We start from the raw sequence: 144,179 nt of genomic DNA on the forward strand, positions 1-144,179 counted from the left end.
TTTTTAAAAGAATTCCGCTCGCTTTCTTTATTCCTTATTTCTCTATTGTCTATTTTCTTTCAATTCGTTCCCGTCTTTCAATGAACCTATAGGAATTCGCATTCGATATAAAACAATAAATCTGCACTTCATACATAATCAACAAATCTCGATAAAGATGAGAGATTGGCCTAACTGGGCCCATTATTCATGGAATTTTTTTTAGATTGAATAGAAAATACACAGCTGCCCGAGAATTTGCATGCAAGAACACGAACTGCTGCATTGCTTTCTCAAAGGTACGCCACAGAATCTTCAAAGAGCATTGTGGTGTCCTATATGACACTGACGCGCATTGTAAACGTCGCTATTGCACATCAAGAACGCGCTAGTCTTCCCTTTTATTATTTTTTGTAGGCGACAAGTACTGTTTGGCAAATATTTCTTACATATTTCTTTTTAAACAAATGCCAATAGACAGCGAAACAGAAGCACGCAAAATCTTCGTTAGCAAAGACAGTTCAAAGTTTAGAGCAGCGTGTTGCAAGATACGGCTCTGGCAAGTGTTGAGCTTAGCCGCAGTGGCCTGTCAGCCCAACCAGGTGATGCCGATGCGCTAGAGAGCAAAATATCTGTTCTAGCTCTAGGAACCAGCTTGTGCCTTCCTGCTGTGTGCTACAGCATAAAGAGTGAAACCGATTTGGTTCTAGTATTGTTGCTCGGGGTGGGACGCACCCACTTTAGTTATAAGTTCTTTGGGAAAAGCAAAGGAACCATATGTAAAGCTTGAGTTGTTATCAAAGAACGCTAGCAAGGCTAAATGCGGACGCGAATCTATTTTGATGAAAGACAAAAAAATGTACCGGAAGGGTCAAATGTAAATTCTTGTGTTATTTTTTTTTTCTTTCTTCCACAGTTTGCTCGCAACCACATGATATGCCCTACTTCTGCCAAAACAAGGACGAGAAGCATGTGCGGCTTTGTCCGCATTTATCTAAGTATTGTTAGCATAAAGGAGAGAAAACGTGCCTCTGTGAGGAGGGGTACTTTCGCCGCCAATTTTGGTACGAGTGCGTTAAATGGAGGCAATGCGGTAAGTGCCTTTATAAGTACTCAAAAATGAAATTCACCGGAAATATATGGTGGACCTAGGCGCGTTCATGGCTGCATGCGTACGTGAAACTCCAGAACCACGATGTTAGCACCATTGAGAAGTGACACTATATTGGGCAACCCGCCGATGGCGGATAAATCAAGGGATCTCTTAGGTATGTAAGGCCCTCTAGGTTGGACTTCTCTGCGATAAGGTGGGTTCGCCGCCTACAGGCATATCTGACTAAGCATTGTCGGATGCTCGGTTGCCATAGGCGGAAGTTCAAATCACCGTATGAAAAAAGATCGTTTTTTTTAATCTGAGGATGGTTAGCTAGAATTTCACCTCCTCCAGTGCACTACATCTCCAGGCTTGGACTAGCGACTGACACCAGCAAAAATGCTTAGAGCCAGTGGGGCTATACTGATCCAGGTACAACCGAATTAGTAAGGCCAACTAAGGTTCAACAAAAGACTCGCTCAACAAAACAAGAATTCGCCTCGCTGGTGCAGTATTTGGTTACTAGCTCCTAAATGACTCATCCCATTAACCAATGGCCGTCATTCCTGAGCATCTGCGCAGCAACCGACCAAGGCGGTGATGAGACCTGCAACGAAGCAAAGGCTGCTAAGAATCGCTCGACGTGGAAAGCCTGATAATCGAAAATGACCCTGTCTACCTTTACCACCGGAACTCTGCCGAGTGAGGCAAGTCTTGCGCGACTCTTTGAGGAACTATCAGACATTGTTTGGATATCATTGGCCTAAGTGATATTAGAAGAACTGGTGGAACTTATACAGTGCTGACTAACGGCTATATCCTCTGCAATTAAGGTCTCCAAGATAAGAAGCGATACGGTGTAGGATTTCTAATCCATAAGGACAGCGGGCTGCATTGACGAATTCTACAGCATTAATGAGAAGGTAGCACTAGTCGTAATCAACCTAATAACGGGTATAGATTAAAGGTAATACAGCCCTACGCTCCAACATCAAGACATGATGCTGATGAAGATCAGTTTTATGAAGGTAACGATTTAGCGATGACAAAACTACAAATTCCGTATTCTGTAGAAATAGGCGACTTCAATGCAAAAGTTGGGAAAAAGCAGGCTGATGAACAAGCAATTGGCAACTACGGCGTCAAATGTAAGAACAATAGAGGAGATATGCTCGTAGAATGGGCAGAAAGGAATAGGCTTCGAATAATTCCCACCTTCCTTAGGATGTGTGCCCTAATTGTGAAACAAGAAATGAAACTTATTTCATACTTTCCGCCAATCCCCGCATAGTGCAGTATGTAGAAGTGTTAGGTGGCGTAAAGTGCAGTGATTATATGTTAGTGAGGGCTAAGATTCACCTCAATTTGGAGGGAGAAAGACTAAAATTGGTCACAGAGAAACAAGCCAACCTGGGTGCAGTAATGGTAAAAGCAGATAAATTCAAGCTGGTACTTGCAAACAAATATGCAACCAATATATATGCACTGACAGATAATCAGGCTAATTTCACCTGAAATTTCGAAGGTATTGTAAAAGCAGCGGAAGAATTTAATACTGACATGTACACTACCCAGAGGAGCCACGACAGCTCCATTCGAAGTGCTAATGAACAGGTTGCAGATAGTGATTAAATAACTCGACCTGAGGTTAGAAGGGCCTTATCAGGCATGAAAGGAGGAAAAGCGGCAGTAGAAGATAGAATAACAGTTGATTTAAACAAAGATCGAGCAGGGATGATGCTTGTAAAACTAGCGGCTCCCCAAACGATGTGTATGTCGGCTTCAAGGGTTCCAGAAAACTGGAACAATGCAAACATCATACTAATCCACAAAAATGGAGACGTTAAAGAATTGAAAAATAATAGGCGCATTAGCTTGCTCCCAGTATTATATAAAATATTCACCAAAATAACCTCCAATAGAATAAGGGCAACAGTGGACTTTAGTCAACCAAGGTAACAGGCTGGCTTCAGGAAGCGATACTTTGCAATAGATCACATCCATATCATTAATAAGGTAAACGAGAAATCTGCGGACTACAATCAATCTCTCTATATGCGTTTCATAGATTGCGAAAAGGTATTTGATTCAGTAGAGATACCAGCAGTCACAGATGTTTTACGTAATCAAGGAGTAAAGACTGTTTACATATTTATCTTGTAAAATATCAACAGAGATTCCACAGCTACATTAATTCTACACAAGTAGGAAGATACCTGTAGAGAAAGGTGTCAGACAGGGAGACACAATCTTTTCAACGCTATTCACTGCGTGTTTGGAAAAAGTATTCACGCTATTAAATTGGGAAGGCTTAGGAGCAAGGACCGACAACGATTATCTCAGCTACCTTCGGTTTGCAGTATGTTTGAGGTCCTTAAGAGAGCGAATGTAGGAGTGGGGTTGAAGATCAATATGCGGAAGAGAAAGATAATGATGGATAGCCGGTCAAAGGAACAAGAGGTAAGGAGCGCCAGTGAGCCTGTGGAGTCTACCTAGTTCAATTACTGGCAGGGAGCCCTGATCATGAAAAGGAAATTGAAAGAAGACAAAGATGGGTTGGAGCGCATACGGCAGACATTGTCAGCTCCTGAATGGAGGCTCACCATTATAATTAAAACGAAGGTGCACGATCAGCGCATTTTACCAGAGCTGACAAAAAGGGGAGAAACCTAGATACTGACAAAGAAGCTTGAGAACAAGTTTAGGACTGCGCAAGGAGGGATAGAATGTAGAATGCTAGGCATCCCGTTAAGAGACAGAAAGAGAGGAGTTTGGATCAGAGAGGAAGTGAGTGTAGCCGACATTTTTATTGGCATTAAGAGAACAAAATGGAGCTGTGGAGGTCGTGCAATGTGCAGGTTAGGTAACTCGTGGATCATTAAGGTTACATAATGGTTGCCAAGACAAGGAAAGCGCAGTCGAGGAGGGCAGTAGACTAGGTGAGACGATGAAATTAGGAAATTCGCGGGCGCCAGTTGGAATCGGTTGCCGCAGATTAGGGGTAATTAGAGATCGCTGGGGGATGCCTTGGTCTTGCAGTTGACATAAGATTGGCTGATGATGGTGTAGATGAAATGCAAGACAGATATTGGAATCATTCGGTAAACGTTGTTGACATAATATTTCTTTTTATGATGAACCATTCTTTTTAGCCATTGATGCCACATATTTTCTGGTCACGCGATTCTCACGCCAACTGGGATCACTACATTATTAAAGCTACACGGCAATAATCGTGCAGAAGGAGGTTTTCGTTTTATAATTGCAAAATGTTAATGCTGTAAGGACTGTCCTGTATTCCTGTTCCCCACTCCACGGGAAAGCAGTCGGCCTTGCCTCCATGTGGGGCTGATTGCCCCCTGGTCACCCGATGCGTGCGCGACGACAGCGACTCGGCAAAATTGCTTTTATATCTAACTAAAACCAGTCGAGTGTCCCTTCTCAACCTGTCAAAACGTGTATTACTTGCCTCCGCTAGACCGAGCTCCAAAGAAGTCGCGACCATTGATATTTACGTTTTCTTGCCCGTAAATAACGCTAGGCACCGGATTACGGCGCTTGCACACATCGGTGTTTGTAATTGTCGACATCAGCTTTGACATACAGGCAGCAAGCTTTGTCGGATATTTCAACCTTGATGTGCGTGTTCGCTATCGGCGCATGATGGATAAAGTCACATCCCTCGATATACTTGGCCTGCAGCCAACCTCACCTGATCTGACATTCGTACGTTTCGGCCAGCCTTAACGTACTACAAGGTACTTTCTGTATACCCGCAATTCGCGAAGCCCCGAAACAATGCCCTGCCCATGCAACGCGAGGTGACACATCATATCATCCTAACCGGCCCACCTGTCGCCGCGCGGCCAGGGAAGCTCGTTGCATGGAGGTTGGATGTTGCCAACTGTCAGTTCAAACATGTGCTTCAGCTCGGCATTGTTCGTCCTCCATCCAGCAATTGGTTTTCGCCAGTCCATCGGGCTCTAAAGCAGGATAGTGGTCACTGTCGGCCTTATGGTGATTACCGAGCTTTGAAAACCATCTGTAATCCGCATCAATAGTCCGTTCAATATTCGCATCAATGTTCCAATATTTCGCAGAAAGCATAATGGACATCAAAATCAATTTGATGAGCGTCTATCACGAAATTCTTGTAGAACCCAGCGACATTCCGAAGGCAGCAATCCCTACTACAGTTCTCCTATTTGAAGCAAGGTTTGGGTACGGGCTAGTTGGTATTCCATTGGTTCAAACATCGCTTACAGCGCATACAAGGACTAGCGACCAAAAGAACAAAGAAGACAAGCGAAGGTCAGCGCGTGTCTTCGTCGTTATTTAGGTCCCATGTCCTTGTATGCGCTGTAAGTGATGTTTGCTCCTTCTTGACTAGGTCCGCATGCCCTATGGTTCTGACAACGTGGCGCAGACTTTCCAAAGACTCATGGACGAGCTCAAGTGCAGACTCCCGTTGATTTTCGTCTACCTAGAAGACATTCTCGTTAAAAGTCGCATAGATGAAGAGGGCAAAGAGCACTTTGGCGTTCTAGTTGAGCGAGAGGATGAACACGGCCTGGTCCTAAAGCCCCAGAAATACATCTTCAGAATAGAAGCCCTGCATATTTTCGGCAATCGCATTTCACCCCAAAGCATCATGCCTTGCAACCACAGGTGCAGGCAATCGACGAATTTCCCTCTCCAACCTCCTTTCTTAATCTGCTCGAATTCTTACGGCTCATAAATTTTCCCTGGACGCTTCGTACCGTCTTGTGCGCAAGTTCGACAGCCGCTTAGCGACCAGCTGCGCCATGACTCCAAAAAAAGAACCGTCTACCTTCCACTGGTCCTTGGAGCACAAACACTCCTTCCAGGAAGCAAAAAGGCGGTTGGCGACTACCGCTGGTCTTCTTCTCAAAGCGCCTGCAAACTACAGAAGCTCGCTACAACACCTTAGGGAAGGTGATGTTGGCCATCCCTTGCGTCGTCAAGCATTTTCGTTTTTTTTTCTTGAAGGCTGTAGGTTTTATATTCTGACCAACCACAAACCCTTAACCTTCGTTTTGAATAACAACAGTTGAGCTCAGAAGCTGAGCTTCAGCAGCTTTCTTTATCTTCGAATTTTCTATGGACTTCCGCCATATATCTAAAAGAGAAAATCAGGCAGCTGACACACCGTAGCGGATTGCCGCTGTGCCGGCTGGCGCTGTGGATTTCTAGACTGTAGCTTCTGCCAGCAAAACAACCTGGAGGTACGCGAATTGTGAGACAAAAGCTCGTCGCTCCAACTTGTGGAGGTGGCCCTTCCCTACACAACAATATTTGTCACATGCGACACATCGCAGGCAGCTCCTCACCCGTTCGTGCCGCTTCAGTTTCGGCGGTCAATATTCGATTAACTGCACGGTATAAGCCATCCCGGCATCAGAGCGACACAGACGCTTGTCACCGAACGCTTCGTTTGGCCAGATGTGAGAAAAGATTTTCGAAGCTGGACAATAAGCTGCCAAGCATATCAAGCCATGGAAGTTACCCAGCACTCTCGTTCAGCGGTGCAGCCGTTTCGACCAGCAGAGGGCCGTTTTGATCACGTGCATTTAGACTTGGTGGGACCTCTTGCGACCTGGCAAGGTTTTAGGCTACTCCTCAGGTCTGTCGACTGGCACTCAAAGTTGCCTGAGGCGACGTTTTTACAAGACATCACGGTCAAAACAGAGGCGGAAGCATTTGCTTGCAACATGGGTGTCGCGGTACAGTCTGCCTTTGCGAAGAACTGCCGAGCCCATCGTTTGGGAACTAAGCCGTCAATTCCGAAGCTCGCTTTTTCTAGGAGAACATATAGTTGGGCTAGCTGGTTGAAGAGCATTCTGAAAAAGTTCTCGCGGAGGCACAGGGACAATGCCGAGAAAAGACAAGGACGCCTGCTTACTCACAACTGACACCCCATTCGGGTGTGCGTTGGAATAAACTTCATTTGTGAGTTAGCGCTCGTCCCTGCCTTCTCTCGCCTTTGTCCTCGTGCCTCCACGCAAACTTTTTCAGTACTCTTTTTCTACCCTGGCGAGACTGCTCGGCACGCGCCTTCATAACAGCACGCCTTGCCACCCACCGAGCAACGGCATGGTCAAGCGTCTCCACCGGCAACTGAAGGCGTCATTGACTGTTCGTAAAAGATACGACATTTCTGCACGGATTTCCTACACTAAATTTGGCGCGGTACAACGTATACAACATGCGGGAATAATTCACTCACCTTCGCAAAATTCAAGTTCTTTTTCCGAGCTCATTGCCCAAAGAAGACGGCGGTGACAAATATGGAATATATTTTCCTGTGCCTGTACTTTTTCCTACAACTCGCAAGAATCTGTGAGATCTTTGCTGGATTATCTTGTACTGGGGAGACTACAGGCGAAATCGCAACCACAAGCTGGCATTTTGTTACTGACATCTATGGCAGTCTTTACAATTGTAGTAAGCTGAGGAGCCTGTTTAGCAGTTGCCTAGTTTGTATTCAAGCTATGAATAGCAGGAGAGGATTGACGAAGAAGAGGGCTTTCCCGAGACCCGAAGGCGTCAGCCCCAATGCATTCTTCTGCGGGTCGCCACGGAGGGAGACAAGGGGCACGATAGTGTCCGCATTCCATTCCCCTTGCGTGCGCGCGCCCCTGATTCGACATTGCAGCATGTACTTGGCTGAGCAATGAGCAGGTCTACAAGCGAGTTAGTTAATGAAAGATGGTCATTAAGACGTCAAAAAGGGGCTGTCGCCAAAATTGCCTTTGTAAGAAACCGCCACTAAACACAGCACATGTATAGATATCGAACAGATTTACACGCTGCAAATGCTCGTGCGTTTCTTGCACTACACGCAGTTACTGTACTTACAAATTTGAATTCCAGGAGTACATCTACTGGCAAAAGTTAAAACATGTGCCCACACAAAAACTATTTGGTGTCCAGCGCAATCAATTATGGCGATTGTCGTTTCATTCCTAGACAAAGTGAAGCCTACCGAAAGGACTAAGAAGTTTGTCGTTCTGGTGTGTCAGGCTTTCCCCTACAAATAAAGATGATTGGCAGAATTGGAAAGCAACGCTTGAAAATGGACACATAAAATATATGTGCACTTGCAAGGGCACCTGTATCATGGCACCAAGTAGTAAAGAGCTTGTCTGTGTGAGTTTTATAATTACTATCTAAAACAAAGAAGTCGACTCTGTTGAACTTGGCCTGTCAAACCAGTGGGAATTCAGGCGTTCCCTTGTGACAGATGAGCAATAGTGAGGCTAGTAATAAATATCAACGAAAATAATAATGCTTGTGTGCTGTGCCGAGTAGCCAACGAGTGTTGCTTCCAGCTCTGTTAAAGGAACAGTAAGGAGGGGAAGGAAGCAACTTCGTTACATAAGTTTGGTTTAGTGACCGGTGGCTACCAGGCAATGCCTTATAGCCACCTGTTCTGTTCTTTTGATGGCCTGAAGTTGAACCTCCAGGGTCGGGCCACGGATCATTCCTTCGCATGCTTCAGACGACGGAGTGGCAATGAAATATAGGGTGGGGGGCGTGTCTTCCCTGTAGTGTCAGAGAATATGACCTAATATGCTATGAACCCACAGAGGGGAGAGAGAGTATCACTGTGCAAACTATTTTTTGTCCAGTGCAGTGCACAATGAATTGCTTTGTAGAGGGGTGATTTAAACTTAGCGTTTCCTACCGCAAAACCATTAAAATTGAATGGGTAGGAATTTAGTCAAGAGAGAGAGAGAGAAAGTTATTTACAGAAAGGCAGAGAGGTCGGCCTGTGCTATAACTTACTCTGGCCTGCTACTCTACACTGGGGAAGAGGGACGGGGAGAGAAAGTACTGATGAATGATGATGGTATACGGAAGAGATGCGTATATACAAATTCACAGAGTTGTGGACTCTCAAAAGCCGTGCGTCCAGCCCAGTGGCTTGCAGAAAAGCTATAGCGGCTCTTGTTACCAGGGCTGCGCTGTTTGCATTAGGCCAAGGACCACCCACATTACTCTGACTGTCGACAGCATTGCGCTTAGCATTGAATTAATGTAGCGACACAGCGTATTGACACAGTCGAAGCGAGTACTGCGGTGGGGCTCTTCTTTTGTGCCGCCATGAAAGCACTCGGCGTCATCTAACCCCTCCGCCGGAAAGCTTGCGCGTGACGTTCACAACGCCTGGACCATTGGTGCGAACGAACGCTGAAAAACGTTCTATGCGGAAACCGGACTCCGCTTTGGCGTTTCTTTATTTACAAGCTGCGCCATCTAGGGACACTGCTGGGAAGCTGGCGTGGTTCCTACGAGGCGAGGCGCACCGGTAGCTGCGAACACTGAATTGTTCTCTCGCTTCCCACACACCCAGTGACACACACGCGCTGACCAAAGTTGGCAAAGGATACATTGAAGAGCAGCACCTACGCAGCGCATTTATGGCGCTCCTCTCTAAAGCGTTACGATTAGCCGTCAGATTTTTAGTTACGCCCTCTTCGCCTAATCTCAGTGTGGCGACTCCGCTGCCGCACCGTACGTGCGCTCGCTACGTGAAGTCAACTGAAGGCTGTCTGCTGACGTGCTCAGCTCAAATATTTGAAGTATAAGTCGTCATATTTGTAAAAGTGTATACACGGAGTGTTCTAGCACACGATTCATTGCAGAATTGAGCGGAGCCACTGTCGTCACCACGCTTTGGGTGGCTTTTCCTGGCATCACCTGCTAGTAATCAGCGTGCGATCAGTGTCCGGTTGGCGATCCGGTTTCCAGGAGTGCTCTGGTGAGCATGCATCCACGTAATCATGTCTGGCCTCTTTGGCGGTTTTTGCGTGATGATTTTGAGCGTGTTGATATGAATTCCGCCGCTAGGAAAGCTGTGACACGCCTGTTGTGATTTGGTAACTATGGCTTCAACCTTTATTTGGGAGAGCATGAGGGCTATGGCCGCTTCCTCGACTTTCAAGGGATTGTTTCGAGGGAATCAAATGGCGAATGGCATACATCGTCATCAGCTGGTCCTCGTAGCGGCCTGACTACCACCTCCAAAGCAGGCAAAACAGAAGGGGCGCTTACGGGCAGGTAGCGCGAGAATATAGCATGCTAACACGCTCCCGAGATCCCGCGGCACCATGGCTGACCGGCCTAAATAAACCATGGCTACGATGGCTACCTCACCGCGCACCACAAACCGGTGATCCGGACGACAAAGTCCAGCCACGCGAGAGCCAGCGCACCTATTCTACCAAGGCGAGTCCGGGAGACGTCCCGTGGTTGTAGGGTGTCCGAGAATTCTACATGGACAAGACGGACATATGGTTCAACCAGCTGGACAGCCACTTCCTTCTCAACTAAGTTCTAGGCTCCAGCTGCGTTCCATGCTCCAGTTCCAGCCACGGGCACTGGCATCTACAATGACTTTCGGGCAGCCGTTCTTGCTCACTACAGCACCTCCAGCGCTCATCGCAACTCTCACCATTTCAACCATCCCGTCATTCTGCGTCTTGTCCGCTCACATCACCTGCACCCACCTATTCCTATCGTCAGCTCGCGCTAGCCCCAGCTTGAAACCTCCACTCGGTCGGTGAACCTCCTCCCTATATCAAAGGAAGCGGCCCGACGACGCTTTTTAAGGAATTCACTGGAATAATCACGAGCGCTTTCAGCTGCTCTACGGACCCTCGCTTTCCTTCCTTGGACGTTCCCGCAAGCTGTACGCTTTCCGTTCTGGGGAGCCTCACTGATCACCGATTCACAGCCTCTCCCTCTGGCTATTCTAGACGCAAGTTTTATTCTTGTAGGCACGACGATGCCACAAGCATAACCTTCGCGATGCATTCATCGACTACCGCAACCCTAATGCTATCGGCATTTGAGATTTCACTGCAAGCAGCAACCACGGCACCGTAGCCAAGGTGTCGGTCGCTCCCGAGATCCGGCTGCACCATGCTGGCCGGCCTAAATAAACCGTGGCTACGGCAGCTACCTCTCCGCACAGCTTACAACAAGCTAAATCACGAGGTAAGAGCTGGCCAAGCCTCTTTGCTAAAGCTCGTCAGTGTGCTCGTCAGCACTCGTCCTTGTCTACTCATCGCTGTTCGTGTCTTTCTTAAGCAGCCGCATTTTCAAGTATGCGCCAACACGGCCAATCCTTCACTTGAAATAAATACTGCTCCAATGTTTTTTGTTCATGACTATGGTGGCTTTGAGGCTGCTCGTCTGGCCTAAGACTGTAGGCTGTAAATAGTTGACTGTCATATTGCTTGTCTATGCCCGTGCATGGGCTTCTCTTCGCTGCGTGTGGTGCACTCGCTTCATCTTGCTAGGCAGGGGAGGTACGGTAATGTTGCTCTTAATAGCATGAGGTAAGCTCACAGTCTAAGTCTTCGCATGGTTGAGTGGCGCAGAGAGCCCCAGACGTGAGACGAAGGACTCCTCCGTTTCTGTGAATGCCAATCTTGTTCGCTGGCTAGACAATTGTGCCTCGTTGGGCTTGCCCGTATTGGGAGCTCTTACCTGTTGTAGACGTTCCGTGGACGTGCATGTCCGCAGATCCATCGCCTGTTTTTTTTTGTCTTTTTGGTCATTGTCTCAATTTTCTATAATTCCTTCGCGTTGAGCAGTACGTACAGTATAGCCTGTTATTCCATTCGAGATGAAGGCTTCCACAAGCTGAAGCGTGTCCGCCTCTCGTATGCCTCTTGTCTTGGTTGCTATTCTCCGTAACATGTAGGTAACTTGGGCTGTTAAATTCATAAGATTGTTCACTATTGCTGTGGAAAATCATTCTCTGTATCTTCACGCCCTGAGGGGGAACAATGCCTTGTTGCCCTTGTTACATGTCGATAATGGACGAGTCGGGTGCTTTGGTGGTGAGACAACGAGAAGCTCCGACTTTGCGCTGGTGCAGCTGAGGACACCTGACTTAGGACAGTTCTTACCCCGTCTGCCCCTTCTTGAACGTGGCTCTCCGTTGCCCCGATTGACCCAGTTAATGACGATATGGTAATGGTGTGCGCGCATAGGCCATGCCGGTTCCCTAGAATGTTATCGCGTAGCAGCGGACGAACTATTGAGGCGATATTACGACGCCAAACCCAGCTAGAAGGGAGTTGTGGCTTATGGCTTTTCAATCTGACAGGAAGTCTCAGATGTAGTAACGAGCCTTGGCCTAAAAGCTAGTGTGTTTAGCCTCTTTTTTATACTGTATGCTTGATGATATTGAACACAACATTTAAATTCCATGTTTTTGTCAACGCGCTGACATTTATCTGTTTTATTTTCGGCGTTATCTCAATTGTAAAATACTTCGCTTGTTTTTCACATGAATAATTCATGATCTTGATCCATTTTTTATGTAACCGAAGGTATGATACAACATTGCACTTTTTTTAATTCTCAACTTGACCCCCATTTTTGGGTCTTACACCACTCGTGCTACTCACAATTTGATTGACACATCACACTGGGCCTTCTTGAAAGCACGTGGGCCACCCGAAAAATAAAAACGCTCAGCGCCGTAGTCACCAGCCTATTGCTCCTCGTGACAAATTACAAAAGCGTATGCCATCGCGAACAAAAACCATCCTTCGGTACCATGCGCTGCAATTCCCTAATTAGGAGCACAATCTCACAGTTCATGTCTCGTTCAGATTTGAAAACGCCTTTACTAGAACCGACAGCAGCTTATTCGGCTTCGTGTTCTCGTCCTGCAATCTCCGGTGTGGTAAGTATTACAAACATTTGGCCACGAACCTCTCAAGTTATTCACTTGCTTTTTACGTCCATTCTGCTACCAGTATCATTACTACTCAAAACGCCACACTGACAAGCGACTGCATCGAAATGCTCAGATTTACTTTGATAATGGCCCTGTTTCTCTTGCTTCCACGAGAAAACAAGGCTGAGGGGTAGGGCTAGTTGTATTCCACCATATATTTTTCACAATATTGCAACGAGAACTAAAGCAAACAAATTTTCCATACTAAATGCTGTAAGTTCATTTCCGTTTCAATTCGCACACATTTATAAGGCTACAAATGTTCTTTTATTGGTTTCATGGTCCGCACATTTCACGGGCTTCATTATAAAGTCCACAGAGAAAACAGCAACCTTGAGGTAAGCCTACTAATTCACCCAATAATTATCTATGCTTTTCAAAAATTGCTTGCAGCAGTATATATATAAAAAGAAAAGCCACAACATGGTGCTGTGAACGAACGTTAATTGGAGCATATCCGGCTCAAAGCTTTCGCTTTCTTTCGCACGCAAGTGCTTGCGAAGCTGCGGAACACATGCAAGTTGCTCACAATTGCTATTATATTGGTAGCTTAAGAATGTAAATATAACATCATGCAAAATATTTTCTTTTGTTTCACTGGACGTTCCGGCAAACCGTTTCAGTTTTCATTCTAAGGGAGTATAAATCGGCGGCACAGGTGTGATTGATTGGCGCACCGAGAATATCCCCACCTGGTCGTTTCCTTGGTGAGAGGCGTTCACTGAGCTGCAGTACAACCACGAATCCTGCTTTTCAGGATAATCCAAGGGTAATTTGCACCGTCTCTGAGCGAACTACGAGCATCACGTCAGCAGTTCTACGCGCCTGTTATCAGGAATGTTAAAGCCCTAGTATATAAAGTTCCGAAGTTTTTCTTTCCTGCACCACTTTGACCATGCCCTTCCTTGTGTTGGAAAAAGCATCTAAGAAAAGGTCCTTCGAGTTGGCGCCGCGCTGATCTGCTGGTGCGAACAAGGGCAGCGGTCGATCCTTAGAACTGTGGCGAAGGTTCGGTCGTAGAGATTGGCTCCCCTATTAATCGATATAAAACTGCGGAAAGCAGTGCCCCAAGTCATGCTAAAGCGTGCGTGCGAAATACTTTCTTATGACTAATAATACACCTAAAATAGCAAGCGGTAGGTACGAATTCAACGGTTGGGGCTAGCAATGGCCTTCACGTTCCAGAGCGTTGTGAAGCCTTGGTAGACCTGTGTTCTCAACTATTAGATCTAGTGGCAGCTGGTTCAGTGGGTAGCGCAGTTATCTGCTATTGAAATCGTCGGTATCGGAACAGTCAGTTCTTTTTCAGTTCCGAAGACATGGTGCTAATGGCTCACCTCGGCCTGGTTAAGAATAAGCAGTCTGCCCCCGGAAAGGCCATGAATTATCGTTACAATGCTTAGGCATTATTGCACACTTGGCCATGATCCGAAATAAGTAGTTGGTGTTGGCCCCTGAGAAATATACGTGCGTTTGTGGCCTAAATATGAGAGCATTGCATTGCGGCGCTGGTGGACCGAGTTTACAATGGACGCGTCACACGAGTTTTCTTTAATGACGCTCAATCTGCTCGGCGTCAAACCCGCCAGCAACCTACCAACCGACAAACAGGCCGCTGACCGACCCAGGCCAAGCCATAGCATCATAGGCTGGAAAAGGCTCGATTAGAAATGAACACAATTATGTTTAAGTCTCTCGTATGCGTTTGGGTCTAGTTTGTCTGCCAGAAGGTCGCAAATTGCACGTGTGACTACGCGTGCTAACACCGATTGCACTTCGGTGAGACGTGCCTGTTGGAACGTGATGGGGTGAACCTTCAAGCTCGCTTCAGCTTGCAGGAATAAAATGTCACAACGTTGACCTCATAACGGTGTAAGACGCACAGTATAGGCTTCAACGAGTTATGCCTGCGCTGCAAAAGGCTTCCTTTTCCATAGGTCGCCTGAGACTGTTCTATTCCGGGTCGCCATTAGAGGGAAAGCGACGGGATGCAAAATGTAGGGAAAGCACGGGCTGTCTTTATTCTGATGAGCGGGCACAGGGAAGGCTAAATTAAAATAAACAATACTGCGGAATTTCGCAAAATAATCCTTTGGATTAACTATGAACCGGTAAAATTGCCGGGCACATTCTCTCGTGGAAACCAAGAATAGAGACTCGAAAATATAATCACAGGCACGAACCAATTTATACCAACATTCCGTAGCCGAATTTCTACTATTCTTGTTGCTTATTATAGCGGAAAATGTACAGAACAGAAGGAAATGAGCTTTTTCTCTTGCTCACCGCAGCTTGAGCCGATTGGAGAAAGAACCGCTCCAAACATATGCTGATATAAATTTAGTTTAGGTATGCGAACATGTTGGCTCTTGAGCGACGATTCCATTATTCATTTTTTTTTAAGTTATATGCGTCAGGGATACAAAAGATGTTTGTTATCCCTGAAGTTTGTTAGTGCAGATTCTGACAATGCTTGCTCGATGTCATGTCCAGATAACCGAGCAACCATGGCTTAAGCAAAGCACTATAAGGAAGAATCAGGTCGCCTATAGCAGCCGGGGCAAATAAATCTGCAAGTTAAGATAAAAGAGAGCCTTTGTTGCCAAGCACGCAAAAAAAATTGTCTTCTATTGATATTGGTGCCACTGACTGAAAGGTACTGACAATGTGAGCGTCCCCAAAAATCTCAAGGCTCGCACGAAAAAGGGGGAGGGGGCTGTATTCTTGTTCGGCGGGAGGGGGGGGGGCACTTCTTGTACTATGATTCGGTACATTTATGTTAGCGTGTTCGCTTGCGCTATGAAGCTAGATACGAACAAATGATCAACAACTAGCTCGTCTACGAGTTTTTTTACGAAGGAGTATGTTGCTTTACGTCTACATCTGGCCCCGTACTCAAAAAACGCTTTTACGCTCAAAGCATTTATTGCAGCCAACGTTGATGTAGGACGTACTATTAGAGAAGGCTGTCAGCCAATGAAAAACAGCACTTACGAACGAAAAGTTTTGCGAATTTGGCCCCTGATTTTAGTACTTCAATGCTGTCGTCTCAAAGTGAAAATGCGCCGATATAGTTCATGACTGAATTTATAGGTGACGAAGTGTTTTGTTATTTGGAACACAGCAGCCACAAGAGTAATAGCTGCGTTGTTCATAAACCGTCGTAAGTAAAGCTGTCCGAAAAAGTATAACAGCTGTAATTACTACGGATGGATTCATCCTATGTATCCAATTACAAACGCATAAATTGTCAGTTTGGGAAATTTGTTATTACTTTAATACTAGTTATACATTCTTTTTGACATGTAGCCTTTATATATTGCAGCTAATCTGTGCGCAACGCGCCCTCTACTTAGTAGGGGCATCTGCGGTGATGTGGGGTACGAATAAGGTGAAGTGTATGAAATCAACATTTGGTGTCAATAATCGAAATGGTTGTCTTCGCCAAGTAGAGTTCGACGAGACAACCGAACTGACGGAATCCACAAAGGTACAGTAAACGAAACTACCATGGTCACGTGAGGTTTCCTATCATTTCCGCTCGCACTAAAGTGAGCACATTGTGTGCATTGATGCGCAATACGCGTTGTATAGTAAATGGTTTGCTAATATCATTTAGTTGTGGCATCATTTAATGGGAAAACATGTGGAGACAAGTTGTTGTGTACGGCATTTGCAAATCCCAGCATTACCTAAGGCAGAACAATATTCTCAGAGTGCAGCCACTTCTATCCAGGTGGGCGGGGCATTGCGCTGTTTTCGTGGGCTGATCCCGGCTATTGTGAAATAAGAATTGTGTGCTCCACAGGGAAGACTATGTGTGTGCACAGGGGCCACTAAGTATGAGCAATGGCGTGGGTGCACTGTGCATGTGCACAAGACGCGTGTACTAGGGCGACGTGGGTGCGGGTCACTGGGTTCTAGTGTTTTTTTTTTTTCAAAGCTATATGTTGGCTTCGGAAACGTTTTCTTGCAGATAATACATTCTATATTGATAATATGTAACATATGTTACATATTATCACTATAGAATGTAATATCTGCCAAACCGTTTGCTGTACAGCAGTTACACTAATCTTACAAACATTCATGAATGCTTCGCAGTACGTAAGCGTAAGCTGCACTATAGTTGACTGTGCCAAATGTTTTCTCAGTAATAAACGGTTTGTTTGTTAGGTATGCTAACGGCTTCAGCCTAATTTGAGTTATTCGTTTTATATGTTTTAGAGACGCATTCCAATGAAAAAAGGCATGCAGCACAGGATAAATGTAGGAGATATCTCGCGCCTACCGAAAAGCCGGCATTCATACCCATCAGCGATCGCAGAGGACACGAAACATGAGGGAACTTCCGGTCGCACCACCGTCACAGGCTGCATTTAGCTGTGAAACATGGCGGGGCTGGTAGAGTACCTGGACAAAAATTACCGTCGCCATGAACAGAGCAAGAGCTGCCCTTCGCGAGTTCAACCATTGGACTAATTAGGGTCCTACGAGTGAAAACATAGATTTTTCTGATGCTAGGCGCCCCTCTCTGTGTTCTGATCAGGAGTCGTGTGGTCGGAGCTGATAATCGGAATTTAGCCTTGGTGCACCTTCTAGAATATTACAATAAGATAGAAAACTGCCACCAGAAGATGTCACATGTATTCGCCCAGCTTGAACATTGATGCAAAGACACCTGTGCGCCTGCTCGATAATTGATATTCTTAGCAGCCTCTCCGAGCAAGCTGTTTCCTGAAATTGTGCTATTTTATCCATGATTGTTCTTCACAGTGCAAACTCAGCACGCGAAACTGGTGCCGAAACATGAGTGCGGGACCTGCAAATCTCTGTTACCGCCTCCAATGTCGACAAGCGCTAAGTGCTGCACCGAAAATACCTATTTTATTCAGACAAACACGGACGCCAGCAAAAGACTTTAAAAATGTTGTTGGTGGTGTTTTCGCTCGCTCTGTTTGGCCGTTGACCGCGTTGCTTACGTATCCTTTGATGAATGCAATAAACTACGCCAGCGCCTAAACATGTCTTCCCGTTTGGTGCATCCTTTAGTTCCACTCATGAAATTGGAACTCCCTACCCGAACATCACTTTCAGCTCGGATAATGCCTGAAGACGTGGCACCGCAAGAAGCTACCTCACACTCGGCTGTCATCTGTACCAGCGCTTCAAGGCAGCGAAACCCTGTCGTTCAGGGTGATCAATCTTTGGTTTTATAGAACTTTTAAAAATAGCCTATCGCACATAATTTTAGTACTTGAGCTGGATTACTCAGAGAAGCGCACATTACTTGCACATAAAATTGAAACACATATCCAGCTAACCAACCAAGAAGCACTCATTGTACTTTGAATTCACCACATTAGGGCACATATTGCAATTTACGAAGTGTTGCCGGTGAGTTTCCAAGGCATATACGCTTGGAATTAATTTCCATCAACACGCCAGTTTGGAGAAATGCGCCATCAAACTTGCCCTAAGGATGCACTGTTCTTCCGTTTATTTTTTAAAGAAAAGGTGGTTTTATGCATTCGCGCACAAAACGGGGGACTTTCACCTATTTCGTTCCAAACTTCGAGAAATAATAACTCGTTGGTGTTGTCACTGTGGAAGTTCATTTCAAGCGGATACGTCTTGCAAGCTCACGGGCTACAAGTCGTGAAATGCAATATGTGGCTTAAAGTATTAATTGCATCGGACATGAGCTGTTCAAGGACCCCGTTTTCGTCTTAACATGTGAGTTTCCTCGCTAGACCTCAGCACCAAGTTGCCAAAATTTGGTCGACGGCTTCCTACCTCACCAGGCGGAAGGGCTGTTTGGCCTCCAAGGCGTACAAGCGGCTCCCACGGCAACCGCACGAGTTGGGAAAGAAGGCACTGCGTTCCTCCCAGCGCTTGCCTCATGCAAGAGGAGAGATGAATGATACTGGAGATCTACATGCGCCCGCTGTGCAACCGGCTAGCAGTGTCCACTTCAACCCAAGTGCGACAAGGCATGCTGACCTCAAGACGAACTCTCCCAAAAGGGCACGTAGTGAAGATCATTAGTTGTACAGCGATGCTACAATAGTTGAAACCGCTGGCATAGAAGCGGAAGACAGATCCTACACCACGGCGATCTACAATAAATCACGCCAAGCGGGAACACCAGTGATGTTCAAGATAATTGACCCGGAACCATCGTTCTGAAATGGGAATACAAACAAGGTGGCCAGCGAGATTATTACCATGGTAAGAGATACAGTACAATCATTTCGTGCAACGAGAGAAGGTAGGGACCGCATTATCGATCCCTCTTGGACTTCATTAGGTCAGCAAATCTTCTTTCATTCATTTAATCATCCTTATTCACCCCCATCTCATACCCCTGTATGACCTGAGGCATTTACCCTCGCATTAAAAAACAGTATTTCGTGAATGTGTCTTTTCTCGCTGGCTCTACGAGACTACTTGAGCTTACTCATGTTGTACTCGTTGCAGTGGAACCATACGTACCACCATCGTACACGAAGAATGAGATAATAATAAGAATAATAAGAATACGAATAATAATAAGAAGAATAAGACATGTTCCAATTCGATACGTTTGAGTGCTTAAAAGATAGTGGAGTCATTTCCGTTAAGAGGCAGACCAGATGAATCCGGCGAGAAGATGGATCTATGGAACCACATGCACATTGGAGCGCCATCCTACCATTCTTGCGTGACAAACCACGTCAACACGCATTCTACTTGGATCCATGAGTCATCCAGTCGAAGGAATATTTAGAACCTGTAACTCGGTGCTAGAATGCCAAAATGGATGTCCAGCAAAGCTGCTCACAACTACCACTACAACTGTTCAGGGGGGTATGCAATTCTTTATTGCTTTGCAGTAATGGTAATTTCAATTATTGGTAGCAATGAGGGTAACAGTAATTTTCACAGTATGCCACCGCCAATAGCGACGCTCCAACAACGTTTAAATTGCTTGCTAGGCTTGTTCTTTTATATACAAAAGGCTAGGGACATCACTCCTCACGTCGCAAGCTACTGTCGGCGCTGCAGCTTGCCCAACACTAATCTCTACTGGAAACCGCATAGTGGGAGCGCTAAGTGGTTTGCATTGGTATCAGAAGCGCCTTATCGTCATGTATGTGATTCGGATGATCGTTTTGTGCTTGTTCTTTCGTATGTTGGATACGTGATTCAAAATAATGTATGAACGTTTCGCCTGCCATTGCTGGTGCTCGAAGGCTTTACGGTACGGGTGTACGAGCCGCTGCTCCCGGTCCTACACAGCCGCCGGGATCGGCCCACATAATTTCTGACGGACGCGGACATGAAAAATGTCGACCAAATAGAGGCTAACAGCTTAGCTGTAAAACTTTCGCGGCAGTGCATTGCGAACCTATTGCTAAAAGCTGAGAAGTCGAGTGCCCTAGAGACTGGACTAAACCATCGCGTCCTATACAGTAGGCCTGAGCAATCTGGTTTGTGACACCATGCGACTTCAACCGAAATCTCCATTCACAAACACGGCATGATGAATGCGTTGACGTAACAATCACCGCAGCTTAGTCGTGAGTGTGCGCATTCAATTCTAAGGCAGTTGGGCAATGCGGAATGACGTCACGGATCGAAGTTCACCAGCTTTGTGCTATCTAGCGTTGTCGGAGCGTGTTAATGCGCTCACTTGCTCGCGCGGAGATTTTAATTCGAAGCATCGCTGAGCGGGATTGAATTCAACTATAACGCTTTCGCATTCACAAATCATAAGAACTGCTTAGGTGTCCTCGGATTTTTAATTTTCCTTTGCAGGCGGAAGAGCACGCCAACTTCATTTTCCCGCATGCAATAGACGTTTTCTGCCTGCAAAAGTGCTCTTTCTGCCCACATGGGGGCACCTTGCGTGCCGAACTGTGCCGATTTATCGGGCCTGCGCGTTGCTTTAACAACCTCAAAGGAGCCATTGTCGGTGTCGCCTATAAAACTTCTTGTTCATATCTAGTATGTGTAATTGGTGACAAAATAGGTGAAATATTTCAAGTTATTACCACAGATTACCGCTCAGGGCAGCTACATATAAGTGTTGTTGTAAAATGAAACTACTGTTAAATGAAAATAATGTAACAAGAACCAATTATCTATAAGTTAAAAGCCATTTCCCTTCCTATCAAACCTACTCACAAGTAAAAGGAATGATACAACATAAACAGAGCATTCGTTTGGACCCCATTAGAGACTCCTGGATGGCGGAGCAAACAATCCTACAGCTTAATGCTCAACTATTGTCCCAAATGAGAGTCCAAGTAGAGAGCTAGACCTTGCTACTAAAGCCACATTTCTTAGGCGAAAGCTTTAGTCCTTCAATCATACTGAAAAGGGAATGCTGCGGTATATAAAACTCAAAAAATGAATAAATATATGCTAGGTGAATTAGCGATGCTTGAGGCAATTTGAACAAATAAAAACTCGACAAACTGCTATAAATGCAATCCAAATTTCTCTTTCTCTGTCAGAATTGGCATGGAAAATATTGGTTCCACAGGTACGTATATCTCCAATACTCCGACATTTAGAACCAATACCTTACAGAATACGCAATGTGAATTATGCAGGTTTTTTCGAACGTTAATAAAGTCCTACAATATACTGCTCTGAAAATTAGAGCGTGAGGTATAGAGAAAGTTGTTTAAGGTATTTATTACCTAAACCTCTCTATTTTTTATTTTGTCTTAGTATTACAGCAATAACGTTTAGAGAAAATCTCATTGATTTAAAAGTGCATTTTCGAAATATGATTGCGCCTTTGAAGCCCTAACAAACAGCAAATTTTCGGTGAAAGCATACGGTGTAAAATTAAAATCCTTTTTCACAGAATCGCTAAAGTTAGATATGATTACAACGCATACTATTTAATTTTGTGTCTACAAAATATGGTGAGGCTCATGAAGGTATCTTGTATCATGTAGTATTGAAAATTGCAATAGCATAAAACGTTATCAACGTCGTACATCCATTGCTGAAAGGGAGGGTCATTGAAAAGTAGATCTAAGGCCTCTGTAAAAAAAAAAAATCAAATATTCACACAAACATTTTAGCATTCTCGGAAAGCTTAGCAGGTTAAACAAAGTACCTCTGTACCGATGTGCAGAAACGTCCCGCTCGTAATGCAGTTAGTAGTGCTGGATTTCCAATTTGTCGCTGACACAGAGTTGAGGCTGCTTCCAGGAGTGCTGTATGGAATATTCCGTTCTAATATGAAAGAACCGGAGAGTGGTTTGACCTTTTTTCAAGGATAACCTGTCTTGGCGACACAAGCGCAGCCAAGATTGAAAAAATCTAACCAGCCTCATTGTCAAATCAGCACACAGCATAATAAACGCAGCTATTAACCGAGGATCGACTATAGTGTGCAAAGAGACACATTTCTTTCGTGTTTTCTTTTTCTTTTTGTTATTTATTTGAAATCCATGCTGCAATGCAACACATATTTGTTTTACAGGAACTATAAAATTTTTCCAAGGGTTATACAGCAATCGGACCAGCCGTACATGTTGATTACTTTTATTGGTAAGACACCTAGAAGGCTTTATACAACCTTTGGCTTAGGTTACCGCAAGTGAAGATGCGCGAACACCGTTCACAAACATGGTGTGTTAGTGGACGGTGTCCATTCGATGGGCTTTGTTGAGGACTGTCAGATTTTGACAGCGCCCCAGCCCGTGCTTCTTGGACTGCGAGGACTAGTGTTGCTACTCGCGATTGCTACCGATTGCTACCGCGACCGTGAGCGAAGACGTGGAGAAGGCGAACGGCGAGTGACGCACTGCCGGTGACAAGTCACAACGCGGGTCATCATATGGGCGGGGCGAAGCGACAAGACGACTTGTCGGGTATGATGCGGCGCTAGATAGCTGCACGCGATTCCAAAAGCATGCCACGTCTGTTGAATCCGCACGCAAAGCAGACGGGTCGATTGTCCTAAGTGCGCCACCTATTCGCTGTGTCATCTCCCATTCATGGCACAGGACGGGTTGTACGGGGCGGTTGGTAGAATTGTTGGCAGCCGACTGCCGTCGTGGTCTAGACACGACGTCGGCGTAGCTGAGAGGTACACATTGCGCAAGTGGTTGGGGCCAGGCGACGACATCGGCGTGGCTTAGTGGAGCAGGCTCACGATCTGTGGATGCCGTGTTACGACGTTTGCAGAGCTGAGAGGTGCAGCCAAAGCAACATTTCGGCGGAGCTCAGGCAAAGCCACGCTTACCTCCTGCTCAATGACGCGGTGGAGCGCAGGCACAAAACGCGAGGAAGACTCGTGCATATGCTGTGGCTGCGCAAATATTAGCAATGATAGTTGTCGGGCGACCTCCTCACGAACGAACGCCTTCATTAACTCGAGCAACGCGTACAGGTCCGAAATTGCAGCCAACCCAGTGAGAGGTTCTTCGCGCAATGAAGAGCGACGGGTGAACGATCGCTGCCGCCATAACTCTTCATAGCTTTGACACAATGTGATGATTTCGGCCATCAAGTGAGAATTCATGGCGGGCCACATTTTGAAGGGGTTGTCCTCAATACCTTTCCATTCACCACTGATCCGCTCAGACTTCGCCATTATTGAGTTCGCCTTGTTTCATCAGTCGAGTAAGTCCTCAATGTAACTAGTGAATGATTCACGCGGCTGTGGAGGGCGCGTCTACAAGCGTGCTCTCGCGTATGATTCTCTGTATTTTCTTTCTCGTTCTGAACGAGAAAGCAAATACAGAGAATCATACCTTATCCATAAGTTCAAGACATTGCAACAAATAGGCATAAACGTTTCAAAGGGAGCTTTAGAATCTATTCGCTATGCTAAACTTCAAGCTATAGGCAACAACACTTAGTTTGATTTCTTGGCGTATCGCCCCCCCTTTTTTTTTCTTTCCACTTTCCTTTTTTTTTGTCAGCCGGCCTGTCAGGCGCCCTTGACACGCCGGCTAACGCGCGTGGGTTGACAGACCGGGGTGGGGTGGGGGGTGGGGGGTTGCCCTGGCTTTGACCTTGAACACAGGGTTCCTTTACTCTCAATTCGACACGCTAACACACTTTCCCACGTTCCCGCGTCCTCCCGCCTCAAACCCTCTCCCCTTTGGAAAACCCCCACCTATATATACTCTGGCGAGGAAGGCATACGTCGCCTTGAAGAAGACAAGTCAACTTGTCGAAACCTTGGCTCCTGCATTCACCTTGTTCACATTTTGCTCATCGTCTTGAATTTCCATCTCTCGTATGCCCCGTCTTTTCTCTAGACAAATTATGTTAGTTGTAGATCTAAAAGTGCTGGGAGAAGCCTGTCAGCATGGCCTCCGTTAGAGGTGGACGAATTTCTTGTCAGGGAAAACACATTAATTTTTCCTTCCCCTTTTGCGTATGTTCGGTTTATTGCTTGTCAGCCAGCATTTACTCGGCGTCGACATTAAACTTTCCGCTCTTAGATCATCTCGGTTTTCTTATTCGTCCTGTGTGTTCTGTTATGCCATTTGTAACGAAGCTATTCTTATTTTTTTTAGACGCCACTAGTCACTTTAATGGCCCTTATGATGTCTCTGTTTACCTTATGAAATCTTTTATTTGACCCATCTTGCAAGAGCGCACGGTTTGAAGCCGTAAGAACAAGATACTCTAATTTCTAATGAAATGGTTTTTTGTGAAAATGTAGTAATTTATAAACGTTACCAGAAAACAGTACAGCATGAAACCTGATAAAAACTAGTGCGTGATGAAACCAGATATAATGAGAAACTGCAAAGAGAAAACACAAATAAGTGTACAAGTCCAGTGAAAATAAAGGTTTGGCACCAAGTGCGCATGCGGCTGCCTTTCAAGAAGGTCAATTTTTTTCTAATTGGATGAACCTGAAAGAGTGTGCTTGCATAAGCAAGTTGTCAGTCTGTGTATTGGAATAATAACAGTGTTTCTTGAAAGGTGCTGGCATGCATGATTGGTAATTTTAATAATTTTCTGCCTTTTATTTGTATTTTCTTTCTTTAGTCTTTCTTTATTTTTGGTTGCATCAAGCACAAATTTTTATGTAGGTTTTGAAGATGTCCCTTCTTTCTGGTAAACTGTATAAATAAGTACATTTTTACAATGAACCTCAGTTGGATGTTAGCCCCCATCCGTCTCTAGTGTCGTCCTGTTGATACTGCTTCAAGCTATGCGCCCTTGCTAAATTTATGTGTGTGTGTGCATGTGTCCGCGCTCACGCCTAGACGTGGACGTGAAATGGGGTCGTTGGGCAGGGGTATTGTTTTTCTTCTGTGCAGCCTCGTGAATTCATTTGCTGCTGTGCAACAGAAACACAATGGACAAGAACGGAGTGAACAGACAGAATGCTTCCTTCTTGCCCGTTGTCTATGTCTTGCACTTTAGTTAATAATGAATACACACCAACTCGTCCAGTTTCCTGTTCTGTCAGGCCTGCTTGTGCGTGGCATATAGTTATGTGTCCTGTAATTTATTTTTGGCCATGTGCTCGAAAGTCGCATGTCAATCTCCTGAATTCGGTGACAATCTTGTGTAATCTAAACGCCTCACAGTTTTTTGTTATTCCATGCAAGCGTGCAGGATGTTGTAGCCTTCACATTTGCAATGCATGTGCTCCGTTGATTGCTTTTAGCTTTCTTTTCTAAACCCTTGCCGAGGCTTAAATTATTTAAACTGCTCCGTACGCGTTATCTTTGTATGCTACTCAACGAACGAAGACTCTGTTGACCCCAACAGGGCATGTCGTCTCGTGAGAATCGAACTCCTCGCTGTACTGACAACTGGCAAATGTGTGCGAAGCAAACGTGAAAATGCACTTCATTTGCTCTTAGCGTGTCAATGTACTCATAGAAATGGGAGAATAGATTCTGCAGTGGAAGGTTTTTATTCTCCGTGGCATACGTACCAAATTTGGCAATACACGTCTCCGCGAATTTCACTTGTAGAGCGAGACGCCATTTCCCAAAACAAACACATGAAATCGCTCTGTGCGCAGTTTCGACTGAAAATCGCAGCCATCGCTGCGACGTTGTGACTGTGGGAGCATCCGGTTGGTCGCAGTCAAAAATCTGCTGGATCGGCACTGCGACTGCAACTTTCGTCGGAAACGAAGGAAAGCACACTTCCGGTCCGAAGAAAATCGCATAATGTGAAAAAGGCTATAATCAGTGACTTAAGTTATGCCGATGTTGCGTTTCACTGCCTCTTGCCTCAGCACATTAGCGTGATGCGCTAACCATTCCACCATGACTGACACTGACAAAGATAGGCGGGAAAGTGCTGGATACATAGATAAGACATGCATGCATAGACAGACAGACGGACAGACAGACGGACAGATAGACAGACAGATGGACAGTTAGATAGATAGATAGATAGATAGATAGATAGATAGATAGATAGATAGATAGATAGATAGATAGATAGATAGATAGATAGATAGATAGATAGATAGATAGATAGATAGATAGATAGATAGATAGATAGATAGATAGATAGATAGATAGATAGATAGCCCCCCTAATTTTAGCCATAGTTTAAAAATATGCTAATGCCGCGTAGCTTGCCAGAACTAATATAATGTTATTTGCTATCGCTTGGAGATACTCAAATTAGCTTTTGTTTCATTCCAATAAATACTATCATTTAAATATTTACAACGACACACTTAGATCAAAAACGTAAATGAGAAACTTGTAGAGCGACATGAAAAACTCCCGATACAGCTTTCTGTTGCTCACTACAAGCTACATAAAAAAGTTTTTCCGAGTATGAAAGAGGCCCGCAAATTCACGGAATATTTCCACTCCACTAGCTGCTCGAGGCATTTTGCGTGTATTCACGGGCATCCTTCACGTTTGAAAAAACACCTTTATGTGTTTTTTCAAAAACACACAGTGAGAAACAGAAAGCTGTATCGAGACATTTTTCTTGTTGCTCTACAATGATGTCTTTGACACTTTTAGTCTACTTATAATATTTGAAAGGTTGAATAAATGATTGAGACTAATTATCTAATTAGACGAAATGAAAAAGTAATTTAAGTATCTCCCAGTGGCGGAAAACACCTTAACTTTATTCTTTCCAGCTACATAACATTAGCATGTAGCTTTAAACTCTGACTAAAGTTAGCTGGGACACGTGGTATATAAATACAGGCGCCATGTGCACATATTCAGGCAGTGCCGCTTGATGACATAGCATGTCCAAGGGCATAGCGCCAGAAATCATTTAAACAGTGTGAGTGGCTGATATTCGGTTCTGCGTTTTTTTTGGTTTTGATTATGTGGTGTGCCGTTACATTGCTTCAGTGCACACCGCAATAATTTGGACATGCATCATGAGGTGGAGTTTGCCTGCATTACTACGTAGAGTCAGGTGAATTCCGCATGTGAAATTTTACGCAATCATTTTGAGGAAATTTTTGCGCTCTCCTATCCTGCTGTCACTATTTCGCAAATGCAATGTTTTCATATTTCGCATTTCAACTTTACAGGAAGAACCCCTGCTGTAAGCGTTCCGCGAAAATACAGCATTTTGCACGCTACTAGCCGATGCCTCATTACAGGGGAGATTCCAGAGCAAGGAGGTGAGCTAATTTTACTACATGGTGTGAACATTTACCAAAAGTATGTATGTTCCACTGAAAAGGTGACCGCATTTTATGAGTGCATTTTAATGGCTATTGTCTTGCGAGAAATTGTTTTGTAGACATAGGATATGCTTAACTATTCCTATCTGTCATGCATATTTTACGAGCGTTAGATAATGCTTCATGAGTGTTTAGACGAAAACGTTCCAATCATGTTTGTCATCGGCAGACGGGTGGCACAAGGTGACAAATGCAACTAAATCTTGCGTATTTCTTCATCCCAGGCTTGTAAAACAACAATCGAAATGGAGGGGGAGGTAGTTTTTTTCGCCTCCTGAATTTTTTTCCTGGTACAGGAATTGAGGAGAATCACGGTCGCTGACAAAATCGGAAGAAATATCTGACCTTACAGAACAGCGTGCGGGTTTCTTGTTCACTTAGTTGGACAGCAAATTGTCGTCACCTATGTAGCCAGTACGTGACGTAACTAGACCCACAAGACGTCATCAACCTTTGTTCGCACGCATTAACCAAAAAGGAGGCTGATTTGCTGTCCCGTGGTTTAAATTTCAACACAGAAGCGCCACCATGACTATGAGATATGGTCTTTGGAGTCCAACGTGTTGTCAGTCGACTTCCCTCTGAAGTGCAAGAACAGGCCCGCACCCGTGAAATTGGTGTGTCTTCCGGTTTGCGAAAACGCGTTGAAAGAACGCATGTCGATAGCTGAGAAGCAAGCTTTTCGCAGCCTACGGAACGTTAGTACCGTCATTCTGCCCTCAGACAAAGGCAACGCTACTGTCGTACTGTCGGGACTACCAGAAGGTGTGGGCGCTTCTCAAAGACCATCATACGTAGGCTCCTCTAACTTATGACCCTACAAGCAGACTGGAGCCCAAGCTGCAGAAGGTTGCTGATGAGACTATTCAGGTTGGTTGCTCCGCACTACGTGGGTCTCTATCACCGTTTTCTCTGCACGAACAAATCAGCCCCAACCCAATCAACGGCCTGCCAAATGTCCACAAGCATGTAGTTCCACTTCGGCCTATCGTCCACTTAACCACATCCTCACTCTACCGAATATCGGGCAAGGTTCACCTAGTGTTCAGCCCGCTTGCCGGTAATACCTCGACGCAGGGCGAAAATTCATCCGAATGTCTAGCGAAGGTGAAAGACAGCACTCAGAGTCAAGACGACTACATAGTCTCAGTCGGCGTCACATCTCTATTCACTAGTGTCCCTGTGGATTTGGCAGCCACTTCCGAAGAAGCCCTAAAAGCAACCACTAGTCTTCCTGGTCGCACACCCTATGATGTCCCTGAACTTATCAAGCTGCATGAGGTTTTGTCTAAGCAACATGTACATTATTATGGTTCTAGCCTTTATCAGCAAATTCATGGCACGGCGATGGGAGCGTAAATATCGGCTACCACAGCCAGTCTAGCAATGGAAGCCTTGGAACAATAAGTACTGGCCTCATTCAACCCGATATCTAAAGTTTTTTACCGCCACATCAATGATTGCTTTGGTATATTGAAGAAACAGGACATCACACACTTCCTGTACTACCTAAAAGCACAAAATGCGCACATACAGTTCACCGTTGAACACGAGAAGCGCAACTTGCCGCCCTTCTTGGATGTACTGGTTTCCGTGGCTGAGGGCCCTATCGCCTTCTCGGTCAACACGAAGACTGCGCACGCGGGTCGTTACCTGAAGTTCAGTTCCTGTCATCTTGCCTGCCACAAGATGTCCGTAGCATCGTCCTTGATAACATGTGCCGTACGTGTCTGCTGAGGTGGCGATGCATTAAGAGAGGAAATTAGAACGGTCCACCATGAGCTTCCCCGCAATGGCTAACGAAGTCATTTCATATGCAGGATCGAGAAGCAGACACTACAGCCAAACTCACAGCTAAACACGACAATCTGTGCACGTGAAGCCATACCTTACGTCCAATATATGAGCGACGAATTGTCGCACGTGTTTTCAAAATACGACTTGTGCAGTGCGTACATGTCGACCAGCAAGCTGTGGTACCAGCTAGTCAATGGCACACACGAGTTGTCCATTGAATCATTCGAATAAGTCGTGTATATGTTGTAATTTCGAACACATGCTCTCATTGTGCCCAGCCTTAGAGGCCTCTTCAAACCTAGGGCTCCTGGGAATCCACCCTCTAGTGTCCAGAACATCTACAACAACTCCAGGCCGTCCAGAAGGCCCATGATGTTGCGGTGGATCTCGGCATGCCAGTCCCGTCCTGGGTGAAGGCATGGGTCCATGCCCAGTCGCCCCGGACGTGAGCTTTTCAGGGTCCGAATGAAGTTCTTGTCATGTCATATCATGTCAAGGATAAGTGACCATGCCCTGATTGCCATGAAGTATATGTTGGCGAAACAGGAAAGTTTTCCAGACGCCTCAATGACCACAAACGCGACGTAAGCAATAACAGCTACAAGAAGGATCCGATTACAGAGCATACGCAAAAACGCAATCACAAGATTTATTAGGACAAAGGCACTGTTGTCGCCAAGGAAAAGAAGATGTCATCCCGCCGGCTACTAGAGTCGCTAATCATTCAGTCTACGCCAGCTACGCTGATCCGGAAAGCAGGGACTGTACCTGCCATTTATGCACACTAGTTACGTCGCATGTTGGCTACATAAGCGACAATTTCCTGTCCAACTCAGTGAACAAGGAGCCAGTACGCAGTTTCGAAACGTCTGATATTGCATCAGACTTGGTCAGTGAGCGTGATTCTCCTCATTGCATGCCAGACTAGAAAAAAATTCGTCAAACTTTTGATTATGCTAGACAAGATAAGGCTATACTTGCTATTGAGCCCTTTCGTAATTGGAACCCACATGGCAGGCAACTGCGGCGACGAGCTTGTAACCTAGTATTAGGCTATTACGCATGGACGCCACTTGTATCCAAGTAGAAACAATGAAGGTATACGCTAGGACCTCGTCTATTGCTAAGGCGAAAGCATTAGATGGCTCGTCGGAAGAAACATTCGATGTCCGGCGTTACGCCATCCGGCGTTATGGCATCAAAATGCGTGGCACCAAAATTCATATGGAATGGAACTCTGGATTTTGGTGGAAGCCGAACCCCCTATCTGTGGTGTTAAGGCGAATTGAATGAAGACGCACGACGTGTGGTGGGGGTCGAATCCGCGACATTTTTTTTAATTAGCGGGAATTTAGGAATCACTTTCTTAAACAGAAGAATGAAGCCGGGGCGAAAAAGCACGAGCTGTGGCGTTAATTATAGTTCGGTTGATTATGATACAGTTAATTAGGTTCTCGAAGCCCCGACAATTGATGAGAGTTGAACCCGCTACCTCTGGTTTTATATAAGGCAATTTAATTAGGAACCTCGATGTATGGTGCGACTTGAACACACGAGGTTCATGTTAATTAGGGGGAAATACGTGATTAATTTCTTTTTTAAAGAAGGGTGATGCTGAGGCGAAAAAGAAGCGTAAGCTCGAATTGTGGCGTACATTCATGTGGTTTATTATAATAGATGTAATTAGGCCTCGAACCCATGACCTTTATTCGCTGTAGAATCCGCTACATCTGGTATTAAATAAGTCAAAATTAAGACCCTCGACCTAATTTTAATTATCGGGTTTTACGTGCCAAAACCACTTTCTGATTATGAGGCACGCCGTAGTGGAGGACTCCGGAAATTTCAGCCAACTGGGGTTGATTATCGTGCACCTAAATCTATGAATGAATGAATGTTTGATGTCTTGTGGCGCAAGGGCCAAGTATGGCGAAAGAGCGCCATGTCCGTGTTAATGGGCTTGCAGTGAAATCATGAGTTCGATGAAGTTGGTGTGACGTGGCTGTAGAGGGGCCTTAAAAACGGTCGCGCTAAAGTGCGCGAAATCTGTATAATAAGATTATGGCGATGACTTATGGCGTGCACTATGAACATTACGATGCATTTAAATAGAATGATACGATGCGTAAAAATATATAAGGTTATAAGATATGGTCGAGCACTACTGCCTCCTTAGAGCCCTTGAAAAAACAAGGGCCTGGAGGCATGTGCTAGGCAAAACTGTTATCGCAGCGGCATCCTCTGGAGAGAGGATGCTCTACGAATTTCTTGGGCATATAACGTGTAGTACGACATCATTTAAGAAGCTCAGGACTGTCTTGGTGTCAAAAAGCGGTTCCTTACCAAGAAACATAACCGGGTGTAGAGGGATGTGATGTTTGTAAGCAAGCGGAAAATGTTTCTTTCTTTCCGTTTCGGCTTCCCGACACTCCAGGAGCACGTGGAGGACAGTAAGCATCTCACCGCATCTACCACAGATTGGAGGTTCACTTCCAGTAAGCAGATAATTATGGGTGCCAAATGTGTGTCCTATTCTGAGGCGACAGAATAGGACATCTGTTCGCCGAGATTTTGTTGGGGAGGGCCAAAAACCTAACTGCGGCTTTATAACGTGCAGTTTATTATTTATTTCTGCGTCCCACATGCGTTGCCAGTGGTTTCGCAGTTTCTTTCGTATGTAAGGTTTCAGATCTGTGAGAGGGACCAAATCAGTATTATTAACAGCAGGGAGTGCAATTGACGTAGCCATCTGGTCTGCCAAGACGTTACCATTGATTCCCCTGTGGCCGGGTACCCAGCATATGATGATTTGCTGGTTAGATAGATAAGCTTTGCACATGTCGGAATAGACCTCAGTAAGTACAGGATTTTTATGTTTGTAGGGTGACATTAAGGCCTTCACCACACTTAGGGAGTCTGTATATATAACGGCTTTTTGGAGTTTTGCTTTCTTTATATGCTTTACAGCCGACCATATAGCGTAGGCCTCTGCCGTAAAGATACATGTTTCTGGATGTAGTACATCGCATTCCGAAAAAGAACGACCGACGGCTGCATAGGATACTCCGGCATGTGACTTGGAAGCGTCTGTGTAGAACTCTGTGCACGAGTGTTTGTACTGAAGTTCTAGGAAATGCATTCGAATTTCTACCTCTGGAGCATGCTTTGAAACTTTTAGAAAGGATACGTCACATTCTGTGACCTGCCAGTCCCAGGGAGGTAATAGCTTGGCTGGGCGCATTAAGCGGTGCTCCATGAGTGGGACATGCATTTCATCGCTAAGCTCCTTCACACGCAGCGAGAAAGGCTGTCTTATAGACGGACGGTTGCGGAAAAGTGTAGCATACGTCATATCGGTAATGGTATTAAAACATGGGTGTTCAGGAATGGAATGCACTTTAAGGAAATAAGTAAAGCTGACGTATGATCTCTGTAAGTGGAGCGGCCACTCATTCGATTCGGCATATAGGCTTTTGATCGGGCTTGTTCTGAAAGCACCAGTGGCTAGGCGGATACCTAGATGATGGACAGGATCCAGCATCCTTAGCGCGCTCGGGGCGGCAGAGTTATACACTACGGCCCCATAATCCAATCGTGACCGTATTAGGCTCTTGTAGAGATTCATTAGACACTTTCTGTCACTACCCCACGTAGTCTTGGATAGAAGTTTTATTATGTTCATTGTTTTAGACATTTTTCTTTGAGATATTTGATGTGTGGAATGAAAGTGAGTCTATCGTCAAGTATAATACCTAGGAATTTGTGCTCTTTGTTGATAGGAATTTGTTGTCCACACAGTTCTAAGCAAGGATCCGGGACCAGGCCTCTCTTTCGTTTAAAAAGTACACAAGAACTTTTGTGAGGATTGATTTTAAATCCGTTTTTCTCTGCCCATTTTGATACTTTGTTCAAACCATGCTGTACCTGTCTCTCGCACACTGCGAGGTTACAGGATTTAAAAGCTATTTGAATGTCGTCCACATAGATAGAGTAAAAAATGGCCGGAGGTAATGAAGCACGGAGCGTGTTCATCTTCACTATAAAGAGCGTGCAGCTAAGCACGCCTCCCTGGGGTACACCAGTTTCTTGTGTAAAAGGACGTGACAGTACATTGCCGACTTTTACACGGAATGTGCGATTGGACAAATAGCTTTCTATGAGGTTTAGCATATTACCATGAATGCCCATTTCTGCCAAGTCTCTTAAGATCCCGTATCGCCACGTTGTGTCGTATGCCTTCTCCATATCGAGGAATAAGGATAGGAAAAACTGTTTGTGTGCAAATGCGTCACGGATGTTTGCTTCAATACGTACAAGGTGATCAGTTGTGGAGCGCCCTTCCCTGAAGCCACACTGATAAGGATGAAGCATTTTGTTCTGTTCAAGAAAATGGATGAGGCGCCGATTTATCATTTTTTCAAATACCTTACACATGCAACTTGTGAGGGCTATCGGGCGGTAGCTTGCCACTAAGGAAGGATCTTTGCCTTGTTTTAAAACAGGGACCAGAATGGCTTCTTTCCATGCAGTCGGAAGGTACCCTGCGTCCCAGATAGTGTTGAAAAGTGTAAGTAGTGTAACTTGCGTGTCATTGTGTCAGTTTTTCAGCATTTCATACATGATTCTGTCAGATCCCGGTGCAGAGCTCTTGCATGCGCTCAAGGCAGCTCTGAACTCTGCAATACTAAAAGGACGGTTGTATGGTTGATTTTGACGACATTTTCTGTTGAAAGGCTTATGTTCTTCTATTTGTTTGTATTTGAGGAAGGATTGTGAATAATTTGTTGTACTTGACACGTTCTCAAAATACTCCCCAAGTGAGTCTGCCTGGTCTTGCAGTGTATCGCCCTGTGTGTTTGCCAGAGGGAGTGAATATGTTTGGCGCCCTCTAATCCTATTCACCCTGTTCCAGGCTTAGGCCTCATCTCTGAACGAGTTAATACTCGATAAAAACTTGTGCCAACTTTCTCTTTTGGCCTGTCGGCGGGTTCGCCTGCCTTGGGACTTTATTTTTTTAAAGTTCATAAGATTCTCTGCAGTGGGAGAAGCGCGTAGCAACCCCCACGCCTTGTTCTGATTCTTACGGGTGATCCTACATTCGCTGTTCCACCACGGTACACGTCGTCTGCATGCCAGACCGCTCACTTCGGATATGCATTTTGATGCGGCATCTATTATGACTGATGTAAGATACTCTACAGCAGCATCAATTTCTAGAGAAGACATGTCGGCCCATGAGATGTTAGTGAGAGTTCGAAATTTCTCCCAGTCGGCTGTGTCTATCTTCCACCTAGGAGCTTGCGGAGGATATTCGTTCTCTTTAGATGTTCTTATCAGTATGGGAAAGTGGTCGCTCCCGTAAGGATTCTTCGTAACTTCCCATTCAAGCTCGAGCAGTATAGACGGGGAAACTATACTAAGATCTATTGAAGAAAATGTTCTGTTTGCTAGAGAGTAATATGTGGGTTCCTTTTTATTCAGCAAGCAGGCACCGGAAGAAAAGAGGAACTGTTCAACAAGACGACCTCGCGCGTCTGTACGAGAGTCGCCCCACAGGGAGCTGTGCGCATTGAAATCGCCAAGAACAACATAGGGTTCTGGCAATTCATCTATGAAGGACTGAAATTCATGTTTGCTTAGTTTGTAGTGTGGGGGTATATAAATCGAGCAAATAGTGATAAGTTTGTTTAGCAAAACTATTCGAACCGCCACTGCTTCAAGGGCCGTTCGTAGCTGTAAATGTTGACATGCTATGCTCTTTTGGATTACAATTGCAACACCTCCCGATGATGCGATTGCATCACCGCGATCTTTGCGAAAAGTAACATGCTGTCGGAGAAAGTTTGTGTGTTGTGTTTTTAGGTGTGTTTCCTGTAGACACAGCACTTTTGGATTGTGTTTGTGTATAATCTCTTGCACATCATCAAGGTTCCTAAGAAGACCTCTGACATTCCATTGAATGATTTGTGTATCCATGTTGAAAGTAAATAAGTGCTGTGTGTACGGAAAGGGAGGTGATGCCTTAGGTTACAGAGCTCTTTCGAGGCCCTGTAACGGGGTTCTGGCCTTTCTGGAGCGTTCGAGGGAGCCTCGCCGCTCCTTAGGCGCTTGGTGCGCCTTGAGGACCGGAGTAGTGTCCATTGCCTCTTGTGAGGCGCCGGACACGTGCTCTTGCGAGCGAGAAGTTACAAGAGAGAGACCTGCCTTGGAGGGCAAGACCCCTGCGCCCACAAGCCAGGAGGTCGATGGGGCACCCTGCGGGATTTGGCTGCGCCGGCTGTTGCCAGCGCTGGAAGGGGCCGGGGAGGTTGGGACAGCCTCGGCGGCGGCCACCTTCGGGGTCGATGGTCCCTCATTCTGGGTCGACGGAGCAGCGCTTGCTGCAACCGCCGCGGGGGCAGATGGCGTAACTGCCGACTCACTGCCTGTGGGTCGAACAGCCGCCGGAGGCCGTTGTGACGCTGCCCCCTGACGCGCCACATCGGCAAAGGTTTTCTGGGGCAGGTACGATACCCGCCTGCGTGCCTCCTTGAAATTTATATTTTCCTTTACTTTAACTGTTACAATTTCCTTTTCTTTTTTCCAGGATGGGCACGCCCGCGAGTACGCGGCGTGCTCCCCATCTCAGTTTACACAGTGGAGAGCATTCTCACAAGCTTCAGATGTGTGTTCGTGGGCACTGCATTTTGCACATGTTTGGCGGCCTCGGTAGCTCTGCGAGCTGTGGCCGAAGCGCTGGCATTTGAAACATCGGAGTGGGTTTGGCACGTACGGCCTGACACGGAGCTTGATGTACCCGGCCTCGATTGATTCGGCCAAGATACTTGATCCAAAAGTAATTATTAGGTGCTTCGTCTGAATCTCTTTTCCATCCCGCCTCATCTTAATTCTTCTGACATTGATCACATTTTGTTCGCTGAAGCCCTCCAGTAGTTCCGCTTCAGTCAGCTCAAGCAAATCATCATCTTACACAACACCACGGGTGGTGTTCATTGTACGGTGCGGGGTTACTGTTATGGGGGTCTCTCCAAATGACACTAGTTGCGGTAGTTTCTCATACTGTTTTACATCGCGGAGCTCCAAGAGGAGGTCGCCGCTTGCCATCCTCGACACTTTGTAACCTGGACCAAAATTATCAGTTAGGGACTTTGAAACAAGGAATGGTGAGATGTTTCGCACTGCTTTGTTTGGCTTTTCGGAATGAATAACATGGAAGCGGGGAAAGTTCTGGGTTTGGCGTCCAAAAAACTTGAAGACATCTTCGGTGCGCCCTCGTTTCTGAGGGCGATCAGGAAGGGAGGGGAAAGAAGTTTCCATGAAGAAATGTATGCATTCGGCAACAGCGCCGACCGCCCACCACGGAGCCCAACGAGGGGACGCGGCAGAGCTTGCGTACAAGTCTGCACGACGCCAGTCGTACGCCGTCACTATAACCGAATATGGTGTACCCAAGGTTGGATAGCCACACAGGGTTAACCCTTGCCGCCAGGAGAAAGGAAGTAAAAAGAAGAGAGAAGGAGACAGGAAAGGTCAAAAAGTGAGAGATAAAGACGAAGATTCGAGGAGGGAGAGACAGGAAAAGGCGACTGCCGATGTCCTCCAGGTGGGTCAGCCTGGAAGTGCCGTCTATGTGAAGCCGAGGCCGAAGAGGTGTGTTGCCTCCGCCGGGGGGCCTTAAAGGTCCGAACACCCGGCATCGGCTCAACCTCCAGGATCCCCTATTCCCCAGACACGGCTAAGTCGCGCACGGCTACACGCGGGAGGGTCCAACCCTCGTGTGCTCGTGTCCGTGGTGTCGCAACACACCAAACGACTGCTGACGCAGACGCCCCTGCGGGGGCACCTAAATCTAAGCACAGGGCGTTTTCGCATTTCGCCCCCATCGAAATGCGCCCGCCGTGGCCGGGAAGACCCTCGACCTCTGGAACTAGTCGAACCGAAGATCTTTGATGCCTATTAGGGTGAATTAGGGGATCAATTTATTTATAAGTACCCGCGATTTTAGTGTTAAGGCGAAGGTAATTAAGACACTCAAAGCAGTCGAACCCCCATCTTCGTTGGGAGTCGAACCCGGGATATCTATTATTAAGGAACGTAATAGGAATAACAACGCCTTAGAATGAGGATGTCAGGTAATATTATTTATTTCTTTAGCATATGATAAAGTGAGTATCAAATTACTTGCTAGTACTGTAGACGCGTATTCTTCGTTGGTCTTCGCATTTTTGCAAGCAATTTCTGCTGGCACTCTTGCACTATGAATTGTTATTTGTTTTCTCAGCTTAGTTAATTAAATGTAGCGCAAAACGACTACGGTGGCTGTTATAACCAAAGTGTTGTGAACCTACTAAGTTACGCAACTTTGGTTGATTAAATTACGTTTAATATAGTTACATTCTTTTTTCTCTTTTCAAAAACTCAACGAATCAAGTGTCACTTCTAATCACATTTCAGAAACAGCCAACTGCACTTACTGGGTTCCGGAGCAAGACGTTAAAAGCCGGAGTCCAGATTGTGACTTCATTTTCAATGCGTACTGCAAGTCCCCGGAATTTCTCTCATGCGATGAATGTGAGTAGGGCTGCAGCTTATCAACAAGATCGCCTTCCTTTCCATGCGATGCATTCTTTTTCTCATTCCCGGCAGTTTGTAGCAGGGGGGCAGATCCCTGTCTAGCCTCATTTAATCTTCGGTAATAAAGAAGAATAAAGTATCTACAATGAAATTTAACCGCTCCCTTATACCGCAGCAGCTAATGCTATAACCGATCAGTCCTGGTCGCTGTGTTGCGTCGTTGTCTTTTACATCAACACTGGTACAAACTCTAAAGCCGCTTTGGCTTTCCACAAAGCCACCATGCAGCCTCGCTAGAAAAGCTTTCGGCATCAAAGTGAACTTCCTGGAAAAACACAGGCTTGGGGTCGCAACAAATAGCGTTCCCTGCGTGACGCAACATACACGCCCTCGCTTATCTGTGTGTAAAAACTGTTCTAAAGTTATTAGATTTATTTGACTGTTTCGGACGCATTGCACTTCTTCGCTTTCTCCCTTTCGTTCTCTCGCTTGCACATCTTACTCATTCGTTCGCTTGCTCCCACTCTTTCTAGTTCGCTCGTTCGTTACATTTTAGCTATTCGCTTACAATTACAATCATAGACGATGGCGTCTGCAAAATTTTTGTTTATTACTTCTCTATCCCTCTGCATAAATGTTCGCCCCGTCCCCTTCGCCCTCCCCTCGCCTCCAATGTTGCTGGGGACAGTTAAGGTGTTCGTGCCAATGCGACAGAGTTTTGATGTCCATAGTCCTTTTCTTCGCACTTACCCAACCACAATACTGCTACTTCTGAGCAGGACCATACAGAGCCGCAAACCTGAATGATGGTGGATCGTACTATTTGTTTAGCAGAAAGCAACACTCCTCTCTTGTCCCCCAATCCATGGGTCTGTACATCACTTCCAACCGGTTTGCCTATCCCCCATACCACTGCGGGATACCATGGTTTCGGCTGTTCTGTTCTTTTGTTTTTTTAACAGAACACTATGTACGAGCCTCCCAGCAAAATCAAACAAGGTCATTTTTATTTTCTAATGTTTTTGTTTGAAGTTACCACTGCATATCTCTGGTGGTTCTGACGCAATATAAAATAGCGATACTCACCATCTTTGGTCGCCACTTGTTTGCAGTCCGAGAGCAGGAGCATCAGAGGAGAGTGACGAGCGGCACCGCTGTCTTAATTATTACACACATGAGGGCCCGGCAGTGGCGCGGTAGCAACTAATCTAGCGTAAGATGGCAGAGCTTCGGCCCTTTTTTTGCAAGTGATGTGGCCTTCATGACGAGAGAACCCCGGGCCCCCAAGTTATCGCATGGTCTCGTGGCACAATACGTGCCGGTCATTTTCAAACATCCAATTTTTCTCAATAATTCATACTCCCCACGAAACGAAGAAAGATAGTTTTATTTTATAAGGTAATAATTACTTACTGCATATATCCTGTAGAGCTTTGCATATTACAGGCAGTATTGCATTTTGGCAAAGTTTGTAGCAATATTCTGGCAGATCTGTAGGAGAAAATTGTTTTTAAAATGAACCATCAAATTCAAGCTGGCCTTGCTGAAAGGTTCCTGTGTTACTTATAATATCATTAAGATAAATATTGATATCTAGCAATAGCAAGTGCCCGGGATATAGGGTTATTCACTGGTGCCAGATATTAGTGAGAGTTACTGAAAACCACAATATCAGTTGCAGAGCGCAGATGATTGATCACTCCCATCTAACAGAACACCACTAGCTCTTGGTTCGTCAAATTGATATCGTCATTTTCAGTGGTGATTGTAGCTGATAAAGCAGTAGCTTTTGAGGTTTAGAAGTTTATAGGTAAAACGCCTTTGGCGTATCATCAGAGCTATCATAACGGGACTTCACAAGAAAGATTTATCGCTGGTAATACAAATGCGAACTTGAGATATTGCAAGTTCCAGTTCAAGTTTATTCATCAACGATGTCAGTTTTACGAAGAATCGTATACAAAATTAGCACTACACAGGGAGTCCCAAAATTAGAAACTGTCAGTGGGACTCCCTTACATGGACAAAATGAAAAAAAAGAAGCGAGATACAGATCAAGCATTCGTTACGGTGATTTTACAGACAATTTGATAAAATAAGGAACAGATCGAAAGAAACAAGGAAATATAAAGCTGTTTAGTAAGACCAAAATTGCGAAGAAGCTTCTGTAGTGAACAAGCAATGCAAACTTACACTACAATAAAAACAGGAGCAATATAACATGTAGTATAATAGCTAAGTCAATTATGATTACGATCCCAAAAGTCAGTTCTTAGGATGAAGAGAGTTGCTGCAGAAAATATTTCTTTACTTGATTCTGGAATATATCCTCTGTGGGGGATAATTCAATGGTATGTGGAATAGCATTCCGCAGTTTTATTCCCACAATTGTTGTAGCGAACGTACCATTGCTTGTGCGGAGTTTAGGTAAAAGACGATTATCGAGTTCAGAGAACGTAGTAGTGTTAGTATTTACAAAAGTTTGAATAACAAAGCTGACCTATTGGTGCAATATTAAAAAATAACTTATTGGTAACGATTGGTAAGTTTAACATAAAGAGCAGATGAATAGGATGAATGTTTACGCTACAATAAAGTGGCGTTGCATTGGGTAGGATATGGTCGAAAGTCATTAGACGAAGCCCCTGTGTCTGCAGGCGTTGTAGTTGGCTGAGGTGAGCGAGGCATGCGTTTCCCCAGGCTGATACGCAGTAAGATAAATGGCTGTGAATGTGTGCATGATAAAGGGGATGGATAATGTGTGGCTGAAAATATGAGCGGGTTTGGATTATGGCGCGTATTCCAAACGAAATCATATGGACAAGTGACTGCGCATGAAGATTGAGTTTCAGATGCCTGTCTAAAACTACGCCAATAAAGGTTGTGCTATAAGATATAGGTAATAATTTGTTTTCAAGACACACAGATATTGATTACGAAATTAGTGTCGGGAAGGAATGAAATACCACAAAAACTGTTTTTAGCGGATTGATGCACAACATGTTCTTTTGACACCAGGAAGTTGTGTTATACAGATCAACGTTAACATTTCGCTGTAGCTCGTCGACATTATTAGCGTAAGTAAAGATAGCCTTGTCGTGTGCACATAATGTACAGTCGGTAGTGGTCAGAACATTAGGTAGGTCATTAATAAATAGTAGAAACAGCAGTGGGCCCAGCATCGAGCCCTGGGGAACGCCCTGATATATGTTCTTAGCAGGTGAGAGTTTGCCGTCAATCTGAACAAGTTGAGTACGATTGGTTAGGTAGCTAGAAATAAGCTGAAGTTTCACTGGAAGCCGCAACCACGGCACCGTAGCGAAGGTGTCGGCCGCTCCCGAGATTCCGCTGCAGCATGCTGTCCGGCCTAAATAAACTGTGGCTACGGCGGCTACCTCTCCGCACAGCTTTCCACATGCTAAACCTCGAGGTAGAAGCTGGCCAAGCCTCTTTCCCAAAGCTCGTCCTTGTGCTCGTCAGCGCTTGTCGTTGTCGTCTCGTCTCTGTTCGGGTCTTTCTTGATCAGCCGCATTTTCTAATATGCGCCAACACGGTCAATCCTTCACATGAAACAAATACTGCTCAGATGTTCCTTGTTGATCACCACGGTGGCTGCTGAGGCTGCTCGTCTGGCCTAAGACTGTAGGCTGTAAGGCGTTGACTGCCATATTGCCTGTCTATGCCTGGGCCAGGGCAGGGGAGGTATGGTTAGCTTGCTCCGAATACCATGAGGTAAGCTCACAGTCTACGTCTCCGGGTGGTTGAGTGGCGCAGAGAGCCCCAGGCGTGAGATGATAGACCTCCCCGTTTTCGTGAGTGCCAATCTTATTCGCTGGCTAGATACTTGTGCGTCGATGGGCTTGCCCGTATTGGGAGCTCCCACCTGTTGTAGACGTTCCGTGGACGTACATATGGGCAGGTCGATCGCCTGCTTTTGTGTCTTTTTGATCATTGTGTCGATTCTCTTTAACGCCTTCGCGTTAAGCAGTACATACAGTGTAGCATTAGTTATTCGAGACGAGAAGAAGGCTTGCACAAGCAGAAACGTGCCCGCCTCCCTTATGCCTCTTGTCTTGGTTGCTATTCGCCGCAACATGTAGGTAACTTGGGCTGATAAATTCATAAGCTTGTTGACTATTGCTTTAGAAAATTATTCCCTGTATCTTCACGCCCTGAGGCGGAACGATGCCCTGTTCCTTTAGCTGTATGTCGCTAGTGGACTAGTCGGGTGATTGCTTCTTTGGCGGTGAGACAGCGAGAAGCAACGACTTTGGGGTGGTGCAGCTGAGGACTCGTGGCTTAGGACAATTACTCACCCCGTCTGTCCCGTCTTGCGAGTGGCTCTCCATTGTCCCGATTGACCCTGTCTATGACCATATGGCATTGTTGTACGCATACAGGCCATGCCGGATCACTATTATGTTATCGCGGAGCGGCGGAATAACTATTGAGGCGATATTACGGCGCCCGACTCAGCTGGAAGGGACTTGTGGCTTGTGGCTTTTCTATCTGACAGGAAATCTAAGATGTAGTAACGAGTCCTGTCCTAAGAAAAAGCCAGTGTCTTTACCCTCTTTCAGAAACTGTAAATTTGACGTTATTGAACACCCCCTTTAAGATCCATTTTTTTCTTCAATGCGCTGTCATTTATCTGTTTTTTTTCGGTGTTATCTCAATTGTAATATACTTCGTTTCTTTTTAACCTCAATACTTTATGTTCTTGATCCATTTCTTATGTAACCGAAGGTAGGATACAACATCGCACTTTTTTTAATACTCAACTTGGCCCCGGCTTTTTTTTTATTACACCACTCCTGCTGCTCACAATGTCATTGACACATCACACTGGACCTTCGTGAAAGCACGTGAGCCACCTGAAAAAGAAATACGCTCAGCCACATAGTCACCAGCCTATTACTCTCCGTGACGAATTACAAAAGCGTATGCCATCGCGAACAAAAACTATCCTTCGGTACCATGCGTTGCACTTCGCTAATTAGGTTCACAATCTCAAAGTTCACGTCTCGTTAGGATTTATATACACCTTTACTAGAACCGACAGCAGCTTATTCGGCTTCGTGTTCTCGTCCTGCCATCTCCGGTGTGGCGCGTATTACAAACATTTGGCCACGAACATCTCAACTTATTCACTTGCTTTTTTCGTCCATTCTGCTATCAGTATCATTACCACTCAAAACGTCACACTGACAAGCCACTGCATCGAAATGGTCAGAATTACTTTGGTTCTGGCATGTTTCTGTTGCTTCCACGAGAGAACAAGGCTGGCGGGTTGGGCGAGTTGGTATTCCATCGTATGATTTTCACAATATTGCAAAGCAAAGGTAAAGCTAACAAATTTTCATTCCTTACATGTTGTAAGTTAATTTCCATTTAAATTCGCACACATTTATACTGCTACAAATGTAATTTTATTCGTTTCATATTCCACCAATTTCACGGGCTTCATTATAAAGACAGCAGAGAAACCAGCAGCCTTGAGGTAAGCCTACCGATTCGCTCAATCATTATCTATGTTTTTCAAAATTTCTTGCAGCAATGTATATATAAAAAGAGAAGCTACAACAGGATTCTATGAACGAACATTAATTGGAGCACATCCGGCTAGAAGCTCTCGCTTTCTTCCGCACGCAAGTGCTTGCGAAGCTGCAGAACACATGCAAGTTGCTCACATTTGCGATTATATTGGTAGCTTAGGAATGTAAATATAACATCATGCAAAATATTTTCTTTTGTTTCACTGGATTTTCCGGAAAACCCTTTCAGTTTTCATTCTAAGGGCGTATAAATCGGTGGTACAGGTGCGATTGATTGGCGCACCGAGAATATCCCCACGTGTCGTTTACTTGGTGAGAGGCGTTCAGTGAGCGGCACTACAACCACGAATCCTGCTTTTCAGTATAATCCAAGGGTAATTTGCGCTGTCTCAGAGTGAACTGCGAGCGTCATGTAAGCATTTCTATGCCCCAGTTATTGCAGTGTTAAAGCACTGGTATATAATGTTTCGAAGCTTTTCTTTTCCCCTCCACTTTGATCCCCTTCCTTGTGTTGAAAAGAAAAACTCTCAGACAATGCATGAAATCGCTACATCTAAGATAAGATCTTTAGAGTTGGCGCCACGGTGACCTGCCGGTGGAAACAAGGGCAGTGGTCGGTCCTTAGAACCGTGGAAAGCGTTTTGCCGTGGAGGTTGGCTTCCCAATAAATCGATATAAGAATGTGGAAAGCAGTGCCTCAAGTCATCTTAAAGTGGGCGTGCGAAATACTTTCTTATGAGGATTAATACACCATAAATAGCAAGCGCTTGGTACGAATTCAACGGTTGGGGCTAGCCATGGCCTTCATGTTCCAGAGTGTTGTGAAGCCACTTGGTAGGCCTGTGTTCTCAATTATTAGATGTAGTGGCAGCTGGTTCAATGGGCAGCGCAATTACCTGCAATTAAAATCTTCGGTATCGAAACAGACAGTTTTTTGTCAGTTCCCAAGACATGGTGCTAATGGCTCGCCTCGGCCTGGTTAAGAATAAGCAGTCTGCCCTGGAAAGGGCGTGAAGTATCCTTAGAATGCTTAGGCATTATTGCACACTTTGCCATGATCCGAAATAGCTGGTTGGATTTGGCCCCTGAGAAATATACGTGCGTTTGTGGCCTAAATATAAGAGCATTGCATTGCGGCGCTCGTAGAGCGACTTTACAATTGAGGCGTCGCACGAGCTTTCTTTAATGACACTCACTCTCCTCGGCGTCAAACCCACCAGCAACCTACCAACCGACAAACAGACCGCTGACCGACCCAAGCCAAACAAAAGGATCGTAGGCTGGAAAAGGCTCGCTTAGAAATGAACAGAATTATGCTTTAGATCTATCGTATGAGTTTGGTTCTAGTTTGTCTGCCAGAAGGTCACAAATTCCACCTGTAATTTCGCGTTCTAACACCGATGGCACTTCGGTGAGACGTGCCTGTTGGAACGTGATGGGGTGGAGCTTGAAGCTTGCTTCAGCTTGCAGGAATAAAATGTCACAACATTGACCTGATAACGGTGTAAGACGAACAGTACAGCCTTCAACGAGTTATGCCTGCGTTGCAGAAGGCCTACCGTTTCCATAGGTAGCGTGAGCCTGTTCTATTCCGAGTCGCCATTATAGGGAAAGCGACGGGACGCACAAGGTAGAGAAAGCATGCGCTGTCTTTATTCTGATGAGCGGGCACAAGGAAGGCTAAAATAAAATAAACAACAGTGATGAATTTAGCAGCGTAATCCTTTGGCTTCACTATGAACATTAAAATTGCCGATCACAATCTCTCATGGAAACCAAGAATAGGGGCTCCTAAATATAATCACAGGCCCGAACAAACTTGTACCAACACTCCTTAGCCGAGTTTCTACTATTCTTGTTGCTTAATGTAGCGGAAAGTGTACAGAACAGAAGGAAATTAGCTATTTTCTCTTGGTCACCGCAGCTTAAGCGGCTTGGAGAAATAACCGCTCCAAACCTATGTTGATGGATATCCAGTGTAGGTACGCGAACATGTTGGCTCTTGAGCCAACATGTTCCATTATTCTAATCCATTATTCATATTATTTAAATTATATGTGTCTGGGATAGAAAAAACGTTTGTTATCCGTGAAGCTTGTAAGTGCAGAGTCTGACAATGCTTGCACATGTCATGTCTAGATAACCGAGCAACCATGACTTAAGCAGACAAAGCGCTATAAGGAAGAATCAGGTCGCCTATAGCAGCCTGGGCAAATAAACCTGCAGTTTAAGTTAAAAGAGATCCTTTGTGGCGAAGCCGGCAAAATGGACGGTTCTATTGATCTAGCTGCCAATGACTGAAAGGTACTGACAATGTGAGCGTCCCCAAAAATCTCAAGACTCGTACAAAAAAAAAAAAAAGGGAAGCGGTCGTATACTTTTTCGGCGGGGGGGCACTTCCTGTGCTGATTCTGTACATGTACGTTAGCGTGTTCACTTGCGCTATGAAGGTAGTTACCAACAAATGATAAACAGCTAGCTCGTCTACAATTTTTTTACGAATGAGTATGTTGCTTTACGTTCACATCTGGCCCCGTATTCACAAAACACGTTTACGCCTAAAGCATTTATTGCAGCCAACATTGATGTAGGACGTACTATTAGAGAAGGCTCTCAGCCAACGAAAAACAGCACTTACGAACGGGAAGTTTTCCGAATTTCGGCTCATCATTTTTAGTACTTCAATGCTGTCGTCTCGAAGTGAAAATGCACCAATATAGTTCCTGACTGAATTGATAGGTGACGAAGTGTTTTGTTAGTTGGAACACAGCAGCCACAAGGAAAATAGCTACGTCGTTCATAAAGCGTCGTAAGTAAAGCTGGCCGAAAAGGTGTAACAGCTGTTATTAGTACGCATGGCTTCATCCTAGGTATTCAATTACAAACGCATACATTGTTTGGGAAATTTGTTATAACTTCAATACTAGTTCTACATTCTGCCTGACATGTAACCTTTATACCTTGCAGCTAATCTGTGCGCCAGATACCCTCTACTTAGTAGGGGCATCTACGGCGATGTGGGGTACAAATAAGGTGAAGTGTATGAAATCACCATTTCGTGGCAATTATGAAAGAGGTTGTCTTCGCCAAGTGGTGTTCAACGAGACAACAGAACTGACGGAATTCACAAAGGTACCGTAAACAAAACTAGCGTGGTAACGTGAGGTTTCCTATCATTTCTGCTCGCAGTAGAGTGAGCACATTGTGTGCATTGATGCGGGATACGCGCTGTATATAAGATGGTTTGCTAATCTCAGTTAGTTACAGCATCGCTTAATGAGAAAGCGTGTTGAGACAAGTTGTTGTGTACGGCATTTGCAAATTCCAGCATTTTCTAATGCAGAACATTATTCTCCGAATGCAGCCACTTCTACCCGTATTGGCGAGGCCTCTCGCTGTTTTCGTGGGCTGATCCCGGTTATTGTGAAATAAGAATTGTGTACCACAGGGAATACTATGTATGTGCACTGGGGCCACTAATTATTAGCAATAGCGTGGGTGCACTGCGCAAGTGCACAAAACGCGTGTACTAGGGCCACGTGCGTTGGACCATTGGGTTCTAGTGCTTTTTTTTTTTCAAAGCTACATGTTGGCTTCGGAAACGTTTTCTTGCATATTTTCAATATTATCACTCTAGAATATAATATCAGCCAAACCGTTTGCTGTACAGCAGTTACACTAATCTTACAAACATTCAGTAATGCTTCGCAGTACGTAAGCGTAAGCTGCGCTATAGTTGACTGTGCCAAAATTTTTGTGAGTAAGAAATGTTTTGTGTGTTACATATCTTAACGGCTTCAGGCTATTTTGGGTGGTCTGTTTAATTTGTATTAGAAACGCATTCCAATAAAAAAAGGCATGCAACACAGGGTAAATGTAGGAGATATCTTGCGCCAACCAAAAAGCCGGCAGCGACATGCATGAGCGATTGGAAAGGACGCGAAACATGAGGAAACTTCCGGTAACACATCCGTCACCGGCTGCATTTAGGTGTGAAAGATGGCGGGGCTGGTAGAGTACCTGGACAAAAATTACCGTCGCCGTGAGCAGAGCGTGAGCCGCCCTTCGCCAGTTCAACCGTTGGAGTAAATGGGGTCCTGCTTGTGAAAAACCTACATTTTTCTCCTGCCAGGCGCCCCTCTCTGTGTTCTGATCAGGAGTCGGGAGGTCGGAGCGGATAATCCGAATTTAGCGTTAGTGCACCTATCAGAATATTACACTAGGATAGAAAACTACCACCAGAAGATGCCACATGTATTCGCCCAGCTCATCAATTGATGTCGATATTCCTGTGCGCCTGCTCGAGAATCGATATTCTTAGCAGCCTCTCCGAGCGAGCCGTTTTCTGGAATTGTGGTATTTTGTCCAGGATTGTTCTTCACAGTGCAAACTCAGCACGCGAAACGTGGGCCGAAGCATGAGTATGGGACCCGCAAATCTCTGTTGCCACTCCCAGTGTCCACAAGCTCTAAGTGCTACACCGAAAATACCACTTCTATTGTAACAAACACGGACGCCAGCAAAAGGCGTAAAAAATGTTGTTGGTGGCGTTTGCACTCGCTCTGTTTGGCCGTTGACGGCGTTGCTTACGTATCTTTTGATCACTGCAATAAACTACGCCTGCGCCTAAACATGTCTTGCCGTTTGGTGGATCCTTTTGTTTCACTCTTGACATTGGAACTGCCTATTCGAACATCACGTTCAGCCCGGATTATGACTGAAGACGTGGCACCGCAAGAAGCTACCTCACCCTCGGCTGTCATCTCTTCCCGCGCTTCAAGGCAGCGAGACCCTGTCGTTGAGGGTGATCAATTTTAGGTTTTATGGAACTTTTCAAAATATCCCGTCACATATAACAAAATTTTGTTCCTTGAACTCGGTTACTCAGAGATGCGGACGTTAATTGCACATAAAATCGAAACACATATCCAGCTAATTAACCAATAAGCACTCATTGTACGTTGAATTCACTACTTTATGGCACATATTGCAATTTACGAATTTTCGCCGATGAGCTTGCAAGGCATATCCGCTTGGGATTAATTTCCAGAATAACGCCAGTTTAGAGAAATGCGCCATCAAACTTGCCCTGAAAATGCACTGTTCTTCCGTGTACTTTTTAAAGAAAAGGCTCTTTTATGCATTCACGCACATAACGGGGACCCTCACGTATTTCGTTCCACACTTTGGGAAATAATATCTAGATGGTGGTGTCACTGTGGAAGTTTATTTCAAGTGGATAGGTCTTGCAAGCTCACGGGCTACAAGTCGTAAACTGCGATATGTGGCGTAAAGTATTGATTATATCGGATATGAACTCTTCAAGGACCCGTTTTTCGTCTTAACCTGTGAGTTTCCTCGCGAGACCTCAGCACCCAGTTGCAAAGATTAAGTCGACTGCTTTCTGCCTCACAAGGCGGAAGGACAGTTTGGCCTCCAAGCCGTACCAACGGCTCCCACTGCAATCGAAAGAGTTCGCAAACAAGGCACCGCGTTCCTCCCTGCGCTTGCCTGATGCAAGTGGAAAGATGAATGCTACTGCAGACCAACAAGCGCCGGCTGTGCAACCGGCTGACAGTGTCCACTTTAAGCCAAGTGCGACCACGGATGCTGACCTAGAGACGAGCTCTCCCAAAAGAGTACGTAGTTACGATCACTAGCTGTACAGCGATGCTACAATACTTGAACCCGCCGACATGGAAGCGGAAGGCAGATCCTACACCACGGAGACTTACAATAAATCACGCCAAGCGGGAATACCAGTGATTTTCAAGCTTATTTACTCTGAACCATCGTTCTGGAAAGCGAATACAAACAAGGTGGCCAGCGAGAATATTGCCATGGTAAGTGAGAAATCACAATCTTTTCGTGTAAGGAGAGAAGGTAACTCTTTCGTGAATGTGTCTTCTCTCGCTGGCTCTACGAGACTACTTGAGTTTACTTATGTTGCACTCGTTACAGTGGAACCACGCGTACCTCCATCGTATACGAAAAATAAGAATATAATAAAAATAATAAGAATAAGTATAAGACATGTTCCAATTCGATACGCTTGAGTACTTGCAAGATAGTGGAGTCATTTTCGTTAAGAGGCAGACCAGATGGATCCGGCGAGAAGATAGAACTATGGAACCACATGCACTTGGGAGCGCCATCCTACAATTCTTGCCTGTAAAACCACTGTCAACTCACGTTCTACTTGGATCCATGAGTCATCCAGTCGAACAATATTTAGAACCTGCAACTCGGTGCTACAATTTCCAGCGATTTGGTCACGTTGCTAAGTCCTGCCATGGCCAATTGTGATGCAAGATCGGAGCTCGAGTGCTTGATTATAAAGCCTGCACCTCTAGAAATCAACCCAAGTGCGCCAAATGTAACGGAGACCATACAGCTTCATACGCTGGACGCCCCAAGCAACAATCGGCTTCATTACTCAGCGACCAAAAATAGTACATGCCTTCTCAGAATATTCCTGTTAAAGGAGTAGAATTAGATTGTATTCGACAGGCGAAAATAAACTTTCCAGAAGACTGAAAAATCATCGCCCTCAACAGACATTCCAAGTGAATTTTCGCCGTCTGAATCGTATTCGGCCTGATGTATGTTAGTGTCCTTTCATTTACCTAATTCTGCGTAATAGCTAGAAATTCCCAGCATGAACATCCTGGTTTAATTTAGCAAGTCCGTTCGTTCTGCTTTCAGCTCAGCGTCTTCTTGAAACTCATCTTTTATTATCCCAAGGTCTGAGCGGCGAGCCCACCTCAAGTCTTCATTGTCCTAAGTTTCTTTCCACTTTGTACAACCGAACTCTTTATCAGTGCAGTAAAACACAAACACACATCAGCGACTCATGAGTGGGTGTGAACTTCGACAGATGTTCTAACCGTCGGCGGTTTTGTACTCTAGTTTATCACCCTCGGAGCGCTTGCGATGTCACACTAGGGTAGTTCTGAACATGTAACGTCTATTCCCTTTTTTAGGCTTGTAGCGCAGCTCGCAACGAGCAAGAAGGAAAGTGTAAGCATAATTCAAGCATTATTCCTTATATTCACAGTATCTCACGTAATATTAAGTAAATCGCCGAGCGAGCGAATATCCGTGTGGTGTTTTCTGCCCCTAACAAGCCTACGAGGATTTGCAAGCTCACTAATATGAATAAGGAGCCTCCTCCTAGCTGTGATAAGAATCATGAAAGGAAGTTCGTCAATTGCACAAATTGCGTTGTTTATTGTTTTCCACTCATGCGCGCAAAACGTTATGTCAGTCAAACTGGCCGATGTCTGAATGATAGGCTGTGCGAACACAGTTACAATGCTAACAATCGCATTACAGCTTGGCGGTTTCTTGCGTAGCACTCCAAAACATGTGGTTGCGAAGTTTTCTAGCAGAATGCGCCATTCCAGGTCGCAGGTATAATCAGCTTACAAGAGGAATCATTGAATCAAAAGCTATCATAGGCCTTGGCCATGTGTCTTGGCCATAGGCAGGTCTTGCCATAGGGACGCCATTGATCTTGTCATAGGCAGGTCATATCAGGCCATTGGCAGATCTTGCTCATGGCATAGGTCTTGCATGTGTAAGGTCACCTTCACTATAATTATCAAGCAATGTATTGGCGCATCTCGGACTGCCGCTGCAGGCTGTCTGAATATGTTTTTTTTTCATATGGTTACCTTTGGTTGTGTTGCTTGGTTTTGTGTTGTCTTTTCTTGCCATATGGTTCAGTGAATGTAGAAGTAGCCTTCTGAGTCACGAACGAAGTCATGATTTGGAAGTTAGCGCTCACCCTTGTTCTCCGTTCCTTTTCATTGCTCCTTCCACCTTCCTTTTTGTTCGTTCTGAGCTGCACTACAAGCCTAAAAACGTCAAGACAGACGAACTCACCCAAACTGCTACGCCTTTGTCTATTCCCTGTTGTGGCGCAGACAGACGCGCTACTCCAAGCGTCAGAAGAGGTGACAGCTTGCTGTTCAAAGCAGGATGTGGGCTGCAAAAGCAAAGGCAATAATTAGACGTAGCTCCGTAGTGCACTACTATAAAACTTTTAGAGATATTCGATCCGTTTGCAGTTTTGATACAAAATGGTCATATGGCTCATTGAGCGAGAAAGCCGGCGGCCTATTTAGCAGCGAAACCTCAATTCTCCATTGCCTGCAACGCCACGTCACGAACGTAGCTCGATGGTGCAGAGTGGCCGAAACGGAACACCTGGTGTCAAGGTAGCACCTCATGCATTGCGCGAGGGGAGAGGGCATCGACGCGAAGTCCTACGGTGACGAATCACCGTATCTGCTCCGTGTAGGGGCGCTGGTGACGTAGCCGTTGCTGCATCCCTGTCTGTTGTTACGCAGGACGTCAGAGGCATGCGGCGTCCTTGACATCTCAGCAACACCTTCAAAATAATTCTGATCTACCGACAACATACCAACGTAGAAACTATACCGGAAAAACCCGCACCAGTGTAATCGAAGAAATTGATAGCATAACCTGCCGCAAAACTTGAAAACACCTCGCAGCGCCATACCCTTAGGCGCACTCAGCGGCGTTGAATTGCACATTAATATAGCAACAACTTGGGATTTGGGCGAATTCGTTCATATTGAGTAGAACTTGACGCAACTCAAAAAACACGAAGAGAGCATTCGAAAACACACAGAACAGGACGCGCGCTGTACTGCCAACTGTAAAATTTCTTGAAAGATCAGAAAGCTTTTCAAGCATCTAAAAAAACACCAGCAATAACCAAAAGTTTCAAAGGCATGCATACTGCCTGCAAGTATAGCTATGTGTCTAAAAAAATTATCTTATGTTTCGCAAGGCTCAGCAACGCTGTACTAACGCATTTATCTCCGGCTTTAGTATTCTAGTGAGCTTCTAGAAAGCTTCTACAATTTCTCTTTCATATTTTTTTTTGCTGTTTGCGTGCTTCATAACGGCCACTTTCTTCAGATTGTGGGAAACTTTGCGAACATATCGTAATACTTGAAAAAGTTTTTAGTTTTCCCATTTTTCTTCCTGAGTGCTTTTTTTTTTTTGCTGGAGTGTTTCACTCACGGCTGTGATTACAGAATATGGGTACCCGGCTGCTTCTAGGCGTTCCGTATTCAGTAGGAACTTATTTTTTATTTGGTGGTCACAAGATCTGTTCATTGCAACTTCTCACTCCCCCAACGAGTGAGAAGTCCCGAAGAATTTTTCAGTGAATTAATGGGACATTTCGTTGAAAATTTTAATGGCGTCAACGGGTTTACTGTCAATGTGGAAAATCTACTTTATTCACTTCCTTGTAACAGTATGCTGGCTGCCATACGTAAAGTAATCTACGAAACTGATGAACAAGGATTTTTAAATTCTGTAGGCATCAGCGCTGACAGTTTCACAACGCTCTTGGAATATTATCTTCGGTCAACTGCCATCAATCATGACGGAAATTTTTATATACAAAGCACCAGTATTTGTATCGAATTATCCATTTCACCCTACCTTAGCGATATATAGTAATCTAAAATTGAGAAACGCATTTTGATGCTTTATTTGACTACCCAATTATGGGCATTCATCGCTACGTGGAAGACTACCTGGTTTTTCTAAAGCCGCGACCTGGTTATTGCTTTGATGAAGAAGTGCAAAATATTCTGATAACTTTTAGTATGTCCAGGCCGGCACTGAATTTTCCCTTTGAACTGCCGAAAAAAACAAACATTCAATCCGTATACATGAATCTTTCATTTGTTTTAAATCAGCATGTTTGATGGGGTTATCAACGTAGGTGTCAGAAAGGCATGCTTCCCTAGGCAGTGTTAATTCAAAACTCGTGTAAATGGGAATAGTCATCTCCTGCATTCAAGCTGCAATGAGCAAATCCTGCGAGCACCAAACGAAAGATAGCCTCCTACTTCAGGAAGAACCCGTAAAAACAGCCAGGTACCCATCTTCCTTCATCACAGCCGCGTGTGAAACACTCCTGCAAAAAACAAAGCACCCAGGAAGAAAAAAAGAAAAGCAGGAAAAAGAAAAGATACCTACTTTATATGTAATACCATATGTTCACAAAGTATCCCATACCATAAAGAAAGCGGCCAATATGCATCAAATCGACTTAGTGTAATCGGCTCCGTGCAATCTTTCGAAATATGCAATCCTATTAAAAATTGGAAACACCATAAGTGCACCAGAAATCACGAGAATGAATTCACGATGTGTATCTCTGACGTCGTTTACGAGATACCTTCAAATTGCGGAAAAGTGTACATCTGGCAAACCGGGAAATGTTTTGGTGACAGAGCAAGGCAGCAAAAGAACAATGTAAAAAATAGTTACGGAAGCCACTTATATCCACATCGCAACACATGCTCATGTACTAACGTTGATCCGTGACACCAGGTTTCTGAAGCCCCAAAACAGCAAAAAACAGAGAAATTGTAGAAGCTTACTGCATTACCAGAGCCAGATATGAATGCGTTAGCACCGTGTCGCTCTGCCTAAGAAACCATCATACATTTTCTTTAGATACGCACCTATTCTTGTAAGCAGTACGCATGCGTTTGAACCTTTTGGTTATTGTTGGTGTTTCTTGACATGTTGTAAATTCTGTGTTATCTTTTAGTACCTCTTCCAGCTGGCAGTACAGCGCTCGTCCGGTTGTGTGTTTTTGATTGTCTTCGTCTTCTTCGCGCTCTTTCAAGATTTAGTCATGGACATTCGCGCTTGCCCATTCGCAAACCTTAAGGCACCCGCCGTGGTTGCTCATGGCTATGGTGTTGGGCTGCTGAGCACGAGGTCGCGGGATCGAATCCCGGCCATGGGAGCCGCATTTCGATGGGGGCGAAAACACCCATGTGCTTAGATTTAGGTGCAGGTCAAAGAACCCCAGGTGGTCGAAATTTCCGGAGTCCTCCACTACGGCGTGCCTCATAATCAGAAAGTAGTTTTGGCACGTAAAACCCCACAATTTAATTTTAAACCTTAAGGCTGCCTAAATATCGTTCAATTCTTGTGCCGTAGTTGAGCACTTGCCCGGTGCTTGCGGAGTCGCAGAAGAGCAGCTGTGGTCACATGGAGTCAGACATCTGTTGTGGTGGAGACAGACGCGGTATTGCAAGGGTCAGAAGGCATGATAGTTTGTTGCCCAAAGCCACTTGTAGACTGCAAAAGCTAAGGCAGCATGAGGTCGGGGCTCTGTAGTGCGCTGCTGCCGAACTTTGGAAGGAGTTCGGTCGGTTGGTGATTTTGTGCTGTACTTCCTCACCCGCCCGGTACTTCGGCAATTCCAGAAAAGTACGTCTGGTCACGTGAAGTCCGTTGTCTGCTGAGATGCAGACAGACACGACATTGCAGGTGGGAGAAGGGGCGATAGTTTGCTGCTCATGATTGGTTGGGGGGGGGGCAAAGACAAGCTCCATATATAGATGTGCCTCTGTATTGGACTGCTACCAAACTGTACATGCGCACTTGGAAAAGAAGATGCAAATGCGGCGTTTGAGTTGTGTTACCATAAAACGATGCTGTGCTGACAGCACGTGTTTCCGTGAAAATTATGCAATAGGAGAAGCTGGAAAATAGAAAAGCCATGGGTAAATGCTGTCTTGGTAAAATTGATAACAAGAAATATATGCATCACTTCTTTGGGAAATTCAGGAGCGCGTAACTGGTTTCATTTAAAGAGTAGAAACAAGGTCACCAAGGAAATAAAGCGAGCAAACCATACCTACCCTGAACAGAGTTTTGTTAAAATACAAAAAATTACACTTGGTAGGTGCGTAATGAATTGCAAGACCTAAGTTCTTGAAAAAGACAGAAAGGTGAGACGAGCATAGAACCAGTCACTGACGTGTAGGCAGAGCAGGCGTAGCTGCTTTGATTTATGTTTTGCTTCTGGTACCCAGCATCTCGACAAGAGAGAACCCGTGGGCAATCTGTTACTTCAGTCGAACAATTTCAGCGATAATTACAACTGTTACAGGCGTTCCTGAAGTTGTGTACGTACTCCTTCAAGTCAAGAACAATGCATATGCTAGGAATGAAGTACGAAGGTATGAAGGTGCTGCGCACGAAAGAAGGGTCTTGATAATTTTTCCTAATGTTCTCTTGTACCACATTAGTTCGGCAGCCTCCTTCCAAGCGGGGATATTGAGCCAAACCCTGGCCCTCGCAATACTGCTGATAGTGCAGGACCTGGAAGTAACCTGAATCCCGATCAAACAGATATTCATGGAACACTTACTTCGAATATTGATTGCAGTGTAGATAGTGACAAACTAGAAACAGCTGATACGTTAAGGAGACTGCTTGCTTGTCAGTAACAAATGTCATCTAATATTACGTTCCTGGGAAAGTATGTTTATTCACGTTTTGAGGCGCTGAAATCTTGTATGAATACCCTTGGATCTGCTCTGGCGTCAGATATCTTTGCGCAAGTTCAAGATTAAATGCGTTTTTTGGCTTGGAAACTAAACACGACTCTCTCAAGTAAAACTGAGAGATAAGCAGCTTCATGTTACTTTACCCACACAATTAATAAGCTTGTCTGGAGCGTTGATGATTGGGAAAATCGGTCGCGTAGAAATAATGTCATCCTGCATGGATTACCTAAAGTAGAAGATGAAAGGATGACCCTCTGCTTTCAAGCGTCGCATTGTGGTTCTGGGATGTGCTGCGAATGCGTTGCCCACGCATTGACATATTGCAGAGCATTGGTTTCACTCGCGGAACTAACACACGTTCTGTGATCGTAAGTTACTGGATTTAATTGACAAAGCACAGGTGCCGAGGAAATCAGAAAAGTAGCTCACAGACTCCAGGTACACCATAAATGAAGATGTCGGAAAGCGCATCCGCATAATCCTTGAAAAGATATTGGACCGTACTGCATCCTTTCCTAACAATGGGTCCTCTATACAGACAAGCTTCGATCATGTGTTTATTGATGACGTACGTTATAACCAACATGAATATACCAACAAACTTGTATGAGGATCCAGGCGCACGTCAGGCACTTTCACACATAGTTGCTCCTATAGGGCTAGATGAAATTTTTGTCCTTTCCATAGCACTGTACGAGTTCCTAATATCAATGCCGGAAACTTGCTTAAAAATTTATTGACTTTATGAAACTCGTTACTTGTCACTCTCCGCGTATTATAAGCGCCGCAGAGACGTAGTTACATGGCGGAATACGCGATGTAACAATATAGGCGCAGCATCGCCTGGTTTTGACGCTATAGAGTAGATAGGAAACACTGCCGAGGATGTGACGGAACTTTTTCTGAAATCTGTCCAACAATATCCTGTAATCGAAGCTCCAAATCAGCTAGAACATGCTTGCTGTGAGGTATACCTTGAGCAGAGATCAGTAATAATCGATGTCCCGTAACGGCCTCCTGGTTCAGCTCCTGACCTTCTATAAAGTCTCAATAAGTTTTTGCACGGGCGCAACATTCTATCTTCCGACATACTACTCATAGGTTATTTTAATGCTCCTGATATATCATGGCCGTCAGTAGCCCCGTCGGGTCATGAGGTGCGCTCATCAAGGGAAATTCTTGAGCTGATGCAGTCTTCTGGTGTTAACCCACCTTAGAGCACGCTACGAGCTGTGAGGCTTTTATCGATCTGCTATTTCTCAGCCAACTCCTTATGAATGCGGTTTATAATGCTAAGTCACTGAAGATATGTCGGATCATAGCGCAGTTGCAGTTAACATTTCTCTTCCATAAAAAATGCCAAACATATGGTACACCTCCTTTCTCAACTTGGATCACATGAATGATGCTTCCATTATTGATGTAAGTTTCTGTGATTTAAAACCGTAATTTGAAACAAACTATACCTTGTGTGTATTCCACAGGAGTTTAAGCATTTTATGTATACGTTGATCTTGTTTTCTTAGCGAAAATACTATTCCGCATCAAGCATTAAAGCTGATTTCCTCTTGTCCATGTGATTTGTGTGCTGTGTACAGCTTGCGTGCCGAATTCTTTTCGCAGCAGAAGCCTTCGTCAGGCCACACGCCTCTAACTCCTGTTTCATTTCCTTTGTAAACTGGAGAAATAAGTATATTCGTTACAAGACACTAAAATTTGTCGGCAGCCCAATTTAAAGAAATTATTTCAACACAGTAGCCCCATACATTCACCATTAAGCCATGGACGCTCGCCTCAGCAGGCAGAATTATCATAATCATCATCATAATTATCATATTCACCATCCAATATTTTTTTCGCACTGCAGGACGGATCTCCCAGCGATACCAAATTACCGCTGTGTTTCGGGTGTTGATTGTGTGTTATGATTGCAAACTTCCTCATTTCAAGGAACTACAGAGTTCTCTAGGGTCCATGACTGCCGTTTTCTTTCTGTAACGCCAACTCTGTAAATATGATATGCCATCGGATATCCACATGCGCATTACATGGGCTACACAGCTATATTTTTTCTTCCTAATGTCAACTAATATCGGCTACTTCCGGTAGTTCTATAATCCACACAGATGTCTTCCTGTATCCTAGCTGTACGCCTGATACTTTCCGTTCCTTCGCTTGTTGCCAAGGTTCTTGGCTGCTTCTGAAATTTATTTGTTAACCTCCAACCTTCTATGCCGTATGTTGGTTCCGGTAGAATGCAATTATTATTGACGCAAAAACATCAAATGACCCATTGAGCAAAACAGCCGCTTTCTGTAGTAGCAAAACGGCTCCGAAATTTCCATAGCCGGTGACGCCACGTTCTGTGAACCCCTCGATGAACCGGAGCGGGCGAAAGGGACCACACACGTTTGCGTGACTGGAGAGGGCATCGCCGCTACGCCACGTCCCCCTCATTCTCGCTCTCGGAAGCTTGTATTAGCCGCACGTTCCTTGCCCGCGCACCTTCTCGCCTGCGTTGTATACTCACCTCGCTAATCGCTAAAAAGAAATAATGTATAGAAACAAAACAAATTCGAAAGGAAAAAAAAATCAGTCTTCTTCCCGACTCTGCCAAAATGGATGTCCAGCAAAGCTGCTCACAACTACCACTACAACTGTTGAGGGGGGGTATGCAACTCTTTATTGCTTTGGAGTAATGGTAATTTGAATTATTGGTAGCAATGAGTGTAGCAGCTTTTTTTTTTTTTGACAGGATGCCGCCACCAATGGCGACGCTCCAACAACGTGGAAATGACTTGCTAGGCTTGTTTTTTTATGTGCGAAAGGCTAGGGACGTCACTCATCACGTCGCAAGCTGCTGTCAAAGCTGTGGCTTAAAATTAAATTATGGGGTTTTACGTCCCAAACCACTTTCTGATTATCAAGCATGCCGTAGTGGGGGACTCCGAAAATTGGGACCCCCTGGGGTTCTTTAACATGCACCTAAGTCTAAGTACACGGGTGCTTTCGCATTTCGCACCATAGAAATGCGGCCACCGTGGCCGGGATTAGATCCCGCGACCTGGTGCTTAGCAGCCCAACACCATAGCCACTAAGAAACCACGGCGGGAAAAGCTGCAGCTTGCCCAACACCAACATTTACCGGAAAATGCATGGTGGGTGCACTAAGTGATTTGCATTGGTTTTGGAAGCGCCTTATTGTCAAGTATGCGGCCCGGATGATTGTTTTGTGCTTGTTATTTACTGAAACGTATTCGCTTTCGTATGTTGTATACGTGATTCAAAATAATGTATGAACTGTTCGCCTGACTTCGCTGGTGCTTGAAGGCTGTACATTACGGGGTAACGAGCCACTGCTCCAGGCCCTGCACAGCGGCCGGGATCGGCCCACATTTTTTCTGACGGACGCGGACATGAAAAATGTCAACCAAATGAAGGATAACAGCTTAGCTGCAAAACTCTCGCAGTAGTACATTACGAACCTATATCTAAACGCTGAGAAGCCGAGTGTCTTACAAACTGGACTAAACCACCGCCTCCTATACAGTAGGCCTGTGCAATCTGGTTTATGACATCACGCTACTTCAACCGAAGTTTCCATTCACAAACCCGGCATGATGAATCAGTTGACGTAACAATCACCGAGCTCAGACGTGAGTGTGTCCAATCGATTCTATGGCAGTTGGCCAAGGCGGAATCACTCCACAGATCGAAGTTCACCGGCTTTGCACCATCTAGGAGGTGTTGGCCGAGTTCTTCAACGCGGTCACTTGCCCGCGGGGAGATTAAAATTCAAAGGATCGCTCAGCGGCATTCAATTCAACTATAACGCTTTCGCATTCACAACTCATAAGAACTGCTTAGGTGTCCTCGGATTTTTCATTTTCCTTTGCAGGTGGAAGAGAACGCCAATTTAATTTCCCGCATGCAATGGGCGTTTTCTGCCTGCAAAAGTCCTCTTTCTAACCACACGGGGTTGCCTTGCGTGCAGAACTGTGCCGATTTATCGCGCCTGCGCCTTGCTTTAACAACCTCAAAGGAGCCGTTCTCGGTGTTGCCTATCAAACTTCTTGCGCATATCTAGTATGGGTAATTGGTGACAAAATAGGTGGAATATTTCATGTTCTAACCACAAATTACCGTTCAGGGCAGCTACATATAAGTGTTGTTGTAAAATGAAAGTACTATTAAATGAAAATATTGTAACATGAATCAATAATCTATAAGTTAAAACCCATTTTCTCTTCCTCTCTAAGCTACTTACACAACATAAACAGAGCATTCGCTTGGACTCCCTTAGAGACTCCTGGATGGCGGAGCAAACAGTCCTACAGCTTTATGCCCAACTATTGTCGCCAAATGAGAGTGCAAGTAAAGCGCTAGACCTTCCTACTAAATCCGCATTTCTTCGGCGAATACTCTAGTCCTTTAATCATACTGAAAATGGGATGCTGCGGTACATAAAACTGAATATATATATATATATATATATATATATATATATATATATATATATATACATATATATATATATATATAGATATATGCTAGGTCAATTAGCGATGCTTGAGGCAATTTGAACAAATAAAAACTCGACAAACTGCTCTACATGCAATCGAAATTTCTCTTTCTCTGTCAGAATTGGCATGGAAAATATTGGTTCCACAGGTACGTATATCTTCCATACTCGGATATTTAGAGCAAATACCTTACAGAATACTAAAAGGTATTAGGAATCTGAATTATGCAGATTTTTTCGAACGTTAATAAAAGTCCTGCAATATACCACTCTGAAAATTAGAGCATGAGGTATAGAGAATGTTTTGTAAGGTATTTATTATCTAAACCTCTCTATTTTTCATTTTGTCTTGTTAATAAAGCAATAAGTGCTGTAGAAAATCTAATTGAATTAAAAGTGCATTTACTAAACATGATTGCGCCTTTGAAGCCTAGACAAACTGCGAATTTCCGGTTAAAGCATACTGTGTGAAATTAAAATCCTTTTTCGCAAAATTTATAAAGTTAGATGTGATTACAACGCCTACGATATTATTTTGCGTCTGCAACCTATGGGGAGGCTCATGAACGTATCTTGTATCATGAAGTATTGAAAATTGCAATTCTATAAAACGTTATCAACATCGTGCATCCATTGCTGAAAGGGGGGTCTTTTATAAAGAAGATCTCAGGACCGTTGCAAAAAAAAATCAAATATTTGCACAAACATTTTTGTATGCTCGCCAAACGTAGCAGGTTAAACAAAGTACCTCTGTAGAGAGGCGCAGAAATGTCCTACTCGTAATGCAGTTCGTAGTGCTGGATTTTGAATTCTTCGTAAACTCAGAGTTGAGGGTGCTTCTTGGAGTGCTACATGGAATATACGGTTCTATTATGAAAGAACCGGAGTCTGGTTTCACCTTTTTTCAGGGACAACCTGCCTTGCCGACATAGGCACAGCCAAGACTGAGAAAATCTAACCAGCTTCATCCTCAAATCATTTATTTCGTGTTTTATAGTAATTTCTTTATTTTTATTTATTTGAAATACATGCTGCAATGCATCAAATACTTGTTTTACAGGAACTATACAATTTTTCCACAAGTTGTACAGCAGTCGCTCCAGCCATACATCTGGATTACTTATTATGGTAAGACCCCTAGAAGGCTTTGCACAAATTTTGGCTCCGGTGACCGCAAGCGCAGATGCGTGAACCCCGTTCACAAAAATGGTGTGTTTGTGGACGGTTTCATTCGATGGGCTTCGTTGAGGGCTGTCAGATTTTGACAGCGCCCCAGCCCCTGCCTCGTGGATTGTGAGGACTAGTTTTCCTTCTCGAGAGCAAAGGAGGAGGCCGCATCCGCGACAGTGAGCGACGATGTGGAGAAGGCGAACGGCGAGTGACAGGCCTCGGGCACACTGCCGGTCACGAGTCACAATGCGGGTCATCATATGGGCGGGGAGAATCGACAAGACGACTTGTCAGGTATGATGCGGCGCTTGATGGCTGCACGCGATTCCAAAAAGATGCGACGTGCCTGGTGACTCCGCACGCAAAGCGCACGGGTCGATTGTCCGAATGGCGCCACCTGTTCGCTGTGGCATCTCCGATTCATGGCACAGGACGGGTTGTACGGGCGGTTGATAGAATTGTTGCGCAGCGGACTGCGGCCGGGGTCTAGACACGACGTCAGCGCAGCTGAGAGGCACACATCGCGGAAGTGGTTGGGACCAGGCGACGACATCGGCGTGGCTTAGTGGCGAAGGCGCACGATCTGTGGATGCCGGTTTACGACGTTTGCAGAGCTGAGAGGTGCAGCCGAAGCAATATTTTGGCGAAGCTCCGGCAAAGCCACGCTGACCTCCTGCTCACTGACGCGGAGGTCAACAAAATGCGAGGAAGACTCGTGCATATGTTGCGGCTGCGCAAATATTAGCAATGATAGTTGGCGGGCAACCTCCTCACGAACTAACGCCTTCATTTTCTCGAGCAGCGCGTACAGGTCCGAAATTGTAGCCAACCAAGTGAGGGGTTCGTTACGCAATGAAGAGCGACGCGTGAACGACCGCTGCCGCCATAACTCTTCATAGCTTTGACACAATGGGATGATTTCGGCCATCAAGTGGAAATTCATGGCGAGCCACATTTTGAAGGCGTCGTCCTCACTACCTTTCCATTCACGACAGATCCCCTCTGACTTCGCCATTGTTGAGTTCGCTTTCTTTTATAGGTCGAGTATGTCCTCAATGTTACTAGTGAATGATTCACGTGGCTGCTGAGAGCGCGTCTACAAACGCTGTTCGGCAGGCACCTTACTATCAGCGGGGCGACCAAATACATCGACAAGGGTCGCCTTGGAAGCGGACCAGGTTGGGAAAGCTGCTTCGTGGTTGTTATACAATAGGCTGGCGACATTCGCGAAGTAGAACAGAACATTGTTCAGTTTAGCTCCTTGGTCGCACTTGTTAGTCGCACTGACTTTCTTGTATGTGTTTAGCCACTCCTCCACATCGGTGTCAGCCACGCCAGTGAAGATGCCAGGGTCTTATTGACGAGGTACACCAGTACAGGCGGCTGGGGCAGCAGGAAGTGCTTGCAGGGATGCGCCCTGAGGCATGGTAGATGGCAGGCTATGGGATCTAAATTCCATGGTGAGAGGTTCGAGCTTACAGCACTTCTAACAAATGCTAAGCTGTTTATTTGATAAGACTAGGATCGGCGCAGCAGCGACAGCCTAGGCTAACACGGATTGCAAGCGCGAGCGGCCTTCACGAGCAAAATCGCTGAAGACGACGACCCACTAAAAGGCGCTGGAGAGGGCACCCACTATATGGTTGTGGAGATCCTTCCCTAATATATATATATACATATATATATATATATATATATATATATATATATATATATATATATATATATGCAGACTGGCTGCGCGCCTCAAAACCGACTGTGCCGATCTTCACCAAAACTGCCTTACACGACAACTGTTCATTACAGCGCCTGTTAGGCAGTCCCAATTCTGGGCATATTAGCGAAGGCGTCCAGCCAATGGTGGAGAGCTGCTCAAACAATAAGCTTGTGAATTCCACGAAAGTGTCTTATGTGTATTTGTAGCCCGAGCTACGCCTTCTTGGGAAAAAAGAAATAGAAAAGATATAAGCGCATTTGTTTACGGCTTTCCGAATGCGCAAGAAAGCAAGGTAGAAAAAGCATAGAAAGCTAATTGCAAAAAGGGGAAGAAGAATTTGTGCAGATACCGATTGAAAAGTTAGTCCATAAAGGCCGGGTGCGGAAGGATGTCTTGTCACCGACACGTGCAAACGCAGCGATGTTCAAGGCTATGCGTGAATAAAGAATCACTTTTGACTGGCTGCAAAGAATGACCGCACCGGACGATGGTCGGATAGCAGCATAAAAATGCAGGGCCGCGTTCAGTTTACGGAAAGTGCAATTTTAGTCTAAGGCGGCACCATGTTAGTTATTCGTATGCGTCTTTTTCGGTGTGGAGGCGCAGAGAAGGGGACGCATAATGAATAATATCAGTCTAATTCTACAATGAGCGCTTTGAAGAAAGTATAAAGGGTAAACGTCTTGGCGCTGCAGGTGTTGGTGTGCTGTAGCTACAAGTGCGATTAGCCTGGAGATTGAGGGCGCCATATACTCCACCTGAGCGTCTCCTTTATTTTCATGGAGGCCTTCCCGAAAGCTCAGTAACTTTGAAATGTAAAAAGGCGTGAAGGTTCCTGGCAGGCAAGGCGCAATGCTTCCTTGCAGGACGGTATTGAGGTGCTGAAACACAAGTAGAACGACCCTTTAACCACTGCAGCTTCAGCATGACTTCAGAGAGTGTTTGAACGCTCGTCCGTATCGTGGGAGGCACGGAACGGTGAATCGGTACGTCCCTTTGATTGAACATGCAGAGGTATATCGCAAACATTTTCTTTTTTCATACAGTAAGTGAGGATTGCTATCGAAAAACCAGGTAGTTGCGCAGAGAAAATGTGGCGTGAGAAAGCGATAGAAGAGTGAGCAAGCATGTCCCGTTTCCGGCCTTGATGATTACGGTCATACTGTAAGCTTACGGGGATGGTAGAAAGCGGCGTACGCACTACCGTCAACTTCATCGTTTCCCGTAATGCCAATGTGAATGGGGATTGGTTGCAACTTCAGATTGAAGGGTTTCGTGTTGAGGCATTGAACGAACCACAGTTACTTGCGTGGCGATTTGCGTAATGGTAAACTGCGAGGCTTGTTGCAATGCGCCCTACCCACGAGTTTGATTGCGCAAGCAATAAGACATCTTGGGCCGCAAAATATTCCAAATTTCGCGAGGCAGCATTTATTGCACTACCCTCGCCAACAGCTAATGAGGCCCCATGGTCCATCCGGCCCCGCCATGTAGCTGTCAACGAGGGTCAAAAAACGCAGCTGCGCGGAGGTCTGCGTCCGACTTAGTGAATTCATCTATCTACACTTGGAGTTATTTTTGCTAATCGGTCATTAAGAGCTGCAGACTGTAGAATATTGTTTCTTCAGATGATATACTGTTGTTTGAATCCACTCTCGGTGCGCGTGATATGCATGTCCTATCTTCAAATGTCAAGGAGGCCATATATTTTGCCTCTGTCTCGAGCAGCACAACCCTCATGGCCGAAGCTTGTTCATCTCTGCATAAAAATGCTAATGCGTCCTGACACCTACACTAGACCTAGACACTAGACTGACACCTACACCTACACTGCACTTGCCGGGCGAAGCATCATTTTGTCGTTTTAGTTGTCACGAAACCTGAGGCGCCTGAATCTGAAGTCGGCATGATTCAGCTTCGTAATACACCTTGTTGTTCGAATCTGGGCAAGGAATTCTTACACATTGTCGAAGACCTCTTCTGTGCATTGCTTCTAGGTGCTGGCACTGGAAGCACAATTCTGGCCTTAAGGAATCTTGCTTAGTATGCTGCTGATGAGCAACGCTGAATTTAGCTATTTTATCGAAGTAAGACGTACTAACAAATCAAAGTTTATTGAACATGCCGGGTAAATGCTGGTTGACAAGGAATATATCGAAGTTACAGAAAAAAGGAGAAAAGAGAACTGGTGTGTCTCCATGCAGATCCCAACAGGAAACGCGTACCTCTGAAAGTGTAACAGAGATTCATGCTTACACAAGATTCTCCCTAACATATACCGCCTTCATAATTTCTCTAGGCAGCCGATCTGCACAGAATGCTTGCATCTTCCTCTACAATGCACTCTCGAAAACTGAGAGTGCATAGTAGAAGAAGAAGCTAACATTCTATGCAGATGGGCTGCCTAGACAAATTAGGGAAGTTGTGGATCTAAAAAGCTGGGAGAAGCCTCTCAGCAGGGGCTCCGTTAGAGGTGGATGCATTTCCTGTCAGGAAATACACATTAATTTTTGCTTTTCCTCTTGCCAATTATCGGTTTATTGCTTGTCAGCCAGCATTTACTCGGCGTCTACATTAGACTTTCCGTTGTTAGATTATCTTGGTTTTCTGGTTCATCCTATGTGTTCTGTTGTGCCGTTTGCAACGAGGCTATTCTTATTTTTATTAGATGCCACAAGCCACTATAATGACCCTAATGCTGGCTCTGTGTACCTTATACAATTTTTTATTTGGCCCATGTTGCAAGAGCGCACGGTGTGAAGCAGTAAGAACAATGTACGCTAATATTTAATTAAATGGTTTATTGTGAAAATGGGGTAATTTATAAACGTTACCAGAAAGTAGTACATCAAGAAAGCCTGATAAAACTAGTGCGTGATGAAACAAACCGAATGAGAAACTGCAAAGAGAAAATACAATATGTATACAAATACAAATACAAATATGTATACAAGCCCAGGGAAAATAAACGTTTTGTCACTATGTGCGCATGCGGCTGCCTTCCCAGAAACTCGTTTTTTTTTTTTTCAATTGCATGGAACTGAGAGAATGTGCTTGCATAAGCAAGCTGTCAGTCTGCGTATTGGAATAAGAACAGTGTTTCTAGAAAGGTGCTGCCATGCACGATTGGAAATGTAATAATTTTGTCCCGGTACGTGGAATTTTTATTTGTATTTCCTTTCTGTAGTGTTTTTATTTACGTTTGGTTGCATCAAGCACCAATTTTTATGTAGCTTTTTTTCTGGTAAACTGTATAAATCAGTACATTTTTACAATGGACCTCAGTTGGAAGTTAGCCCCCATCCGTCTCTAGTGTCATCCTTTTGATACTGCTCCATGTTTTGCGCCCTTGCTAAATTTGTGTGTGTGTGTGTGTGCGCGTGTGCGCGCTCACGCCTAGATGTGGATGTGAAATTGGGTCGTTCGGCAGGGGTATGTTTTTCTCCTGCGCATCCTCGTGAATTCATTTGCTTCAGTGCAACAGAAGCACAATGAACTAGAACGGAGTGCACACACACACACTTCTTTCTTGCCCGTTGTCTATCTGTTGCGCTTTAATTGATAATGAATACACACCAACTCGTCCAGTTTTCAGTTTTTATGTCATGCTATAAGCCTGCTTGTGTCCTGGAATATGGTTGTGTGTCCTGTAATTGATTTTTGGCCATGTGCTCGCAAGTCGCGTGTCAATCCCCTGAATTTCCTGACAGTCTTGCGTGATCTAAAGGCCCTCACAGTTTTTCGTTATTTCATGCAGGCGAGCAGGATAGTGTTGCCTGTAGATTTGCAATGCAAGTGCTCCTATGATTGCTTTCAGTTGTCTTTGCTAAGCCTTGGCCGAGGCTCAATTTATTTAGGATGCTCCGTACGCGTGATTTTTGTATGCTGCTCAACAAAAGAATTTTCTGTCGACGCCAAAAGGGCATGTTGTCTTGTGGGAAACGAACACCTCGCTGTACTGACAACTAGGAAATGTGTGCGTGGCAAATGCGAAAATGCGCTTCATTTGCTGCGTAGCGCGTCAATGAACGCATGGAAATGGGGGAATAGATTCGGCGGTAGAAGGTTTTTATATTCCGTCGCGTATGGACCTGGAGCCTGACGAACCAACCGACTGAGCTATATTTCCAGGCAACATCCAAGGGTCACGAGTTCAAATCACCTGTTCTCTTCTTTCTCTTTTTTCCTTTTTCCCCCCCTTTTTAACATCCCCTTTGTTTAAAAAACAAGAAAGGGAAAAAATCTTCTCTATCATGTATGGCCACACATGTGCAGGTCATAAATACCAGGTTCTCTAATTGAGCGCCATCCGTGCGGTATAACCGAGCTCAGATTGGCCCACCTTGACTGATCAAATAAGGCCCCACTGTAAGTTAAATGAGGCGTACAACTCCTGCGCGGGCGGTAGAGTATCCACCTCGCGTGCAAGAGCACCGTGGTTCGAACCCAGGTGCCACGCAATTCTCAACCGAAAAAAAGAAACGTGTGTTGAGAAAATTGCACCAACAGGCCTGGAGTGAGGCCTGATCCCGGTGACCAGAACCGGTAACGCACTCTCTCACCAGAGCAGGATTGGCCACCCTGGTGCAGTACTTGGCCACAACCTCCTATATGAATACACCGACCAAACCCTGACCGTCAATCCCCAGCAGCCGCGAAGAAACTGACCACGGCGGCGGTCAGATATGTGACGCAGCAGATGGTGCTAAGAATCCCTGGCTCTGGACAGGCCGCCATTGGAATCTGAACTTGGCAACGTTTAACGTTAGAACGTTATCTAGTGAGTCGAGTCTAATAGTGTTATTGGAGGAATTAGGGGGTACTAAATGGGATATAAAAGGGCTCAGTGAGGTTAGGAGGATAAAACAAACATATGCAGTGCTAAAAAGCGGGCAGGTACTGTGCTACCGGGGCTTAGCGGAGAGACGAGAACTAGGAGTCGGATTCCTGATTAATAAGGATATAGCTGGTAACATACAGGAATTATATAGCATTAACGAGAGGGTGGCAGGTCTCGTTGTGAAACTTATTAAGAGGTACAAATTGAAGGTAGTACAGGGCTACGCCCATACATCCAGTCATGATAACCAGGAAGTCGAAAGCATTTATGAAGACGTGGAATCGGTGATGGGTAAAGTCAAAACAAAATACACTATACTGATGGGCGTCTTCAATGCCCGGGTAGGCAAGAAGCAGGCTGGAGACAAGTGAGTGGGGGAATATGGCATAGGCTCTCGGAATAGCAGGGCAGAGTTATTAGTAGAGTTTGCTGAACAAAATAATATGCGGATAATGAATACCTTTTTCCGCAAGCGGGTTAGACGAAAGTGGACGTGGAGGAGCCCGAATAGTGAGACTACAAATGAAATCGACTTCATACTCTGCGCGAACCCTGGCATCATACAAGATGTAGACGTGCTCGGCAAGGTGCGCTGCAGTGACCATAGGATGGTAAGAAATCGAATTAGGCTAGACTTGAGGAGGGAACGGAAGAAACTGGTACATAAGAAGCCAGTAAATGAGTTAGCGGTAAGAGGGAAACTAGACGAATTCCTGATCAAGTTACAGAACAGGTATTCGGCTTTAACTGAGGAAGAGCATCTCAGTGTTGAAGCAATGAACGACAATCTAATGAGCATCATTAAGGAGTGCGCAATAGATGTCGGTGGAAACTCCGTTAGACAGGATACCAGTATGCTATCGCAGGAGACGAAAGATCTGATCAAGAAACGCCAATGTATGAAAGCCTCTAACCCTACAGCTAGAATAGAACTGGCAGAACTTTCGAAGTTAATCAACAAGCGCAAGACAGCTGACATAAGGAACTATAATATGCATAGAATTGAACAGGCTCTCAGGAAGGGAGGAAGCCTAAAAGCAGTAAAGAAGCAACTAGGAATAGGCAAGAATCAGATGTATGCGTTAAGAGACAAAGTCGGCAACACCGTTACTAATATGGATGAGATAGTTCAAGTGGCTGAGGAGTTCTATAGAGATTTATACAGTACTGGTAACACCCACGACGATAATGTGAGAGAGAATAGTCTAGAGGAACTTGAAATCCCACAAGTAACGCCGGAAGAAGTAAAGAGCGCCTTGGGAGCTATGCAAAGGGGGAAGGCAGCTGGGGAGGATCGGGTAAAAACAGATTTGTTGACGGATGGTGGGAACATTGTCCATTGGCAGCTGGGGAGGATCAGGTAACAGCAGATTTGTTGAAGGATGGTGGGAACATTGTCCTAGAAAGACTGGCCACCCTATATACACAATGACTCATGACCTCGAACGTACCGGAATCTTGGAATAACGCTAAAATAAGCCTAATCCATAAGAAAGGAGACGCCAGACTTGAAAAATTATAGACCGATCAGCTCACTGTCCGTTGCCTACAAAGTATTTACTAAGGTAATCGCAAATAGAATCAGGAACACCTTAGACTTCTGTCATCCAAAGGACCAGGCAGGATTCCGTAAAGGCTACTCAACAACAGACCATATTCACACTATCAATCAGATGATAGAGAAATGTGCGGAATATAACCAACGCTTATATATAGCTTTCATTGATTACGAGAAAGCGTTTGATTCTGTCGAAACCTCAGCAGTCATGGAGGCATTACGGAATAAGGGTGTAGACGAGCCGTATGTAAAAATACTGAAAGATATCTATAGCGGCTCCACAGCCACCGTAGTCCTCCATAAAGAAAGTAACAAAATCCCAATAAAGAAAGGCGTCAGGCAGGGAGATACGATCTCTGCAATGCTATTCACAGCATGTTTAAAGGAGGTATTCGGAGACCTGGAGTGGGAAGAATTAGGGATAAAAGTCGATGGAGAATACTTTAGCAACTTGAGATTCGCTGATGATATTACCTTGCTTAGTAACTCAGGAGACCAACTGCAATACATGCTCACTGACCTGGAGAGGCAAAGCAGAAGGGTGGGTCTGAAAATTAATCTGCAGAAAACTAAAGTAATGTTTAAGAGTCTCGGAAGAGAACAGCAGTTTACGATAGGTAGCGAGGCACTGGAAGTGGTAAGGGAATACATCTATTTAGGGCAGGTAGTGACCACGGATCCGGATCATGAGGCTGAAATAACCAGAAGAATAAGAATGGGTTGGGTTTCGTTTGGCAGGCATTCTCAAATCATGAACAGTCGGTTGCCACTATCCCTCAAGAGAAAAGAGTATAACAGCTGTGTCTTACCAGTACTCACGTATGGGGCGGAAACCTGGAGGCTTACGAAAAGGGTTCTGCTGAAATTGAGGATGACGCAACGAGCTATGGAAAGAAGAATGATGGGTGTAACTTTAAGGGATAAGAAAAGAGCAGATTGGGTGAGGGAACAAACGCGAGTAAATGACATCTTAGTTGAAATCAAGAAAAAGAAATGGGCATACGCCTGACATGTAATGAGGAGGGAAGATACAGGATGGTCATTAAGGGTTACGGACTGGATTCCAAGGTAAGAGAAGCGAAGTAGGGGGCGGCAGAAAGTTAGGTGGGCGGATGAGATTAAGAAGTTTGCAGGGACAACATGGCCACAATTAGTACATGACCGGGGTAGTTGGAGAACTATGGGAGAGACATTTGCCCTGCAGTGGGCGTAACCAGGCTGATGATGATGATTACGTACCAAATTGGGCAATAAACGTCTCCGCGCATTTCACTTGTTAAGCGAAACGCCATTTCCCAAAACAAACCCGCGAACTCGCTCTCCGCGTTGTTTCGACAGTAAATCGCAGCCATCGCTGCGACGGTGCGACTGTGGGAGCAACCAGTTGGTCGCAGGCGAAACTATGCGAGGTGGACACTGCGACGGCGACTGTCGTCGGAAACGATGGAAAACACACTTCAACACACAAGGAAATCGCATAATGTGAAGCAGGCTATAATCAGGGACTTAGGTTAGTACGATGTTGTGTTTCAATGCCTCTTGCCTCAGCACATTAGCCTGATGTGCTAACCATTCCACCATGGATGATACTGACCCAGGTAGGCGGGAAAGGGTTGGAGACATAGATAAGACATGCATAGATAGATAGATAGATAGATAGATAGATAGATAGATAGATAGATAGATAGATAGATAGATAGATAGATAGATAGATAGATAGATAGATAGATAGATAGATATATAGATAGATAGATAGATAGATAGATAGATAGATAGATAGTCTCTAGCAAGTATGCGAAGTACTCTAAGAATGTCAACGCATCAAAAACGTATGTAAAACTTGTCCGACGTCTGGCAGAAGCAAAGCTGCGTCGTGCATTTTTTTTCATAATCTCGTCTAAATATACGTCCCCGCTAACTTTAGCCATAGTTTAAAAATATGCCAATGCCGCGTAGCTTGAAAGGGCTAATGTAATATTATGTGCCATCGCTTGGAGATATTATAATTAGTTTTTGTTTCATTGCACCTAAATAAATAATTAGTATCATTCAATTAATCAACAACGATATAATTACATGAAAAACGTCAACGAGAAACTTCTAGAGCGACATGAAAAACTCCAGATACAGCTTTCTGTTGCTCAATACGTGCTACATAAGAGTGTTTTTGCGAGCATGAAAGAGGCCCCCACATTCACGGAAAATTTCCGCTCCACTGGCCACTCGAGGCATCGTGCGTGTATTCACGGGCTTCTTTCACGTCTGGAAAAGCACTTTTATGTAGAACATATTGGGCAACAGAAAGCTGTATCGAGACATTTTGTTGTTGCTCTACAATGTTTTCTTTACACTTTTAGTCTAATTATATTATTTGAGAAGTTGAAAAAATGATTAGGACTAATTATTTAATTAGACGGATTGAAAAAGATAATTTAAGTATCTCGCAGTGACGGCAAACACGTTACCTTGATTCTGTCCAGCTACACGGCATTCGCATGTAGCTTTAAACTCTGGCTAAAGTTACCTGGGACACGTGGTATATAAACACAGGCGCCATGCGCAAATTTTCAGGCAGTGTCGCTGGATGACATAGCATGTCCGAGGACAAAGCGGCAGAGCTCATTCAAACAGCGTGCATGGATGATACTCGCTTCTGCGTAATTTTTCGTTTTGATTATGTGGCGTGCCGTTACATTGCTTCAGTGCACACCGCAATAATTTGGACGTTCATCATGAGGTGGTATTTTGCCTACATTACTACGTTGAGTCAGGTGCCTTCCGCATGTGAAATGTTACGCAATCATTTTGAGCAAATTTTTGCGCTCTCCTATTGTGCTGTCACTATTTCGCAAATGCTATGTTTTGAAATTTCGCATTTCAACTTTACAGGAATAGCCCCTCGTGTACGCGTTCCGCAAAAATACAGCATTTTGCACGCGACTAGCCAGTGCCTGATTACAGCGGTGATTCCAGCTCAAGGAGGTGAGCTAATTTTACCACATGGTGTGGACATTTGCCAAAAGTATGTATGCTCCACTAAAAAGGTGACCGCTTTTTATGAGTGCATTTCAGTGGTTATTGTCTTGCGCGAAATTGTTTTATAGACATATGGTATGTTTAACTATTCCTATCTGCGATGCATGTTTTACGAGCGTTTAGATAATGCTTTATGAGTGTTCAGAAGATAACGTGCCAATCATGTTTGTCATCGGCAAACGGGCGGCCCAGGTGACAAATGTAACTAATACTTCCGTCTGTGAAGAAAAGACAGGTGTGTCTCACCTCTAAATTGATCATCACATCTAAATTGACATTGTTCTATTCGGCTGCCTGACTTCACGCCTATCATACAGGCGAATTTATTGGCAATTGTTTTTGCTCTACGCAAACTGCCTTCATCTCTGTTATCAGCCGTAATCTTAACTGATTAACTGCCGGCCTGTTCTTCGCTAACCACATTGACATTGTCAGACTCATTAGAAACGTTATATATTCTTTTTCCAAGACACTTCTCGTTCGTTTGGTGTGGGTATCAGAGAACGGAGATCTAGCCTTAAATGAATATATATATGCACTTGCAGCAGCATCCATCCCACAATGGTCCTATAATTCCCATTTTACCTGCGTCAGCTTTCACCACTGCGATGGGATTCAGAAAATATACTACTTCAAATAAGTTCGTGGAATCACCGTTGCCAACATCTCATTTCCAGCATCTAAATTTTCGATGGAACAACAAATAGTGCTCTACTAGAAAAATTGAAGTAACGATTACTAGGCTACGGTGTCGAATCCCCCTACTTAACTGTTACCTCCACAGGTCAGGTCTGGGTATATGATATTTCTGTCTCTTATGCAATGAGAGTGAATGTCTGCAACGCTTATCCTTGACATGCCGCCGTTTCATTATTCAACAGAGAAGATATCTAGCCGAAGCGTTGCAAAACTTGGCTGGAATATGACTCTTCCTGTAATACTTTTGCTTGGGGTTACCATACTCCGTTACAGCCAGAGAAACGTTTGTGAAGCCTTCTGCATTTTTCTGCGTGAGACAAAAATAATTGCACGCTAGACCTCCCTAATGCTTGCGGTACTGATATAATGATTTTCTTTTTCAGCGTAGGCTGTTAGGGGCAAATTTCAAAAACTGTTTCGGTTGGCCATGGTGTCCGTGGCCGCTTCCGCCACCGGTGTTTTGTGCTGGTAGCAACTATCGAGGGTAATGAGAGAAATAAAGCTCAGTTCCAGCAGGCATCGAGCCCAGGCTGCCTGCGTTTGAGTCAGCTACTCTACAACTGAGTCACGGCAGCGCTTGCTAATACACACCGAAAAAACATTCCCTCTAAACGCGTCCCAGCGCGCGAGGACACACTCGATGTGACATGCGCACCGGGCAGCGTCGATACGTGCATATTTTGCATTGTAGTTGCATATTATGGCACAAGGCTGAACGACATGTATCAGACGCACAGGAGACTGTACAAGGCAGTCTAAGAAGGTTTGAGGAAGAGAAAAAATGTTAACGAGCGGTATGAAAGACTGCTAGTACGATTATATTGTATACCTGATATAATCAAGCTGGCCAGGTGACTATATCACCACCGAAGCATCTCAAAGAGGGTGCCCGTAAATAATCCTGCTGTTAACAGCGCAACATGTCGACGTGGACACGAGACGACAAGTTCACACCACGAGCACTTACATTCAACAACGTTGATTTGAAAGAAACCTGGCTTCTAATACGTTTGCCCACAGGGATAACACGTGTCACAGACACGTCATTGGATATCACGTGATACACGCAGTGCTGCGCACTCAAGAAAATGTTTGCACGTGCAAAATCTCAAGTTCCTTTTTGTTAGCAACAAGAATGCCGTGCTATCACGTTGGTCATAAGGTCTAGGAATCCTAAGCTGTCTCAATAATCTCACAAGCCAGCTGGTCATTGTGTTTTTCCAGCCTTTCACAGCAGCTGAATTCTGCGGCAATGGCTTTGGAGGGGCAATCCCTGACGTGGATGCTAAATTCCTGTTCACCTGTTCGACGTTGACTTTACGTTCTTTTAGTATTTCTTTTCTGCGTCTTCCAGTTTGCCCTACATACTTTTCCCCATACTTCGAAAGTATGGAATACACCACGGCTTCTGCGAAATCCACAAAGCGGCTCTGGTGAATTGTCGTGCACCCTTGCGGCTTTAACCGGATGTTCTGCATAGACACGTCAGCAGAGGCTTTTCAGTTTTTCTGGGGCAGTGAACACAATTTAACTCCAGCTTTGCGCCCTATCTTTTTTAAGCGGTGAAATATGTTGTGCGAGTAAGGCAGCGCCACAGTCCTTTGCTCTTCTTTAGTTTTTGTGTTCTCGCCACCCTGCTCGCCAGTGACCCGCTCGACCTTTAGGTTCTTGCTCATTTGTTCCAAAACAAACACAAGAAGGTGCGACCGTTAACCAGCTCCAGTAAGGCCGTCCACCTGGCGGCGAAATGTTTGTTCCGTCCCTGGATGCACGATTCTTAAAACGCATTTGATAAACAAAGGTTTGCAATGGCTCTTTTCGCCAGTTTGGAATGCGCTGATTGGAATGGCAGCGGTGTCTTGCCGTCTCTGGGTTCATCCTTGACATCCCCTCAAAAGGATGACCTGAGGATATATCGCCTACACGTTATTTGCCAGCTGGACATCCTCTTTCGGCGAAGAATGCCAATTTGAATTTAAACTCTTTGAGTTTCTCAGGCTCACCTTTGCTTTTGAGCAATTCACAAATACCTGTTGCCACTTTGCGCGCACGGGCAGAACGAACGCTTTCAAAGGCATTTTAAAGCAGCCACCATGTGCGACTCCAACCTCACATGAATCGAGGCTCTGCGACCCGTCGTCTGAAGTCTAAGCTCCACGCTTAAACACTACATTAGGTGACACGTGCAGAGCACGCCATATGTTTCGCGCGCAAGCGTAAATACCCCTTCTGTGAAATCTGTGAAGTCGGCGAGATTGCGTGTCGCCGCTAGACAAGCGAACGCCGGAGGAGGAAGACGCCTGGAGGTGGAGAATAGACTCACTAGCTGGGGAAAGTACTGAGGAACGCGCTGAGTGCGCGATAATGCAACGCCACCTAGAGGAAAGTCTAGGTGGCTATGAGCGACTCGGGGAAATAAAAGAAGGAGCCTAATGGTGGTGGAGGATGAAAGTAGCTGGAGGCGTGCTGGGGTGGCCTCCTTTGGTAGTTGCTACCAGTTCTGTGTGCGCTATGAAAGTACCGCCTTCTGGTCGTAATCGACACATCGAGCGCCGAGTCAGAAGGACGGAGCAGCGACGCAAGCGACGCCAGACCGAGCGTGGTTCGACCGGCCTCGAAGTCGTCGCCAAATGCTGAGAACGAGCTCCACGAGCCCGGGAAAAGGCGTGGTCTTGCGTGCACAGGAAACTTCTGAAAAAGAAGGGGAAATGAATACTGTGAATCGCACATTACTAAACGGCTTGCAATAATGAAGACTGCATTCCTTATGGTGCCTGGCGATCTTTCTTAATGGTACTTTAAACTTCAAAAAGACCTTTAGACTTGCAATCCAAACATTTTAAAAACATTGCACGCGCAATGCATAAAAATGGACTAGACCCCATACGCTTGCGCGTAACCCACGTTGACGAAGCGAAACCTCGCTGTAATATTTTTTTATTTAATTACAACCTACACTAAACTAAATAATGACGACGTACCTAAAAACTCAGCTTTTACGGCCATAATATTTTAGGTGTTGGTGTTAACTTTCTTATTTTTTTCACTGGTTGGAAACAAAAACGAGTCATTCGTTCACCCATAAGTAGGTAAGAGCTCCCATGCTATGTATTCTTAGATAAATACTGACTTGGCATTTTTCAGACTTAAATATTTTGCCTTAAAGCATCCCAGACCTCTAAGCTCTAGCCAAAATACAAACCGGCCTCTGAGCAACCCAACGAATTTATCACTACGTCTTTCCTGCATAGAGTTCTGGCTTCATTTTTCACGACGCGACTGTGTCAGTAAATCATCAAGCAGTAAGTAGCTATGGAGGAGAAGGCTAATATGGCATTTTCACTCTCGCTGGAAGTCATAAGGGTGCCTCGTACGCTAGAAGTCATTGTGATGGCTAACATAACACCTAAAGTAACAGAAAACGAGATAGCAAGTCGGTGCGAGTGCCAAACGTCTCATTGTCGGGCTTACGTGGCGACCTTTTGTGTCACTTCGTCACGATAAAGTTGGAACAAGAATGACATTTGTTGTAGTAACGTCATTATAATAAATACATGAATGATGTGGGGCTTGCGAGTATTTTTCGTGAAGACAGAGGTCCGAACCTTCAATTCTTCGCAAAAATATTGTCGTAAATATGATGTACCACTGCGCCTTTAAACATACATTGGACGTTTCATGGGCACTGACGACTGATAAGCTCATAACTCCAATTCAATGAAATTGCTTCTGAACAACGCCAGCCCACGCCATGTCCCAGCTACTGAGAATTACCATCGCGGCTAACTGGAAGAATTAATAAGGCTTGCTTCTTCAATACGTCTTATTCGTCATCACTACTAGAGTTACCATTAAATCTCTCCCTACACAATGCAGCGCTGCATAGTACTCAACCCAATATGATCATAAAAAATAAATACCTTCTTTTACGTTTCACAACCGCAATAAGATTATGAGGCACGGCATAGTGGACTACCTTGGGCTCTTTAAACTTCGCCAAACTTTATTTACACGGGCATTATTACATTTCGACCCCATTAAAATGCGGTTGCCGTGATCCGGATTTAATCCGCGACATTGCGTTAAACAGGGCAATGACAATTCACACGAGTACCACTTCGCGTAGCCTGTCACTTTACTGTTCACTCTTCTTTCATGTGCTCCCTAAAGCACATCCACATTACTCACATTAAAGGCGGCTGACTGCATGAATTCTAATTATTCCACTTTGGTTTGTTTCCATCGCCGTTCGCTAAAAGATCTACAAAATGAAAAAAAAAATTGGCGTCGTTGGACGATAATTGTTTTCTTCTGCCCACCGCCCGATGCCCTCCTCACAGAGTTCGCAGTTCAACTGTCTCTTTGTCGGTGGCCATCTTGACGATTACAAACGTGCCTTGTAATAGGTTCAATATGGTATTTACACAGGAGTACAGCTTTCAGTGTTTCAAGCACACCAGCAACGTCTTTTATTCATCCTAAGCTTGTGAAAGAACAATCAAAAGGGATGGGCGAGGTAGTTTTCTCGCCTACTGAATTTTTTTCTGGTAGAGGAACTCAGGAGAATCACAGTCAGTCACCAAATCTGACGTGCTCGTTTCTTGATCAATTAGTTGGACAAGAAATTGTCGTCACTTATGTAGCCAGCACGTGACGTACGAGACGCACAAGACGTCATCAACCATTCTTCGTACACACCGACCGAAAAGGTGGCTGACGTACTGTCGTGTTTTTTAAATTTCAAAACGGAAATGCCACCAAGGCTAAGACATGTATTCTATGGGGTCCAACATGCGGTCACAGTGGTCCATTGATACCCTTGATACGAGCGACTACAAGAAGATGTGGGCGCTTCTCGAAGCCCATCATACGTACGCTCCTCTAACTTATGATCCTACAAGAAGACAAGAGAGCAAGCTGCAGAAGGTTGCTGACGAGACTGTTCACGTTCGTTCCTCCATCACAATCACCCTTTGCTCTGCACGAGCATATCAGCTCCCTGCAATCTACGGCCTGCCAAAAGTCGACAAGCCACAAGTTCCACTTCGGCCTGTCGTCCACTTCACCAGATCATCGCTCTACCGACTATCGTGCTAACTTCACCAAGTGTTGAGCCCGCTTGCCGGTAATAACTCGACGCAGGTCGAAAATACATCTGAATTTGTAGCGAAGGTGAAAGACATCACTCAGAGTCAAGACGGTGCCATGGTCTCGTTCGACGTGACATCTCTATTTACTAGTGTCCCAGTAGATTTGGCAGTAGGCACGTCCGAAGAAGCCCTCAAAGCAGACTCTAGTGGTCCTGGCCGCACGCCTTCTAAAGTCCCTGAACTTATCAAGCTGCATGAGGTCTTGTCTAAGCAACAACTTCTTTATTATGGTGCTAGCCTTTACCAGCAAAATAATGACACGGCGATGGGAACGTAAATACCGGCTACCACGATCAATATAGTAATGGAAGCCTTGCAAAAAAGAAGTACTCAGTACTAGCCTCATTCGATCCGATATCTAATGTTTTTTTATCGCTATGTAGATGACTGTTTTTGTATTTTGAAGAAGCAGGACATCACACACTTCCTCGACTACCTTAAAGCACAAAATGCGCTCATACAGTTCACCGTTGAACACGAGAAGAGAAGTCTTAGAGGCATCTTCGCTTCAAACCTCGGGCTCCTGGGAATCCATTCTCTAGTGCCCAGAATGCCTACAACTCCAGGCCGTCGAGAAGGCCCATTAAATTGTGGTGGATCTCGACGTGCCAGTCTCGTCCTGGGTGAGGGCATCGATCCATCCCCGTTTGCCGCGGGCTCTTCAGGACGACAATGAAGTTCTTGTCATGTCATGTTATATCATGTCAAAGATAAGTGACCATGCGCTGATTGTCATGTAGTATATATTGGCGAAACAGGAAAGTTTTCCAGCGGCCTCAATGACCACAAACGCGACGTAAGAAATAACAGTCACACGAAGGATGCCATTGCCGAGCATACGCAAAAACGTAATCACAAGATTTATTAGGACACAGTCACTGTTGTCGCCAAGGAAAAGAAGATATCATCCCACTGGCTGCTAGAGTCGAATCCAGCTACGACGAACCGGAAAACAGGGACTATGCCTGCAATTTACGCAGGTTAGTTACGTCGCGTATTGGCTACATAAGCGACCATTTCCTGTCCCACTCAGTGAACAAGGAACCAGTATGCGGTTTTGGAACTTCTGATATTTCATCCGACTTGGTCAGTGAGCGTGATTCTCCTCATTGCATGCCAGTCTAGAAAAAAAATTCGTCAAACTATTGATTACGCTAGAGGAGATAAGGCTATACTTGCTATTGAGCCCCTTTGTAATTGAAACCCACAAGGCAGGCAACTGCGGCGACAATCTTGTAACCTAGTATTAGGCTATTACGCATGGACGCCAGTTGTATTCAAGTGGAAATGATGAGGGTATACGCTAGGACCTCCTCTATTACTAAGGCGAAAGCATTACACGGCTCGTAGGAAGAATCATTCCATGTCCGGCGTTATGCCGTCCGGCGTTATGGTACCAAAATTCATGTGGATGGAACTCTGGATTTTGGTGGAAGCCGAACCCTCTCTTTGTTGTGTTCATTAGGGCGAATTAAATGAAGACGCAAAACGTTTGTTTGTAGTCGTACGCGCGACATTATTATTAATTAGCGGGAATTTAGGAATCACTTTCTTAAACAGAAGAATGAAGCCGAGGGAAAAAGCACGAACTTGGCATTAATTCATGTACAGTTGACTATGATACAGTTAATTAGGCAGTCGAACCCACGACCATTTTGTAAAGTGAACCCGCTACCTCTGGTTTTAAATGTGGTAATTTAATTAGGAACCGCGACCTATGGTGGGACTCGAACCCACCAGGTTTGATGTTAATTAGGGCGAAATAGGTGATCAATTTCATTTTTAAAGAAGGGTGAAGCTGAGGTGCAAAAGAAGCGTAAGCTCGAACTGTGCCGTTCATTTATGTAGTTTATTATGATAGAGCTAATTAGAATCCACGACCTTTAATGGCTGTCGAATCCGCTACCTATGGTATAAATAAGTCAAATTCAATCAAGACCCTCGACCTCTGCGACTAGTCGAACCCAAAATCGTTGGTGCCGATTAGAGCGAATTAGGGTATCAATTTATTTATAAGTACCCGCGATTTTAGTCTTAATTAAGGCGAAAGTAATTAAGACACTCGAAGCAGTGGAACCCGCTACCTTCGTTGGGAATCGAACCCACGATAATTGTTTTGATGAGCGTGGAGCTAATTAAGGTACAGATAATTAAGTTAGATTTAAGTAAACCAATCGAACCTATGGCGTTTCATGATGGAAACGTAATAGAAATAACAACGCATTAGAATGAGAATGTGAAGTAATATTATGTATTTCTTTAGCGTGTGCTAAAGTGAGTATAAATTTCTTGCTACTACTGTACACGCGTATTCTTCGTTGGTCTTCGCATTTTTGCAAGCAATTTATGCTGGCATTCTTGCACTATGAATTGTTATTTGTTTTCTCAGCTGCGCTAATTAAATGTAGCGCAAAAAGATTACGGTGATTGTTATAAACAAAGTGTTGTATATCTACTAAGTTACGCGACCTTCGTTGATTAAATTGCGCTTACTATAATTACTTTTTATTTCTCTTTTCAAAAACTCAACCAATCAAGTTTCACTTCTAATCGCATTTCAGAAACAACCAACTGCACTTATTGGGTTCCTAAGAAAGTCGTTAAAAACCGGAGCCCAGATTGCGAGTTCATTTTCAAGAAGTACTGCACGTCCCCGGAATTTCTCTCATTCGATGAATGTGAGTAGGGCTGCAGCTTATGAATAAAATCGCCTTTCTTTCCATGCGATGCATTCTTTTTCTCATTCCAGGCAGTTTGTAGTAGGCGGACAGATCCCTGTCTAGCCTCGTTCAAGGCTTCTGTAATAAAGAAAAATGAAGTATCTGCAAAGAAATTTAACCGCTCCCTTATACCACAGCAGCTAATGCTATAACCAATCAGTCCTGGTCGCTGTGTTGCGTCGTTGTCTCTTACATCAACACTGGTGCAAACTCTAAAGCCGCCTTGGCTTTCCACCTAGCCACGATGCAGCCTCGCTAGAAAAGCTTTCGGTATCATAGTGAACTTCCTCGAAAAACACAGGCCTGGGGACGCAAAAATTAGCGTTCCCTGCGTGACGCAACATACACGCCCTCGGTTATCTGTGTGTGAAAACTGTTTTAAAGTTATCAGATTTATTTCACTGTTTCGGACGCATTGCACTTATTCGGTTTCTCCCTTTCGTTCTCCCGCTTGCACATATCACTCATTCGTTCGCTTGCTCACACTCTTTCTCATTCGCTCGTTCGTTAATTTGAGCTATTCGTTTACAATTACAATCGTAGACGATGGCGTCTCCGCCATTTTTGTTGATTACTTCTCTATCCACACACATAAATGTTCGCCCCGTCCCCTTCGCCCTCCCCTCGCCCCCAATATGGCTGGGGGACAGTTAAGGTGTTCGTGCTGACGCGACCCAGTTTTGATGTCCATGGTCTTTTTCTTCGCACTTACCCAACCACAATACTGCTACTTCTGAGCAGGACCATACAGAGCCGCAAACCTGAACGATGGTGGATCGTACTGTTTGTTTAGCAGAAAGCAACACTCATCTCTTGTCCCCCAATCCATGGGTCTGTGCATCACCTCCCAGCTGTTTATTTCTACCCCATTCCACTGCGCGATACCGTGGTTTTCGGCTGTTCGCTTCTTTTGTTTTTTAATGTTTTTTAATGTCTTTCTATCCGAGGTAGTTCAAGTCATTCTTATAGAGTACCACGTTCATCGCATAACTACGCCTTACCAAACTTAAACCAGTAGTCTCACAGAACACTTCAACCGCACGCTCTGCAACATGCTTGTGATGTACGTCGCCATCGACCACACAAATTGGTAAGTCCTTCTGCCTTTAGTAAACAATCGTACCACAGCGCTACACTGGGCCCCGCAGACTTTTTTCCCTTTTTCTGGCTGTATGGTAGGAAACCGTGGCACACCATCGACACAAATCTAACATACTGGCCGGATGCATCTGAAGAGCGCCCATTACTGCCACGTGCAAAACATGCTAAGGATAGCCGCGACCTCGCACGGGCATCTATCTGCAATGACTAAGAGCACCAGAAAAGCACTCGCAGTCACACCAGCTCCGCAACCACATTTCTTCTTGTAGCGCTTGTGATGTTTTCCGTTCCTTCGCTCCACCTGTGTTGTCTGCCAAACTACTGCCGAAGTATCAAAGGTCATAATGTATAGTCGAGCGCGCATGCCCCGTTACCTACGTGATGGAATGAATTGAACCGTGTTCGGGCATGGGCCTTCATGGACCAGACACTGTCAAAGTGAAACCCCTCAAGCCGCGCTATGATCCACCCAGAGTGAGGAGCTGTTAGGTCACCGGACGGCTTCCTTTTCGTTCCCAACGGCAACTGAGCGAAGAAGGGGAATACTAAGGTCGGCCACCCTCTCCAGCGATTTCAAGTGGGTCAAGCTCTCCAGCGCTGCTCTAGGGGGGCGCCGCTCGTGCTGAGAGTCCGTGCTCTGCGCTGATGGCTGGCCAGACCACTTATTGGCTAATAAACACCTTTACACAAAGTTGTGGTGTTGTCAGTTACTGAATATTACTACACTCTTTTAGCACGACCAGGGTCCTTCAAAACTTGTCATGCAGTCTTGAAACTTTCAGAGAAAATTTATATGGAGGCAGAAGGTCGCGCCAGCGGCGCTGGAGTAAATAGAAGGTGAATCTGGCTCGGAAGAAATCCGTGCTGCGTGGTCATACAAATATTTCACGAGGAAAGGCAACTCTCCCATACTTATTTAGGCATATTTGTAGAGTGAACAATTGCAAAGCATCGGCTGCGATAGCCAATTAGCAGATAGCCATACAAAGTAAGAATGGTACTTTTATCAGCCATATCAACTTGTAAACACTGGCCGACTAACTAATTCAGCAATCATGGTGTCATCGTACACCAAAGATGAAGACATCACACTCGATGACTGCGGAAACTCACTGTGAAAACGCTGGCGTGAGCAAGCTTGGCAGCAGCTGCTAGCGAAGTGAACTCTCTATCGCATCAACGTAAGCTGAATGCCAAGAACACACAGCACGCACAAAGGCATGAGCTGTCGAGGCACAACTTCATCATAAAATTTTAATATAGAAACTGGGGAGGTTAGAGCATGGATACATCCGGGTCCCCGTACGCACCCACTGCACTCAAACGTTTCTGTTAGTTTTGTCCATAACGCTGGCAGCTCGGTCAGTCGCCATGGTCAACGCAACCTGGTGTCCGGAGCGCAGCGCTGTCTCACAGTCCTTCCAGTCTTCAGGTGCTCTAGTCGCCGCGGGGGAGGATCCGCCAGGCAATGAGAACGGAGATTGAGAGCAGACGCCGAACTTAAGGAGAGAGAGTAGAAGTTGAAGTGAGAAAAATTGGGTGATAGTGAGAAAAAGTGAGAGGACATGTAACCTTCTCTCTTATTGTTCTGAAGGGGTTTCTTTTAGATTGATAAGAGATTTGTGGACGCACCTAGTCTCTGCCTCCACCCAACACAGCTTGCTCTCTGATACGACCGCGCGACCGTGCGCAGCCGCACCATACGTAGTTCCAGCGGGAGTAGAATATTGCTCCCTTTCTCCTTTCCCTCCATCTGGGGCCTCGCAACGTAGGGCGCCTCGCGCTTGATAGAAGACGGCGCGTTTAATACCCGCTGTCCTACGTTTCGCGCCCGCGAAACTGAGGGGCTGTTGTCGGCTGCCCTTGCGCGCTTACACTCGCACATACAGCGTTGGGTGCTATGCGACGGAGCTATCGCCCTTGGATTTTAAACAAAACATCACGGCGACGGCAACGGCAGAATTGTGCCTGGAGTGTACATATAATTGCTATCGCAATAAAACGATTGGAAAGTATATGAATGCCCGACACATTGTTGGTACTAACCTGTTGCAAAGTACGCGGTTGGAAGCGCTGAGCAGCTAAGCATTAATTCCCACAAAACGATACATTTTATTAGGTGCAGCATATTACTGGGTGCAGCGCACAGGAGTTTATCCACTAATATATGTGAAAACTGTTTGGGTTTGCGTTGTATTAAGGGGGGTGGGGACACGGAAAGGCTAGACAAGCCCACAACGCTAACTTTCTACAAAACATTTATTTCTAGTCGTCGCAGGCGTACTTGCTCGGCAAACATCGCTCAGCAAAAAAAAAGGGGGGGGGAACGCCACATGCAGACACTTTTCTGTCCACATTCATTATAGTTTCCTGTCGATGTTGGCGTGGTAAGCAAAAACCTCCCCATACGTGGCCCGATCCTGGAGATAGTGCAATGCCGGGCCCACCCGCGGCGGAGGTGAAGCAGGCGTTAAGCACTCCCCATACGTGGGCCGATTCCCAAGATTGTATAATGGCAGACCGACCCACGGAGGAGGTGCAGTTCGCCATTCAGGGTCCCATATACACAGCTTCGCTGGTCAACCTTCTTCACTGACTGGAAGGGCGCGGAGTATTTTGGATAACCATACACCGAATATACCGTCTTTCACTCACCATTAATTTTCATGAGCCATGAAGATGTGGCGATTATATCGAAAAGCTAGCTGGTGTAATGTCTAAAAGGCGTAATGGTTAAAAACGCGTTTTACGTTTAAGAATGAGGCTGCGGCGTTGGAAGAACCGAGTTTTATTCCGAAAATTGGGCACGTAATTCAATTTCCTTACGTGTGAGCAATTCGGCAACAACGCTTCCCCCAGCAGCCACAGTCAGGCATGTCAAGATAGGTTCACGGCGAAAGATTTGCTTTCAAATTTCATGGCGTGACGTATGCTGCCATCCATCCTCACTGAAGCAGATCAGCCCGATTGTCTAGTGACTGCGGCACAGTACGCATGTTTCTATTGTGCCAACACCAAACATTCCTTTGAGATGATCGGCAAGTGTGTCGCATTGAATAGCACGGCTATGCTATACCACATGCACGCATGCCGGTTTCCTTTGCGCCGAACAATCAGGGATGAAATGGACAAATTTATAGCATTCGGTTAGCCACATCACGAATATTTTGCTTCACCAAGATTCCAAGATGTGGGTCGGATGTGCATTACATTTATTACATGTCCCATAGGAAATTCCAATAATATTCTTTGCTGTTCGCATATATTGGAGAAAGTACAAGAATGTTCGTGGCGCGTGTGCAATGTGATCAGACACATTTTTTTTGGTATGGTACTGTCGAGAACGTTCAAATAATTTAGGATACAAAAATGCATGCTTATTGTCGAGTGAAAGCATGGCTAAAGCGATAACCTATTGAATGCGAACAGAGCCTCAAAGTAAAACAATGGAACTCGTCAATATCTTCTTATTTATACGTATTCTTTCATCTATTATTCCATCCATTCCTTTGGCACAAGCACGCCAACCAGGTTTTCACCAGTTAGCCACCTTAAAATTTCTTTTCTCTCTTCTATTGACGCTTTGTCGTCGATGCACGGGTACTTTCTGCAAGTTTGAAATCTCTTTCGGAAACAATTCTGAATTATTGCCACATAAAGGTAATGTTTTCTGATGAAACATTTAGTCCAACATCTTTCATCCGAAACATTAAACATTAAACACATGGCTGTACCACCTCAACCAATATATTTCACTAATGTGCCTGTGTCGGCTTGTAGGTAGAACATATTGGTGAATTGAAGCACAGATATACACACGGAGATAGGATAAGCTCGTCTGTCGTCTCCACTCTTCTGTCCTTGTGTACATCTGCGCTGCTATCTACCAGGATATTTCAATTTTAGGTTGCCGCCTAAGAAAAGAACTTTCTCTATCCAGACCCTGCGCAACAGTACTTGGCCTTGCTGGCGGTGCGCAGGTGCCCATCAAAATACAGCACGTAGTTGTTTACAAATTCGTGTGTATTTGACTTCTAGCCACCGTAGGCAATTCCTTCAAATAAATAATATTCTCTCACGTAGCTCATGGCAGAGATGGTTCCACGAAAAGCACTGACATTTAACAATGTGCTCGGTGGCTTCGTCTTTCTCTGAATAAATTATAAAAAGCTGCCACAAAGAAGATGAAATCTGTAATAGCACATGGACCTTTTGTTGATTATTGCTTTGGCTGTTGCAGATTGAAAGCGACGAAATCAAAGAAGAGATTATCAGCAAGCTTCATGTTGAGAAGAACGAATGCATTTAAAGTACACTCAAATCAGCCTTCGCTACCTATTAAACGAGATATTAAATATACTCCTCATAAGTATATCGCAATTACACCGCCAAGAGGCAGTACGGCAGCTGCCAGTACGTCAACTTTGTTTTAATCTCCGTCGTGTATTAATAACAAAGATCATGGAGGTCTAATCATGGCGCACACTTTCGAGCTGCATATATAGAGATTCTACATTGGACAGCGCTTCGCTTCGCTTTTTTTCTTCGCACTTATACAAATATGCATGAAGGCATCATTAAGATTGGATATATATATATATAATGTCACGAGCTCTGGTCGCAAAAGGCAGAAGGCGCGGGAATGACAATAATACGAGGATTAAGAAAGAGCAGGACGACTTTCGGAGGGCCACTTGGACTGCTCCCGGAATTATCAGCCTTGCATGTTGAAGTAAACGGTGCGCGGTATATATATATATATATATATATATATATATATATATATATATAGTCCAAGTGGCCCTCCGAAAGTCGTCCTGCTCTTTCTTAATCCCACATTATCCATCTCTTCACAATAATATATATATATATATATATATTATTGTGAAGAGATGGATAATGTGGGACCCAGGTTTCCTAATATTTAACACGGCAGTCATGTTCTTTGTACAGACTACTCCATGGAGGTGATAATTTACACACTCGTCATACAAGAGAACAGTGATAATCGTAGCAGTGTCGAATGCCTGGAATTCCTAACGCCCCTAAGCACACACTGACCGTCCTACTTGCCGGTGTGTCGTCGTCGTTGTCGGGGGGGCTGTCGTCGTGGGCACTCCATGAGGCAGTCGGCAGTCCAGAACCTCTCGAGGTGGCTTGTACCAGACCGTGACGCGGCAGCAGTAGAATCGTATAGCAGGTCGGGATAACACCAGACCAATGCAGTAAGGGCCAGCGGCTAGCCAGCCACTGTTCCCGCAGGCTGATAACTTTGTCTGCAGGCCTGTCCCTCCTTGGTCCCAGTCCACGAACACCACTGGCCAACCAGGCCCTGATATCAAATACGGAGCCAGGCCTCTACTGAAGAAAGCTGTCAGTCGCCGAGTGAGCAGCAAGCGCGTAGCGGGACATCGGCCTCACTGACTCGGCATGGCCGCGGCACGCCCGGCCGAAGAAAGTCGCTACTAAAACCATTGGCCAGCGAGCTGCCGTCCGAGTGACCAAATGATGATGATGATGGTGACCTTGATGAGCTTGGCACATACCCACACACGGGGATTGGCCAAGTGTCAGGCAAATTCACCGAGCCGCACCACCTCGCGCTCTAGCAGTCGCGCATTTATTCTTCGCGTCACGGCCACACGAGCCACATCAGAACTGCCGTTCCTCCACCTCGTCATTGCCACACTAGAGACATCATCACAAATATCTCTCACCTGCTGGCCTTGCACTACATTTTCACCGTGCAAGGGTGAAATATAAGAATGAAGAAGTAAAAATGTTTCGATTATTGCATAACGCACAATTTCTTGACGTACACCTGCGTGTACAATGTGTAGTGCAATCCACACATTTGATAAATCGCAAGGGGTGTGCCAATAGTTGAATATGTGATGTCGAATCGCATAGCAAGCGTTCAAATAATTAGATGCGCAAATGGATCATATAGTATTCGGTTTCTGGATTGTTAGGTTTTTGAATATTCTGTGGTGCATGTCAAGGCCATGCAAGGTGCTTTGATATGTGCTGCGTTCCTATTGTGCGCCTTCTCATCGGTACAAAGCTCAACCTGGTCAACCGTCAACCATAAGGGTGTGAATTACTCGTCCCATGGGTGACGCCCTTTTGGGGTGTATTGCTACATCCCAAGCAAAGGGTGCTAAGTAAGAACCCACGAAAGAAAGGGTGTTAAAATTACAACACCTTGCCTATCGGTGTCAAAGAAAAATCACCCTTTAGGACACGGCACTAAAACAAACGACACCCTTCTTACATGGGTCTAACACAAACACCACCCTTTCAATATGGGTATAGCGTGGATACCACCTTTCCAAAAAGGCGTTATCTCTGCAAGTATTTTAGCGTTCCCTACAGCCATGTATTTGATTGACCGCCTAGGTATTGCAAATGCTGCCTAGTCCTAGCTATGTGGTTCAGGAAAATAGCCAGAATGTGAGAGTTGTGGCCACAATGCGGCCCAGGTTGAGCACGTAGTACTATATTTTGAAGTTTTGTCACGCCACGCTACTGCCCACCTCGTCTTGCCCGTTGAGACTAATCGGAGATACGTCGTCAAGAGGCTGGAAATAAAATTGCAGTTTTGTGCCGAAACAACGCACACCTAGACACAACGATCCCAGTACCCGGCCTCGCCAAGGAAAGCGAGTGCACAGAATGACCCTCGTTCATAGCCGCCATGTTTAGGAGACGCCATGTGGTGGCGCCACGTTGCGAACACCGTGAAAAGGCGCACAACCATCTTTTTTCGAACCTTTCAGCGACCCATCACAAGAATAGCGAGCTCAGACATCGTGGAACCAACGTGCTGTCCGCCGTGGCGCAGACGGATTTACACGGATAACAGATGGTCGCGGACGAGAAAAAAAGGTGAGGGAGGGGTACGTGCCAACTTGCCGTGGGCCTCCCGATATGTAAACTCTTCGCCGCCGGCGCCGACCGTGACCAGCGTGTGCGGAACCGATCAACACATGAAGCGGTGCCGAGTGACGGGCTGCGCATTCCCCCCCCTTTTGTCTGTCGCGCAGACAAGCCTTCACTCACTAATAACACACAGAAATCACCTGCTATAAGGCTGGGAAAACCCTCCTGTTTGCTGGAAGAAAAGCGGGAAGCAAAACTTTATAAGCAATACAAGACTGCCATCAAGCACAGTAACAATAGCTATTAAACTGAAAGCCCTAGGGATGCTTCGGAGAACTTCGCTGTTTCTTCAGCTTCAGATCACCTATTTTATTCGAATGAAATTCTATCAAAAAAATATTTTCCAGACCATTAAGTACCAACTGAGTTATTATCGGAGTTGTCATACTAATTTTGTTTTCCCCTAAGTGGAGTTCACTAAGCATCTCGATTCCTATAGGTACCTAAGTTACTTATAGCTAGCAACATTCTTGGTACGTATTGTGAGTAGCCTCTTGCGCATGTGTAGCACCGTGCTTTTTGCACAACATTTGTGAGCGTAAACATTGTCGTAAAATTTTCGGATAATAAACGTTCCATTTCATATTTGGCATTTTATTCCTTGATTCGATTCGATATTCAATTTGAAGTTTAGTATTGGGAATTCGCACACGCCCGCGAATAACGCCTAATGCAACAAACAGTTGAAATATATTTTGTCCGCATTGCGCTTGACTAGCCATGTAAATCTGCACCATATGCGTACCTACCTGCATGCCGTGGGATACTTCTGATACTTCTTCATTAGTATGTCTCGTGGCACCTCCTATAGACACAATGTGCCTTCCCTCCCCTTTTCCTTTCAGCCTTTGTATTTTAGTAAACTAGGCTCAGTCCTGGCTAGCTTCTCCGCCTTTAATTTATCATTTTCGTCTGTCGCTCTCTGCAGAGCTAGATGCGCATGGATATGCCGCGTAGCCACGGGGATGCTATGGTGTCGCGTATTGATGAGTTACGCATTTGAATGATCTTTTTGGAGTTGCGCATAACGTCCGCAAGTTTCACACTATATTTCGAAATACGTCTGCTAAAATGTAATCTCCCGCTCCACGCTTGCCACTGCGGCCATGCTTCCCACAGTTTTCCTGGCGCACCGTTTCCCAGAGTGCGTTACGTCGCCGTCGGCGACAGAAGGGTACGTTAATATTGGCAGTGCTTTTCTCAGTCGCGCTAAGTTGATTTTCTGGGTGAGCGAGAAATCTACGTCACCTTTCGGGAAAAAAAGCCTCGTCGCACCAACTGGTCTGAAATCACCTTTGTGACCGATAGAAAGAAATAACAGCGTCCGTTGTCCATCCGAGCAAGCGGTTATTTGCCTTGCGGTCTGATAAAAGCTACGCTTCCCACTTTTCAGTGCGTGGTACCTATTTCTTTATATACAAACATTGGCCCAGTACACTCTTTCACGAACCGCTCATGCTTTGTGCAAAGCATGAGCACGCGGCAACCGATTTTGTTGGCTGAAAGCTAAGAAAGACACCTTATTGCAAGTAATCAGAGCAAGCCTTCTTTTTTTGCCTTGCAGGCTCATTAAACCATGCATCCGGATTTTCAGCGCATGGTACCTACATTTTTGGAGAAATGGGGGCATTCTCTTTTTCACTAAACATAAATTTCCACGAAAAATGAACAGGGGGCGATTATATAACGAAAGCTAGTTGGCCTACTATTTAGAAGCCATAATCGTTAAAAATGCCTAACATGCTGACACATCAGGCTGCCGGGCTGGAGGGACCGAGGTTGAATCCCACACTGGGGACCGTAATTCGACTCTCTCTTTTTATCTATGAGCAATTCGGCAACACCTCATCCCCCAGCAGCCATGGTCAGGCATGTCTAGGAAGGTTCGCGATGAAATATTTGCTTAAAACTTGCAAGACGGATGGTGGGATCTATCCTCATTCAAGCACAGCAGCTCGATGATCTAGTGGGTAGGCCACAATAGAACACATGCTTCTATTGCGCCAATCCCTGATCTTTGATTTTTAAGATAATCGCCAGCTGTATCACATTGAATAGCACGGGTGCCTTATACGACCCACGGGCTCGCTTGTTTTCGTTACACCCAAATACGCAGGAACGAAATGAACAAAATGTTAGCACTTCATTAGCTACTTCACAAATGCTTCCCTTCAAAAACATTTGAATATTGAATAAATTATGTGGCTTTACGTGTCAGAACCAAGATCTCATTATGAGATAGGCCTTAATGGAGGACCCGAAAATTTCGACCACCTGCGGTTCCTTAACGTGCAGCTAAATCTGAGTACACGGGTATTTTCGCATTGCGCCCCATCCAGATTCGAAGATTTGGGCCCAATCTGCATTCTTTTTAATACATGTATCGCTAGACATTTCTAAAGCATTCGTTGCTCCTCGCTTATATTTGAGGGCCATAAAATAATGTTTCCCGTTTTGCACCAACTTGCCTAAAAAGAAGTTTTGTTAAGCTGCAATGAAATCACGCCTTCACTGCATACTAAACGAGACCTTAAAGACAGGCCCTAAGTATATCGTACTTATAATGTCAAGATGTAGTACGGCAGCTGCCATGACATAGGGATGTCTTCGTCCCTGTATGGCATAAACAATGAAATTCAGAAAGATGTACACGTGTCACACGTCCAAGCACTGCATAGGAAGTCTCCTCATTAAGATACGCTTAGCTCGACATTGTTAGTGCGCACTTATACATATATGAATTAAGCCGTCATTAGGGTATATATGTATGTGTATAGTTATTACGGCTTGTAGAGAGTGCATACTCTGCGAAGTGGTTCCTACAAGAGCGTGGAGGTTCTTGGCTAAACTGGTACTTGAAGTATTCTCAGGTAACCAAGTTATTCTCATACTAACGCGATTATTGTCGTACGCTGTACTTCTATTACCTACTACACGCCATCGGTGCTTATTATTTAACGCGTTTCCCGTCATATACCTTATGTCACGCATTGCAGGTAACCATGAACCCAACGGACACACAAATATACTGTTACGTATCAATTTCGAGAGACGTAATTAAATATAATAGGCCGGAATAAATAGCTTTATATGCGTAGTATGACATACAGGCCACTTAATGTGGCATGCGAAATGTTGACTACTATCTTGCTCATTACTTGTGCAAAACGCCAAAAACGAAATTGAGAGATGAAACAGTGATCTCTTATACAGCGCCATCCGGGAATAAACGTCACAGTTTCATGCCTTCCTGTATATTGTGTTATCGCCATACAGTATAGGGGGTGCATTTGTGGCCATACTGTCGTCGTCATGCTATTGTGGTCTCCATCGTCATTCTGTCGCGTTCCAGCTTCCCCGTCCCATTTTGGTCGTGCCATCGTCGTGCCGTCACTATCATATCATATTTTCCTCATGCCCTGGTTGTCGCACCCTCATCGTCATAGGGTCGTTTCCCCCAATCAACGTCATTTATTTGTTGTCAAATGTCGGATCCGCATGTTTAAGCGTTACCCTTGGGTGGTTTTTCGGTACAGACATGAATACTGCATGGGTCTGAACCCGAATATTGCATAAAATTACACGTTGCATAGGAAAAAAGTTAACCCACTTACACTCATCACCGTTATTTTGTAAGGTAAAAATAACCGCTCCATAAAAGCCCAGGCTAGAATTTACAAACATACGCGTTGAGTTTCCAATTTTATTTCTAGTTGAGTTACTCACAGTTATTTGCGTTTCCCACGAACAACCCAACCAAATTAAGTACAATGTTATTTCCCTTCTTCCTTCGCGACTTTGGATTCTGCCATGCTCTTTTATTTCCTAGTTTCTGTACATAGACAAGTGTACTTGTTTATCTTTCTCGAACGACCGCTCCTCACCATCTAAGAAATGTTATCGCTCAGCGCAGAACGCGCCTGCATGCATCGGAAATTTCTCGAATGTTATCCATGGTTCTATCCACTGTCTATTGTCCCCAAACCTTGTGTAATCTGACTGAATGTATGCGCGACTAGAATTGTCTAGAACTTTCTGGAAGACATGCGGGCACCAGCGATTATTCTTGAACTTTCGATGACTAAAGTATGATAGTCGACGCGCTAGCCCCACAGACCATATTTTGACGATAGCCGAATGTGTTCGCCGCTATCGTTGTGCATTGAGTGTAACTTGCTTTTGTGGGCGCTGGTTCGCCCAATAAGGAGTTTTGTTATTCACAGTTTTGCCACTGTTTTCTTCATCGTCACAACAACGTGTGATCTGGTGGAAGTGATAGTGCGTTCACGTACGGAACGCCTCGCAAAGCCGCGATCCAAGTCAGACAACCAAGGTGAACACCGACATCATTATAGACCAACGAGCTAGCCGTAGGCTACAAGGGCTGCTACTTTAGTACGGGCCTCTTCCAGAGAAGAACACAAGAACCAAGGCGAAGTCAACAACCCCAGTGGCTGCCCCAATGTCCCCCATCATGCTGCAACAGCTTTGGGAGCCACGAACATTCCGTGAATCAATAAGCTGCGGCATGTATTCCTCGCCTTAGAAGACACCGCCAGGGCGTGATTCGAGAATTGACAAACCGCCTTCACAACGTGAGACCTATTTCCCCCCCCCCCCCCCACTTTGACTTCTTACTGACCTTCACGTGCCTTGTGCACAAATAGCGAGTGAAAGCTCTGCTTACCCGAGAGCAACTGCCCAGTGAGACCATTACCATGTTTATGGAAAAGATGACCCGTCTTTTAAGACACGCCGATCAGGAAAAGTCCCAGGATAAAACAGTCTGCCTCTTGTTACAGGGCGAAAAAAAAACGTTTCGCCGGTCTGATCCACCACCAACCCGAAGGCCGTACCCGAATTTTTAACAGAGGTGTCTTGCACTACCCCATTCCCCTCCTCATGTGTAGGGTACAAAATTGGACTCGGTCTGGTTAACGTCCCTCCCTTTCCTTCCTCCCTTCTCTCTCTTAACAGAGGCAACTGCGATTTAGAAAATGATGGAAATGCTCATCGGCCGGTACAACCACCAAGTGCTTTCTCCAAAAAGCGAAATTCAAACACTAGGCTCCGACGACCTCCGAGATACCATTAGAACCATTGTACACAATGAATTGTGCACGATCTTTTCTTCGACACCGCCTCAAGTAGCACCTATTGCTGGTATTTTCTGCGAGGAGATTCAGCAGCCGCTTCGAGTCCTTGAACCGCCAAGGCTTCAGCCGGAAGCGATGACCTACGCTGCTGTAGGCCATTGTTACACACCCCTACGCGTTTGCGCGAAGGGCCGGTAACGCCGTAGTTCCGTCGTTTGCCGCCGAGGCCGCCAGCTCGCCCTCCCGTCACCCAGCGCACCTACCCAAGGAACACAGGTATTGGCGCGCTCAAGTCCATCACCCGCTCTGCTTCCTCTGCGGAGAAGCCCGCCACGTCTACCGCCGGTGCCCACACCGCGACATAGAACTGGGATGCTTCACCTTCAACTTGCCGCGTTCACAGCTTGGCGAACGGCCTCGTGATGTCGCCGACTACATCACCACAACACAATGGAGACTGACGTTCTTCCCCTTTGCCGTCACCAGGATGCTACTTGTCGCCGCAGCACTGACCGTGCACAGGATCACCCCGTGGCGGGTATTGTTGTAGTGACGATGCCACGTTGTAGGGACGATGAAGAAATCAGTCGCAAAACTGAACGACGGAACTAACTCTATTGGGCAAACCTGCGCTCACGAAAGCATCTTACGCTCGAAGCACAACGATAGCGCGGAACACAGTCGGAGATTGTCGAAAGCGCGTCGGCTTTTATAGCTAAGTCATCCAAGGTTCCATAATAATCGCTATTGCCCGCGTGTCTTCCTGATTGTTCTACACAATATGCTTCGCGCATGAATGCTACCAGATTACACAATGTATGGTAGCAAACGACGGCGGTTGGGACCATCGGTTACATTAGAGAAACTTCAGATACACATGTGCACTTTTGGCTCTGAGCGATAACATTTGCTAGACGGTGAAACACGGTCACCCGAGAAAGATAAGTACACGTGTCAATTGAGCTGAAATTGACAAGATTCCCTTCCTTGTTTCCTGTAGAAGTCTTTATACTGCACCGTTTGACTGGGAGTGATTTGGTGGCATGAATTATTCCCATTACCCTATTCTGCCCCAAAATGTCTTCAAATTCTGTGGATCTAAATTCTTGACCGTTTTCAGTCATCACAACACTCGGTAGAGCATAGTATGTAAAACTGCTCCTTACGACCTCCGCCATCCGCAAGGCTGATGTGCCCTCTATTATTATTAACTCGGCCATTTTAGGTGTGCGTCTTCTATTGGCAGCAATGATTGCCTTCTACTCCCGCAAAACTTAAATGAACCCTTTCCAAATTATTGCAGCTATTGCCCAAGATTGAACCAATACTGATAGCGCGGTAATGCGCATAATTTGACAGACTTCACATGTTCCTACCATGTTTTCTAGGTCTCTATCGAGATTTGGCCATGAAACCCCAACTTCGGGCAAGCATTTTGGCTTTCGTCATTACTGGGTCGCCCTCGTGCATTATAGACTAAACACTTGGCCTGATAGCTTTAGGGATAAAAACCCTACTGCTCCGCAACATACAACCCTGCTCTATAGACAGCTCATGCCGAGAATTAAAATAGGGGCTGTATTGCTTTTCTGTTTCTTATGGCCAACCGCCCCACGTGATGTCCGTTACTTCGCTCAAAACATCATCTTTGCTTCCCGCTTCAGCCACTTTCTTCGCTGTAAAGGGAAGCTCCGATAGTCGTGAAAAATAATGTGTTTTTCCTCCGCAGTTATTTCCGTCAGCAGTCTTGGCTAATCATCAGCATTCCCTACTTGTTGATCATTCCTTTACTTGGTGACGTACTGATAACCCGCCAATGAGTTTTGCCAACGCATTACCTATACTATGGCTATTTCACTGCACTGTCTGTTCCGATAAAACAACGGCGTCAGCGGCTGATGATGACGAGTCACTATTTCTTACTGCCATCCGAGCAAGCACTTATTAAACTTTTCGAGCCAAGATACTGGCTGAAGCTTCACGGTCAATTTATGCATAGTTCCTTTCAGCAGCCGTAAGCGGGCGGTACGCGAAAACGATAGGTCTGTCGTTATGACCTTTGATATGTTCAAACATCGCTCCGTGGCCTTACGCCGATGCGTCACGCGACAGATGTAGCGGTTTCTTTCCGTCATACAAAGCTGGCACTGACTCCTCGCGCCAAAGCAGTTTACATTTTTTAGATGTGTTTCCCGCTATTTTGCCGACTCCCACAGACAGATTTTTCGAAGCAGCTTTTAGAGTGGTTGTAAGGTAATTGCTGTTGGCGAAAGGGACCTAGTGTAAAAATTCACGAGTCCTAGGAAAGTTCAGTTCGTACACGCTGGTCGTATTGGAGCCATCAATGTGCCTTCCACTTAAACACTCGTGGGGTCAATGCCGAGTGCATCAATTCTTTGCCTATGTAGCGGAGGTGGTGTTTCTAAAAATGCTATTTTTGGTGCCGATTCGTATTCCATGCTTCTGTGTTCTCTGGAGCACCTGTTCGGAACGTATCAGGCACTCGTGCTGTCTTTCCTCCTATTTGAATATCTTTTATATAGCACACTGTGCCCTCCAAACCAGCGAATAGCCGATCCATTACCGACTGGAAATTGACTGGTGCGCTCGCATTACCAAAATGTAAATGCGTGAAACGAAAAAGGCGAAGGTGTGTATTTAACATTTGCAACTATACCAAATGGCCATCAGTTTGACGTTGCAATTACGCTTTTGATAAATCAAGCAAACTGTAACAGGGAGCCCTTGCCACTGACAAGAACACATCTTCCGCCAATGGCAACGCGTAGTGAGCAACCGTAATTACGATATTTAAGCACACAGTGGTAGTCACCACAGACCCTCACGGCTTATTCATCTCACTTCTAAACAGCTATACCAGGGGTGGCGCATTGACGATGGCGTACCGGATACAGTACACTTGACGCTTCCAACTCCAACTCATATCAAACCTTGTCTTTCAGGGCGTACGACACTGGACTAGCTTCACAGAATACCGGTTCTGCTCCCTTCAGTTCAGCAGTTCGGCACGAATATACGCGAGCAGAGGAATTTTGAGCCAAAGGTACCGGCAGAACAGTCGATCAAAGCTGAATGCGCCGTAAGAAAGTCGAGTCCGAATAATAGGTCTGAGGATTAGGAATTGGTCAGCACTGTAAAAAGAACAGGAACGTGGCGGTTGGCCATCTTGATACGGGAAGTACACATTCCAGTGACGTCAACAGTGCTTCCATCGGCTACGCGTACGGCTGGAGTAGCATGAGGCGTGAGAACCTTCATCAGTCGACGACAGATGTTATAACTCATTATGGAAACCTGGGCTCCAGTATCTAATAACGCCGTCAAAGGGACACCGTCGACGTGAACACCAAGTAAGTTCTGTTTCGTTGGGAGCGCCAATGGAGGATTTCTACAGGACGAAGATAATGCAGCACTACCCCCAGGAGCTGCATGGTCTAGTTTTTGGTCCGGGAGGGTCCATAATTGGTCTGCGATGAATAGTGGTGTGACTCGGGTGACGGGGTCCGACGGCGCTCAGGTGACAGCGAGCAAGCACGACGACTGTCATCTACGGATACGCCTGAGGTAGGGGGCATACGGTGAGGCGAGTAACGGCATGGGTCCCCATATGACTCCATAGATGCGTGGACCTCAGACGCCAGTGCCGCTGGTTTAGACTGCTGGTTATATTGAGTGCTTTGTGCTGAGGGCGAAATAAAACTGCTGTTGTCTTTGCAGCATTTAGGTTTAATGAGTTAGCGACACTCCAAGCGTGAAGTTTATTTAACACCAAGTTGCCTTTTTCTACGAGGCTAGAGAGATCACACCCTGTTATGAAAATACTTGTATCATCTGCGTATATAATAAATTTTGTGTTACTGTCTATGTTTACTATATCGTTCACATATATGTTGAAGAGTAATGGACCTATGATACTGCCTTGAGGCACGCCAGCATGAATTGGTTTTGCTTCAGATAGAAAATCGTTAACAGTGGTTTGCTGCCGACGATGATGAAAATACGATGTGAAAAGTGTTAGGAATGTGCCTCTACAGCCATAATGTTCCAGTTTCAAGTAATGACTGGTGATTAATTGAGTCATATCCTTTAGAGTTATCAACGAATATGCCTAGTGTGCATAGTCGATTCGAAAGGACTGCAAAATGTGTTCTTTTTGGCAGAAGGGCCGTTTCGGCGGAGCAGCCTCTTCTACAACCGTATTGACATGGCGTGATAATGCTGTGCTTTATTGTAAAGCTCCACATGCGTCCATACATCAACTGTTCAATGTATTTTGAAAATAAGGGAATAATTGAAATTTGCCTATAATTATAGAAGTTGGTGATATCACCGCCCTTGAAAATCACTGATACGTTTGATGACTGAAAGCCTTTGAGGAAAGTGCCGATGGAAAACATAAGGTTGACTTAACCTTCTAAGATAGGTGCGATTATATTGTTGGTATATTTTACACGTTGTATCTGGAAGTCATGAGCATCGGTACACATACTATTCCACAGGGACATGACGGAACTTACAATTCCGTGCGCCGTAGTGGGAAACAAAAATGCATTATCCATTATTCGTGTTGTTAATTAGTCAATGCATTTAGGATCGTGCTTACTCTCGTCTAATGATGTGAAGTACTCGTTAAAGGAATCCACTAAATGGGTATCTTAATATCTCGCCTCCATGGGTGATTGATAAAACTGATTCCTCTTTGGGGTCGCCTTGCAGTGCGGTATTTAGTCGTTTCCAGACTAGGTACGGTTTCCTGCACACTTCGGGAGGAAAAAGATTGGTCATATATGTCCGTTTTGCTTCTCGGAGCTGTTTGTTTAGATTGTTTAGGAAACGCTTAAAAACTTGCAAGTCATTCGGGTGTCTTGTTTTCATGAAACGCTGGTAGAGCTTACCTTCTTTCATACTCTGCAGGTGTTCCCATGTGACCCATGGCTTACGGGCTTTCCGAGTTTGTTTTCTTAAGTTATACGGAAAACTTTGGTCATACGCCGTCTTAAAGACCCTTGTGAACTCTGTATAGGATCCTTCTGGTTCAGTAAAATCTATGATTTCGCTTAAACCTATCGTCTTCATATTTCCTTAGTAGTGATATAGGTAGGAACGGTAATCTTTCTTTTAAAATTATGTCTATTTCCAGTGCTTCCTATATCACTTCTTGACTACTGTAGGCACTTTTCAGCTTAACTTCAGCCGAATTCATGACTCTCATTTTGACCTCCTCCGAATGATCTTATCGTGAGCCTTTCTTTTCCTTTAATTTTACAGCGAAGTTTCTCAGATAGGCTTTTCAGTATGAATGATCTTTGGCTGCCAGTATCCAACAGAATGCGACAATAACATGACTGCCTTCTACCTTCTGCTAATGCAACTGCAGTCTGCAGAAAACGCACTTGATGAGTGGTTCATAAACTGGCAAGTAGATGTTTTCTCTTCCTGATTTTCAATTTCATCAAAAGTCGATGCTGTACTGTACAGTGTGCTGTCATTTGTTTGCTTCGGCACATAGACGTCGCATGCCAGTTTTACATATCTTGCACCTAATGTTTGCCTTGTATATTTTAGCAGTATGGTGAGGTCTGGTACAGCGGAAACATCTGTTTGCCTTTCTGAGCTTCATTTTCTTGTCTTCATAAGGCATCGTTGTCCTACAAGCATAAATAAAATCAGTCGTATTCTCGCAAAATATGCAAAACTTTGCACCTGTACTTTGAAAATTAACAGTTCTTGTCTGCTGCTTACTCTCAGTTCTGTTGCCGTAGCTTTCTGTCCTTTCTGACGACAATTCCTCTCTGCGCTCTACCTGATCTTCTATGTATTTCATCAAGGGCCTAAGAATATCTTCTTGACGTAAAGCCACGTTCTGATCTTGTGCTGAAGATATACTGCTCACTTCACTTTGTTTTAACTGGAATCCAATGTACAGATCCACTGGCAATGCTCTTTTCAGGATCGGAAGCAGCATCGATGCATAGGACTCGCTTTTCAATCCTAAGGATTCCAATCCACGTATGTGCACTTGCACCTTTTGTGACAGCTTTCTTAAACAGTCATGGTCATTGCAGCTTGCTACTGTATTCAAGTTAGTCAATTCTTTCATGCATTTCTACAAGCACGTCATCTTTTCCGTACTTCTGCTTGAGTAGATCAATGGCATTCCCATAGTTACTGTCGGAAAACTGTAGTCCCTCCACGGCAGCTGCCGCTTTTTCGGTTCGTGATGACAGAAGGTACGTAAATTTCTGATTTTCGTTCAAGTCGGTTCTTTCATGTACAGGTGTTTCAAATTGGCGCCAAAATCTCTGCCATTTCATATTATCGCCGTCAAACTTCATTATTTCGAGCTTTGGTAGCTTCACTATTGTCGCTTGCTGCGATTGTCTAGCTTCGTCATTAAAATTGGGTTGCTCCCTCGCTGTTTCCCGTATTTCTTGTCGAGAAAGGTACTCGTTGATGCTGTGCAGAGCACTTATTATCTTTAACTCGTACTCAATGGTTTTCGCAAATTCCGAGTCAGCTGTTTCGGGTGTTATGAACTGCTCCATCTACTCTTCTGCTTTCTTTAGCGAGTCTGCAATACCTTTGATCTAGCTGGCTATCAGCGACATCACTGTAGGATCCTGATTTTCCTCCAGTTTCCTTTCAGCATCGCTCACTAAGTGTGTTATTTGCGTCCTCAGCGTTTTTCGCGTTTTCGATATCACTTCTCTTTTCATCTAGAATAACTGAGGAAACTGCAAGTCGCTTACAGATTATAGCGGCGAAACGTCATCGGATTCTTGGTTGCCCACTGTGTCTGTGCCGCTCCTTGCTGTCGATGTCTCGCCTCGCTGCCGTTGTTACGTCTGCGGGCCTCCTCTTCGTCCGTCTTCTGTGGCCAGCCCGTCGTTCTGGTAGTCCGTGGCCAGTCGCAAGGGGAGTAGCCGCTATCCTGGTGACGGCACCATGTCGCAGAAACGAGACGAGACAGCTCCGTTCGATGCGAACGAAATCAAGATTCTTCTTTTTCTTTTTTGCTTCTTGTAGCGCGCTCGCCTTCGTAACCCGCCGTCTTCTTCTTTCTCGTCTTGTCCGCTCCCGTGAGTTTCAACAGCTCCAATCAGCGAGACGCAGATTACAGCAAAACTATTCCAGTGTACAACAATTTATCTGTCTAAGTTTTGGCAGGCCGGGGTTTTAATGTGTTGGATAGTTCGGCGTACTGCGTTAAAAGAAAAAGCGGGAAGTGATCGCTCATGCGAGAGCTGATGACACCAGCACTGAGATGCTCGGAGGTAATATTGGTAATAAAGACGTCAAGTAGGGTCGATGAAGTTGGTTGCACTCTTGTCGGTAGGCTAATTGCGTTGATGTAGTTATTCGCATTTAGGATTCTACAAAATTCGTTATGATTTGATGATTGTTGCAAGCAGGCGATGCTCATGTCACCTCCAAGGATCACAGTGTCGGCCATATCGTTAAAATAGCTTAGGAAGGTTTCCGGAAATGCAAAGAAATTCAAAACATTGGCGTTGGGTGGACGATACATTACGCTGTACACCCTAGCACCGCTTTTCATGTTGAGTATTTCGAAGTCAGGGGTAATTTTTGAAAATGCCTGCTCAATAACGCTGCTGATGTTACATTTAATTATCATCGTAACTCCGGTGCCATTTTTAGAGCCATGGTTTAAAAAGTAAGAAGTATATCCTGGAATTTGCAACACTTCTGTAGCTTCTCCATACCATGTCTCAGTCAGCATCACAACATCAAACTGAAAAGCACTACGGAAAAATAAACATTGTTTTTCTTCCTCTTTATTTCTAGCGGACAGGGCATTAATGTGAAGCAGAGAAGATGAATATTTCTTGTTTCGCAACAACGTGCGCGATTCTGAAACCGATAAAAGGTGGTTTTCCATGTCGTTGAAATGAAAGGTGTACACGTGCGTAACTTACACTATCTTATCAAGGTCACTGAGCTTTGTGACAAGAAGACGTGACGACTCAGTTTTCCTCACGAATATCTTGCCTTCTTTTGTCCAGCAGAAACGCCAGCTCTTCTCATTTTTTGGCTACTGTCTTTCCAAGCAGCATTTTCAATGCAGGACAAAGGTGCTCGTTTATGTATATGGGCTGGGAATATTGCTGTCCAATGTCAGCGGTGGTAACGCGATTTTTTCGTGCCTTTTCAAGCAGGGCATTCTGTTTACAACGGCTACGAAACTGGACAGCAATATTCTGCCGCGAGGCGTCCCGAGTTAGTACACGGTGGCATATCTCAATGTCACTCTGCAAAATTGGTTCGTTCATTGTATCGCCAATAGCCATAAGTATGCTGTCGAGGTTTTCGTTCGTTTCCTTGGGAATACCCTTAATCACGATGCTCTTGTTCCTAGAGTACTGCTTCAGTTGAACGATTCTCAATTAATTTTCGGACACCTTATGCTTCAAGATGGTGCATTCACCCGAGAGGGAGCTGTTCTCGGCCTCCAATTTAGTATTTTCTGTTTCAATTTCGTTCAGTCGGTTTTTCATATCTCCGAAGGTTTTGTTCATGAAATCAAGAGAAGCCTTGACCTCGCGGAGCTCTTTCCGCAGTTGCCTCTCGAGCAACTGGCGCTTTTCAGACAGGTCATAGTTTAGATCCTTTACAAGTTTGTTTTCTTCTGAGCGCGACAAGTTCATGGCAAAAGAAAGGACAGTACACTTCAGTGGCAGCAGCAGCAATGAAAACTATATATGCTAATAAATCGCGGTTACAAAGAAAGTGCATACCTGCAATCAGCAGAAGGACGAACGTGAGCGACGCTGTAAGTTAGCTGCCGCTGCTGCCAAATGAAGGATGCCGGCCTCTTGTTTCTGTTGATATAGTGATGTCCCCTGGTGGCACAGTCGCTTCTCGGAATGACGTCACAGATGACCGTTACCGATCACCAGAAAATTGAACGACGCTTCCACCAAGGCGAATTTCTTCACGGGCGTATAGGCGATGTTAGTATCTGCAATCAGTAGAAAGACGAACGTGAGCGACGCTGTAAGTTAGCTGCCGCTGCTGCCAAGTGAAGGATGCCGACCTCTTGTTCCTATTGATATAGTGATGTCCCCTGGTGGCACAGTCGCTTCTCGGAATGACGTCACAGATGACCGTTGCCGATCACCAGAAAATTGAACGATGGTTCCACCAAGGCGAATTTCTTCACGGGCGTATCGGCTATGTTAATATCTACAATCATTAGAAGGACGAACGTGAGCGACGCTGTAAGTTAGCTACCGCTGCTGCCAAGTTGGAGTATACTTTTTGCATGTCCTGCAGATGACCTTAAATAAACATTTTCTTTTCGACTGACAGGAAGTTTGGTATCGCATTATTATGTTCATGGATCTCTATAGTGTATGGATATCATGCGCTGCAGTTCGCCATTGAATAGCCGTTCTATCCGTACATCGGTGATTTTTTATTTCGTTCTCGCAAATGAGAAAATTGTTGAAAAATATACACCTTTATGAGTTCCCCGAACCTACTCTCTATTTCATTTTAAGGAATTGAATAAATGAGTGTATTTTTTTAATTAAATGATGAGTGGAGCATTAGAGTTAAGAAAAATAAATTGTGACGTACTGGTCGGAGCCTCATGCTGCTGCGCATGATGCCGTGAATTTAAATACGCCAAACATTCTTTGGCTAATATCAGGCACTTTGCAGTAGGCAAGGTTATGTCTCGCCTCGATTTCAGCCTTTTCGTTGCGGAAAAAACTGAAGTATTCAATAGAAGCATTGGTCCTCTGAATCTGAGAGCAGTAGCACGAAAGTTTATTGTTAGGCCGCGATTTTTCTTTAATGATATGCCAAGATAGTTCCTGCGTTTCTATGGTGTGCGTAAACACGAGGGAACAATGCGTGCGAATTTAACGCCACAGTCGAGGCATTTTCCTCTCGTGAAATTTTTCTAGACTACTGGTGCGTGCAGTATCATGCAGCACGAGCGAAAGGACTTAGGCAAATGCTAGTTTCCATTTTGCCACTGGCTTACTTTTGTCAATACTGTGCATCGCGAGTGGTAGCGGTCTAGTTTTCCATAGCTAGAGCCGTGCTCGTTGTGTAGTTATTTTCTTGCAGCAAATATCGCTAAGAAACAGCCGTGCGACATTGTACCACCAAGTAATTGAAAATGCAGCGTTTCTTTGCCGGAGTAACGACAAAACTGTCGCGATGCCGTCACCTCATAGTATAGTCGTGAAAGTCTTCGTCTACTTGTATTCGCCGTCCCTGCACGCATGCTCACGTCACCTAGGGAATTTTCGCTTCGCGCAACACGCTGGTACGTAACGCTGTGAAGGATCACAAGCAATACTGGATAGCCAGATTCTGCAAAATTCTCCGGAAAATATTCATTCTCCTTATGCATGAGGTATGATTATAATGTTTATTGAATACGTGAGAAAAGAAGCGAGACAGAAACGTACTTGGTCTCTATAAACTAATAAGTTGCCTAAAATGAGGTGATGACAGCTTGGCATTGGTGAAGCAAATAATGCAATTAGCATGCTTTGGCTAAGTCATCAAGTTAACGGTATGGATCTCACTTCTTCACTGCTTATCTGCTGGCACCAACCACTTCCGCACTGCTTATGTTTTAGCAGGCGCCTACACTTGGCCAATTTTTCAGAAAGGACGGGCGAAGGCGCAATTGCTGGTATGTAAATTTAAGTACAATTCATTACTAGCCCCCTATCCACAACAGAGGGCTCCGCGTCGAGCGCTGCCGCTTGATGGAGAGTTATAGCAAGGACGCTGCAGCAAGAGTGCCAAGGATACAACGAATTTTCAGCAGTGCTGGGATGATTAACACATTACCTTGGTACATCGGTGTAGAGACACGAGAGAATGAATCCCAGGGGAACAGGTATTGGTCCAAATACGCTGTAGAGTGAGCAGTTTCATTTCTTCTTTGTAGCATGATGGAGGATGACGCTTTTGGGCAGTGTCTGTAGATAACGTCTGACATAATGAACATATTTATCAGTAATTTGCACAGAATGGCCACTTTCTTAACGTAGCGCCGATAAGTGATTCTGTCTTCATATTCTTATTATCAGCAGTTTTCGAAATAAACAGCATACCTGACACCTTTTTATTTGCAGCAATATCACCGACAAAATTCAAATGGTATTTGTGGCGTATTTGTTACTTTTGGCTTCCCCAATATATGAAACATTTGCCGTGGACGGTAAGTCTGCTATTCTTGTGCATATATCTTGGATTACTCGGTTGTCACTTGTGGGTTTTGGCTATTAGGCTGGTACATTATTATTTGTTTTAGAATAGCAGTTGCTGCGTTCACCAGACAACTGCTGCTACGTGGCAAGAGCAGCGCGTTGGCACATGCCTAGGGTGTCACAGCGTTCGCGCAGTCAGTAACACCGTAATTTGTGTCGACCCTCGACGGTTCACCAGATTCGCCCAATGCAAAAGCATCTGCGTATGTCGGCTCCCATTGGATTACTCTGGAGAAGTTAGCTTGACGCTTACTCTCCGTACCGCAAAATTGGCTGTATGTAACACGGTATGGTATACGTACAGTTTCTCAACAGCAGTGCTAATGTGTGCGCGCACAGTGCTTACGTCATTATAGGAAGCCTGAACGTTCGACTAACACAAGAAGAACCGGTTGGGTAGATCAAAATGTTTCACCCACTTGGTTTCACTGCTGTCGCTGCCAAACACCAAGCTAGGGTCAGCAGGCCTTGTAATCCTCGCCTGTGTGTCACGCATTCTCACCCGATAGGATGAGAGCGCGATGTCCTTGGCGACGAAAGTATAAATGCCCTTAAGAGCCCATACCATTGCTGTTGTACTAAGCAAATTCTGCACGCTAAGCGTTCTTATACAATTAGACAATAACGTGAAGTCATAGAGAGCCCAAACGCGACCGTTGTGGCATTCAATATTCACTATTTTGTGAGCAAGGTGTTCGTATCCTACTACACAGCCCTTCTCTCCAGCGAACACATCGAGAGAGTTTAATTGTGTCGATACAGATGTCTTGACAATTTAACACAAGAAGAAACAATGCGTGTAAAGTTGCAGGGGATGCATTGAGAGAGCCAGGTTATTTCATTCTATTGGCTGCATGCTTGAGATGTTATTAAATGTAGGGAGGAACATGCCGGTATAGCAATGAATTTATCTTGAATAATATTTCCGTAACTTTAGTGAGGCAGTAAATCGTAATTGTAAAGAATTACATTTTTGAAAGCCGTAAATCTAATTACAACCAGTTACATCTTTTTCTAACGCCTACACGTCGGCCAGGTATTGGGATAAAGGCTAAATCAGGAGTTTTTCACGATGGTTCAAAATAATGTCACTGTCACATTTGCACAGAAAAGTTATTTGTGAGGTTGTGTAAATGAAAGAAAAATGTTTTTCAGGCGAAGAAAAAAAAATCTTGTCTAGCTTGCTGAGCACGACGGAAAACAACGTTAGTTCAGTCCAGCTACAGGCCGTTTGCATATTTGAGAATATTGCCAGAACTTACGTAAGGCACATGGTATATTCACAACGCATCTACAGAAAGTAGTCCAATTCTTTAATTTAGAAAGCTCGTATATTCACATTGTGGCTGTTTCGAAGATTTTCGTTTGTATTTAGAGCATGCTGCCATAAACATTCCCTAAACTGTGTATACTTCTAGTTCGTTTTGTAAAACAATTCAGCTTGTTTTCTTTGTTCTGTATTTGTGTATTGTGCGTTTACTTTTTATTCTTGCCCCTCTTGTAATTAACCTATAGAAATTTGCATTAACTTTAAAACAATAAAGCAGCTCTTCATACATATTCAACACATCAGGATGAAGATGCGAAATTGCACTAACCGTACGCACTATTCATGGAATTATTTTTACATTGACTAGAAGATACGCAGCAGCCCGAGAATTTCCGTGCAGAAACACAACCGCTGCATTGCTTCCTCAAAGGTACGCCACGTAACGGTGAACAACATGATCTTCAAAGAGCGTTGTGGTGTCTTATATGACACTGACGCACATTGTAAATGTCGCTTTTGCACATCAAGAAAAGGTTACTCTTTCTTTCTTTATTAATTTTTTGTTGGCAGCAATTACTGGGTTAGACAAATATTTCTTACATATTTCTTTTTATTCAAATATTTCTTATGGTAATGCGTAACGCCAGTGGACAGATAAAAGCCCGACAAATATTTGGTACCACAGACCGTTCAAAATTTACAGCAGCGCGTTGCACGACACGGGTTTGGCAAGTGATATGCTTAGCCACAGGGGAATGGCCTGTCAGACCAGCCAGGCGATGTGAGGCGCTAGAAAGCAACATGTCTTTTTTAACCCTAGGAACCAGCGCTTGTGCCTTCTTGTTGTGTGCCCCAGCATAAGAGTGAAACAGAGTTGGTTCTAGTAGTGTTTCTTTGTGCGGAACGCGCTCACATTAGTTAGAAGCTGTTTGCAAGAAGCAAACGAACCACAGATGAAGCTTGTATAATTATCAAAGACCGCTCGCACAGCTAAATGCGGACGCGAATATATTTTGATGAATGATAAGAATGTACCCTACGGCTCAAATGTGAATTCTCTGGTTATATTATTCTTTCTTCCACAGTATGCTCGCAACCGCACGATCAACCCTACTTCTGCCAATATAAGGGCGAGCAGCATCAACGGCTTTGTCCGCATTTATCTAGGCATTGTGAGCATATAGGAGAGAAGACGTGCGTGTGTGAAGAAGGGTACTTTCGTCGCCGAGCTTGGTACCCTTGCGTTAGGTGGAAAGAATGCAGTAAGTGCCTTTAAAAGTTCGCAAAAATCATATTCACTGGAAATATATTATGTACCTAGGCGCGTTCATGGCTGCATGCGTGCGTGAAATTACAGAACCACGTTGTTAGGGCAGTTCAGAATTTAAACTATATTGTGCAACCCGCCGATGGGGGATCAATAATTAACCCTCTCGCGTGAGGCTAGCTTAGAAAGACTCTTTGAGGAACTATCAGACATTGTTTGGATATCATTAGCCTTAGTTAGAGTAGAAGAACTGATGAAGCTTATACAGTGCTGACTAACGGCATATCCTCTGCTATAAAGGTCTTCCAGAAAAGAAGTAATTCGGGGTTAGGATTCCTAATCCGTAAGGACATAGCGGCCTACTTTGACGTATTCCAGAGCATTAATGAGGACGGAGCAGTAGTCGCAATTACACTTAATAAGGCGCAAAGTATAAAGGTAGTACAATCATACGCTCCAATATCCAGTCACGATGCTGATGAAGTAGATCAGTTTTATGAAGGTAATGAATTAGCGATGAGAAAACTGCAAACTCAGTATACTGTAGTAATGGGTGACTTCAATGCACAAGTTGGGAAAAAGCAGGCTGATGAACAAGCAATTGGCAACTATGGCGTCGATGTAAGAACGTTAGAGGAGATACGCTGGTTGAATGTGCAGAAAGGAATAAGCTTCGAATAATGAACACGTTCGTCGGGATGCGTAGCAACAGAAAGTGGACCTGCAAAAGCCTTAGGGCTTAAACAAGAAATGAAATTGATTTCATACTTTCTGCCGATCCCCGCATAGTGCAGTATGTGGAAGTGTGGGATTACGTACATATCAGTGATCATATTGACACGTGTACTTGTTTGTCTTTATCGGGCGACAAGTTTCACCGTTTAACAAATGTTATCGCACAGCACAGGACGCGCCTGCATGTATCGGAAGTTTCTGGAATGTTATCGATGCTTCCATCCGCTGTCTGTTACCGAACCTTGTATGATCTGATTGCATGTGTGCGCGACGCGAATAATGTAGAACTTTGTGAAAGGCACGCGTGTCCCAGCGATTACTCTGGAACATTCAACGACTGATGCATAAAAGCCGACGCGCTTGACCCACTTATCAGGTTTTCGACGATCGCCGACTGTGTTCGCCGCTGTCACCGTTCTTTGAGTGTAGCCTGTCTTTGAGGGCACAAGTTCGCCCAATAAAACGCTAGTTTCCTCTTTCTCAGTTTGGCTGCTTTATTCACAGTCATTACCATGTGAAAATATGTTAATGTGGGCTAGGACATCAATTTGAAGAGATAAAGAGTAATATTGGTCACGAAGAAACAGGCCACCCTAGATGAAGTAAGGGTAAAAGCAGATAAATTCATGCTGGTACTAGCAAACAAATATGCAGCCTAAGAAAAGAGAAATGAAGATGACAAAGAGGTGACAATGAATGAAACCGTAAGTAGGCTGGGTTCAGAGGAAGCAATTGAAATGGGAGGTGAGACACCAAGGCGACCAGTGGTCAAATTCTCTCAAGCAACAAACAAGCTAATGAAGAAACGACAATTTAAAGTGTCCAGCTCTAAAGAGAATATAAAATTCGCGGAACTCACAAAACTGTAAGGAAGGAGAAAATAAGGAATAATAAAAATTATATGTGAGAAAGACCGAGGAAACCGTAAAAAATGGACGCAGCATGAAATCAGTGACAAGGAAACATGTCATAGGAGAAAGCAAGATGTATGCACGGAATGATAAGCAGAGTAATATCATCAGCAATCTCGAAGATAAAGTAAATGCAGTAGAATAATCATATACTGATCTGTACACTACCTAGAGTAGCCACAATACCTCCATTCGAAGTACTAATAAACAGGTTGCAGAAAATCATTGTATAAATAGCGCTGAGGTTAGACGGGCCTTGCCAGACATGAAACTGAGGAAAGTGGCCGGAGAAGATGGACTAACACTCGATTTAATCAAAGATGGAGCAGACATACCGCTTGGAAAACTGGTGGCTCTACATACGATGTGTCTATCGGCTTCAGGAATCCCTCAAGACTGGAACACTGCCAACACTATACTAATGCGCAAAAAATAGACCTTAAAGAATTGAAAAATTAAAGGCCCATTAGCTTCCTACCAGTACTCTCTAAAATATTCACCGAAATAATCTCTTATAGAATAAGGACAACACTGGACTTTAGCCATTCAAGCACACAGGCTGGCTTCAGGAAGGGAAACTGTAAAATAGATCAAAGCCATACCATTAATCAGTAAAACAAGAAATGCGCCGAGTACAATCAGCCTGTCTATTTGGCTTTCATAGATTACGAAAAGGCAATTGATTCAGTAGAGATACCAGCACTCATAGAGGCTTAACGTAATCAAGAACTACAGGCCGCTTACACAATTATCTTGGAAAATATCTGCCGAGATTCCACAGCTACCTAAATTCTGCACGAGTAGGAAGACACCTATAAAGAAAGGGGCCAGACAGGGAGATGCAATCTCTCCAATGCTACTCACTGCGTGCTTGGAAGAAGTATTCAGGATATTAAACTAGGAATGCATAGGAGTAAGGTTCGGCGGCGAATATCTTAGCAACGTTCGGTTGGCAATTGATATTGTCGTATTCAATAACACTGGATAAGAGTTGCATCAAATGATTGAGAACATTAGGGTAGAGTGTAGGAGTGAGGTTGAAGCTCAATATACGGAATACAAAGATAATAATGGATAGCCGGGAAATGGAACAAGAATTAAGAATCCAGAGTGAGCCTCTTGAGTCTACCTAACTCACTTACTGGCAGGGAACTCTGATCAGGAGAAGGAAATTCACAGAAGAATAAAGATGGGTTGGAGCGCATACGGCAGACATTGCCACCTCCTAACTGAAAGCTTACCATTATAATTAAAAGGAAGATGTAGAATCTTTGCATTTTAGCTGCGCTGACAAATGCGACAGCAACCTAGATTCTGACAAAGAAGCTATAGAACAAATTAAGGACGCGCATGGAGGAATCGAGCGAAGAATAACGTTAACGTTATTCTTCGCTATAACGTCAACAAACAGAAAGAGAGGGTTCGGATCAGGGTGCGAACGGGTACAGCCAATATTTTTATTGATATTAAGAGAAAAAAATGGAGCTGGGCCGGTCATATAGTGTGCAGGTTAGATAACCGGTGGACCATTAGTGTAACAGAATGGGTGGCAAAAGTAGGGAAGCGCAGTCGAGGACGACAGACGACTAGGTGGGACGATGGAATTAGGAAATTTCTGGGCGTTAGTTAAAATTGGTTGTCGCCGAACTAGGGTAATTGGAGATCGCAGGGGGAGGCTTTCGTCTTCCAGTGGACATAAAATAAGCTGATGATGATTATGAGGTAATCCTAGGCAGATATTGGAATCATTTAGTAAAAATTGTTGATATAATATTTCTTTGTATAGCGTTCCCAATAATTTTATCTACTTATGCCACAGATATCTTCTAGTCACGTGACCCTCGCGCGAAATAGGCATCAAAATATTAATAAAACTACGCGGCAAGAATCCTGCGGAAATAAGCTTTTGTTTTATAGTTGCAAAATGTTAATGTTGTAAGGACCGTCCTGTATTCGTGTTCCTCGTATCACGGGAAACCAATTGACCCTGCCTCCATGAGGGGCTCATTGCCCCCTCCTCTCCCCATGCGTAAGCCACCACAGCGACTCGCCAAAATTGCTTTCATTTCGGAATAAAACCAGTCAACTGTCCATTCTCAACCGCCAAAACATGTATTAGTTGCCTCCGGTAGACCGAGTTCCAAAGAAGTGGTAACCATGGGTACTTACGTTTTCCTGCCGGTAAGAAACGCTAGGCATCGGATTCCGGCGCTTGCACAGATCGGTGTTTGTGATTCCGGACGTCAGCTTTGCCATAATGGGAGCCAACTTCCTAGGACATTTCAATCTTGATGTGAGTGTTCGCGATTGGCGCCTCATGGACAACGTCACATCCCTCGATGTACTTGGCCTCCAGTCCAACCTCACCTGATCTGACATTCGGACGTTTCGACTTGTCTCAACGTACGACAAATAATTGCTCTGTACTCGCAACTCACGAAGCCTTGCCAAAATGCGCTGCACGTGAACGCGAGGTGACACGTCATATCATCCTCACCGGCCCACCTGTCGCCGCGGGGTCAAGGAAGCTCGCTGCATGGAGGTTGGATGTTGCCCGCTGTCAGTTCGAACACATGCTTCAACTCGGCATTATTCATCATTCCTACAGCAATTGATCTTCCCCTCTTCGTCTGGTTCTAAAGCAGGACATTGGTTACTGGCGTCCTTGTGGTGATTACTGAGCTTTGAATACCATCAATAATCAACATTAATTTTCCCCTCCCCACATACATGACTACTGCGTACGTCTCGCAGGAAGCAAATTAAACAGCAAGATCCATTTGATGAGCGTGTACCGCCAAATTCGTGTCGAGTCCAGGGACATTCAGATGAAATTAATCCCTACTACAGTTATCCTACTTGAGTTGGTCTATATGCGCAATGGTTTGAAGAACGAGGCGCGAACTTGCCAAAGGTTGATGGACGAGCTTACAAGCGGACTCCCGTTGATTGCCTTTAACCTTGACGATATTCACTGTACAAGTCCCATAGACGAAGAGGGCAAAAAAACACATTTACCTTCTATTTGAGCGACTGGATGAACACGGCCTCGTTCTAAAGCCCCAGAAATGCATTTTCGGAATTGATGCCCTGGATCTCCTCGGCTATCGCATTTCACCCCAAAGCATCACGCCTTGCAGTCACCTTGCAAGCAATCAATGAATTCCGCTCTCCAACCTGTTCTAGAAACCTTCTCCAGTTGTTGCGGCTCATAAATTTTCACAGGCGCTTCGTACCATCCGGTGCGCAAGGCCTACATCCGCTTACCGACCTGTTGCACCGCGACTCCAAAACACCGCCTACTTTTGACTAGTCCTCGGAGAACAAACACTCCTTCCAGGAAGCCAAAACGCGGTTGGCGACTACAGCATTCCTGTTTCATCCCTTGGCCGACGCGCCAACTAGCTTTATGGCAGACGCTTCACCTACGGCAGTGGGCGCAGTACTGCAACAGCAAGATGGCACAGACAGGAGACTGCTGGGCTTCTTCTCAAAGCTCTTGCAACGTACAGAAGCTCGCTACAACACCTTACGGGCAGTGATGTTGGCCATCTATTGCGCCGTCAAGCGCTCTCGTTTTTTCGTGAAGCCTGTAGCTTTCATATTCTTACCTGCCACAAGCCGTTAACATTTGTTGTTTTCAAGCACAACAGTCCCTCGTACTCAGCGTCGGCGTCGGCGTCGGTAGATGCCCTTAATCTCAGAGTTTTTACGGACATCCGCCATATTTCCGTGACCAAAAATCAGGCAGCTGGCACACTGTCGCGGATCGGCGCTGTGCCTACTGGTCATGTGGATTTCCAACCTCTAGCTTGCGCCAGCAAAACGACCCGAGGCTACGCCAATTGCGGGGAAAAGGTCATCGCTGCAGCTTGCGGAGGTGCCGTTTCCCTACACCACAATTTTGGTCACATGCGACAGATCACAGGCAGCGCCAAGCCCGCTGGTGCCAGATCAGTTTTGGCGGTCGGTATTCGATTCACTGCATGGGTTAAGGCTGCGGAGCATCAGAGGTACACAGACGCTTATCACCGAACGATTCGCTTGGCCAGAGATGAAAAAAGATGTTCGAAGCTGGGCAAGAAGCTGCCAAGCCTGTCAAGCCATTTCGATCGTGTACATTTAGAGTTGGTGGGAGCTCTTCCGACCAGCCAAAGTTTCAGGCAACTCCTCAGGTTTGTCGACCAGTACCAAAAGTTGCCTCAGGCGACGCCTTTACAAGACATCACAGCCGAAACAGTGGCAGAAGCATTTGTTGGAACGTGGGTGTCGCGGTACGGTTGCCCTTTGCGAACAACTACTAAGCATGTCCTTTGCAGACTAAACCAACAATTTCAAAGCTCGCTTTTTTTACTTTTTGGAGACTGCTCGGCGCACGCCTTCATAACACCACGGCTTACAAACCACAGAGCAACTGCATGGTCAAGCGTCTCCACCGAGAACTGAAGGTGTCATTGACTGTCACGATCTAGATACTGCACTGGTTGGAAAGGCTACCCCTAATTCCACTGCGGATGCAAACAACAACCAAGGATGACCTCGGAGTCAGCGCAGCCGAGAAGTTCTATGGATCAGCAATCCGCATTCAAGGCCAGTTCTCGGCACCCAGTAAGGCACTCCTCCAGCGGCCGCGCAGCACTTTAGGAGGCTGCTTCCCTGGCTCTACCATCTTCGACTTGCACTCCCTCGTATCGCCCGCGTGCACCTTGTGTTTTGTTTCCCGACAGTGGACACAGCCACGCACGTCTTTCTGCGGCGCCATCATATCAAGCGACCATTGACTCCTTTCCATGAAGGTCGCGTTCTTTCGTATTCAGAGAAAACCTTGAAGATTGACGTTCGCGGCAATGAAGATACAGCATCCAGTGACCAGCCTTTCTCGAGCAATAAGGCTTCATTCCTTTCTCGAGCAATAAGGCTTCATTCCTTCAGCCATTCACATCTTAGCCTCCGCCATTCTACGGGGGGGGGGGGGGGGGGGCGCCCTTGTAGTGACCTACCTGTATTCGTGTTCCCTTCTCAGCGGGAAACCAGTTTGCCTCGTTTGCTGTGCCTCCATGTTGGGGTACTTGCCCCCTGCTCGCCTGTCAGGAGCGCCACCACAAACAATCGGCAAACCTGCCTTTACGTCGGAACAAAGTCAGTCCACTATCCTTTGTCAAACTGTCAAAACGTGTATTACTTGAATCCGCTAAACCAAGCTCCAAACAATGTAATCGGTCGAATAGCAAGCAAAATACAAGTACCTAGACATCTGTGACAAGGACGAACAACAAAATTGATAGATCTTGACGAATGATTGCATCGACAAAAGCTTGTATAATTACTATTAGCAGGTAAAAATGACTCTCCACTTCACGCGCCATGTAATATTTCCGTCTAACTGCCCACGCCCAATGTTAAACAAATCGTTAGCCGCCATCAAAACGAAAGCGCAGAATGTCATTTAGGGGTAGTATAACGTAAAATGATTATCCACTGATTTTCTTCCATTTAAGCCAATCGCCCCGCGCAAGTGGCGAAATGTGCTTCGAGCTACCATCACTTCGCCTGTCTGTCACGCGGCGTACCGAAAGCCGCAAGAACTCCTCGTATGATATGACGTGTGCATGATTAGTACGCACGATTGGTTAGGTAGAACAAAAGAAAGGACGTTGTTTCCGAGTGTGCACCTGTTTGGCCACTTGCCCTTCGCTATTGGTCAAAAATGTTTTGAGTGGTGCCGACATCTCGAGTCTGTTACGTAGTGCTATCAAACCGCGAGCACTCACCACGTCAAATTTACGTGTACGCATGCAGATACAAGAATTTGGCGCACAAAACTGAATACTCTTCAGAATAGCCGTACATTGGCGCGTTTCTTAAGGGATAAAAGATTGCTCCCCGTTCATTGCTTGGCCCTTGCTGCTCAGAGCTGCTGGAGAGAGTTGATGTCTTTCTACATAATAAATATTTTAACTTGACAGAAGAAAGTCGGTGAGCCCTTTCATCACGTATGAGACATCTCTTTGCCCGGTCGTTTTCATTGAAGATGCGTTTTAACGGCACTTTTGAACTTCTAGAGCATGCCACTACTGTTTTCGACTAGCCACTGCAAGCTAAACATGGTGAAGCGATGAATCGAAGTCTCCGACAGAGTCCTCTTAATAGGCTGCTCTCCTTTGACTTCATCCGCACCACGGGAGACCAATGGCCTGCATGCACAGGCTGGCTTGCTCACTATAACTTCCACTGCTGCGGGCGAAGTAATGTGAGCCATCACTCCGAGATGGCAAAGCCGTCCACATGACGAGTGTGAGCTATTTAGAAAGAAAACATTAGCAGCAGCAGCAGGCGGCTTCCTCCGTCTGGAAAGTCCGGGCTTGTTCGCAAAGAAAGCTTCGCTTGAAAGCTGTAAAGGAAGCTTTCGCCGTTTGGTGGCCGCAACTACGCTAGTGATTTTATTGGTGACGCCAGAATATGACCATTGTGTCTTACTAATGTTGGTATTCGCAGGCATTCAGTTTTCCATAATTTATGTTCATTCCTAATGAACACTTTATACGCCGAGTTTCCTATCCAGATGGAATCACAATGCATACTGAAATGCACTAGAAAAGTGTTGCTTATCAGGTGGAAGAAATCATACCGCATACAGCTAAAGCAACAAACAACGCGGAAACATTTATTGAGATGCGGTTCACTCAGTATAAAAGTGCTAAAGTATTCATTTTATAAGAAGGTCTAGGAATTGCCCAATAGATTTAAAAATATACGATAAATTTGCATTACCTAAACTTTTACGAATATCTTGCACTAATTCGAACCTTGGACATGCAAAAGAAACGATATCACGACATGTTTTCAAATGTATCTTCAAAAAGCTAGGACGTGTGCAGGCCGACGAGTAGTAACCAGTGCTCCAATTCCTGGACGTTACTTTTGCAGCTGGTTTTCTCCTATACATTGCTTCGTAAAGTACAGCAAGTCGAACAAAATACTTCAGGAATAGTTAGTTTTATTCAAGGCCTCCGCGGTAACGTATGCTACGTAACGTAAACTATATCTACACGCACATAAGTTATTATACACGTAACATTATCTATACTAATGTGAAGTAAATGGTGCTGGCGTCCTTTCTCTGGCAGAGTGGGTAAACTTATGAGTAATCACGATAGTCGGACCTCACCAAGCGTTGGACCATGTATAAAGTGAAGTGATCAATGAGGTTGCGTTAAAGATTTGTAATCTCTTCACACAGATCGAGCAGTCGAATACATCACCTCATCCCCACCTCATTTTGTCTGTTTGACTTTAACATTCTGAGGTCAGAAAAATTGGAGGACGCTTAAGCTTCGCCTTCAAGAGTGGAAATCGATAGCGTTATCGCACCCCATTCGCACGGCCTACTCAAACGCGCTACGCCAGCCAACCGTCACGATCGGCAGAGATAGCCGGGCCCCGACGCGACATGATGGCGGACGCGGTCATGGGGCGAGTGGCGCGCCACGTGTCGGGGCAGCGCCGTGCATTGCGAGGAGGGGGTCTTCTGTGTTTGCCGCAAGATAGCTCTGCTTGTGCGCAAAGCGCAGAAGAAATTTAGCGGAGACGTACTTCGCTACTCGTGAAACTGCGACTTCTGTAAGTTACATGGTCATAATTACCGATACACACCGCAGTATAACTTTTTACGGCACGTTTCTAAGGCAACACCGCATTTACTAGAGGCGATTTTGTCCCGTTTTGAAGGAACGAACTCGTGGCTAAGTGGTAGCGTCTCCGTCTCACACTCCGGAGACCCTGGTTCGATTCCCACCAGCCCATGTTGCAAGATGTTTATGAAGTGCCTTCTGGTATTTATCGCTCATGGCCAACGCCGCTGACGCCGACACCGACGCCGACGACACCGGCTTTTCTGCGGCACGAGCTCCTTAACGCTGTCGCGTTAAAAGGGGCATGTAGCTGAGTGATGGTTAGCTCCAGTACCCACGAGCATAGATACTCTCGTGGTTGTGTGGCGAACTCAGGGCGCAATCTTCCCCTGTATTTGATATTGTCACGTTGTAGTGACGGTGAGGAAAGCAGCAATACTGGGAGTGATGAAACTAGCGTTTTATTGGGCGAACTTGTGCCCTCAAGAAACACTCTATACTCAAAGAACGGTGACAGCGGCAAAGACAGTCGGCGTTCGTCGAAAATCTGATCAGCGGGTCAAGCGCGTCAGCTTTTATACATCAGTCGTCCAACGTTCCAGAGTAATCTCTGGGACACGTGTGTCGTCCACAAAATACTCAAGTATTCGCGTGGCGTATACATGCAATCAGATTACACAAGTTTCGGTCACGGACAGCGAATGGAACCATCCATAACATTCGAGAAATTTCCTATACATGCGGGTGCATCCTCCACTGTGCGATAACATTTGTTACGGGGTGAAACGTGGTCGCCCACTAATGATAAAGAAGTACACGTGTCATTATGTGTCGTCAGTGAATAACCAGAGTCGTCGACGTCTCCGCAGTGGCTGAGCGTGTCGTTTTCGTGGCTTTAGAAAACACAGTATCCGTACAACAGTTTCCTCATTCCAGTCATGCTTCTTTCACGAAGATTGGCGCCAAATACAGGCATCGATGTGTTTTTGTTTTCATACGAGGTTTCGGAGCCCTTAGCCTAGTTATGTGTGGATGTTACGTGATAGCAATCTGTGTACCAGTGTTTAGTCGTTATCACTGCTGTGTGGAAATATTGATGTTTATGCAAGAAAAGAAGGCCACTTACATGACATTTATTTCGCCCTTTCCTCCATTTTATTCCTGCTGCCTTTTTCAACCAACTTCAAAACTAAGTCTTGCCCAAACATAGCAACACTGAGGTAAGTTTTTTGTCTCACTTGTCAGAAGGTGCGTCGCAAATGATTGTTGAATGTGGAGGAGCGTTAGAGGAGTGACTTTTAACATCCGCACCAATAAGTCTACTCGTAGACTACACGGAGTGACAGTCATCTCAAAGTTGAGGGGCGAATAATAATACTGCATTGCGCTCTTTAGAGGCCGTAGAGAAAAATATTCGGCAAAGCTAAAATAGTCACTTTTTTAAAGCCACCCATAATTACAAAATCAAATTTAACTGAAAATTTCAATTTCACTGTGTTAGCTGCGTCACACCTGCTCTCTAGCGAAAATCGAAGAAAACTGCTGGAGCTATCTGAGCTATGGTACACAATCAAAATTTCCGCGACTCGATATACTACAAACATAATTATGGTGAGAGAAACTGCTCTCAGAACTAACAGTACTATAGTATGATGTAATAGAATACGTATTTCTGTAAAGCTTCTCACTGCAGCATGTGCTTATTTCAGTCAACGTCACAATAAGAAAACATCCAGAAAAAATCAGCAAATCAGAAAACAATCAGAAAAGAATGAGCCACATTCGATTTACTTGTTTGTGCAAGTCTACGATAAGCCATTTCTCTCAGATTCTATACAGAGCATCTCCAGCTTTGCAGACAGGAAGCGTCTTATGTTTGAAGAGGCAGGTGGTATGCAGTTGCTTGCTCTCTGAAACTGTTATTGGAACTTTTTCATCGTTTTCGCGTTTCATGTGCGTAGCGATTGTATTTGGTTTTCATTTCACACTTGAGCATGGTGTACAATGGGCCTCTTTAGAAAGTCATGGCACCACGCTATAGAGCCTGGATGAAACTGCGCCGGCTCCGTTATCGTATGCTGCCGTCATGTGCTGGCATGGACGCTCAAATGAATACAAGCAGCGTCAAGTGTTTCCCTGCAGCTTTATGTCAGCAAGTGCTGTGGAAGCTTCGTGATTTTTTCCGATATATACATATTAGGTCATCCTGCTACGAAGCTCAAACAATCATGTAAGGCAGCACTTTCTTGCGTTCTTTGTAACTGGATCATCATTAGCAAACGAAGTGCATTTTTCTCTTAAAATTGTCAAAAGAAGGTTGTGCCGTCGCCGCTGCTGCATTCATGCTCAGATTCTGCAGAAGGAACGCAAACTGCGGCCCGATCATGCGATGTAACAGTTGGCGTTGTTACTTGCCTAGTTACTGCAGAAGGAAGTGGGAATTTGTCTGCGCCTGTACCTCTCGAATGCACCTCCGAACAATGATCAAAAGCGAAGATAGATGGTTATTTTGCGCCGCATAAAGAGGGCAGACGTTACTTTGTGCGAGTGTTTTACACAATAATAACTTGGAAGAGCGCAGTCAAAGGTAATACCACCGTTCTTTTTTACAGCGAAGCTCTATGCCTATACCATTCAAGGAAATTTTCGTGTCGTAAGGAAAAAACTACCCATACGTGGGACAATCCCCGGGACAGTAAAACGCCGGACAGACCCGCGGTGGAGGTGAAGCAGGCATTAAGCACTCCCCATACGTCAGCCAATCCCGAAGATAGTGCAATGCCAGGATGACCCACGGCGGAGGTGAAGCACGCGTTAAGCACAACCTGAAGATAGTACCATGCCGAGCCTACCCGCAACGGAGGTGAAGCAAGTGTTAAGCACTCTCCCTACGTGAGCCGATCCCGAAGATAGTGCAATGCCGGGCCGACTTGCGGCGTTGGTGAAGCACGTGTTAAGTACACCCCCTACGTGGACCGATCCCGAAGTTAGTGCAAAGCCGGGACGACACGTAGCGCTGGTGAAGCAGGCGTTAAAGAATCCCCATACGTAGGCCGATTCCGAAGTTAGTGCAATGCCGGACCGACCCGCAGCAGAGGTGAAGCTGGCGTTAAGCACTCCAAAACCGGGGCCGATCCCGAAGATAGTACAATACCCGTCCGACCCGCGGCGGAGGTGCGGAGGTGCAGGTACACCGCTTCGCTAGTCATCCTTCTTCACAGTGTTGAAGTAGACTGATATTTATTTTCTTAATGAAATAGTGAAGCAATCGTAGTAAATTTTTGTCTAAAACTTTGAAAATACGCCATCTGTGCCACTTCCGTCATCTAGAACACGACAGAGCATGGCCTTCGAGATTTGCTTCTATTTATTGGCCTAGGCTGCGTCTGAGAATTCCAGGCGAACAAAATCTCGCACTTTTTTCTTGACAAATTAGGCAAGCGAAATGCGAAGTGCTACATTGCATTGAAGCATAACTGCTATAAGATGCGATCTATCGGCAACAATTGGACAATAACAGGGCTAGGGGTAAATACCTAATTGTTTTTATGCAATTGCAAGCGTTTCATAATGGTTGGTCAAAGCTTCACCACAATGAAGATGTATGTTTTTGTGACATAACTAACAATGTGAACACAAAGCTATTGCTATGAGCACGGGGAAAATCTTTTTTACGCCGTGAGCAGCAGGAACAGCTGGCTATAAACAGCAGAAATGGCCGCTTTAAAGTTGTCGTTCTTCTCTTCTCCTTCCGATGTTCATGGCCCGTTTACAAACTTAGACGCAACACACCGTTTTACGTAGCAAAGCCCACTGGGCGAGTCAACTGGTTTTTCAAGGCGAATATTTTACCCTGGCGACATACGTGGCTTGTGACATAGCAGGGCACTACCAGTTTTCGTGAAGCGCGTGAAAGCATAGTTCCCTTCACTGAACTGACGGACGACAACTTACGGTCCATCGTAGTTTGCCAGTAGCTTTTGGCAGAAGCCGTGCTTCCTTGTGGAAGTGCAAAGCAAGAAGAGGTAACCACCGTGATATCTAGCAGGCCGATGTCTTGCATCATAGCGCACTTTGGAGTTTTCTAGCGAACCCAACGTCCCCAGACACGGATGTCGCTGAGCCTTTTCAGTGAGGCTAAAAAGCCAGGACAGTGTCAAGCGTATACCGGGGCCGGCGAGCATATAGAATGAAGGAGGGGCTGTAGACGGTTGTCTCGTACGTGGCACTGTTGTATACGTAACTAATAGAACGTAGAACTTCATCACAATTCTTCTGATTGGATGCCGCATGGTTAGAAAGCATATTGGTGATCGTGTGATTAGTGCCCTCAATGAGGCCGCTCGTTTGTAGATGTTGCGACGTCGGGAGTCTGAAGTGCGAGTTCCCTAAGCATAGAAGCTCTTTTGCGACATACGCGGTTAATTGAGGTCCCCAATCACCCATAATAACGCAAGGCGGTGGATGTTGTAGGACAATACTATGAAGTAGGAAGATCGACACTTTGGTGCTAGTGGCTGATGATGGTATGCAGCCCTCTTGCTGTTGTGTGTGAAGTGGCCGTCAAAGTTAATTACCCAGCGGTTTACCTTCAATGCCTGCGAAAAAAAGAGCTAAAAGATCAATTCCAACTTGCTGAAATGGAGAGCTGGGAGGCGGCACACTTTGAAGGAGACCATAGGAGGCAGTGGTTGGACGTTTTCGATGTTCGGACTGCACCCAGCACGCCACATACATCTCAACTGAATGTCGCATCCGGGGCCAGTAAAAGCGTTCTTGAAAACAGTAAGGGATCTGCACAGTGGCCCTTTCACTGTGGCTGGTGGTACATAAGTGACCGGTGGTAGAGTCCATGCATAGCCCGTATAACTGCTGGCTGAAGACGGCCCGGCACCACTTGAAGGAAGCCACATGAAAAATTTGATGTATGTCTGTTGTTTGGCTCTGAAGACATCGATATCTGGAGCACCGGTCGCAACAGAGGCAACGAGATGATTAATAGTGTCTGAGTCGCAGTCAGTCCTAGTAAGCATCACACGTAAAATACTCTGCGTCAGCATGTTTTCGGCCACTCTTGTAGCAAACAGTGAAGTTATATTACTGCAACGCCAAAGACCAGTACGCAAGGGGGCCACAAGGGTCGCGAAGGTTCACAATCCAGCACAGGGAATGTTGGTCTGTCAGGCCGGGCAACAAATAGGTGTCCGCATAAGTAAGTCAAAATAATTGAAGCCCGAACATTACAGCGAAGCATTGTTGCTCTGTCACCTCGTAATGTGTTCAAGTTTGCTTAATGGGTGTCTTGTATAAGCAATTACGGGCTGACGGACATCATATCGTTGCACCAGGATGGCAATCAGACGAATGCCACTAGTACCTGTGTGGTTTGACTGCGCTTTTGGTTTGAAGTGGTGGAGGATAGATCCGGTAGTCAGCTGGAACTTCAACTTACGAAATGCAGAATCTTATTTAGGCTTTCACCTAAACCTTATGTCTTTATGCAGATGACTTGTCAGGAGATATACGCAAACCCAAGAATAAATCGGCGAAAGTAAGAGCAAAGACCCAGAAAACTACTGCCCTGCTTGAGTGACTGCGGTGCCCTGAATGCCTGAACTGCTGCCGTACTGAGCGGATCAGGCCAGATACTGTCCTTGTCAGCAAGGTGACCCAGCACTAAGGTTTTACGGTAACCAAGTGGCATTTCTTAGATTTAGGGACCAGGCCAACTTTCTTATGCAGTCTAGGACAATATTCAGGCGCGTAATGAGTCCATTGATTCTGCGGCGGGATATATTAATGTAGGGAACATATCACATACAGATGTTCCACTTCAAGCCGCGGAGAATGGTGTCCATTAAAATTCCAAATGTTGCTGAAGTGTTGCACAGGCCAAATGGCATCATATTGAATTCGAATAATCCATCCAAGGTAATGAAGGCTGTTTTGTCCTTGTCTGCCGGGAGCGTCAGGATTTGCAAAAATCCAGAGCGTAGGTGTATTGAATGTCAAAACAGACCGAATGAAGCCAATCAATCGCAGCATAAATCTGGGGCAGCGGATAGAGATTCTTCTTGGTCGCGCATTTATTTGGCGATTATCGACGCAGAACATCCAGTCACTATCTTTCATTCTGACGAGTATGACCGCAGCTGACCAAGGCCTCTAGGACTGTCGTATCATTCCGTTTTTATCATTGCTCACTTGTTCCCCGATCATCTTGTGCTCGTTAAGCTGCACTCAATAAGGCCTTTGACTTATCGGGCGCACTGACTCCGTATTGATAGTCTGGCGCATTCGAGACCCAGGAATCTAGAATTTTTTGTCCGGCTGCGCAAAGTCAACCACAGACAGATGCTTAGAAAGCGTATCCAACAAGGTAGGGCGTTAATTTCTGCTGCGCGACTTAACATAGACAGAAGCTTGGTGTATGTGTGCAGAGGGTCAGCAGGTTCACGTGGCGAATCTGCTAGTACGGCTACGGATGAAGACCTGTATTCTGTAATATAGCTGAGTTTCAAGCCGTCTAGAAGGCGTGTTCTGCGAAGCAGTTAGCCGTCCACAACCCAGCAAGTGCGTTATTAGGACTACACAATGAGGGACAAGAACGTTATTCTTCACTTCATTTTGATGCATTCGTCTCAGCGATGGCATCGAAACTGTCCGGAACCTAACTGGGACGTACAACCGGAACGCACACAGCGGTGCACTCCAGCATGACAGTATCTGTAGAGACACAAAGTGCACCTTGAACCCACCCTGTCATCGAAGTTGTCCTTATACATCCACAAATATATTCTCTAAAGGAAGGATTTTGAACATCAAATTTCTAGGAAGAAGCAAACAATGGTTTTATAAAAATTAGGGTGCAAGTCAGGCGTCTGTTGAATGTGCTGTAGCTAATGTGGCGTTGAATTTTTTACACAGCAGAATTTTACAAACTAAGCATTATCAGAATTTAAAATTCAGTGTATGCTTTTTAAACCCGTTATTTCCACGTAAAGCTATGTCTAGTGCATGTAGGTATCTTAAGAAGTGGAGAACTATTCATGGAATTTTCATACAAACGGGCGCTTAAGGCCATGTAGAGGTGAATATAAGTCAACGACTCAAGTTCCATGCAAACTGTGAACATTGGCAAGGAAATTAGCTTTCCCGTATTTATTTCCGTGTGTGTCGTCTAATGAGCTGCAGTAGCGCAATAGTGCGCTTTGTACTTTCACGATGGCTCACACGTGATTAACGCGTAGATACAGAGTTGTGGCTGTTAAAAATAGCCATAGCACTGTAAAGCATTTTTGATTATTTTGTTTGGAATCGTCAAAAAAATGATCTAAAAGTATGTAGAGTAAAAACTAGGCAGCCTACAATAATACTTTAGTGCAGTACGAGTTACATTAGGGCGGCGACTGTATGTGAGATTATCAAAGCGAGTTTAGTCTCCCTGTTACATCGTTTTTTTTCTGTTTGCAATGCAGATACTCTACAGCAAGGAGCCGCTGTTCTTAACAAAGGCATCTGAGAATGCATACTTCTTAAATCTTATGCGATGCTTCAAATCAACTCTGTTGGGGCGGACACTTAGTGCGTGGCTCCACAAACTGGATTACCAAGAAAGAACTCAAACGTCCATTACAATTGAGGCACCAGCGGAGGAAAAAGACAATACATCTTTTTCTTCGAACCCACATCATGATGAACTGTTACCGTACGTTTGGTGTCCCGCATTGCTTTCCTCACAAAGCCCTCCCGAGCCTGTGCAGGTATCCACAGCTGGCCGCTTTGACACACGAAGTTTGGATAACACCAAGCCTCAAACCACTCGTCAGCATGAGCAGCACTCGGTGGAGGTAAGAAGGATGAACACTGAACCAGCAATTTCTGCGTGTTTTATGCAGCGCCTTTTGCAATTGTCTCAGTTGGCTATGATTGCGCCCTATACCAGTGCAACTCCCACAAGAACTAAGCGACAGTGCCCTATACGATTTCATATTTGTCAGACAACAAATAAACATGCGAGGCTGTACAATGTGAGACACGCTCCCAACAAGCAATAAAAGACTATTTTCATATCGGAAACCAAGCCTACGTCCTGTGACAGGTAGCGTTCTGCGTTTTAGGGCATCTCTAGAATACCGAACTAATAGAAACGCTAGACACGTCAACATCGGAATAGTTGCACTAGGGATTTCCTTTGCTAGGCCGTTATGATAGAGAAATGGACTGTTACTACAACAAGGTGTAGTCCGGAGCAACATTAGGGGAAAATAACGGTATTTGCGCCTCATAGGCGGATGCACACGAGCATCCACCAATGGGCGCCGACTCTGGACTGACGTCAGGAGCCGGACGACCGGTGACCGCGCCGACGGAGATGGCCACCCGCGTTTAAAACTGGGCCAAGTTTCGTCAGCTGTGCGCGCTTGCGCTTGGCCAGAGCGAATTCCCGAACTGCACTTGTAGTCTATCATGCCGGAAATATTATTGCGAGCTTACGATGCACCATTTGTGCCACGTGCGTTTATTCTGAGTGGTGATACGCCGAACAAACATGCCAGCGAGCATCTCTGACCGTGCCCTATGCCTCGCCTGAAAACAGGATCCCGTGGTGCACACCGTTCCAAACAAACATCGTGCGTGTATATTACATGGTTTTCTCTTTTGCTCCAGGGTGAAGTTACGTGGAGGAAAGTTTGCCAAAGTCGGGTGCCTGCAGTTAGCGGCGGGTGCGCTCCTGTACTGTGCCGCTCGTTTTTCGTCGGACGGGGTGAAATGATGAAAGAATCGTGAGAAACGAGAAAAGTGTACATGCATGAAGCAAACATGCTAGTGTCTCATCAGAAATTATTTGCGAAAGCAACCTCCAATGTAAAGACCTGTTTCTGCCAGCTAAGCGTGAACGCTCGTTGTCAGCAGGGAGCTACCTGAGCAAGTAGCAGCGGGATTCGTGCGTTGTGTGGCCCCATCGTTTGATTGCTGTCCACCAGTGCTCACTGGGCGGGCAACCTGTAGAACGCCTGCTTTCACACAGTCACACATAATGTGTGCTGCCAACACCCGATATGGTTTCCTGCAACACAGCTATGCACTGCATTTCGATTCTAGTGGTATGTTGCTATTAGAAATTGCTATGACAGTGTTAAAACAACGGTGCAAGAAAAGAAAAAGAAAAGAAAGTATACGACAAGGTAGGCACAGCAGCTTGTGAACCCTCACTTAAGCCTCTACCCGTGTTAGTTTGTAAATGTGCTTGCGTGCTTTTTTGAATTGGTGTAATTTTTATTTTGCCCATTTCATTACATTTTAGATTTTCTTAGTTCTCGCGTTTTCTTAATACATTTTCTTAAAAGCGTCACGTGTGTTTCACAGTAATTTCGCCAGAACGGCACATGAATCAGTGCCGTATTCTGGAACCGCACATTGCTATGTTATTGCATTTTTAACGCTTCCAGTGATGGTAAACAGACTGTTTCGCTGTCAATCACATGTGGTGGTACAAATTTTCACCACGAATAACATTGTGCAGTGGGTTGTCATTCCTGTCTGACGCTTCCTCATTACAAAGGCATTTTTCAGTGAATGCAGCCCAACAAAGCAGCGCACTCAGAGCTTTTGCAACTTTCACTGTTTATTACTTCACGAACTTCATTGTCTGAATCTGGCCGTTAGGTTGCCTACGGCTTGTTAAACACATTAAGCTTTTCTCAGCTTTTCTTATTACAAAAAAATGGCAGCAAAGCTATACAGGGTCAATATCTGTTCTTGCATTCGCGGTACATGCCAAGGCAGATAAACAAATTAAAGAAAGGCTACGGCATGACTGCGATTTGGAGTGCAGAATGCTAACGGGGATTTTCAGGCGTGCTTCCGATCACTGCAACTTCACCAAGGCGCCCGTCGTCCTCGAGGGTAGCTGCCCAAATGACTATTATGGGCGTCACTAAGGTTATGATGTTTTATAATTGTTCTCTTATTTGTATTGCATCCCTTAGCAAGATAACCAAAGTAAACGATGCAACCACATGAATGAGCTTTGGCATGCAAGCTGCTAACAGTGGCTGTCAAAATCGCGTTGAGTAATGCTGTTCCGCCTACAATGGCTACGACATTACAGCGCGTTCAAGTGCAGACTGCTAACGGTCCCTTTGAAGCATGCCCTCAACTACTGCTACCTCACCCAGGGACCCGTCAAGCTCGACAGTGTCTGCCCGAATGAATTTTCTGGGCCTGACTAATCTAATGATGTTTTCTAATTGTTCTCTCATTCGTATTACTTGCCCGATCCAGATGACCAAAATGAACAATCCGACCTTAAGAATGTGCTTTGGCGTGCAGGCCAAAGTGGCTATCTGTTTCGTACATTTCATGCCGCTCAAATCACATATTTAAAGTTAGTATTCTATTACTTGGAACGAAAATTTTTAATCATTCTTTTAATCCCAAGACCAGTGCCGGCTGGAACGACATTCCTCCCTCCATCGCTGTCATTTCTTAAGTTGACAATTTCAAGATTACGGCATTTCCCGCTGCTTTTTAAACCCTAATATTGTATAATGATGTACTGTTTTTTTTTTTGTAATTACCAGTCCTTTCTATAATGCCTTCGGGCCAGGACAGTATTCGAAATAAATGAATAAATAAATCATTATTTTGAAGCTATGATCACATGTAACAAAAATTTAGTCCTTTTTTTTATGCTCAACAGCCCCACAGCAGGCGTCCCTGCACATAGGGCGTAATGCGGGAAAGTAAGCTTTCACGTTGTACTCACGAGTCCTTTTCGCTGACAATTTCTTTTTGTTTCAATTGTTCCTTATTTCTTGCAAAGCTATCAGTCATCTATATTCACCGTATTATAACGAATAAATGTATGTGCAAATGAGCATTTTTTTGGATATAGAAGGCATTATACTATTGGCGTGACAGATTTTGTTGGGGTACTTGCGAAAAACTGCTTCCCCATTACAAGTTGGTATTACAGGAAGAAGAGGTACTCCTTAGATGCAGAAAATGCTGTGAAAAGAAAAAAGTGGGGAGTGAGCTCATGGAAGAGAAAATTGCACAAGTTAACGGTGGGTGCATAGCATTCGCAAAAGAAATACGCTCCCAATAGATTCTTGAACGATGTAAGGACACTCCGAGCTCCAAACGAAAATTTGCAAACGACTGTGAGAGATGAAGAAAGTAACACCTTCGAAAGAGACAATGTGCTGTGGTACAATGAATGTGTTATTAGGAACAACTTCGGTGCAAAAGAAAGTGTAGTGCAGAATCAAACAAATCCAGGAACACCAGAGAAGCCTGAGAACTCAAAACTTAACTTCGAAAATTTGTCTGGAACATAGCACAACATTTCTCGAAAAACTGAGCCACAAGACCCGACGGAATCCCAACACAGTTAATCAAAAACTTAGATCCAAAGATCAAAGCACTGCTGAATAATGTCATATAGCTAGTGATTAGAACAAAGGAAACTTCGGTTGGATGGGTAGAAAGCAAGAGAAGCGTCGTCCACACAAGCAAATGTGATAAAGAAGAGACGAGCTCTTACAGGCAAGATATGGCAACGCGGGTGATATATAGAATGTCAATGCAAGGCATAGAATTAGAACTGTAGAAATGAGTGGGAAAATTATGTACTGGGGACACTACAGAATGGTGTTCACACCAAGCAGGCTGTTTCAGAATAATGCGTTGTGCTAGCTCACTGCACACATATTTCAGTTGCTGAGAAAAGACCTTTGTGGATAGCATTTATAGATATTAAAGGAGCCTACGCCAACGCAGACGGGGAAGTGTTATGCGATATTCTCAAGCACGAAGGCATAGAGGGCGACTTTATGTAGCTAGGGACGGATATATAGAGAGATACAACTGTGTGCAAATTGCAAGGGAAGACCCAAAATATTATGAAGTCATGGACGTTCACTAAGGGCGGAAGCAACAATATCTTCGGTCTCCAGTGTTGTTCACGCTTTGTGTTAAGGGTATAGAAAGTTGACTGGAAACAGTGCATAGATTTTGATTGATCCTACATGCGTTATGGACAAATCATGCAACCGAAGGTTTCCGGGCTGATGTATGCGGATGACATGGTATTACTATCGGACAAGAGAATAGATTTACAGACAGTTGCGAATAACTGGGGTAATACAACGACAAATCTAGGCCTTATGTTTAGCAGAGTTAAGTCAGTATTTATAATCTTTAATGAAGAGACGAGTAATTATGTGATGTTTCAACCGGAAGTCACATCCATATTCAAGCGATATACTGAGGTCGGCGTATGCATAAAGGAAGGAAAGGCTTAATCGAGGACCCACTAAAATAATTGTGAAAATAAAGGAGAACAGAGTGTAGCAATAACGAAAGAGCAGTCCGTGGTCAATATATGAGGTGGTGCGGGCAATGTCGAAAGGAGTAATAGTGCAAGGGCTAACGCTCGCAACGACAATTCTGTGCTTCAAATCGGATATATTGTCGGGTTGGAAGTTTCCCAAAGATCGTAGGAGGGGAGGCTTTGGGGAGCCATCGGTAGAACCACAAATGAGCTACTGCAGGGTGATATCGGTTGGGCTTCTTTTGAAGTCATAGAAGCGCACAGGAAAATTTGTTTTGAAGATAGACCCAAGAACATGCATCGAAATAAATGGGCGCCTAAACTGCACAAGTATCTGCATCTCGAAAGCGTGGGCACAGAATGAAGTAATAAGTCAATAAATGTAGTGCCGAGTACATGATAAATGAAAGTGTAACAGACAGGAAATAAAATGAAAGAAACAGTGACAGCCAATTTGACGCAAGTAATAGAAACAAAGACCACGTAAATTTACAAGTATGGGAACCAGAAAGTAGAAAGAAGAATCTGTACGTGAACACCAAGGGCCTTACTATTTTAGGCTCGAGCTGGTTACTCTAGGAAAAGGACACGCTAGAGCAAATATTCGCAGCAAGATCAGGCAAGTGTGCTGCAGCGAAAATTCGGAGACCACTCAGTACATCCTAATGTAATGCGGAGAGATTAACCAAATGAGACCCGGAGGTAACATGCGCCTACCAGAAGCACCTGGATTTAAAGTACATGGAAGCATCAACCGGACAGCCCTCGAGATAAGCAAGAAATGTTTAGAGTATGCATGGCAAGTAATGAATTGATATGACCAGATCCGTTACAGGCATATATAGCAATGCAAGGGTAAGAAGCTTTGAGGAAAAAATAGATGTAGAGAAGTACACAAATGTGCTAGAATAAGAAGAACTATTACGTACTTGAATAAATAAAGCAGGCTACGTGACTACTTGTCACGGCCGCGTTTCAAAGGGGCTGTAAATAAATCATAATCGTCATCATGATCATTAGCATTAGCCTCTCTTCAATGACTAAATATCGCCTTCCAGGTCCCTTTGTGTGGACATTCAATAAAGGACAACTCGTGCTTCGAATGTTTATACACTGGCACAAAGCTTCCATATACATAGGTTCCAACTCGTTGGATCTGCGGCATCTTTCCCTTCCGTATTTTTTATTTCTTTAAAGAGCGCATCATGTTATGTGTTATGAACCGATGGACAGATTTCGTGGTTAAGTCCCCTAAGAATGCTTGCGCATCAATAAAGGTGGCTCGCAAACACAATATACACCCTTCTTATTCAGTTTGAAGGCCTCCATGACTTCCTTAGGTTCGTTATCCCAATGTCTGAGATATTTTCATGTGTTTCTTTTCGTGCCAGTTCATTTATTGCGTATAACGCAATTTGCTCAATAGATGCGTACATATTATTCACCATAAACATACAGTTTGTAGTTTAGCACCGTGCTTGTCGTCTCGCTTTTTACGACTTCGACTATTGCCCTATCCAAGTCATAAACTTTAACAACTTACTTCTAGACCAACTGAAGGGTATCCAAACGATGCCTGGAATCGACAAGTCGGGAAATTATATTTAGTAGCTTGTAGGGGGCTGCACTAGGTCGGAAGTCCTTTATTGTAGCAGTAAAATTTTCTTGCACAACCTTTCTCACTATGACTGTAGAAGGTGATGTATTTAGCATTCAGGCAATTTAGTCAATCAAGGGATTGCTGAAGAATCGTTTACTTAGAATCCATAGCTGTCATTCTGAGTCTAGCATTGATTCTGGCAAAACAGCACACACTCTTGTCCGGTATTGCCTACGTTGCTATAGTAATCGCATCCCAAGGCCAACCATGAGCATGGCTGCATGACGGCGACTAAGTCGCTACAATAGAAACAATGAGAATGAATGACACCGACGCGACGGAACGACGAAGGCGATGTGATAGCGATGACCTGTGGACAATGGGATCGCGACAATTGTGTCATGACAATTAGCTTGATGATTATGAGGAACAGATGAGGAAGTTGGAGTCACAACGAAGGTATAACCATGACGTCATCACGACGGCAGTATAACTCTAACGCATGACGACGATGGAGCGACTACGACAATGTGACGAGAATCGAATGACGAAGCTGGAACATCAAACGAGATCGACAGGATGACCAACAGGAGTGCATGCCTTGCGTCACAAGCTACTAGACAACTTGGTCGGCTGGGTCAGCGTGAAAGGCGTGAGGGCGACGGCATGACGAAAGTCCGATACGGAAATTAAAATGACTAGGATCGCATCGTTCTGAATGCGTGACGAGTGTACTACGGTAATGTTGTGACATTGGCAGCTTAACGAGAGTGGGATAACGAAGGTAGAATTACAGCGACTTAAAGACCACAAAGGCGTAGCAACTCCGAGCACATACCTATTGGCAGAAGCTGTTCTCCAACTTGGGCCAGTAGGCCAGCGTGAGAGGATATATGGACAAGTATGTACAAAATGTCCAAATTTGGCAAGTAATGCTAATCCCATGAAAGGGGCCATTTTTCACCCAAAAGGCGAAGCACGCGTATAAGAGAATTGTATAAAACAGAATTTGGATATATAAGCCGTGTACATTGGTGTAGAAATTCACACAATAGTAAAGAAGCGTAATGCCCTAGTACTATCACATTTCGCTCGACCACCACGAGCAGTCTCTGCCACAACGCTCTCATGATAATTCACGCTAACAGCGCCTTTGAGAAAGCGAATGAGATGTGCTGCCACTGGCTTCACTATTAAAACTTTGCCGCGTATCTGAATCGCACATGAGGTCCCATAGAGGCTAAGCATGCAGCCAGGCAGTGGGTATGAAGCCACCTGCCTTCTCAGTTCGCCTTAGTATGGTCGCCCTCCGACCTGGAAGCTGCAGCTGATCTCCTCGAGCAAATGAAGCACCGGTGGTATGTGCACCCCGCCGTGTGGGTAACCGCGTTCACAACTGCCCGTGGGGCAGGCAGCGCGGTTTGATCACGTGACCCAATGCTCCACGAAAGCACATGTAATTTCAAAGCGGAAGCATTAGTAGAGCACTGCAAAATATTTTAATTGAGGATCTTCAGGGCACGATAGGAGCGACGAGGACGCCAAAGCTAGACCCTCGAACGGTGTGCGAGTTGGGCGCTCGCCGAGACTTCTGCAAGCGTAGGTGTAGGGGAAGTGATTTGTGTAGTCTATCTGGTTTATACGAGGCAGAGAAGCTCGTGCACAGGCCGTGGTCTTTGAACCGTCGGCACGTCGAGGCTTAGCGACCATGAACTGACGCAAATGCAAGTTCCACTTTATGGGTCCTTGCGCTTCCTGTGGTGTCCTAGAAGCGCCGGAAAGCAATGCTAAATAGTTTTATGTATTTGCACCTTATGCATGAGCGCTTCTTTCATTTCCTCGCCGACTAGCATAGGGACGGTGCGGATAGCCCTGAGAGCTCGGTCTGTGTACAAACGACTGTTACCAGATTATGGGCACTGCATGTTCAGCCCTACGATTAAATGCTCGGCAAGATCAAAATATCCACTTTATTGTTGGACTATTCCGTCTGATTAGATATGCCGTCCAATGAGAGACATCACCTTAGTTGACATATTGCTTCCGTTGTAAGTTTCCTTCCCAATGGATATTGCTATTCGTTAAAACTTTTTTTTTTGCACGGTTCGCCACTACCTCTCGCTTATCCCGTGAACTTTCGTATATTCAGTGTCGTTGGACGTTCCCGACTCTGAATCTTCCACTAGCCGCCTACAAAGTCACTAGGTATGAAATTGGGTGGCAATATAAAACATGCCTCTTCTCCCCTGTCCCATCATGGCTATGTATTTCTACTCACTATCGAACACATTTGCGCCATTTTGGACCCTCAACACGCATTGTAACTCATGGAAATATACAAGTACTAAACCGTACTACTGGAATAGTCTTTTCTGACTGCTAAAATTAGAAAAGTGTATCAGCAATAAAAAGGACGCGCAAAATTGAAGGACATGCCAAACCTCACATACGTGAGCTATTGCTGTTTGATACTTTAAAGAGGGGCAAGAAATAAACGCTCAATCACTTTGTAATGATGAAATATTTATCTCAAGTCTAGGCATTTTTTTCTGTTGGAGTATTATATTTATTACGAAAGAAAGGATCACTTTCAAAAATGGATAACATGCATTCATCCCTGATACTGCAGCGCCCGGAATTCAGCGCGACATTAAGGATTTGAATGTATTTGTTTTCGTATTCGAATTAATGTGGCCCTGTAAACATTGTCGACACTTGGCTAAGTTCGCTCATTCTGTTCTAGGATATAACGCAATTATTTTTACCAATAAAGTATAATTAGGACTTAACAGAGGCCGCAAATCTATGGCGTCACGCCAAGATTCGCAGAAAATTTGATGGGGTGTACTACCAATCTTTCGTTTGCTCTCGCGTATTTTCCGGCTTAACAAACCTGTTCTCCGGGAAGAGTGTATTTCACGGTATTCTCGCGAAGTCTAAATAATCACAGAGCTAAATAGTAGCTTAGGTTTAGTGTGGGTTTATTCGAAATGTTATAATCATGGCCTCTCATTTCAATACACGGCCGTCATCTTTATATATCCTTCTGCGCATTGCCTGTAAACAATGACACAGTGTTTTGATTTTCTTTCAGTGGTAGGTACTTGCAGGATAGATGTCGTTTAAATTTATTATATAGGTTTCCAATGTTGTCCATGCCTACTGTATATGATGTTTCTTCACTAACTTGTATACAGATGCTGCTCATGGGCTATAGTTTTATTATTTCCTTGGAGCGGGTTACATCTTTGTTCCTTTTCGTTGATGTTGCGGTTGGTTTACGCTAAGTATGTTGCTGAATTAATTTTATGGCTCTAAATATTTCCTGAATTTAAATCTCTTTCCACTATGCTTATAAAATAACATTTCTAAAGGGCATTCATGTTATACTCACCTAATAAATTCAATTTTCTTCTTTCAGTACAGCGATTGGCAGAAAAAGTAAGTGCGTCATAAAAATGAAGTACATGCTGAACTTTTTGTTTAGATTATAACGCGAACGAATGTAACTTCTGCACGCAATGTTTATTAAAACATTACCACTGAGTCTCAGCCTCACTTCGCAGAGTTGACAAAGATGGACAGGGTCAGTTTCCACTGGCGGCCTGTGAGGACCCAGAGATTATTAGCGCCCTCTGCTGCGTTACAGGTCTGACGCTGCCTTGGTCAGGTGCTCCCCTGCTGCTGGGGACTGAGGGCCATGGGTGAATTGTACGAATTATGAGGGAGGTAGTGGCCGAATACTGCACCAGGGAGGCTAATATCTGTTCTGGTGACGGAGGGTCTTTGTTCTAGCTTAGTAGGCTTTCCTAATTTGATTGTACCTGGATTAGTGTAGCCCCACTCGCTCTCGGCATCGTTTACTGGTGTCAGGCGTCACTCCAAATCCGCGGATGTAGTGCACTGGAGCGGGTAAAATTCAAGCACACCATCGTCATACAGAAAAAAAAAAGAAAAATTTATAGAACGATTCTAACTTCCCACTATGGCACCCGAGAATCAGACACAGCTCAGTCAGATAATCCCATAGGTGGCGAGGCTACCTTATCGCCGATAATTACATCCCAGAGGGCCCGACATGCCTAATGAACATCTTTGATTTATCCGCGATAGGTGTGTTTTGGTGATCGTGATGGACAATCCCAACATAGAACGATTTCTATACGCTTCTGGCCTGGTAGTTCCGGAATCTCGCGTGCGCAGGCGGCCGTGAACTCGGCTAGGCAAACTCTACGGGCCTTCCGACGGACTCGGACAGCATATAAAACAAGAAGCGCCAAAATAATGGTGGAAATGGTCGCTTCTCTCACCCAAAAGGCGACGAGACACGGGGTATTTCCATCTTGTGCTCCGTCGAAAGGCCGAGTGGTCGAGAACAGATAAGCTGCACTGTCATATACCCATAGATACATATACGCAGAAACCTTCGCCCCTGAACGAATCGGAAGACCCCGTTACCTGGTTCTGTGCGACACCGAGCCCATACCGCTACTAAAGTTTAAAATACTAATAACGTGCACGATGTGCTCGCTTTCGTCACAAAAAGGGCGGCGTAGCAGGTTTCTTTTCCATTGCCGCCACACATGAGATTATCTCAACCTATCTGACTTTCCGCTCGATGTTCTTTGGTGCTACGTTGGCCACCACACAGGTCACATACTTGCTGCAAAGCTTCCTGGTTTATTGCCTCCACTGTGAGTCGATGTTTTCACTGTACAATGCTTTTTGTGTACCACAGCACTGGGGTGCAGAATAATGCAGTGCCATCTAGGGAGTGCCAGTTCTCGTAATGGTGATACCCATTGTCTTTTTGGCGCTTGTTAGCTTGGTGCAAGATTCGGCTATCTTAGGTTAAAAATAATTCGGTAGCTCCAGGATTAAGAGTGCGAATTATAAAGGTGTCACCGAGACTCGGAACTCACGGCAAGCGTACGTTTCCATTGGCGAGCAAGTGTATGGCTGAAACTACAACCCTTAGAAGGGATGTAGCGGCATCGCCGCTTGGCACTTGTGTGTTGTGAATCCAGGCATTTCCGGCAGAGGCGCACTCCGTAGAGCGCATAGCATCATCCTCAATATAAATAGCAGTGGCAGGCCATCATGCTACAGTAGCCGTCTATTGAATAGATGGGAAAAGTCAGCTGTTTATGCCAAAGCGAAGCGCAAAACAAAATCGTGTGACCCAACGAACGCAGCGCGGGTGAATTCGTGGCGCATGCAGCTATCGTATCTATGTCCGTTTTGTCTACCGTACACAAATCCGAGTTTCACTGCCTTTGAGAGACGCTGGTGCAAATGGGTGCGAAAGGTGTTCTGGTGCGAAAGAAAGAGAAATTAGCGGACTGCGCCTAGGTACTTCCGAGTTGTACATTGTTCCGTTGTTGACTAGCCGATGACAATTAGCGCTACGCGAGAACCGGCAGCTAACTTGCATTGAAGCGAGAACAGTGCGGGCGATACATGCAGAGTCCATAATATGGTCAGTTCGATTCGCCCCCTTGTGTAGGAACTCCTATGTCATGCCTGGTGGCCAAGCATAGCTAATTAACAACTAGTGCAGAAGTGAAAGGGCGAGATGATATAATGAAGCTTATAAGGAAAATGCGAAAAGAAGTCGTGCAAATACGCATAATATTTACGAACATATGAATTACGAGCATAGTACTGCAACATCTACGCCAGGAAATACGAACACAAGGAGAACTTATACCGCAAATGTATCCGCGGTGTCCTAGTGCAGCTCCGCTAGAGGAAACAGGCCGAAGTCGCGTCCAAGTCCATAGTACCTAGACACAGTCCCCGCATTTTTCTTTATCAAATCACGCATGAATGCGCAGGTCAGAAAAATGGAGCATATCTTTTGCGTGGAAGGTTAGTGTTTGTTATATTAACGCTATGCTCTCGCATATATGCGCCGTTTGCGCAGCGCAATACACGCGAATCGCGCACTCGAGCTCCGGCACAAACTATTTCAAACACTGTTTCATGGTCCGGTACTAGCACTGCAACAGAAAAAGATTTCGCCACGTCAAAAAGCAGGAAGAAATTACATTTTTTCACTCTTGGGAGTGCATGCTTGATAAGCTCATTTTCCCTTGCCGCACTTTGTCGTCATTGACGTAGGCACGCAGGAGCCAACAGAGTTGTAACGTTTCTTATTCATCAATGCATTACTGCCCTAAGTCCCCCCAGGCTGTATTTCCCACCACCTTTTTCCTGGGTAAATAAACACGCCCCCAGGCAATATCATACCTCGAAGAGGTTGCCAAAACTTTAGTGCAAGCAATGCTACTAAGGAGGCAAAAAATTGTGACTCAGGATGCACAGAGCTTCCTACTCCCATTAAAAGTCTCTAATATGGTGCACATTTCTTGATGCACTATTAGAATGTTGGGTAGTAAGCATCATTTTTCAACAACTGGACAAGGCTTTATTTTGATAGCTAACAACGGCTTCCTTCAATATTCTGCCTGTCTTGGTGTCGTGCCTGACATTGAAGTGTTTCGGTGCTCTCTTTTCCGATAACGACTACGTAGTTTTGTCATTTAATGTTGACTGCATAGGCAAATTGCCACACTTCTTAGTTGATACGTAACACGCTATGGATGACTTATGTGCAGTAGTGGTGACTGCGATTGCCGCCCTGACAGGGATACTTCACTTGTCGGATGCAATGTTTCACATTTGTAATAGTATGACATTGATTTTTACTGAATATTTCGGACACACGCACACCTTTACTAACTCAAATGTAATCTGTAGCAAAATTTAGCATGGTATTCGCGCAGCAGGAATGTGCTGCAGAGTTGACATGCAGAGTCGTGCTGCCTTCAAGCAATCATGAATGAAAGAGCAAATTATTAGGCATAGTCATTGTCTACACCACCACCCCTAGTCCTGTTTAAAAACTGCCTATAGTATAATGCTTCGTATATGGCAACATAGCGTGCATATTTTATCAACATCTAATTTGTACGGTTTTCTATTGGTCGGATAAGAATTGAAGTCTAAGTGTGACATTGACATTGTTACACTGTGAACCTATTTTCTATTTCAGGAACATTGAAATTCCGTTGACAATTGAGAAGAAAAACGACGGTTACGTTCTTCAAGTGAATTTAAAGTGTGAGAGCTTTTCCTTCTTTTCGGAACAGTTTGTTTTGTTTTGAGTGACTCGCACTATTTGCATTCGACCATTTCATTCAGGAGAAATGCTGCAGCCTGAAACGGTCGTGTGGGATAGGGTATCAAGCGCTTTTTTATCTTTTGCAACCAAGTTCTGGGCTCAAATTCCATGAACCTTATACAGCACGTACGAAACTCTCAGGTATTATCAAATTCGCGTGACCATACATAAATGAGTTGGGATAAAGGTGGAAGCGCAGAAATCGATAGCATGCAGATATGTGGCACGAAAAAGAGAACGACGACATCGTGGGTACTATTGCGACAGGGGTCATATGAGCGCATATACGTGGTACAGTGAGAAAGCTGACAATGAAGCACGTCGATAGGTGCCCTCACTAATGGGCGACGTGTGCGCGTGAGTTGTGGGTTCAGTTGTGGGTACAGTTCCATGGAACTTCGATGGCAATTGGGCCACGTATGCGGAGCCTGTGCGGAGATGTAGGCCACACGACAGAAGAGTGGCCACTAGTCGTGATCATCGAGAGCGGCGGACATTTGTGGAGAGACAGTAGGCCGGAGACAATGATCAAGGCAGCCATTCGGGCACCACTGAGCACGAGCGGGGTCGGATGTAACGTAGCTTTTCAGTATTAGCAGGGAGAATTAATGTTTATGGAACATATTTTAGCATTGTTTTATGTCATAATCATATGATGATGTGGTAGCACTGCCACTGGTAGCACCAATTAAAGACAAGGTCCTTCCCATGGTGGGTGTCTACTGCTTTAGTTTACTATACCTACCCCTTTGAGGGAGGACTTAGCTATTTTAATAGCCAATTCGGTCAGAATTTCCTATTGGGTTTTTTCTGGGATTCCTAAGTGTTCATTCATCACGCAAGGGAGTAATAAGAAAGGAATCTTAAATAAAATCTGAGACTGTCACACTGTTCTTGTGTGCTGTCAAGAAAAATTGGGTGGAAAATCTAGCTTGGGGACGTGCCATCGCACTGGGATTGTGCGACTTAACCGTTGATTCAGCGCAAGCATCTTGATACCACCTTAAAGCGGAACAATCGGAGCATCAGATAGCAGCATTGCTGTGTTTTTATGTTGCGCAAAGCTAAAAGCAAAAGAAACATGCGAAACAATGAAAAACAGCTGTTGCGATTCGTTACTGTGTGCACAAAGGAAATGCTCCTATAGGCTCACAAAGATTTAAATTTCTGGCATGCATGCATTTTGATACTGGTCACTTTTTAATTTCTTTATCCCAGCGACGTTTGACAATCACGGTAGGCTGTGTCGCTGGCTCGTGTTTATTTAGGTAATGTGCCCAAAATGCAAAAATTGGTAAATTTGCCATTCTAAACGGCTGAGTAGTTGTATCTATAAAACAAAGGAAGGAAAATTCCAGTTGCATGCATATATATATATATGCTTCATAAAAAATATTTTTGCCTTGTTTAAAACAAGATTTTGAAAAAAATACTCTTCAAGGTGTGGTCGATCTTAACTAAACAATGCCTCGATTAAGGAGTTAGGTGTGCCTAAAGCCAAGTACACAAGCATTTTTGCATTTCGTTCCCATCGAATTTGTTTGCCACAGCCTGGAATCGAACCTTCAACCAAGTGCTTAGCACAAGCCACCACCACAGTGGGTAAGGTTGAGTTGGCACCATTTGAAGCTTCCTCATGATTCTGAGCGAGAAAAATTCCAAAGAGTAGTCAAAGAAGTTGCCTGGGACCATGCAACTATTTCACCTGTATACACTCGAAAAACAGTTGCACCTTTTGGGGTGCATATTTGGCACAAAACAGTTGTCGTCATTTGTCTTGCTTGCGTTGCCTTTCTTGAAAACGCTGCGCTCCTTACTTTCATGTCGAGAATGCTCTGTCATGCTGATACCGCGCATGCCATTCATGACTTGGGTGTACCGGGCTCGCAGCGTTAAAGAAAGGAAACGTTGGCGCAACAGATTACGATTGTTCTTGTGTGGCGGGTATACGCCCCATGGGCTACAACTGTTTTTAGAGCGTAGGTACAAGGCACAGAATGCGCGGAATGTCGACAGTAGACCTCAATTCTTGAAAATGGGACTTAATGGCTGGGCTTGGCCTAGCCCGTGGTTTAGGCAAGGTCACCAACTACTGGGTTCACTAGGCTTTTCTACTTTCAGTTTTGACGTGGCACTGGCGGTGTATGGAAGAAAACTAAATTCTGGGAGTTCATGAGGCACGTTTTAATGAAGGTGGACTACAGATTAATTTGGGTGACTTGAGCTTCTTTAACATGCATCGAGTGCTGTTGCATTTTGCCCCCTGTCCAATGTGGCTGCTGAGGTCAGGGTTTGATCCCCCGAGCTCGTGCTTAGTTGCGCAATGCCATGGCCTTAGCCACCATGGCAGGTGGCGATGTACCAAAACCAAAAAATCACTTTTTCTGCTCAACTTGGTGGCCAAAATAACACACGGCAATGAAGGTAAGCGCCGAATTATTAGACGAAACACTATAATGTGTCTGAAATTTCCGTCGAACTTACATGTTATGCTTCTAGGGCAAGTGGCAGTGCCGCAGAGCTTTCTGAATAATCGAGCATGTCCCAAGTACTTAAATCACCACACATACACTTGAAATAGCTCTGAAGGCCAGCCAGTACATTTATTAGGCGCATCACTGCCCGTAATGTGACAGGAGATGGCAGGTGTACGCTTGTCTAATTAAGACTACATACCGTGTTCCGTGACAGTGGCTCCTTTTCACTCTTGGTATGCTTCACCACAATACTTAGCGTATTCTCAACCGCGTAACAATGCCGTATTGCGGCGGAGCTGATAATTGGGGACTGCCCGTACGCAACGCTTGACCCTTGCCAGGCTTTCCACTCTTAGAAGCCATCGCGAGAATAACAAAGGCGGAGTCGGCACCATTGATGACAGCAGCTAATTCTTTCAATGAAAAACACGGCACCGATCATCAGGAGGCTTGGTAGTGAACGTTGAAACAGCTAGGCCTAGCGTTGCCGCGATGGTGGCTGCGGTTCCCAGTGGATTGGCGTGCGAGAATTCTGCTTTGAGGTTGCGAGGTACTAAAAGTAGCAGCAGTGCTGGCTTCGATTAATGCTGCTTCAGACAGGCGCTCCAGGCAAAGAGTCGGAAAAACTGCACGGTGAAGGGTTCAGCATCAGACATTTTGGACATATTATCATGCGGGTCAAAAAATAGGCCATTGACTGTAATCAGACGGTAAATGTATTCATTATAAGCTTGTTACGTGCAGATATTGGCAAGAAGCAATTCAGCGTACTTTGGTATATCAATAATTTGTTATATCTGTTCATTATAACGAGATTCGGCTATATATGTGAATAAAGATGAAAACATTGCTGAATATATATTGCTGAATGAATTAGTGTATGGCACAGTGTAAAGTTGCCAGCTATATACCTTGACTTAAAGAAGCTGTACTGAATTCCATTGAACAAAATATTAGTCTTTGATTGCATAAATTAAATGTGCCAGTTGCACCACCTGTATTTTGCAAGCAGATTTTTTAAATATCTATAATGGCGGAGAGGGCTGTTATGCTTTTTCAGATGCACTTCTAACAGAAGCTGAAATTATCTGCATAATAAATTACAATGTACAGATGTCTAAATAATTAGACTCACTAAACAACTTATTATTCACCTTAGGGTACATGTCGCTCTTACGGGCTGAGCACTCTCTATGAACTGTTGCAATTACAAAATTCCAGCCAAGCACTAGTGGAGTCATAAAGGCAGTTTCTTAAGTGAATGTTGTACTGTCTTATGGCTGACATGATAAGGTTGCTAGGTCTTCAGGAAAAAGAAAGGCAAGCTATTCGTTATACGTCAGAATAATCGTATATGCGTCCATTCCCTTCGTCTACATCTGCACTTATTCTTTCTTGCTTATTTGCGGTTGTAATCCCTAGAACTGTATTGCGACCGAGGCGGCAACACAGACACCAATTATTTACAAGCGCGAAATTTCCAAACCATGTTTGACTGATCGAAGAAGGCGCCACTGTAGGTTAAAGGAGGCATACAATTTCCAATTTTCTAGCGCAGCGTTTAGAGCAGCAGCGTTCCCAGAAAATCTACGGGGTCAGTTACCCCCCCCCCCCACCCCATTTGCTCCTTCTCATTAGCTCAGAGTGGTATCCATACGGTGACAGGACTCAGCATTCTGGATACCCGGGAGCGCTAACTTTCCGAGGCCAAGTTACACGCAGACGCGACGAACAAATGATAAGCGCTGAAAACGTTTCCCTTTTTATTTTTACACGCAAGTGTAAAATGCTGTTCAATTTCAGCGAAAAAATGTCGTGTACCTATTCGCGCTCAAGACCGCGTGCGTGCGTGAGATTCGGGAAACAAGAGGCTAGTACCAGAAGGAATTGATACTATTTTTTGCCACCCACGAAGAGCGGACAAATCAGCGGATCTCTTAGGCACGTAAGGCCCTCAGGGCCGCACTTCTCGGCGGCTAGATAGCCTAGCCTCCTGTGGTTGCGGTAGTCTGAAGTTCAAATCCCCCCCCCCCCCCTCCTTGTTTTTAAATCTACCATGGTTTATCTGCGTATGACATCCTCCAGTGCACTACATCTGCAGGCTTGGAGTTGCGCCTGACACTGCCGAAATATGGCGAGAGCAAGTGGGGCTATACTAATCCAGGTACAACCAAATTAGGAAGGCCCACTAAGCTTGAACAAAGACACTCCCTCACCAGAACAGGAATTTTCCTCCCTGGTGCAGTATTCAGCCAAAACCTCCCCAATGGTATCTACAAGAACCAGGGATCTGCCACAGAGAAATCGAGTGGATACGCAAGTAACTACCGCTGTGTGCTAGGTCCGGGCGTGCCTGGTTGCCTCGGCCAACCACGATGCATTCCTGACCCATGGCCCTGCTACGCATTCTTGCCGCCCTCATTGCCGCCGCCGCTATGAATAACCTCGAGCCACCTGAAGCTAGCACCAGCCAGATCCAGATCCCGCAGCACCAGCGCGTCGCACCTGTTCTATCGAATCAACGTGACGGACCTACCGTGAAAGCGTCAAATTTTCTGTTGAGTTGTAGATTACGCCAACTTGAGTACAGGTTAACGATTTACACAGAAATGCGCGGAACACCTTCGCAATGTCTCATCTGTGACAAGACTTTCCTCGTAGCCGTGGGCTCTCTTTACTCCCGGTGTGTTGCGTCTGCATGATTTCCTTAGTTCTTTTATCATATTGATATTCAAAATTACATTACTTTTACGCTTCACACAGGTTGTGCAACCCACTTCCGCAACACGAAAGAAAACATTGAAATTTGCTTATTACATCAAACGTTAAGAATGCAGTCGCTTTACACAATAATAGGCTAATTATGTAATTAGGCAGAATGCAGGCATACTGTGGGTATCTCCAAGAGACGACTAATAACATTACCTCGCTTCTGTCTAGCTATATGGTATCTGCGTATTTCAGGTATTGGCACGTAATAGTAGGGACGCCTTGTAGGTTGAATGCGCAGAAAACGGGCACCGCAAGAACAGATGCACATGATGCATGTATTATTGAAAAAAAAATTCCTACGTCATTATCACAAAAGAAAAATGAACCAAACAGACATTTTAGGAAAAGTG

The 144,179-nt window shown here is 45.0% G+C and overlaps 1 protein-coding gene across 2 annotated transcripts; it reads left to right on the top strand.

Annotated features, from left to right (window-relative positions):
- The first annotated feature begins 12,995 nt into the window (after positions 1 to 12,995).
- On the top strand, positions 12,996 to 81,227 carry LOC126544079 (uncharacterized). 2 transcript variants are annotated; one of them, XM_072284776.1, is made up of 12 exons: positions 12,996 to 13,192; positions 16,180 to 16,344; positions 21,356 to 21,384; positions 22,342 to 22,409; positions 27,364 to 27,456; positions 37,771 to 37,887; positions 43,365 to 43,390; positions 46,413 to 46,577; positions 60,453 to 60,481; positions 61,393 to 61,460; positions 72,507 to 72,599; positions 81,064 to 81,227. In XM_072284776.1, exons 1-12 carry the CDS (start codon positions 13,133 to 13,135, stop codon positions 81,186 to 81,188), a joined length of 1,038 nt encoding a protein of 345 aa, XP_072140877.1. In that variant the 5' UTR covers positions 12,996 to 13,132; the 3' UTR covers positions 81,189 to 81,227. The 2 variants fall into 2 exon arrangements, with proteins under 2 accessions (XP_072140877.1, XP_072140878.1); XM_072284777.1 differs by lacking the exons at positions 12,996 to 13,192; positions 22,342 to 22,409 and having other exon boundaries at positions 16,254 to 16,344.
- Positions 81,228 to 144,179: the final 62,952 nt, after the last annotated feature.

Source organism: Dermacentor andersoni, chromosome 10 (assembly GCF_023375885.2).
Source record: "Dermacentor andersoni chromosome 10, qqDerAnde1_hic_scaffold, whole genome shotgun sequence".
NCBI classification, from domain to species: domain Eukaryota; kingdom Metazoa; phylum Arthropoda; class Arachnida; order Ixodida; family Ixodidae; genus Dermacentor; species Dermacentor andersoni.

Coding starts and splice junctions, on each gene's coding strand:
- LOC126544079 (XM_072284776.1), top strand. CDS start 13,133: ATGGTCCGCACATTTCACGGGCTTCATTATAAAGTCCACAGAGAAAAC. Junction 37,888..43,364: donor ATTTCTCTCATGCGATGAAT/GTGAGTAGGGCT, acceptor TTCATTATAAAG/ACAGCAGAGAAACCAGCAGC. Junction 61,461..72,506: donor CATCTGGATTACTTATTATG/GTAAGACCCCTA, acceptor TCAACTTTACAG/GAATAGCCCCTCGTGTACGC.